This window comes from Mus musculus, chromosome 6 (genome assembly GCF_000001635.26).
Source record: "Mus musculus strain C57BL/6J chromosome 6, GRCm38.p6 C57BL/6J".
NCBI lineage: Eukaryota > Metazoa > Chordata > Mammalia > Rodentia > Muridae > Mus > Mus musculus.
This window is the reverse complement of record NC_000072.6, coordinates 83,477,318-83,619,688: the sequence shown is the minus strand read 5'-3', so window position 1 is coordinate 83,619,688 and position 142,371 is coordinate 83,477,318. Positions and strand designations below refer to the sequence as shown.

General features: G+C 46.0%; 3 protein-coding genes, 2 long non-coding RNA genes, 1 other non-coding gene and 2 pseudogenes across 18 annotated transcripts; 5 read left to right on the top strand and 3 right to left on the bottom strand.

Annotated features, from left to right (window-relative positions):
- Nucleotides 1-5,675: 5,675 nt before the first annotated feature.
- On the bottom strand, nt 5,676-5,816 carry LOC115490483. Its single transcript, XR_003956599.1, has one exon. It is a non-coding gene; the product is annotated as a small nucleolar RNA SNORA48 (small nucleolar RNA).
- On the top strand, nt 17,941-18,934 carry Gm7424 (predicted gene 7424; annotated as a pseudogene).
- Gm21284 (predicted gene, 21284) lies at nt 31,563-51,650 on the bottom strand. The gene is made up of 8 exons (NR_078345.1): nt 51,515-51,650; nt 44,065-44,253; nt 43,499-43,625; nt 40,032-40,111; nt 39,591-39,668; nt 36,915-37,059; nt 36,047-36,135; nt 31,563-34,457 (listed from the first exon to the last, which is right to left on the bottom strand). It is a non-coding gene; the product is annotated as a predicted gene, 21284 (long non-coding RNA).
- Stambp (STAM binding protein) lies at nt 43,863-76,483 on the top strand. Of its 7 annotated transcripts, none has more exons than XM_030255590.1 (12): nt 43,863-43,982; nt 44,996-45,123; nt 47,115-47,916; nt 49,170-49,386; nt 55,433-55,508; nt 55,771-55,866; nt 57,648-58,014; nt 62,128-62,252; nt 63,277-63,414; nt 67,633-67,745; nt 72,359-72,458; nt 75,653-76,477. In XM_030255590.1, the coding sequence occupies exons 4-12, from the start codon at nt 49,184-49,186 to the stop codon at nt 75,707-75,709; spliced, it is 1,275 nt and encodes a 424-aa protein (XP_030111450.1). In that variant the 5' UTR covers nt 43,863-43,982; nt 44,996-45,123; nt 47,115-47,916; nt 49,170-49,183; the 3' UTR covers nt 75,710-76,477. The 7 variants fall into 7 exon arrangements, with proteins under 7 accessions (XP_030111450.1, XP_006506647.1, XP_006506646.1 ...); XM_006506584.3 differs by having other exon boundaries at nt 43,864-43,982; nt 44,996-45,093; nt 47,115-47,278; XM_006506583.3 differs by having other exon boundaries at nt 43,864-43,982; nt 47,115-47,278.
- Gm18537 (predicted gene, 18537) lies at nt 69,308-70,291 on the top strand (annotated as a pseudogene).
- On the bottom strand, nt 72,445-87,936 carry Gm38844. Of its 2 annotated transcripts, none has more exons than XR_869202.3 (3): nt 87,568-87,936; nt 82,602-82,716; nt 72,445-72,667 (listed from the first exon to the last, which is right to left on the bottom strand). It is a non-coding gene; the product is annotated as a predicted gene, 38844 (long non-coding RNA). The 2 variants fall into 2 exon arrangements; XR_869203.3 differs by lacking the exon at nt 87,568-87,936 and adding an exon at nt 85,628-85,835.
- Nucleotides 83,438-106,780, top strand: Actg2 (actin, gamma 2, smooth muscle, enteric). The gene is made up of 9 exons (NM_009610.2): nt 83,438-83,509; nt 92,212-92,373; nt 92,755-92,883; nt 96,411-96,521; nt 96,789-96,873; nt 98,872-99,033; nt 99,730-99,921; nt 103,240-103,421; nt 106,561-106,780. The coding sequence occupies exons 2-9, from the start codon at nt 92,248-92,250 to the stop codon at nt 106,702-106,704; spliced, it is 1,131 nt and encodes a 376-aa protein (NP_033740.2). The 5' UTR covers nt 83,438-83,509; nt 92,212-92,247; the 3' UTR covers nt 106,705-106,780.
- Nucleotides 106,781-112,719: 5,939 nt separating this feature from the next.
- Dguok (deoxyguanosine kinase) lies at nt 112,720-139,475 on the top strand. 6 transcript variants are annotated; one of them, XR_377462.1, is made up of 8 exons: nt 112,725-112,941; nt 122,891-123,003; nt 129,081-129,268; nt 132,558-132,705; nt 137,851-137,911; nt 138,227-138,342; nt 138,747-138,846; nt 139,253-139,472. XR_377462.1 is itself a non-coding variant. In NM_013764.2 (7 exons), exons 1-7 carry the CDS (start codon nt 112,800-112,802, stop codon nt 139,277-139,279), a joined length of 834 nt encoding a protein of 277 aa, NP_038792.2. In that variant the 5' UTR covers nt 112,720-112,799; the 3' UTR covers nt 139,280-139,475. The 6 variants fall into 6 exon arrangements, 4 of the variants coding, with proteins under 4 accessions (NP_038792.2, NP_001155993.1, XP_017177093.1 ...); NR_149734.1 differs by lacking the exon at nt 138,747-138,846 and having other exon boundaries at nt 112,720-112,941; nt 139,253-139,475; NM_013764.2 differs by lacking the exon at nt 137,851-137,911 and having other exon boundaries at nt 112,720-112,941; nt 139,253-139,475.
- The last annotated feature ends 2,896 nt before the right edge of the window (nt 139,476-142,371 follow it).

Sequence of the window (142,371 nt, the reverse complement as noted above, 5' to 3'; positions counted from 1 at the left end):
AGGCCATGGCCACTGCTCCCAGGCAGCTGTAGCCAGCGTTTGGAGAAGAAACCTCCTGCCCACTTTGTGGTTCCGTCATGAGGATGGGGGCTCATGGAGAAAATCCCAGCGACTTTGCATTTTTCTCCCTGGCTGACATGCTGAGTTCTGCTCAGGGACACCAGGCCTTGTCACCTCAGACTTTTCCTCTCTTGTCCTGTGTTTGTTCCACAGCATTTGTGCAGTAACTCCCCCTCTTCTACATGAAAGGACACTGAGAGGGATAAAGACTTGCAGTGTCCTATCTGGAGCACTAGCAAAAGAATGAGAACGTCTTCCTGATTTGAGACTGTCTTCCCCCTTGGCTTCCCGTCGCTCTCCAAGAACATTTAATCAATCCCAGCCACTTGTGAACTGAGGCTGGAGGCTTCCTACAAGTTCATGGCCAGCCTTGGATAGAGAGTGAGACACATCTCACAGGAAAAGAAGGCAGATAGGCAGGCATGAGGAGGAAGGCGGGCTCGTTGACTAATTCTAAGTGGAGGAGGATTCAGTTCTCTTTGCGTCCTGTTCTGAGCTCCTCAGTGGAGGGCCTGTGCGTATAATCATCTAAGATCTTCGTCGTCTATGTCCACAATGCATATAGTTCTTTGCAGATGGATGAGACCATGAGATAAAAGAGTACTAAGCAGTGTGTCCACTAGGAGATGAAAGGACAGACACATAGAAGCTGCTTCAGGCAGCAGAGAGATGGGGCACTTTCCACAGCACCTCAAGAGCCCTGAGCAGACCTGCTGGCTGCTGCATAGTAGACCCTGGATGTGCTGAGGGACATCTCAGGCTCATCTCTGCATCTATGCCTTTCTAGGGTACCCAGCAAAGCTCAGAAACAGTGAAGGCTGTGAAACTGCAGGAGGGAGGAGGAGGAATCACTTACTGGGTGGGCGGGGCTTCACTGACTGGTTTGAGAGGGTGGGATTGAGAGCCCTAGGGAATTGTGACAGGTTGTTTTTCTCTTTGCAGGTGAGAGGAGTACCACATAACACACGTGATCATTCTCATGCAGAGCGGAGGGTGTGACTATTGTCACACACTGAACAAGGAAGAGCTCTTCTTCATTCAGGAGGAATTCCGGCTCCTACCCTAGGCTGGATTCATATAAGCAAATCTGACCTTCCCAATGGTGGACTCTTCTCTTGTACATTGGAGAGTTTTGGACAGAGTCAGTCCATTCCAGATGATCCTCTCTGAGCACATGCAGTTCCTAGTGTTCTAGCGTTAAGTCAAAGTAGCATTTCCCAGGGCTTTTACAGCTTTTCTGATTGTATCTGTTACTCAAAGTAATTCTTCAAAGTTGCAGTCCCTTGTGAGTCTGGGTGGTATAAAGTAGCTGGCCTAGGATGTAGGAGATCATGGCATAGAGACCACGCACTGCAGAAGAGAAACTTTTAAATGAGCCAAAGGAGTCGTCCTGATGGCTGTATTTTGTCTCTATGGAGCAGCACTTGCCTTCGTTCACACCCAAAGTACTCACTCCTACGTGCATAATTCCAAGTGTTTGCATGTGCCCTGCCTTGTGGCTGTTCCTGCAAACATCACAGTCAGCAGAAACAATCTGGGTAAGGTCAAGTGAAACTCAGGTTCAGCCCTACTTCAGTTAGCCCGCTGGGCCAAATCTTCCGGGGTCTGACATCAAGCAATTTATATCTTAACACTTTGAAACATAGTAAAACTTTGGGGAGGCTTCCACGTGACAGCTATCACAACGGAGCTTCATGACAGCACTTCATGTTAAACCAATTATCTGTCCCAGCTCTTCATTTTTGCTTTTGTTAAAAAGTTCCAAAGGAGCAAAGCATTCTTCAGGGCAAGCTTCACTTCAGATTTCTGCGAGAGCGTGAAGTAGAGAACAAATATGCGCTTAAGTTCCGTAACCACATGATGGAGTTCTTCCAGTCCCAGTGACACGCAGAAAAAGGGCAGGTTCCACTCTTCTGGGATCTCTGTCACAATCTCTCTTCCAACGCTGGGAAGAAAGAAAACTGGCTTCCAGATAAGTGTAAAAGTTGTATGTTACCCGTACATGTGTGGGTGCACATAGTGTGTCCACATGTGTGCAGAGGGAGATGAGAGGAGAGCAGGCAGTGGTCGGGATCCTCTCAGCTCTGACTGACTAGCACTCAGGTTCTTTATACAGGTTTCAGAACTAAGACAGACTAATGATTATCCGAGAAGTACAAATTATGTGTTTGATTATTCACTACATGCCCAAGGTTACATGTTCAATAGAAATTAGAAAATACAAATAATGTTATCAGCCTATAACGTCAATTCAAAGAATCTAAAGACTGTCTCCTCCAAAGCAAGCACGTATAACAGCCTGCTTTCAGGCTGGCAGCTTTACAGCACTCCAGACAAAACATCTGGGCCAGGTTTCTTATGAACAGCAAAGACTAACATCTAACTTCGTTCACTATGTGTCATCACCTGTGCTGTCAAGTAGGGAAGGGTTATTTTAATCTAATTTACTGAGTTTTATTCTTCCATGGTGTACCCTGGACGACTCCCTATCTTTATATTTTCAGAGACTTCTTAAGTGTATTGTAAAGTGGAGCCTTGAATCCGTTACCAGTTCTGGCGAGTCAGAGTTTATCAGTTGTCTGTCTGCCCTTCACCAATTATGCTGTTAGAGTTTGCTCAGGGGCAGACACCTGGAGTTCTGGCCTCATCTGGCTATGTGCTTATCTGCACTTAATGATATCCAAGGCAGAAGGACGACTTCCAAATAATGGCCAGATGAAGTTAATTTTAGGATTTTCCTAAAAAGACTCAAACATAATTTTCTCAGGAAAAGACATAAAATGAATCATAACGCAGAAGGTCCCCAAGAATGCAACACGCAGAGGCCAAAATGCAAAAGTTGGAGACAGGACAGCAATTGCAGCAGTCTGCTTAGCTACGCTGGAACTGTGACAAGCAGCTGGCTTCATGACTCTCACCATTTCCTGTGGATGTCGCTGTGCCACCACAAAGTGTCTCACTTAAAGGGAAGTTCATTTTGGCTACCCTAACTGGCCACCAAGCTCTCAGAATCTGCCTGCTATCCCCCTTCACCTCTATGCTGGAGTTACAGGAGCATGCAGCCATGCCTGGCTATTTACTCCGGTGCAGGCTATTCAAACTGAGCTTCCCACACTATCAGAGAAAGAACTCCTACCACCACACTATCGCCAAGCCCGCCCTAAGTTTGAAACATACTTTTCTGTAGTTCATGATGTCAGAACACGCTATCTTGTCATGATCTCCTCTGACATGCTTCCAAGTGAAGGGATTACACAATGCCTTCCCTGAAACGTGTTCATGTATATATTTCTGTGCTCATTTGTGTCCCGCTCTTGAGTGAGCTTATAACGAGAACACTAAAAAGACATGTTCCTATATATCTATTCTGAGCAAACGTTCAGAACGTTTTTGCCCTCACAACTTTTGCACATCTTCATTTGCAAATATTCATTGCAATGAGTCACTCTTCTAGTTTGAGGTCTCTGGCTTCTGTGATGTTGGGGTCTGAAAATCCAAAACAACTCTGTCACAAGAGTCCAGCAAAGCAGGGGCTTTATTTGAATTAAGTAGCAAAAGCTGACTAGTGAGGGACAGCAGCACAGACTGGGGATCTGACACTATCTTCAAACATTCATCTTAAGTATTTAAGCAGATGACAAAATTTACTATACTCGGACCGCTATTGATCGATCAGGACCACAGCACAAACTCAGGATCTAAACCGCGACCCCAAGCCAGATTGTCACAAAGCTTTTAAGTTCAAAACTCACAAGTATCTGTGCCAATTTTGCATCAATCAGACTCCATTGTTCTTTCATGGTTAGGAACAATCATGTTTTGGGGCAACAAAAAGTAAGGAGGGAATTGGCTAGCCATCTGGAAAGATCCCCTGTAGCCTGGGAACTTGAACTTAATTTTACTTTACGATCAAAATGGAGTCTGAAATCCAAGCGGCAGTACTTAGAAGTCTCATTTGTTTGAACCCAGTAGTAATACCATCAATATTGGATCCTCATCAGGACTCCTCCCAGTTATTCTGTTGTTGCCCTACACCATGAAGGTCCTGCAGGTTTGGATCAGCAGGACTGGCCCTTTCATGAATCCCAAACATTCGCAGATATAGATTTTGAGATAGGGCAATGTAGAGCCCTGGATCTGGATCTGGGTGGTAGCTGAGTTGGTCAGCATGTTGGCTCTTCCTTATCTGCACCACCAGGGCAAGCTCTCCAGTCCTGACTGCTTTGGCTAGGCCACACAAGGTCGCCACTGGTAGAAGGCAGGGTCAACTCTCCTTCTCTTGTGCCCTTGGGCCCAGCTCACCTGCACCCGTGCCTCCAGAGCCAGCTCCACTGTGCTGCCCAGTCAAGGCTTGGGGCCCTACGAGAGGCTGGTTCACCCATGCCTTCCCCGTTAGGGTCAGCTCCATTGTGTTGCCCAGGAATGTTCTCCCAAGTGCTACAGGTAGTGAGGGGGCAGGGCTAGCTAGTTCTCCCACTCTCATACCTGCCCCCCCCCCCCGGGACATCTCTCCCAAGTACCACAGGTGGATAGGGGCCGGGGCAGGGCATCATCCCTACACCTACTCCACCTCATGGTAGAAGACTGGTAGGGCCAGCTCTCGCTCTCCATCCTCAGGTCTACTCACTTGTGCCCCCTCTGTCAAGGTCAGGTCCACTGTGCTGCTCAGGTGAGGTGCAGGGCCTGCTCTCTCTCCCAAGTGCTATAGCTGGTGAGGGGCAGAGACAGCTCACCTGTTCTCAAGACAGCTCTCCCAACTGCTGCAGGTGATGAGGGGTGGGAAGGGGAGAGGGCATTGTCCCCATGCCGCCTCAAAGCAGACAAGTGGCAGTCCAGCTCTCCCTTGCTCACACCCTTGGGGGCTGGCTCACTCACACCCTGCCACCAAGGCCAGCTCTACTGTGCAGCCTGTATGAGGCACAGAGCCTGCTCTCCCAAGTGCCGTGGAGGTGATAGGTGGGGCCAGCTCTCTAGAGCATCGTAGCCATTGAGGAGCAAGGCCAGTTCTGCACAGGCCCTGGGCATCCAGCCATGTGGTCTCTGGTGGCTACGACAACCAGGGGCTAATGGTTGTTTGATATGATAATAATATGATTCATGGACACTGGACATTGACATCTGCTGCAGTGTAGCCAGACATGGCCCTCAGAGGCAGCTCAGGCTGGGACTTCCCAACTGTCTACCTTCGAATCTCCAATTCCGTGTCTCTTCATAATGACCAAGCTGTTCCACTCCTCTTTCTCTTCCATCTGTTCACCACACACTTGCACATTATGGTGGCTCCAGCTGCAGGCTGGCCACGTGGCTGGTGGGCCACTGGGTGACATTTCACACATACACCTACGCCCACACCACACTGCATGGTGTGGAGGCCTGCTCTCTACACCAGAGGTCCGTGGGTGGCATGCCTATCCACAGGTCTCTGTCTTCCTCCTCCTGCAACACACTGTGATGCATGATGGTAGGCCCGGATCTGTGCATCTATGACCTGCCTGTGCTTTGGGGCGGAAGGCAGGTCTGTGGGCATCTTTCCATGACCACACTAGATGGCATGCTGGAATCCTGATCTCTGTCTTCCTCCTCCCTCACTTCCCTGCCTAGATTTGATTTGATTTTTATGTATTCTAGGCATAAGACATCTTCGGTGACCAAGCCAGGCCTCAGGCTAAGATGAACAAAGGCCTGCTATCTGCTCTGCCCCTGGCTGATATAAGAACAGCATCAATAAGATGTCTCTTTGCCCATTGTGGAGGGTGGGAGGCAAAATGAAACCCAGGCATCTGATGATCATTGGAGATAGCCATACCATCTGTTACATGGGATTGTTGTTGTCCAAATTGCATGTTATCCTTGTCCTCCTCAGGGAATGAAGACATCTTTATGATGGGAGCCAAGTCCAACTGTATGCTCTTCTCTCTGCCTTTTGCCGCTCAACATCTCCTAAAAACCACCTATGAAGAATGTTGGTGAAAGGCCTAGTGGACTCAGTTTTGAACATTCCTCTATGCATCTTTATGTTCTTGGAATTGATTAATCTGAACAGACCTAAACATTCTTTGATTTACTCTTCCTACTCATTCAGACTGTTGAGTTCCTCTGCCATGTTACGTCATTGTCCAAGAAAGGGATCCTGGAGAAACAGAAGGGAGAGGGAGGGAGACATAGAGCAAAAAGAGGAACAATAATGAGGAAAGAAGAGGAGGATGAGGATGAGGGGGAGGGGGAGCAGGAGGAGTTGTGAGTAAGAATTAAATCACTGTGCCTCAGCCACAGTCACTTGCTCTCCATAGCTTTGCGAGTGTAGGTGAGTTGAGGCTGATAGCAAGACTGATCTCTGGGCCCAAGCACACATGTTTAGAAGGCTGCTTGGCAGGCATTTGGCAGCCATCTAGTGAAATCATAGAAGTTACATCTAAATTAAGACCTATGACTATCCTAGTCACAGGGTTTTGTCCTAGCTCACAGTACTGGACATGGAATTCCCTCTGATAGAGCCAGCCTTAAATCCAGTTGGGAGGCTGTTGGTCTTACCAGTGACAGCTGAGTCACTATTGCACCAGCAGGCACATCCTGCTTGGTGTGTTGGTATTTTAGCTCTCAGGGCCCATAGCCAGAGGAATGATGGTGAAAGTTCTCAACCAGCAACCTGAATGGTCCCCTCATGCAATCTGAAAGTCATCCAGCAAGGTGGGATCATCCTGTCCAGTCCCAGCTTTGCAACTCCATGTCCTACCGCCAAATCTGCAGCATCTTCAGCAATAGTCTTCTTACAATATAGGCCTGGCATACAACCAGCAGCGGAAGCAAATAAACTTTATGGCTTTTCCTATATCCTAAGAGCCCTCAAAATGATTTTAGCTCCTTTACATTTGTATATATGGGCTTCCCTGGTCAGTAACTCATAGGGATGTAGCCCTCCCCTTAGTATTCATGTATTGGGAGTTTCATTCAATGCATCCCTTTATGGGGTAAGCTGGGTTTTGTTTTGTGGTTTGTTTGTTTGCAGTCATTGATGTAGGACCAGTTACAGAATCCACCTGCTGCAGTGCTTTATAGACCTCTCACAGTTCCTTTTGTAGTACTGTGTAATGATCTTCTGCTTCTTTCCATGGCTGAGACCAAAACCTTATAGGAACTAATTGTTCAGGTTGCTTTTGCTATAGCGGACAGCTGTAGCCTTCTGAACTTTTGATGACTTCCACCAGGAAGGGACACTTGGTAATGGGACACAGCTGTTTAACCTTCCCTACAAGGATCTTGGCCTTCTCCAAAGAATCTTGAGCATTTCTGTCCTGATGCCACGTAACACCCTTCTTCATCAAATATGCAGAAGATATGAAGCTTTGAAAGATGGGGTATGAAAAATTTCCTATATCCTAAGAGCCCTCAAAATGATTCTAGCTCCTTTACATTTGTAGATATGGGCTGTTCTAGAATTTTCTCAATAACATGGTCAGATATCATATATATATCTGACCCAATCATAATGCCCCCCATGAATTTTCCAGCTGTGTCTGGGCCAGGCACAGAATACGGATTGATCTCCCAGTCTCACTCCTTTAGATGCATTTGTATGTCTCTTCCAGGGCTGTCCAAATCTGCAAAACACTTAGAGTTTAGCATCATGCCATGCATATAAGGAAACCTTCTCCAGAGGATGGGCAGGAAAGGACAGGATGCTGAACCACCAAACCATAACTAACAGAGCTGTGCTTTAAAGATAATCTTGGTGAAGCACTCTGAGAGTCCATAGTCATATGCGCTGAGCAAGTGTCAGGTGATCCCAGGAGGTGATAACTCAGAAGATAGTAAAGTCTAACATAAGTGACATCTAAGACCGTGTGGGAAACTTTCATCCATTTCTATCAGTTGCTTCCTCTGCAGGTCAAGGTTGAGTACAAAATCATCGAAAGGAGATGCTAGCCTAACTAGCTCTTTGTAATCTTCCCTGAACCATTTCATTTCCATATCCTGGAGATCTTCTACAGACCCTTTCATCATTTCTCCATTCTCGATGAATCCAGTGGGTCTGACTGAATTTGCTTTGACAGGGAATGGGTTCCAGTTCTCCCCTGTTGCACCTGCTGGATCCCTGGGTGCGAGAAACCCTGGTTTGGCACTGTAGCTGTAGATGTGGCCTCCTTTCTCACCAGAGCATGGCTGGGCAAACCTCCTCCACACCTAGTATTACCTGTAATGGGAAAGAACTACCCCCTCCTTGGTCTGGGAGGGTGACTGCCCATCTCGGAGATAGGCTTGCCTGTCGCCCCTGCACTGTTTGATCACAGTCATGTGCTGAGGCTGCTCCTCCGGCTTTCCAGGCTCCCAGCAGCTACTTAGCTTAGGAGTTGCTTTTCTATCATTTCCCCCCTTCCTCCTAAAAACTCTGGCTCTAAACATAATTAGCTGCATTTATCTTGGAGTAAGCCAGGGAAACCTCTTTCCCTGCTTTTTCTTGTGTCCTCTTGGCTTCTCTCTCTTTACAGATGCATAGGTGCTGGTTTAAGTCACATATCTGTGAAAGCCTATCATCCTATTTTCAAAAGGTCTTGCCCCTCCAAAGGGCTCAGCAAAGTTGCTAAAGCTCCATATCAGCTTTGAAGTCACAGCTGAATCAAGCTTTTCACTCTGTAACATAGTTCTATCTAGCCGTGGGAAGTGGGGTTCAAACACAGCTTCTATGCCCAGTTTGCTCAACAGCTTCTAGCCCTCCTTTATGGTCCTTTAGCCTCTGACATTTATTCAGACCTCAAATGGAGATAGCCAAGTGTTCCTAATGGGTCTGATAGAAACAGTCAGTCCATCAGGGACCCATTTCACCCCATACGGCCTCACTTTATGCAGCCTTTACCTTCAAGGGGGATGGTAGTTACATTACTTAGTTCTTCTGCCTCTATGGTAGTTGGACCAACCCCCTTCACGCCTGTGTCCCACAGCCTCACAATTCAAGCTGTGGTAGGTTTCCATTGCTTGTTTAACTCCAGCACTTGAACTAGTCCCGGGTGTTTCCTGATGGCCCTTGTTTCTTATTGGGGATGTCCTAGGTTCCATCTGTACTGGAACACATATGTTCCCTTTCTTTCTGTGCGAGATCTGGAGGGCAGCTCTGTCACTTTCTCCACCACTCCCTCATCCTCTCACATGTCTCTCTTCCATATCTGAGCTTAGCATTGAGGATGCTAGCTGTTATCTACAAAGGTTGCTGCAATTTTTTCTTCACATAACCTCCTGTGTGGCCATCTTATTGTTCTTACTACACACAAAAGTACATGGGCGATCTCTGCCGCTGCTTGCATATAAACTCCACCATAGTGCACAAATCTCAAAGACTCCCAAATTCCCTCTAAGTCCTTAACTTTTTTGAGCATCTCCATATATACACAGTGGACTCTACTTATTAAACAGGCATGCCACCTCATACTACATAGATGAATACAACCATCCTGTGGGTCCTCCCACAGAAACTCCTAATCATGGAAGCTCAGCTCACTACACAGCTCTAGAAACACACAACTGCTGCTGTAACAAAAAGGAACACTTACATAGTCACACAGGAAAGGTCATATGTATTGGAACTTCCTCCACAGATGCTCCTGTGACAGGATGTTCAGCATCAAGCCAGTGTAGAGTAATAAGCCAGTGGAAAATCCTCCTAACTTGGCCTGTCCCCTAACCTGGGACCCCCATGACTCGGGGTGAGCGCTCAAGCAATGCCTGCCCACCAGCAGCTGTGCTGTGCTTTTCCATTGGCTCCCTGCAGGTGCTCTAGATAGAGACCCTCTGAAAGCCCGCCTCTCTGCCCAGTCCACCTCCATCTCTGTTCCCACTTAGAGGGAGCTGCCATTCTGTGTTTCTTCCCAATCACTCTCTTGCGTGAGGTTTGCTGCATAGTGTGACTCTGTGGTATTCCTTGACTCCTGATTGCCAAGGCACCCTTGTGCCAGAAAACTGTTTCAGCCAGTACCAGGCACTCGCTCCTCCCAGACTCCTCTTTGGTTCTGTTGAGTACCTGCTTGTGTGCCAATTATGTCATGTTGTCACCCTTTTCCTGGAGAGATGCAACACACATCCATCTACTCAACGCAGGGAGCTCATTACAGACCAAAGTACAGACACCATCAGTGGCTAACTTTGTGATCCAGTGAGTTTTATTGGAATAAGGATGAAGGGTTACAGGGGTAGAAATGACTCAAAGATGGCTGCATCACCAAGGCCCGTCCAGCATAGAGGACCTCTTATGAAAGCTGAAAAGCGAGCACAGCTTGAAGGCAGGTGAGAAGGCTGGAGAGCAGCCTCTGCAGGTGCCTCCGGTGGTCTAACCCTCTTCCAGGCAGCTCTGTCCGATGCTCTCTGCTTTTGGGCAGGCTGCTTAACTGCTCTTCTTTTTCCAGGGAGCTAGGCTGGTCTCAGTCTTCTTTGCAGCGTGTCTTCTCTGAGCCTGACTCTCAGCAGCCTTTATTGTTTGCTACCGGGAGAGAGGGGCTGTAAACACAGTCAGTTTCAGGAATTTTCAGAAGCTAGTTAAATTGTTTATGTTCAAACATCTTCCCCAAAGGATGGGATGTTTCAATCTTGGAGAAACCTGATGCACAAAAGTCTCTTACTTCAAATCTGTTAGAAGCCACCAATTTAGGGTGAGTTTATTTTCACTTCTCAAACTTACTCTAAATTGACCAAAGAAAATCCAGACTTATTGATTATCAACGATACAAAAATTGTTCATTAGGTCAGGCATGGTAGCACATGCCTTTAATCCCAGCATTCTGGAGCCAAGGGCAGGCAGATCTCTATATTTTCAAGGCTAGTCTAGTCTACAAAGCAGGTCCAAGACAGACAAGGTTATTACACCCTGTCTTGAGAACAACAACAACAACAACAAAAATTGTTCTTGAAATATGTGCAAACAGAATACAAGAAAACATTAAAACCTCCCAGAGATATAGTGATGAGTCAATATAAACACACATCAATGAATGTGATATGTAAACCAATGGACTTAAGGGTAGAAATCACATGGTTATCCTAGTTCATGAACTGTCTTAGTTAGGGTTTTACGACTGTGAGCAGACAGCATGACCAAGGCAACTTTTTTTTTTTCTGACACAGGCTGTCCTGGAACTCACTCTGTAGACAAGGCTGTCCTCGAACTCAGAAATCCGCCTGCTTCTGCCTCCCAAGTGTGCTGGGATTAAAGGTGTGTGCCACCACTGCTCAGTGTCCAAGGCAACTCTTACAAGGACAACATTTAATGGGGCTGGCTTACAGGTTCAGCAGATCAGTCCATTATCATCAAGGCAGAAGTATGGCAGCATCCAGGCAGGAAGGGTGTAGGAGGAGCTGAGAGTTCTACATCTTCATCTGAAGGCTGCTAGCAGAATACTGACTTCCAGGCAGCTAGGATGAGGGTCTTAAAGCCCATGCCCACAGTGACATACCTACTTAAGGTCACACCTCCAAATAGTGCCACTCCCTGGGCCAAGCATATACAAACCATCATAAGCACCAAATGCTTTCTAGAAGGTTTTATTTCATTATTTTTTCTCTAAATTTTTAAAACATTTTTACACTTTTCATACAATGTATCCTGATTAATTATGAATTCCTGTTTCTCTACTCCTCCAAGTACCTCCCACCTCCCTCCCATCCAAATCTACCCCCTTTCTTTATCTTGCTAAAAAACCACAGGTACTGAAGGAATAATAATAAAATAAGATAAAATGAAAACAAACATGTTGGAATAGGACAAAACAAACAGAAGGAAAAGGGCCCAAGAAAAGCCACAAGAAACAGATACAGACAGAGATCCACTTATTTGCACACTTTGGAATCCCAGAAAAATCACAAAACCAGAAGCCGTAATAAATACACAAAGAACCTGAAGGGTCAGAAAAAAAGAAAAAAATTTAAATTAAAAAATAAATAAATAAAATTGAAAAAAAGGAAGGAAGGAGGAAGGAAGAAAAGAGAGAGAGAGAAAGATAAAGAAAGAGAAAGAAGAAAGGAAGGAAGACAGAATAACAGAGTGAGCCCTGACACAACACTGAGTCAAGGAACCTCCAAAGATGGTAGTGAAGTTGTTTTCTGTTGTTCTACTCCTGGGAATGTGACCTACCCTTAAAAATAGTTTGTTTTCCTAGTAAGACTTGCTTGGAAAAAAACCTAAATTTTCATTTGCAAATGGTTATCAATCCGAGATAGCTTCTGGGTTAGGGATGGGGCCACATGTCCACTTCTTTCAGCTCTAGGGCCCCATCTGTAGATCTGTGCAGACCCTGTGCATGCCTCCTCAGTCTGAGTTCATATGTGTGTTGATCATGTTGATCTAGAGGACCTTGTTTCTTCGGCGTCCTCCATCCTCTCTGGCGTTTACACTCGCTGCCTCCTCTGCTGCCAAGTTTCTGAGCTCTAAGAGTAGGGAGATTAGATGGAGTGGTCCTGTTTAGGTCTGAGTGCTCTCTGCTTAACATCTGGCTGAGGCTCCCTGTGTTTGTTCTCAGCTGCTGCATGAGGACGCTTCTCTGATGATGGCTGAGCACGGCACTGAGCCGTAATGTAGTTGAATGTCACTAGGATTCATTTTAGTGCTATGTTCCTTAAGCAGACGAGTAGTATTTACTTTTACCCAATGTTTCTAGGCTCTGCAGTCTCAGGTTCTTACCACCCAAGCAGTATCAGGTATGGGATCTTGTTAGTGGCTTTTTTTTTTAAATAAGTGTCAAAGTTTTCCCTTAACCCAGCTAGCTCCCAAATAATAGAGATTGTACTATTATATTTACTTACAGCTTTAAGGCACAACAACTGAGCAGTATTAATCTATCTTAATTCAATAAACTAATCTGGTCACCTCATAGCCAAAATCCTGGAGATGCTTGCATTTAGTACTGATCTGGCTCTCTCTGCTGCAGGTGTTTTCTTATGGTGTCTCCTGGACTCTCTTTCCATGGCTAATCTCCACTTCCTCTTTCTCTTTCCCCTGTCCTCTGGATGGGAGGAAGTCCAACCCTATTCTCTCCCCTGTTCAGTTGTTGGCTGATCAACTTCTTTATTGATCAATCAGGGAATAATTGGAGAACAATGTTTACACAACATTGAGACAGGAGATTCTCAGAATAAGTACTGCAACCAAATACAGGGGCACAGAAATCAACATTTGAATAATATAAGAATAATCCTTACACCATGTACAACAACACTATGCCTACAGGTTCCACTTTGTCGGGTGGGCCTTAGGTCAAATCAGATATTGGTTGGTCACTCCCACAAGTTTTGTGCCACGATTGTACTAATATATCTTAAAGGCAGGAAACTGTTGTAGATTGAAGGGTTTGAAGCTTGGATGGTGTTTACAGTTCTCCTTTGGTAGCAAGCTGAGTATCTTCCTGCACGCATGCATGCATACGTGCGCACGCGCGCACGCACACACACACACACACACACACACACACACACACACACCCTACCCTGTAGGAGTAAAGGCTGTTGGTAGACACCATCTTGACTTCTTTGTGTCCTATGAATTGTGAATTGTGTTGTCTTCAGTAATAGGGCTTGCTGTCAGTTTGTGAAGAACAACCTGTAGCCTGGGTTTTTGGGTGGTTTCCATAGAATCCCTTCGGCCAACAACCCAATTAGATGTAACCTATTCCCAGAACTTGAAGCTTCGTTGGTGACTGAGGTGTCCAAGTGGGGCTCTGTCTCCAGTTATTTGGTGATTTCATTTAGATTGCTTTCACACATGTATATGTTTTAGGAAGCTTCCACTGTATTGGGCTTCCATCCTACTTCTCAAATGGCCCTTAACTTTAGCCATCTCTCCCTAAGTCCCCTACCTCATCCCCCTCATCCTTCTCCTCCCTGCCTAATCCTCCTGTTCCAGTCCCACCCCAAATCATTCCATAACTATTTATTCTATTTCTCTTTCTTAGGGAGAGATAACCATCCCCTGAGTCCTATATTCTATATCTAACCTCTGTGGTTCTACAAGTTGTAGCTTGCTTATCACTGACCTAAAAGCTGATATCCACATATAGGCAAATGCACACTGTATTTGTGTTTCACTCAGTATGATTCATTCTCCTTCTACCCATTCACCTACAAATTTCTTCTTCTTCTTCTTCTTCTTCTTCTTCTTCTTCTTCTTCTTCTTCTTCTTCTTCTTCTTCTTCTTCTTCTTCTTCCTTTTCTTCTTCTTCTTCTTCTTCTTCTTCTTCTTCTTCTTCTTCTTCTTCTTCTTCTTCTTCTTTCTCCTTCTTCTTTCTCCTTCTTCCTCTTCTCCTTCTCCCCCTCCTCCTCCTCCTCCCCCTCCTCCTCCTCCTCCTCTCCCTCCTCTTCCTCCTCCTTCTTTAATGGCTGGATTATTACTCCTTGTGTAAATGTACCATACTTTATCAGTTCATTTATTTATTGAGAGACATCTAGGTTGTTTCCAGTCTTTTGGATATTATGAATAACAACGAACATGACTGAGAAAGTGTCTCTGTGGTAAGATGGAGTGTCCTTTGGTATATGCCCAAGAGTGGTATAGCTGGATGTTGACATAGATTGATTCCCATATTTTTCCCCATTTGTTTATTTGTTTATTTATTTACTCACTTTATATCCTGATCACAACTCCCTCTCTTCCCAGTACCCCCTCAGATGGCCCCTCTCTCCATTCAACTATGAGAAGGGTGAGGTCCCCCTATTACCAACCCACCCTGACACCTCAAGTCACTGCAGAACTGGGTACATCCTCTCCCACTGAGGTCAGCCAAGACAGCCCACTGAAGGGGACAGGGTCCAAGGCAGACAACAGAGTCAGGGCAAGCCCCCACTCCAGTTGCTTGGGAGCCTGCATGAAGACCAAGCTGCACATCTGTGGCATATGTGCAGGAGCAGGTGAAGTTGATCCAGCCCTTGTATGTTCTTTCAGTTTCTGGGAGCCCACAACAGTCCAGGTAGTTGACTCTGTTGATTTTCTTGTGGAGTTCCTATCCCTTCTGAGTTCCTCAATCCTTCCCCTAACTCTTCCACAAGACTTTCCGAGCTCAATCTAATGTTTGATTGTGGATCTCTACAGCTGTTTCAGTCAACTGCTGGGTGGAGCCTTTCAGAGGACAGTTATGCTAGGCTCTTGTCTTCCAAGCACAACAGAGTATCATTAATAGTTTCAGTGATTTGTTCTTGCTCATGGAGTGGATCTCAAGTTGGGCCAATGATTATTGGTTGGCCATTTTCTCAGTCTCTACTACATCTTTGTCTATGAACTTCTTGTAGGTAGGACACATTTTGGGTCAAAGGTTTTCTGGGTGGGCTGGTGTCCTTATCTCTCCAACTGGGAGTCCTGCCTGGCTACAGAAGGTGGTCACTTCAGGCTCCATATCCCCCACTGCTAGGATCCTCAGCTAGAGACACCCTCATAGATTTTCTGGAGCCTCCCCAACCCAGGTCTCAGGCACATCCTAAATATGCCACCACCCTGCTGATTTCTGTTCATTCTCCCAGCCCGCTCTCCCCAGTTCTCCCTACTTCTGATCACTGCCTCTTTCCCCCGCCACCTTCCAATCCTCATCCCCTCCCTCATCCAGTTCCTTTCGTCCATTCAACTTTAAAGACAATTTTATTTCTGACTGAGATTCAAGCTTCCTCCCCTGGGCTCTTGTTTTTAGTTTCTTTGGGTCTGTGGATTGTAGTGTGGGTATCCTGAACTTTATGGATAACATCCCCCACCTTCTTAAGGAACTGTCACTCTGATTTCCACAATGGCTGTACAAGCTTGCACTCCCACCAACAATGAATGAGTGTGAACCTTATTCCACATTCTTGCCAGCAAGAACTGACCCTTGTTTCATTGGTTGTTCTCATGATTTTTTTCTAAGTTCTTTTGTTATTTTTGCATATAGGAAGGTGTACTGGCTAGTTTTGTGTCAACTTGACACAGCTGGGGTTATCACAGAGAAAGGAGCTTCAGTTGAGGAAATGCCTCCATGAGATCCAACTCTAAGGCATCTTCTCAATTAGTGATCAAGGGGGAAGGGCCCCTTGTGGGTGGGACCATCCCTGGGCTGGTAGTCTTGGGTTCTATAAGAGAGCAGGCTGAGCAAGCCAGGTGAGGCAAGCCAGTAAAGAACATCCCTCCATGGCCTCTGCATCGGCTCCTGCTTTCTGACCTGCTTGAGTTCCAGTCCTGACTTCCTTGGTGATGAACAGCAGTATGGAAGTGTAAGCCGAATAAACCCTTTGCTCCCCAACTTGCTTCTTGGTCATGATGTTTGTGCAGGAATAGAAACCCTGACTAAGACAGAAGGCTACTGAGTTTTGTGAGTTAATGCTGTATCTTGTTACTTTGCTCAAACTATTTATCAGATGTAGGGGTTTCTGGCTGGAATTTTTAGGGTCACTTCCACATCACCTGCTAATAAAGATATTTTGACTTCTCCCTTTCTGATTTGTATCCCTGCTCTCTTTCAGTTGTCCTATTGCTTCAGACTTCAAGCACTATACTGAGTAGGTAAGGAAGGAGTGGGCAGCCTTGACCTGTTCTTGATTTCAGTGGAACTGCAAGTTTCTCTTTGTTTCGGTTGATGCTGGCTATAGGTATTGTAAACTGCCTTTATTATGTTGAGGTATGTCCCTGGTACTCCTAATTGATCCAGGACTTTTATAATGAAAGGGTGCTGGCTTTTTGTCAGAGTCCCTTTCCATATGTAATGAGATAATTAAGTAGTTTTTTTTCTTTCAGTTTATTTCTATAGTGGATTACATTTATTAGCTTATGTATGTTGAATGATCCCTGAAGCTCTGAGATGAAGCCTACTTGATCATGGGTCTTTTTGATGTGTTCTTGGATTCTGTTTGCATTTTATTGAACATTTTTGCATCTATGTTCACAAGGGAAATTCATCTTTGATTCTCTGCCTTTATTGGGTATTTATGTGGATTGGGTATAAGGGTAATTGTGGCTTCCTAAAACAAATTGGGCAATGTTCCATCTGTTTCTACTTTGTGGAATAATTTGAGAAGTATTGGCATTAATTCTTCTTTGAAAGTATGGTAGAATTCTGCCCCCAAACCAAAAATTCTGCTCTGGACTATGTATGTATGTGTGTGTGTGTGTGTGTGTGTGTGTGTGTGTGTGTATGTATCTTTTAATGATTGCCTCTATTTCACTGGGTGTAATAAGACTGTCTAAATTTTTTTTATCTGATCTCAATTTAACTTTGGTAGGAGGTGGGTATTGAGAAAATTGTTCTTCTCTTTTAAATTTTCCTGTTTGGTGGAGTTTGGATTTTTAAACTATGTCCTTGTGATCCTCTGCATTTTCTCCATTTGTCCCCTCTTATTTTCATCTCTTATTTCGTTAATTTGGAGATTCTCTCTCTGAATAAGTGTTTGTCACTTTTACTGATCTTTCTCAAGGAGCCAACTCATTGTTTCATTGGGTTTTCTTTTTCTTGTTGTTGATTCCACCCCAGGGGTTGATTATTTCTTGCCATTATACCTTTTGGGTGTGATTTTTTTCCTTTTGTTCTAGAGCTCCCTGGTGTGCTGTTAAGATACTAGTATGAGGTTTCTCCAATTTTTAATAGGCATTTAGTGCTAAGAACTTGCCTCTTAGAACCCCCTCCATTGTGTCCCATAAGCTTGGGTGTATTGTGTATTTGTTTTCACTCGACTCCAGAAAATTGTTTTTTTCTTAATTTATATCTTGAACAATTTTCATTAGGTAGTGAGTTCAGTTTCCATGAGTTTATAAGCTCTCTGTCAATATCCAGATATCCACGGTGGTAAGATAGGTTGCAAGGTGTTATTTATTTATTTATTTATTTATTTATATTTGTTGAGGTTTTCTTTGGTCAGTTTTGGAGACAGTTCCATGAGATGCTCAGAAGAAGGTAATTTAGGTCTGCATGGAGCCGCAGTTGCAGGTCTCTGTTCCGCAGGATGGGGTTCATGAAAGTTGTCAAGAATAAGGCCTACTTTAAAAGACACCAAGTGAGATTTTGAAGGCGGCGAGAGGGTAAAACTGACTACTATGCTCGGAAACGATTGGTGATCCAGGACAAGAATAAGTTCAACACACCCAAATATAGGATGGTAGTTCGTGTAACTAACAGATATATCATCTGCCAGATTGCATATGCCCGTATAGAAGGGGATATGATCATCTGTGCAGCATATGCACATGAACTTCCAAAATATGGTCTGAAAGTTGGCCTGACAAATTATGCTGCAACCTATTGCACTGGCCTGCTGCTGGTCCCCAGGCTTCTGAATAGGTTTGGCATGGACAAGATCTATGGAGGCCAAGTGGAGGTGAATGGAGGTGAATACAATGTGGAAAGCATTGATGGTCAGCCTGGTGCCTTCACTTGCTATCTGGATGCAGGTCTTGCCCGAACTACAACTGGCAATAAAGTTTTGGGGGCCCTTAAGGGAACTGTGGATGGAGACTTGTCTATCCCTCATAGTACCAAATGATCCCCTGGTTATGACTCTGAAAGCAAGGAGTTCAATGCAGAGGTACATGCTCGGAAGCACACCATGGGTCAGGATGTGGCAGACTACATGCGCTACCTAATGGAGGAAGATGAAGATGTGTATAAGAAACAGTTCTCTCAGTACATCAGGAACAACGTAACTCCAGACATGATGGAGGAGATGTATAAGAAAGCTCATGCTGCTATCTGAGAGAATCCAGTCTATGAGAAGAAGCCCAAGAGAGAAGTGAAAAAGAAGAGGTGGAATCGTCCCAAAATGTCTCTTGTGCAGAAAAAAAGATCGGGTTGCTCAAAAGAAGGCAAGCTTCCTCAGAGCTCAGGAAAGGGCTGCTGAAAGCTAAAACAGTTTTCTATGAAGATTTTTTCATAAAGACAATAAACATATTGATCAAGCAGCAAAAAGAAGAAGAAGAAGAAGAAGAAGAAGAAGAAGAAGAAGAAGAGGAGGAGGAGGAGGAGGAGGAGGAGGAGGAGGAGGAGGAGGAGGAGGAAGAAGAAGAAGAAGAAGAAGAAGAAGAAGAAGAAGAAGAAGAAGAAGAAGAAGAAGAAGAAGAAGAAGAAAAAGAAGAAGAAGGTAATGTGTGTGTGTGTGTGTGTGTGTGTGTGTGTGTGTGTGTAATATTCTTAAGTATCTGTCAAATCCATTTGGTTTATGATGTTGGTTAGCTCCAGTATTTCCCATTTTAGTTTTGTCTGGATGACCTATCTATTAGTGAGAATGGGGTATTGAAGTCTCCTACTCTCAGTGTGTAAAGGCCAACATTTGATTTAGGCTGTAGCAGCACTGTTTCTTTTGTGAGTTTAAGTGCCCCGGTGTTTGGTGCATAGATACTAAGGATTGCACTGTCCTCTTGGTGGATTTTTCTCTTGATGACTATGTAGTGTTCTTCCCCATCTCTAACCCTCAGGGCTGAAGATTTAAAGGGCCCCAGAATAGTGGAACCAACTGTGACAGGCCATGACAAGGAGTTGGCTTTTTATTTAACCTTTTGCTGTATTTGAGCTGTCTTGCCACTCCATTTTGATTTTAAATAATTCATTATGTTTATGGTTTCTTGTATAGAAAGTGCATCGGAGGGAACTGAGAGTAGAGAACGGACAACACATGTAGAATGCTTTTGCAACAGGTCAGGCAAGTTCTGCACTGGGTTGCTGAAGGAAGGAAGCTGCCAGACTCTAAGAATAGCCTGGAGATAAACGCAGGACTTAACTGAAGTCCGGGGAGGGACGAGGACAGTCTAGCCATCCAGGGGTGTTGGCTATTGCATACTTATGGAGATAAAACAAAGGATTTGATGAATGCTAAGAAGGGGAAAAGTGGGTCTGGTCACACCTGGCTTCAGCTATTCCTTAGTTATGGAGATAAAGGACAGACTTGCAATCTGGAGTGGGGAGCAGACAGTGGAAAGGAGTAAGGGATTCGTCAACACCCTTGGGCAAAGTTGTAAAACTAACCATTGACCCAGGCAGGGAAAACTTTCAAATGACCCCTCAGCCTCCACAGCTCTGAAGTTTCAGGATATCCTCAGCTGGTAACTGAGGGCAGGATGTCTACAGCTCAGACCAGATCCCTCACACTGTGTACATCTAAATAGCAACTCGAGGATTGCAGATCTCTAAGATCCTAGGACGACTCAATACAAACAGCACTTTGTGCCCACTGCGCTCTTCCGCACTGGCCGGAGATCCACAGACAGAGCCCGGTTGGGACAGACCTGAGACTATGGGATGCGGAGTGGATGCGCTAAGAACTCTGGGGGGCAGCCCGAGATCCACAGACAGAGCCCGGTTGGGACAGACCTGAGACTATGGGATGCAGAGTGGATGCGCTAAGAACTCTGGGAGGCGGAAGGAACAAAGGTCGCGGGGAACATGGAGACCCAAGGCTACTGAAGCTACAACAGAGCGCCTTACCATACCCTTCTTCTTTGGTGCAGCACAGACAGCTACATCCAGCTCCCACAGCAGACGTGATGCCGCTGGCTCATGTGGGCGCCGAAATGCATCGCACACAATGCGGGACGGTCCCCACAACCTCGGGGCGACCTGAAGATGCCTCTAGATTCAGAACAATAGTAAAACAAGGAACTCTCTGCCCCAGCATCCCTAGTGTCCCAGTGTAGCGGCCCATTGTATTTACTTTCACACATGTATATAGTCGTTTTATACAAAACATTTCCATTTCCCTCAAATGCATGCATATATACATAACTATTATACAAATTCACTGTGTTGACATTGAATGAAGGCTGCCGAAGAACTCCATTTGTCAGCCGGACTTTGGCCCCACTGCGCCCTCTATAGCTCAAGGCGAATAGTGCCTGTGTGCTTGATAATGCTCCCTCCTGCTTCACTCCAAAACCTCAGAATAGAAACAGAAGTTCAGACCTCCTCCCACCCCGCCACAGATGCCTGCGTGTTCTTTACAATGTAGTCAGATGTAGACATTTTGTACATTGTTCATAATATTTACTTTTACACATGTATATAGTCGTTTTATATAAAACATTTCCATTTCCCTCAAATGCATGCATATATACATAACTATTATACAAATAAATATTCTATGCACATATATACACATGTTTGTATATTATATACATATATACATATATTTATTTCCATGTTAGTTTTAAAAGCACCAGAGCATTTCACTGATTATACTAAATATAAGTTAATGTACATTAAGTTCACTTAACCTGTCTGATATTGACAGCCATCATCCCATTTTAGGTTTTTTCAATGCTGTCAATTGCCAAAAACTATGTCAGCCACCCATCCACTGACAGCTGCTTTTACTGGTATCACACATTAGGCGTCATGACAACTGTGCACAGAAGGGCTTTACGTAAACATCAAAAACAGAGAGAGGGGAAAGCTCAAGTCCAGGATTTCCCCAGCACTCTGGTAGAGGCTCCTGTGCCTGCTAGCAAATCTCTGATTCCTCTACAAGTGGAACCAAAGGACAGGACATTTGAGGTCAGAGTAGCAGACAAGTCCCAGAATAGACTGTGAGTCATTATGGCAGCCAATAAGAGATCAGTTTACACTAGTTTGTAATTTCTGAAGTTTCCTCGAATTCTCTGTTAGTAATATTCACAGCAACTTAGATCTGTGTAAGCTGAAAGAAAAATCAGTGTTATTTTTTCATGAGTGAATAAATGGACAGATGACTGCTAGTTAAAACTTCTGGCTGATAGTATTTACTTTCACAAATGTATATAGTCATTTTGTACAAAAGCAAACATTATATTTACATTTACATAGCTCATATTTTAGTCAATTTTAGAACCATGTATACTTACAATTATAAATATTCTCTCATCATTAAAAGTCAATAATAGAAAATGCAAATTGTAAATAGAAAAGCCATATGTTAACAGGCCAACATCTGTTTACTTTTGCAAAGATTGTAAACACAAAGGAGGATCATCCAGATTGACAGTACAGATAGAAGACCTTTGGAAGTTATAGAAAATTGGAATGTTACCCTAGAGAATGAATAGCACAGATGCCTATAGGCTTGAAACTAACCAAGTGTAGCATAAATCTCTCAGGAACTACAAAAGCCATCTGATCTTCTAAAGACCAAACTCGCTGTAAACTGACCTACGAAAATTCAGACTGATTGATAAGAGATGCAAATGGACCACTTACAAATGGAATTCAAAAAAGCAGCCAACAATAATTCTCTATGATGAAAATGGCTTCATCCCAGAGATGCAAAATGGTTCAACATCTGCAACTCAATAATATACCACTCTCATTCAGTATTCTATAAAAAATCTAATCTCAGTACAAGAGAATTGATAAAAAAAACACAAAAGGGATAATAAGAAAGGAAGAAATCAAAGTGTCCGTATTCACATAGGATATGATCTTCTATGTGACATCTAGAAATATATCCAGAAAGCCCTTGGGTGTGACTAAGAATCTCAGCAAAGCTGCAGACCACAAAACTAACATGAGCAGAGGAGATGCAGAGAAATTTAGAGAGAGTGCAAGTTAGAGGCTCTGGAGCTATGGACAGGAAACCACTACAGAAGCTGGTTATAGCGAGGACCAGGGCAGGGAGCATGGCATCTGCCTAAGTGGAAGGGAGCATACGAGCCGAGCACTTACGTGTGTAAACATCGGATTTTTAAAAACTGACCTTTCCACAGGCTATATTGGATCAGGGATGCTCACACTAGTCCATGTGTTTCCAGTTTAGTCCCAGCTGAATTCTATTGTGAAGGAATAGAAATTTTAAGAGTGGCCTAGGATTCTGATCTAGGATGTGTTTCCAGTTTAGTCCCAGCTGAATTCTATTATGAAGGAATAGAAATTTTAAGAGTGGCCTAGGATTCTGATCGTTGGGAACTTGTCTTTGAAATGGACCCAGCTTATCCTATCCTCATATCATGCCTGTCTGTCTGTCTGTCTGCCTGGCTGGCTTTATATAGGCAAAATCTCTTGTACTTGCTCTGTATCCAAGGGTGTCTCTGAACTTCTGATTCTCCTGTCTCCACCTCCCAAACACTGGGAGGTTTTGTTTGTTTGTTTGTTTGTTTGTTTGTTTGTTTTTTGTTTTGTTTTGGTTTGGTTTGGTTTTGGGTTTTGGTTTTTGGTTTTTGAAGACAAGGTTTCTCTATGCAGCCCTGGCTGTCCTGGAACTCACTTTGTAGACCAGGCTGGCCTTGAACTCAGAAATCCGCCTGCCTCTGCCTCCTGAGTGCTGGGATTAAAGGCATGCGCCACCACACCCGGCTCACTGGGAGTTTTAAGCACATGTCATCACACCGAGTACTTATACATTTCTGGTGCAGGAACCAGGGATTTGTGTATGTGAGGTAAGCACACCAACTGAACTTCACACCAGGCCCTCTTTCTCTTGTTTGTTCAGGATATGCAGAAGAGACTTGCCTCACTGAGTGTCCCTTGCCTTTGACATCCTCCCTTGCCACAGGACAGCGATGCACAGGGCCGTGAGACTGAGACAAAGTAAACCTCCCACATGATAAGTTATAGGTTAGATATCTTAGGTGTTTCTTATGCCAGAAAGCTGACTGTCACCACACCAAGTTTGGTCTTACACTTCACGACTCCGACCCGGGCAGCTGTGAATTCTTCTGGTGTCCATGAGTACACTGGGAAATAAAGACAACTTCAACTTACAGGAGCAGGAGATAGAGCTCTATGAGTTCAAGGCCAGCGTGATCTACATAGAAACTGTGGATTTTAGCCTTATCCATGGAACAATTTCCCACAGTGGAGCAGGAAAACAGAAATGATAAAGAACAGATGTGAGGATTATCTGACCCAGCCCTGCTGACTTAGTTAGGGTTTTACTGCTGTGAACAGACACCATGACCAAGGCAAGTCTTATAATGGACAACATTTAATTGGGGCTGGCTTACAGGTTCAGAGGTTCAGTCCATTATCATCGAGGCAGGAGCATGGCAGCATCCAGACAGGCATGGTCCAGGAGGAGATGAGAGTTCTACATCTTCATCTAAAGGCTGCTAGCAGAATACTGACTGGCAGGCAGCTAGGAGTAGGATCTTAAAGCCCACACCCACAGTGACACGCCTACTCCAACAAGGCCACACCTCCAAATAGTGCTACTCCCTGGGCCAAGCATATACAAACCATCACACTTGCTCAAGCAAGGTAGAGCTCAAGGAGAAGAAATAAGAGATATTTGATATTTGTTTGGGAGGTGGAGACAGGAGAATCAGAAGTTCAGAGACACCCTTGGGTACAGAGCAAGTACAAGAGATATTTTATTTGATATAAAGCCACACCCTGGGAATTTTACTTTCTTCTTCAATGGAGTTCCCAAAGGAATTCCCCACCCTCCTCTCCACTCCTCATGTTTAGAAGTGTTTTTCGATTGCATGTAGCTAAGCACCATGTGAATGCCTTGTGTCTGAAGAGGTCAGAAGAGGGCATTGGATCCTTTGGAACTGGAGTTTCAAGTGGATATGTACCACTCTCCAGTGACTGAGAAAGGGACCTAGGTGTTCTGAAAAGGCAGCCTCCTTCTAACTGCTGAGTGACTACTCTGGCCACAAAAGTAGTTCTTCAAGCATGTTTATGGTCAATGAAAGCCGCTGTCAGTTTCCAAACCAAATTGAGTGACAGGCTTTCAGAATGGCCATTTTTAGTCAGCCTGGAGGTCTGCCTGCTTTCCACACAAGATCATCATCTGTCTGAATAACATATATTGACGTGTCCATTTGAATGTAACTATCAGGGGTTTGATGATAAATGACTTGATCAATGACCACTTGTAAGGAACATGTGACACTCTCCCTGAACTGAGAGTCTTGGGAAAAGGAACTGTCATGTCCACATGGTGTGTTTTCAGCTGCCAGATTGCAGCCATGTAGGGCTGCTATAGCCTTCTTGCATGGTGGCCACTCAGGCCCTTTCTATACACGGCTTCTGAGATTCCTATTGGCTTCCACCTGCTTCAAGGAGTCTTTGTTCCTCTCAGTCAATCAGTACCTGATAGAGTCTTGGATACCATGGAGCTTACTAAATTTGCATCAGGCTCAACATCTCTGATCTTGGACATGCGTGACTTTTTACTCTGAACATAACAAACCATATTCCATCCTGTTATCCAACAGTCTTGACAATGGCAGGGAGGGAAATTTTCTTAACATTTGTTTTGTTGGACAGACTCCTAAATTTGGAAGAGCCAAAACGATGTGAGATAAAAAGGAGGGTTCTGAACGACGAGCTGGCGCCGAACTGTGGACCTGGCTCTGACATCTCCTAAGGTTGTGACTTTGGAAGAGCATTTCCTTATGCACAAAATGTGTCTTGACCCTCCTTAGTGAGATAACACAGAGAAAGGCTTCAGGGCTCTCTGGGGTATTGTATCTTTGGGAGCATAACATAGAGGAAGAAGCCAGGGAGCTCCTGAGAGTTTCAACAGCACAGACAGAGAGCTGGGTGTGTAGACAGGAGCACTGAAGGCCAAGAGGCTTCCCCACAGCAGCCACCCTTCCATGGCAGTACTTCACAGTTGGTGCTGATGAACAGTAGCGTTGAGCTCTAAGGGGACTCAGTAACACATCTGCCTGCCACTGTGCGATCGCAGCTGAGACTGGCCGACCCTTTCCTGCTGGGCAGATGTCCCTTCCTCTTCTATGCCTGCACGTGTGCCTCCCCAGACACCGTGTGATAGAGTAAAGTCTTCTTTCCCTGGAAGAGCAGGACTGTGTGATTCAGTCAAGGGCACGGGAACAGCTGTGCTCCCTCTGACCCTGCGCACTGGGTCAAAGGCAGGCACCTTCCTGATGGAGGAGGACAGCACCCAGTTTTGGCAAATGGTTCATCATGGCAGACATTCCAAACAAACTCTTAAGGATATTATTCAGAGCTTGGCAGCACACTCCTATAATCTCAAGCCTTCAGAGCCAGGGAGAGGAGAATCAAGGGGTTTCCAAAAATACAACAACATTCCCAGTGTTAGGAGCCCTCTGTCTAGTTAAAGAGAAATAAAGAGAGGGCCGAGGAGGACAGGGCAGTAAGGAGGCTCAGGGGAAAAGCAGGTTTGGGGTGTTCATAGAAAGAACAGGCCACCTGGACCTGCAGACACAAAAGGAAATAAAAACATAAGGAGAGAAAAAGAAGACAAGAAAGAGAGAGCATGGAGCGTGGGCATTCCCACGGTAACACAGGTCACTTGGGAATGAATGTTGAAGGGAGCCAAAGACTTTATTAAAAAATAAATTTAAAGACTCAGAGTGGAAACTGCTCAGCACAGGGCACACAGAGGAAGACTCAGTGAACACAATAGATTAATAGAACAGGGAGGGGCTAAGGCTGGGACAGGGGGTGACGAGGAGGACCAGCTCATCAGGAAGACGCCTCTGTGTTTGTATTTTAGCTACTAAAAGCATCTACTGATGCTTGGCAATTATGAAAACGAGCATTCTATAAATATATAGTAATAACTCTCAGCTGAGTGTCTGGGCTCATGGATGAAATCCCAGCTCCCTGTGACCGAAGCAGGAGGCGCAGGAGGATTTATGCCCATGTGTAAAATTCTGGGATAAATTCTGAGTTATAGGCCAGCTCAGGCCACAAAGTCAAAATTATTCCTGGAAAAAGAAATAGAAATCTTTCCGTGTGCATGCTCTGACTGGCTTACCAAGGGCGAGAGACAGTGCTGGACCCCTTCATTTTGCTCTTACCTTTGGAGAACATACGGCTTGGAGAAATCATGGAGACCCCATGTCCCTTCGGGATCAGCTTTCAAGCTAAAGCTGCTCTCTCATCCCCACATCATTCTCCTCACATGATACCACAGACTGACCAGTAGACGATAGAGCCAGGAAGAGATATGGGCAGAGCAAACTCAGTTCTGCATCTCCAATTTGAGATTTTTCAGGAAGCCTTGGACTCAGCTACCAATGTAGCTTTATCCTAAGCCAATCAAGCACCTGAGTGGTCTTGGGGTCCTCATGATGTTGACAAAGCCAATTTGCCTCAGTGTCCAGCATCTCTGACCCCAGACATGGAGATTTTTGCTTCTGAAACACAATGGTGTTCTCATTACTTTATCTGATCCTTGTTACAGTGTTGGCATGACCCTCCCAACAATGTCTGGTAAAGAAATAAACATGTGTTAACTCAATTTCCCCCCTCCATTTTAAGAGGTGCAGATAGTGTGGAGTCACAGGGAACGTGCTGAACTAGAATCTGGCGCCCTAACTTCATTGTTGTTGCACATATATCTGAGATTATGACTTTTGATAGAGGGTTTCCTCTCTCCAAAAATGAATCTTCACCTTCCACAGTGAAATAACCAACAGGCTGGGCCCTGGCTTCACTGAGGTGTTGAGTCTTTAGGAGCACAGTGTACAGAGGACATCAGGGAGTTGCTGAAGGGTTTCAACAGAAGCAGAGAGAGCTGGGGGTGTGTAGACAGGCGCACCCAGAGCCAAGATGCTTCCCTGCAGCCGCCGCCCTCCCCCACGATTCCACAGGAGCTCAGCGGTAGTGTTGGGATGTGAGGGGAACTGGCTGCCACATTTGCCAGCCCTCCCTTCATGAGCAGGGCCGCCGTGGCTGACCTGGCTGGAGAATCAGCTGTGTCCTCCTCAGGGCTCAGTGTGCAGCCCTCCTGGACCTGGGCTTAGTTAGAACTGGACCTTCAGGAGAGAGAAACGGGACTGCGTTTCATGTCTAGGACACAGCGGCAGCTGTGTTCCCTGCCAGATCCTCCAGACAAATTCTCTAAAAGTAGTGTCGGTGCCAGGACTGCTTGACCAAGCAGGTCACCTCAGCATGTAGGGGATGATGACTACTTCAGGGCTAACCTCTGCTGCGTAAAGGTGCTGTCTGTGATAGCCCCAATTAATAACATGGAGTCAATGTCTCAAGTGTACACAAAGCACAGGACCAAGGCATCCCAGATGGAATTGACAACAACCCATTGTACCAAGAACCCATTGTGCTCCCCTATCTAGACTTAGTGGTGCAGCCAGCAGCTATCACACATCTGACTGAGTCAATAGTAGCAAAAACTCTGGGTGGAGGTATATTATTGCCAATAATTTGTCTCTTGGCAATTTTTCTGTCTTTATATAAGACAAGAAAAAAGGCCTTGCTTCCACTTGTACAAGAGAACCAAGCTGGAGGGCTGAACCAAATGGTTAATGAAGTTAATGAGACACCTGCACTGAAGAATAAAATCTCAAAGGCTGCATTGCGCCGTGTCATTAGAAAACCTCAAGAGGTCACAGCTCAGCAAATAACCAGAAGAGTCGATGAACTATATGCAACCCTCTATCAAGGGTCGACTTCTCCAGTTGTTCATCTCGGTCCTGTAGTAGATTTGAAAGGTGTGGCTCTGTGGTTGTCCACCAATGATTTGGGTACTCTCTTCCTAAAGGCCTATAGTCCATGGAGGCTGATGTAGACCAGACTGCACAGTGTTTAGTAGTCAACTTAAACTAAGTGAGCCACCTATGCAAAGATGACAACAGAGGACAATGTAGGACAACTTATCTAACAATCAGAAACTTCATCAATAAAGGCCTATTTCATGGCAAGATGTTACCTGGAGTTGGTGTTGAATCAGAGCTTTTAAGAAGGTTGTGGTAAAGCTCAGATGTCTGCATGGGGACATTCCCCCCCCCCCCTATATCAAAACTTTAAAGTTGCAGGACCATGAAAGGCTTGCTCCTGCCAACCTTCCAAACTTGTGCAAGGTCGAAAAACTCTTAGCAAGAGGAAACTCAATGGATCATTCAAAGATTGTAAGTCAACCAAAGAAAGCCTATCCAAGCTCACCTATCATGAGGTTGATTGGGCAGTAAATAAGCCACCAAAGAGAGGAAGAGGGCTCAGCAGTGCTGACAAAGCAGCAGTGAGAGAGGTCTCCAGCGCTACAGATGAGGACGTCGATAACAGCAAGGGCTCCAGAACAATAAGAAGCCATCAGTGTTAATGCCATCCTGGGTGTTATCCAGAAACAGTCAAAAGGGTTGTAGCTTTAGGAAGGTAGAGAACCATTGCCCTAAAGCTTTCTGTAGCCACTGATATTCCCAGTGGTATATGCAGTGGGTCTTGTTGGGTATCGTTAGTGATCCTAGGGCTCTGCAGTGCTCTGGTGTTGGGCAGGGCCGTACACTGGAGCCACCTATCACTGCTGTGTATGTGTCTGCTGGGCTGTTCCATGTGCCCGTGTTGATGGTTGGCAGGGTGAGCTGCTCTCATCCTAACATGTCTAGAGCACCAAGTGAAAGGATTGTTATCACTTGGCATTTAGTGCTTTGTACATGTCACTGAACTCAGGTGATCTTCAAGAGAAAAATTGGAAATCTTTATTTCTGATTGGAGCTCAGCTGAGACCAAGGCAGCAGGAGTAACCATGGAGCTGGTTTACTATTCAGTCAGCATTGACTGGGATACAGAACACACATTTCAGCATAAGACAAAACAGAATTATAGATGTCAGGTTATGGAGGGTTGTGGGTCCCTCATCTGCTCTGCCACAGGACATGGCCACTTGGAGAGGCAAGATGTGGGGAGTTTGACTGCACTTACCCCATGCCCCATGGATGGGTGTGGGCTGTAGGGAAGCCCCAGGCACCACTCAGGGGATGGGAAAGCACAGTCTTAGGCATGGGAAAGCCGGAACTGGTTCGGGGGTCTCTGGGCCTGCGATGAGGCTGGGGCCATGGGGTTCTCATGCTCTTGGACATCTGGGCACCACTGAGAGTCGAGGAAGATCTGAGAATGGATTTTGGGCTTGTGGGCTGGGGACAGCCTGTAGTCCAGAGTGGTGGGAGGGAGGTGGGGAGAGGAAGGAAACTCTGGCTTGTCCCAGCAGGGAAAGTCCTTGGCTTGACAGGCATCAGGCTTGGTGGTGATTGTGGCTGGGAGCACAGAGAGGCCTTTTACAGGAGGCTAGGCTGCAGCTCTTTAGGCAAAGGACTTCTCCAAGTCTCCACACATGAATCCCAATGAAAGAGACAGTCTGTGGTTCCAAACCATTTATTATCATGGTGGAAAGTGGATGCATAAAACCATACCCCACATCTCAGGGTGGGCCTGAGATTAAATACCTTTTGCAGGGAGGAATGTCTGGAAAGGGAATCTTATTGGCTAAGCCCTCCAGGTCTCTAGAGATCTTCATTAGCATGGAGATCTCTGTCTTGAGCTTTTGTGAACACAGGTCACATCTCTTTTCCTATTGTCTTGGTCTGAGATGTTAGGGATGCCTCATCTACACGTGGAAGACCTTGGGGTGTTTCCCTTATGTGGCAACAGGGACCTGGTGTCCAGAGCAGGCAAAGCTCCTCCCATCCCCTCAGGGTCTCCTGGGTTTCAAGCTTTTAGCTCAACCCAGGATCAGACTTCCTCTTACAGTCCACTGCCCCACAGTTACAGGAGACAGACAGTGAAGGTGGACCAGGATTACAGCAAAGATTAAAATGAAGGTTGGAGACCTTCAGTCCATAAATTTCTAGCCAGGCAAGCATGAGGACCTGAGCCTAACCCAAGAGTCCAAATTAATAAAAGTAACGACAATAAAAATCAGCCCCAGCACTAAGAAGGCAGTCAGGGACCGACCCCTGAAGTTCACTGGCCAGCTAGCTAAGCTAACCGTGTTGAGTTTCCAGATCAATTAAAGATCATCTTTCAGAAAAATTAGGTAGACCACACACAGGAAGTGCACACTGAAAATCTGCCTAATCTCCACACTCACTTTCACACTTATGCACTTGCACACATACAACCCTCACACACACACACACAAAGTGGAAGGGTCCTAAGAAGACCAAGACTTAGCAGTTACTGAAGATAGCCATGTAGCAACTGAGTAAGGGCTGGTGGCTGTGCTCCATGGCACCAGGTTTACAGAGGCAAGCACAGAGTCTATCTGAGATGCTGGACTGGAACAGAACCGCACTTTGCCATCTCTGTGCCGAGGAGTCTTTTTCTTCTGAGATTTGAAGCATTAGCCTAAATCCTTTTCTCTCTCCATAGAAGAAGAAAAGATGAAGTGGCTCAGAGAACTACCTTCTTGGAAGATATCAAAAAACATCCTACAGGAATCCTTGGAAAGACTTGCCAAAGGGAGCTCTCCTCTAGCTGGGCCAGTGGATGGTGGTGAAGGAAGTCACCGTGGGGAAGGGCACCATCAGGCTTGTCATTGACATCTGGTAGACTTGTGCACATGTAAAACTGAATTCAGATAAAACCATGTACAATTTCTAGTTCTTAATATTTGCCTTTCTGGATAATAGTTTAAAGCAATATTTGTTAATGTTTTCTTGCACTATCACAACTGCTTTTTAGATATTTTTCAAGAAGCATGTAGGTAGTAGAGACAGAGATCTGTGTAACAGGAGGGAAAGGAGCGCCGAGTCTCTGGCTGGCTGTGCTTTATTTCTGCAAATGTGCTTTCTAATAGCCATTGCCTTTCATGTTGTTTACCCAATCAGCACATGTTGTCTGAATACTTGAACGTTTTACCAATAATGCAGGTATAGAAAAAGAAAAAATATATACTTAACCATGAGTAATCTGTTTATTCAGTTTTAACATTGTGATGACAAATCCTTTTTCTAGCAATTATTTCTCAACTGTCAAAGTTTGACGGTATTTTGTTTTGGGGTTTTTATTGGGTTTTACTTGTGTGCTTTTGATTTGCGGACGTCAGTAACCACAGCTCACCTGCTGCGCCAAAGCTCTCAATTTTAGGATCCCAGCTTTAGTCATTTGAACATGCTTCTAAATTAAACAAACAAACAAACCAAAACTGTGCTTTTGATCTATAATAATAGCTCAATAACTTTGTCAAAAAAAAAAGCTCTATTATATGCAGTGATGGTTTGTGGAAGGGTATGGCAAGTTTAAATTTGTATTGTGTGTGGTATTCAAATAAAGTGAAATCGACATTCATGTGACTTATTGGTCAGCATGGCCATTAATTAATGAGTAGAAAATGATTAAACTTTGATTTCCTTTAAAAAAAAAAGATAAAGAAAGCGTCTATCTCGGGGGAGACGCAGCGGGAGTGTCTGCTCCCACACTGCTTCTTCCAGTGAAGCTCTGATGGCTTCACATTGCCACTGAGTCCGTGAACCCGCACATAAGTTCCTTTAGAATCACTTCACAGTCAAATCCAAAAATATTGCTTCATCCACTCAGGCTGATGCAAAGTCCACAGTTACAGCTCCCCGTCAGCCTTGGCCTGACTCGGAGAAGAAATTTTCAGCCCACTTCGGGTCATTATGGCAAAGAGGAGCTCATGCAGGGAATCCCAAGGACTTAGCATTTCCATCCCAGGCTGCCTGCTCTTATTTAGTGACACAGGGCTCGGTTGTCCATTGCAGTTCCGACCATTAAAGTCCTGTTCCCTGTGAATGGACACAGGTCCTCCATTTGCCTGAAGGACAACTCAGAGAGGGGTAGAAACACGCAGAGTCTTGTGTGGGACACTGGTAAAGAACAAGAATTCCTCCCTGATCTGACATTGTCTTACCTCTTGGCTTCCTGTGACACTCACTCTAAGAACATATCCGGGGTCAGCAGCTGTCCATGTCACTGCACAGAGGGAACAGTGCGTGGCGAGGCCTGGACACACTGGATTGGATGACTGTGTTTGGTTCATTTTCAGAGACCCTTGAATCAACAATTTTGCTTTAACCCAATGTCCAGAAATATCCATTCTAGTGGTGACTAATGCCGGTAATCCCAGCCATTTGCAAACAGAGGCTTCCTACAAGTTCATGGCCAGCCTTGGATAGAGAGTGAGACACGTCTCACAGGAAAAGAAGGCAGACAGGCAGGCACGAGGAGGAAGGCGGGCTCGTTGACTAATTCTAAGTGGAGGAGGATTCAGTTCCCTTTGCGTCCTGTTCTGAGCTCCTCCTTGGCAGAGGAGCTGGAGTACATCATCTAAGGGCTTCATACACATCCACACAGTGTGCAGTCCTTGGCAGAGACGGAAGAGACTCTGGGATAAAGGGAGCGGAGCAGTGTGTCCAATCAGAAATGAGGAAGTCAAGGCCACTGGAGAGAGAGCTTGGACTCATTGGTGACTCCCAACAAGCCAGAGAGTGTTGTGAAACAAATCACACCCAGGCCCTATGTGAGGGGGCCTGGGCAGGGAAGCTGCTTCTGGGCACTGAGTGGGGGCTTCCCACAGCACCTTAAGACTCCCAAGCAGCCTGGCGTGGTGGCACATGCCTTTAATCCTAGCACTCGGGAGGCAGAGGCAGGCAGATTTCTGAGTTCGAGGCCAGCCTGGTCTACAGAGTGAGTTCCAGGACAACCAGGACTATACAGAGAAACCCTGTCTTGAAAAACCAAGAAAAAAAAAAAAAAAAAGGACTCCCAAGCACCTGCTGGCTGCTGCAGGGACAACCCTAGGCCCAAGATGTGCTGCGGGACATCTTAGGCTCAGCTCAGTATCTGTGCCTTTCTAGGGAACTCGGCAAAGCACAGGAGCAGCCAAGGCTGTGAAACTCAGGCAGAGAGAGAAGGACGAGAATCATCCACTGAGGCAGGTGGGGCTTCATTGAGGTGTGCTATGACAGAGTGGGATTGAGAGCCCCAGGCAACTGTGACAAGTTTTCTCTTGGCAGGTGAGAGAAGTGTAATCATAATATATGTGATTATCCCAGAGCAAAACAGAGGCCCCGATTATTGTCCCACGGAGACTGGGGAGAGCTTTTCTACATTCAGGAGGAACGGGGGCTGCTCACCATAGGCTAAATCCATGTAAGCAAATATGACCTCCCCGACAGCGGGGCCTCTCCTCTGCCTCTTAGAAGCTCGGCAGCCAAGTCTTTCTCTCCGCAGAGTCAAGCCATTCAATCTCTTCGGTCTCTGAGCACACGTGAGTGTGCGTGTTCCAGTGCTGAGGGCTTTAAAAACATTTGTAAACTTTGTTATTAAACGTGATTCTTCAAACTTGCAGTTCCGCTTGATTGTGGATGGCAAGAGTCAGCTGTCATAGGTCATATGTGAACATGCTATAGAGATCACACCTAAAAGCTGTACACATGAAACATTTGCACAGCCAGGGGAGTTCATTGTCACTGCACTTTTCCTCTATGGAGCAGCACTTGCCTGCGTGCACGCCCAAGAGCTCGCACATGCGCACTTTCAAGTGTTTGCACGTACCTCGAATACTTCTGATGATCTTCAGGGGAACACAGTTCCTTCCCTACAGAGTGCTCCTGAATGTTCTTGTTTCGAGACCTGAAACTCTCAGAACTGGCTGCTTTTCTTGGGATCTGACAGGTGTAAGCCACAACCAGGTGGCTTATTTCTAGATTCAGAGAGATCCCAGACACCGAATTCAGATCTCAGGAAGTGCTCACCCGTGCAGCTTTCTCCTGTGATTTATTCTTTTCTGTTGCATTGCGTACATCATTACTGGTTTGCAGGTTGCGCCTGGGAACACAAATGGGAGATGACACAGAAAATGAGAGCCCGTTCACGGGAGGTCAAGTGCACTGTGTTCTCCGGGAGGTAAAAGCAGGGCACTGTGGGTTTCAGAGTAAAAGGGTCACACCTTAGGGTGGCGTATGATGACTTGTGAAAGAGGAGTCAAGAAGAGTTTCATGGGGGAGGGCTCAGCGACATGACCCATCAGAGCCATGCTCTCCACTGTCCCATGTGGGCAGGAAGAACTGTGGTGCTTTTGAGTAGAGTGAGAACTCTGCAAGTGGGGATGAACCTCGCAGATGTTAAGTCAAGGAAGTTACATACCTAACCACTGCATTTGAAGACAGTGAGACCCAAGCAGTGCTGAATCATGGCAGGAGGCACACTTAGGGGGTGTACGCTAAAAACAGTGAGGAAGGGATGGTGGGAGCAAGAGGGGATCAGTCTCAGAGGAAGGAAGTGGGAAAGGTGGACCAGGTTCCTGCCAGGGTCCTGTTTTCTTCTCTAAGTGGTGTATGCACATGGCTGTTCAGCGAGTCATAAACTACATTGTTAGTCTGTATACACTCACAAGTAAGCTATAGTTAAAGATATTAGCTTTTAGATAACTAAAGAGCCAAAGAAAAACAAAGGTGAAGTAAATAACACTCAAAACCTTTTTGATCATGCATTTTCATAGTAAATAAATAAAATAAATTTATGAACCCTGGATGCTGTCCCACAGGGAGTAGTGACTCTGTTCTTAGCATTTCCCGCTCTTATTTCTCATATGCTGATCTGAAAAGACCTAATTCTTTGCTTGATTCTTCTTCCTAGTCATCTCTACTGTTGAGTTCCTCTGCTCTGTCAGGTCATTGTGCAAGAAAGGGATCTAGAGAGGTGGAGACAGACAGAGAGGGGGTTGACATACAGGAGAGAGGAGGAAGAGGAAGAGGAAGAGAAGGGAAGAGAAGGAAATAGGTAGGAAAGGATGAAAGGATCTCGAGTGTGGGAACGAGGAGAATGAGGGCAAGGACTAGAAGAACAAAGATGACGATGACCAGAATGTCTAGGAACAGAAGGAGGAACACACACTCTAGAAGAGGAAGGAAGAGTTGTATAGAGGAGAGGAGAAGGGAGAAGAGACAGAAGGAGTGAAAGAGAGTCAAGGAAGGAGGGGAGAGAGAGAAGGAAAGGGAAGAGAAAGAAGGAAGAAAAGATGGAAAAGCGGGGGAGGATACTTGGGAGCCTCTCTACCTACTGCACATCTGCTTTTTCTTATTTCAGAATTGGAGTGTTTATACTGACACCTTTTGGATTGAAAGAAATATCATTCTGCCCACTGAGAGAGTTCAGTTCCCACAAACAGGACACACCTCTCTTCTGCATACCTGTCCTTGTACAAGAAATGGAGGCCAGGTTCCCAGCCAGGACACTGAGCTGATAGGTTCATCACCACACTTGGAAGTTCAGCCCCACCACTCCCCTTCCAGAAATCCATAATGACCGTGTATCTAGGAAGCAGTGGGCAGTGGGCAGTGGAAATGGGTTTTCCCTGGTTTGCAACCTGGTTGTTTACTGTCCGTAAGAGCACTGATCCTTCCCACCCCTTTTACCTGGTATCTGGTGGTACTGGTACTATGTCCTTTTCAGGGCTGTTGAGAGGATGGTATCTGGTGGTACTGGTACTATGTCCTTTTCAGGGCTGTTGAGGGGATGAAGGAAGTGAGACTAAGGTACACTTTAGGGGCATGTGCTCAGCATGCTTGAGGCCCTGGATTCCATCCCCAGTAACATGGGGAAAAGAAGTAACAAAGTATGGAATCCACCAGCTTATTCAATGCTTGTTAAATGTTACTTTGCTCTTCATCAATTCCCAGGATTAAATCTGCTTGTCTGGCTTGCTGTCAAGGGTTTTGTTCCATGAAGCCAAGTTGCCAGCTCCCCTTTTTTTTTTTTTTTTTTTTTTTGTTTTTTAACAACACACTGAGTTTAATTGTGGTTTCTTGCATGTACACGCTTGGGGGTCCTACTAGGTCCTAGGCAACTTCCCATTCTCTACACCCCTAAAGAAAATGACTCTTCTCCCAAATTAACTATCAATAGTTCTGTGCGTGCTAAAATGCCGAAGGGCTCCACCTTGTGGAGCTTTAGTGGAAGTAACCACAGTGTCTGAGCTTCATGAGTGCAATGGCCTCCTGCTGTCCAGAAGAGACGTTGTCACAGCACTCCTCCCCAGCCTCCATGCATTCCAGCATGCAAGGAGCTATAGATTGTTTGGCGGGGAGCAGCACTAATCTATGGACATGAACATAAACGTGTAGGGGGCATTTTGACAACACGTGCATTTAGAAAAATGACAGTATCGAGTTTCCCCCTGGGCCTTTATGTCCCAGCGTATGAGCTTAGGACCAGGTTTACAGCACCAGGCATGGATTCCGTCCTGTGAAATTTCCAAAACTCATCCAGACAGTGCTTGGTTACCGTCCTAGCTCTCAGGCCATGATTGCATTCATGGGCATACCGTCTCCAGCAGGTGGGCATTGCAGCATACAGAATGGACTGCCGCAGAGCGCTGATGACTGTCTTCTCCCGGCAGTGTGCTTACCGCCATCCTGCACAGAGAGAGCTGGGCAGTAGGGAGGGAGTGCACCAGTCAGTTTTAGCTGATTTCTCTATGTGCCAAGACCAAGCTGTGGTGTCCTCGACAGTAGGGTCTTATCTATTTCTGGTGGGTAACCAATAAAAAGAGTACTAGCCTGTATCATTTTGGAAGCCTCGGGCCTCCCTGACTAAAAGAACACTGGGGTCATCTCACACAGGGTCTGGAATTTTTCTGTGGTAACCCATGGCGGGTGGAAGCAGCCTGAGAACAGCATGCAGTGCTCTCTCACGGGCATCTTCCCACTCGCTTTCTCCTTATGACTTGCCATCTTCAGCTCTGCAACTCCACTCCTGCGCTAGCTACTAGAGAGTTCACGCTGATGGGGAACTCCCGATGAGGGCAGCTGGCAGATCTGAAGAAAGTGTCCCCACGCCCGTGTCCTGCCCCACTCCCAATTACTCCATACTCTAGTTCTGTGCTACACTTCTTGACCAATCAGGCCCAAGACCATCCCTACCTCTGTGCCTGTACCACACCCAGTAGAGAGAGCCCTGGAGGTCAGAGGATAAACTTGGATGATGTTTTTCAGGCACCTTCCAATTTCTGAGACAAGGTCTCTCAATGGCTAGAAACTTTGCCATATGGGCCAGGTTAGACACGGTGCCTGGCTTCTCCGTGGAATTCAGAGATCCAGACTCAAGTCTTCAGGCTCCTGAAGTTGAGCACTTTACTGACTGAGCCTTCTCCTCAGCCTCACATTGCCTTCTCCTCAGCCCTCCATTGCCTTCTGAGCCTCCCCAAAGCCCTGCCTGTCTTGCAGTCTTCCCTCTCAGATCTGCTGCAGATCTCAGGACTGCAGTCTCGGTCCCCTCACCCTGTCTATGCACCTTCCAGTGCACCTCTGGAAGTCACCTGAGCATTCACACCCTCAGCCATGGCTCTCCCAGCTCTGAGAGCTTTCTGCACAGGTGCTCTGGCCAGCTTCTGTCTGGCCCTGTCCATCTGTCTGGACAATAGCAGAGCCCCTACATTATCTGCTTTAGAAACCGTCTTTGCTACCAGAGAGTCAATTTACCTCATGGGGCTGTGCCAGACAAGGAGATGGGTCAGCTCCATCTTAGTCTCTGTGGCTGGGAGAGACAGCTTCTCATGTCTGCTTCCTCCTCTGTGGGATGGCAGTAGCTAGAGGAGACCCTCGTGGGGCTGCTGTGGGAACGGGAGCCACTGCATAGGACCCTGCCTGGGCTCCATCAGTGTGATTCCCAACTTGGGAGTTGGAAGCAGAAGAACTGGAAGCCATCCTTCATGACAGCAAGTTCAAGGCCAGCCTGGACTACATGAGACCCTCTCTCTAAAAGACAAGTCACTATATAGGATGGACTTAGAACCAAGTTTTCCACATGGACCCCACCATGCACGTGTCCTGTGCTCACTGTGTAGAAAGAAGATGGGCTGACTCCCTACTCACTGCACACAGAGTTCTCTCAGCCTGGCCCTCAGCAGATGGAGACGATGCTGTGGAGCTTTACACTGCGCACACAGCTTAGTCCAGGCGTCTCTGGTCCCTGTCCTGTGCTGTGGCTCCCAGCCCTGCCTGAGTGGCAGCTCCTCTGTGGTTAAAGCACACAGGGCCCTGCACTGGCATTTCCTTGTGACTCATGGCTCTGAAAGCCCGCTGGAGAACAAGAAGGGTTTGACCTGAGGGTCCTTGTGAGAAAATGATCTCAGCTGTTTCCTGGGGAGGAGAGAGGACCAGCGCCTGCGTGTCTGTTCCCTTCTCTGTCTCTGCAGAGATGCACTTTTGACCCACTGTGAAGCTGCTGGTGTGGCCCAGTCACCCCAGCTTGCATCTGGTGAAGGTGCAGGGAGGGCAGCCAGGGAGAGGAGACGGTGACTCTTTACTGTGTGCCTTCTAACTCCCAACGGAACAGGCAGCTCCCCTATTTTATCTCATTTTTTGTTTCTTTCCCTGCTCTCTAAAGGTGTGGGTTGACCTTCATGTCATTTCAGTACACTAGAGCCTAAGGCAGGAGGATGATTTGGGCCCAGAATTGCAGGCTTAGACTAGGCAGTGTAGCATGGTGCCTCAGATAATGGAAATGGGGAGGTAAGTCAGGAAAAGAAACACAATGTAGCAAGTAGCAGGTGCTCCCTGAACAATGGGAGCTTCAGACTCAGACTCTCTTTGCTTTTATGCTGGTGACTTTGCAGCCTGGTAGTGTTGGCTGGGGGTGGAACCCAGGACTTCACCAGTGCTGGGCAAGTGGTCTACATTTTGCCAGCTTAATTTTAAATGTTTACATAGTGTATAAATGTGTATTTGTGTCTATTCGGTGCTATTGAGTGCATCCAGGAACTCAGATCCATGAAGTCAGAACTTTGGGCACAGATATCTCACTGTGTAGGCATGAAGGGAAAAGAAAAACTCCCCAGTGAGTCCAGCTTATGTGCAAGCCTTCAAACTTATGCTGTGACCCAGTATTCGCCACAAGCACCGGGCAGCTATTGGGATGCCTATAGAGAACGCACATGTCTATAGCATTGAGGCACAATACCTGCAGGTGCTGGGTCCCCCTGGCCCTTTCCTCCTCCTGGTGCCCACATTCTCATTCTCTGGACTGTCTTTTGCAGACCTAGAAAGTGAGACAAGTATAAACTTCCCGCCATTCCCCTCTTCACACACATGGCTCGGTTTTGGGACCTTGGCTAAGACCTCCCTCGTGTTGAAGGTAGGTGTAAGACCTTGAACCATGGACTTCCTTCTGTGCCATCTTGAACCTAGATCTCCCTCCTCCCAATAGCATGTCCCAACTCTGCCCTTCTGAGCTCAAGGAGAAAGCACCTAAGGAGGGTCCCTTTGGCCCTGGATTTGTGGCCCTCTAGTCCAGCTCTGTAGGGCACAAAGCTCATGAGAGCAGCAGCCCTGCCGTGGCCACACAGCAGCCACAGCTCTCCTCCCACCCTCAGCTCTCACTGTGGGCCTGTCACCTCCTCACCAGAGCTCCTGGAGCAATGCACTCTTGACACAGATGCTCTTGCAGGGCTGGGCACTCAGCTGCCACATATTCTGTGCACCCTGACAAGATAGGATTATATATTAGAGGGGGATTCTGAAACAGCACTTCACCACACACCCAGGCTGGCCTGTCACTCAGAAACTGTGACACCAAGACTGTGTCTTTAAAAAAAAAGTGTGGGTTCTAGGAACTGAACTCAAGTCCTTGGGAACATATCTCAATGTAATAATGTCTATAATAATAAACCAATAACCAATATTATAGTAAATGAGAAAAAAATCAAACCATTTCTGCTAAAATTGGGAACAAGACAAGGGTGCCCACTTCTCCACTCATTCAATATTCTATTTGAAGTTTTAGTCACATCACCAAGACAAAAGAAGGAAATAATGGGAATAAAATAAGAAGGGAAAAATCCAAGCATCCTTATTTGAGGATGTGATTCAATAAATGAGCTCCAAAGACTACTACAGAAAACCAATAAACATTTTCAGCAAAGCTGCAGAACACAAAATTAACAGCACAACTGGCAGGTTCTGATGTTGCTGAGAGTGCCGCTGGAACTAAGTGCAGCAGGTTCTGATGATGCCCAGAGTGCCACTGGAACTAAGTGCTGAATGTGGAGAGAAATCCACCATGGGAGCAGAGGTCCAGGGTAGTCCCAGGACCTGCCTAAATGGAACTGAACACTTTAACATGTAAAAACAGAATTTCTGCACAAAGGATCCCACAGGCTGTTGTGATAAATGTTTAGTCCCTGGCTTAGTTCCATTGGAATATGGTTGGGACTAGTATTAGGTCTTACCATTGTGCATGCAGTGATGCGTGGGCGTGGCAGTGTTTGATGATGGAGGTGATGAGAACCAGCCCATCTTCTTTCCACTCTCATTCTCCCTGTGTTTTATGACACACCAGGTTTTATGTAACCTAGGCTGATCTTAAGCCTACCATATAGCCACATGCTACCTTGAACTTCTTTTTAAGGCTTTGGTCATTTTTTCCATATATATAGCGTATTTTGGTCATTTTCACACCTTCTCTCACCCCCTTTCTGCTCCAGCCAGTCCTCTCCTTTCCTATTCACGCACTTCCTACTTTTAGACACAGCCTGTACTCGACAGCCACAGGGCATGGACCTCTCCCCTTCCCTCTGAAGAGGAAGGAAGAAAAGCCCCCAACTCTGCCTTGTGAACCTGAGCTCTCTTCATTTCCTCTGTCATGTGTCTGTCTATCTGTCTGTGGACCGTGTCCATCTCAGTGAACCCCTTGAGACCCAAACCCCAAAACATTCACAGAGTTCACAGGAATACCATAGAAGGATTCTTATGAGATATGGCACTGAACTAAAAAGAAAGCAAGATCTTGAAAACATCTCATGTGTGGCTAGCCCCACATCTTCCACACATGATCATGGGAAGAATGAATACCTTTGAAAGGACCAGATATGCAATATTTCCCTTTAGATGTCTGTGCTATGGTCCCGTCTCTTTGGAATCTTATGTCAATTGCTCACTTCTATTATATTACTTATATTATTACCTAATATCCTTATGATATAAGAATATGATCTTATATTATTTTTTCATATTAAAGGAATAACCACATAGATTTGCCTATGCATCCATAAAAACTTAACAGCCCAACAAAGATTATATCCATGGGCTACCTACCCCACAGCAACTCACTCAAGTAAGTCCTTGGCAACTCAGCCCTGACTCACTCTGTCACTGACACAAGAAGCTAGTGACACTTATTCAGACATTGCAGCAGATGCACTAATCAGGGGCTTAAAAACAGAGGGAGTCAGTGGCAAGCTGTGCTGCAAATACCTGACCTTGCACTTGAGGGAACTTGACTTGAGGTGTAACATAACTGCATTTCTCAAGTGCCTTTCTTTATTGCTTCCCATAAAGTCCATCAGGTTAAACTGGTCTGTGCTGTTATAAAACAAACAGTTCTCATGAGAAAGCACACAGTATGCCTCATGAGGAAGCACACAGTATGCCTCATGAGGAAGCATGCAGTATGCCTCACTGTGCTGTTTTCCCTAAAGGTAGTAATAGAATATGAATAGAAAAACACACATGTAGCAAACTATAGGTAGAAAACAGAATTTTTAAAAGCCAAGTACAAGGTTTTTTGTTTTTGTTTTTGTTTTTAAAGTCCTGCATTGACCCTTTGGCCGGCTCATAATGCAACAGCATTACTGGGAAGTAAAGAAACTAGTAGGAGGGGAGCTTTAAAAGGCAGTGTGTTGCAAGGGGTGTGCTTTGAAGCATGGATCTTAACCCTGCCCTTTCCTGTCTCTCAACCTTTGTCTCCTTCCCAGACTCCTTCTGCTGATGATCTGCCTCTGCCACACCACTGGCTCACAGTGATGAGGACAGTGAGGGTCTGAAGCTCTGCAGCCGAGGAGCAGAGTAAACGTCTACTCTTTGGGTTACTGTCTCTCTGGTACTCTGTCACAGCATCATCCTTCATGAACACATTTGCCTTGGGACATGAATGAATCTGGCCATGTAGAAGGATAAAGAGCAATCCAGGCCTTCTGTGAAGCAGAACGCTCCTGTTTCAGCATTTTGGCCATCACTAGTCAAGTCCCAGTACTCAGGTGGCAGAGGCTGGTGAATCTCTAAGATGGGGGCCAGCCTGGCCTACAGAGTGAGTTTCAGGACAGCCAGGGCTACACAGAGAAATCCTGTCTCAAAAATAAATAAATAAATAAATAAATAAATAAGAACAAATGTTGTTGGGCTGGGAGTCACCTCAGTGCTAGAGCACTTGCCTAGTGTGCTTAAGGCCCTGGGTTTAATATTTAGCACCTCAAAAATTTAAGGATACAATTAAATACATTAAGATAATTAAGTGGACACAGTCAAGATAAGGCAGTATATTTGTTGTTAATTTTTTTAGGCCGCTAAATATGAACTGTTTATAAATGCCTTTGTGGGACAGTGGTGGCACATGCCTTTAGTTCCAGCACTTGGGAGGCAGAGGCAGGCAGATTTCTGAGTTCAAGGCCAACCTGGTCTACAGAGTGAGTTCCAGGACAGCCAGGGCTACACAGAGAAACCCTGTCTTGAATAAAAAGAAAGAAAGAAAGAAAGAAAGAAAGAAAGAAAGAAAGAAAGAAAGAGAAAGAAAGAGAAAAAGAAAGAAAGAGAGAGAGAGAGGAAAGGAAAGGAAGAAAGAAAAGAAAGAAAGAAAGAAAGAAAGAAAGAAAGAAAGAAAGAAAGAAAGAGATAGAGAGAGAAAGAAAGAAAGAAAGAAAGAAAGAAAGAAAGAAAGAAAAAGAAAAAGAGAAAGAAAGAAAGAAAGAAAGAAAGAAAGAAAGAAAGGAAGGAAGAAAGGAAGGAAGGAAGGAAAAAGAAAGAAAGAAGAAAAGAAGGAAGGAAAGAAAAGTAAAGATAAATAAATGCCTCTGTGAACCATGAAAAGTGACCTACCATCTATATACATGCTAATGGGAGACATAACATGAGGAAACACGTTTAAGATTCCCTCTTTGGTATGTAGATTTCATGACCATTTCTGGGCTCTCTTGCTATGGAAAGAACATCAAATTGCCCGGCTCTGAAACACAAAAGGAGACAAGGTGAACTGGTTCATTTCCCAAGTAAAACAAACCAAATCCGCACAAATCCCTCTTTTCTGGGCCTGCACTTTACCTGGCCTTCACTAATGGCTTCCTTCTCTGACTCTTCAGTTTTTGCCTGGTTCTGCACCCAAGGCTGGTATGGAATGCCGGAGGGTCAAGATTCTATACTGGCAGTTTGCAAGCTGATGTAAGCCAGTTATAACTGCCATGCCAGTGGCAGCCAGGAGCTGTAGCTGGGCAGGTGGCCCATGTCTGTGCTCCTGTGATCCTAGCCCGTAGGAAGCAGATGCAGGAGAATCACCCGTGTGCTTGATGCCTGCTCCAGCTACCTGGTGAGCTCCAAACCACACTGGGCTCACAGAGTGAGATTCTGTGTCAAATGGGGAGAAGGGGAGAAGCATCTTCAATGCTTACCAAGCATGAAAACTCTGAACAGTGGGATGCCCACACGGCCTAAGGGATGAAGGCATCAGACAGAGTATGGGCAGAATTCAACCCAGGAGGAGGAAGGCTTGCATTAGGCTGCTTCTGCCTCTCTGCTGTTTGCTTCTGGTGGCTGGAGTTCATTTTCAACGCATCTGGATATGGAGATGAGCCCTGCTTCTGGGAGTTGACAGGAAATAACGTTTATGAGTTTAAGAATGCAAAACGGGGCTGGAGAGATGGCTCAGAGGTTAAGACCACTGGCTGCTCTTTCAGAGGTCGTGAGTTCAATTCCCAGCAACCACATGGTGGCTCAGAACCATCAATAATAGGAGCTGAGGCTGTCTTCTAGCCTGCAGGTGTATTTATATAGATATAACACTCATATATTAAAAAAAAACATTTCCCACAATAAAGGAAGAGAAACAGATGCATGTCCATCCTTTCTAGCCCAGCGCAAGGAAGGTAGCTAATATGAAGAAAGCAGAAGATAAGAACACTAGACCACACTGTTCCCTGAGAGGTGCACCCAACCACCTTCACCCTACTCCTGACCCACGTTAAAGATATAAAATATCTCTTCCATCTCATTGTTTGGCCCCTGAAAAATGCCAGCAGTCCATCAATCAGACTAATTCACTCTAGAGGTCTTCCTTGATATATACTAACGTTATCTGTTAGAATGTGGGAAGTCTTATGCAAGTGATAGATACCTTTATTAATGAACAATTAAAAGAAGCATTGCAAAGCTCTCCCTAGCCCGAGAGCCTGGGAAAGAGGGATGGCCATGTCTGTCATGATGGCTTGCACCACTGTGTCTGGCTTAAGCATTCTTTTTTTTTTAACAAGACAAATACCCACTGAAGATCTTTCCAATGAGTGTAGGAACTTACTTCCCTAACTAATTTGTTCTTGGTGACAGGAAAGACCTGTCTTCAAACAAAATGGAACTTAGAACCACAAGCCCATCCTGATGTTGCTATGGGTTTTGCACTTGGAGACTGGAGCCAGTTAATTGAGGTGTGTTCTCTAGCTGGAGATAAGTATCAGGTATGAAATGTGCCTGCAATCGTACACAAATCTAAAGCCTTGGTACCTTTTGGTGCCTTTTCCTGCGTTTGAACCAGTATAAACAGCATCTCCCCCTCCCCTGAGTGGCGATGTCTATCTACCTTTTCGTCTTTTTCAGTCCCAATGGGCTCACAGCAAAGAGGCCAATGCTGTGGCCAGTTTGTCTTTAGAATGCACCACACAAACACACTCCTCCTCAAAGTCGCTCACTCCTCAGCGGAGTTTAAGATAGGCTTGTGCGGTGCTGTGGTGCAGGGAGCTCACAGCCCAGCCTGGCCGGTTTTCTCCTGCTGCATCTCACACCTGCAGCCTTTCCTCCTTGCTGTCCCTCAAGCTGTCCCTGCGGTATGATAGACACCTACTAACTTCATGAGTGCACGCCATCTCAGTGCCTTCTGCTCCTGGCTCTGCTTGCCTCGTAGAGAAGATTTGGTTCCGAGAACAAAACGATCAGCCTGTCACCTCCACGTTTACAGTTGATTAGTCCATCCCCTGTCACCTTGGGGACCATGAGTCAGACACCCTTTATCTCAATAACACCTGCACATCCAAGAATGTGTGTTGAGTGTGGGACCACAAAGTCATGGTAGGCGCTGGGGAGAGAGATGTAAGCCAGAAAATCTCCCTTCTTTTGAGAAATCGTATTTTAGGAGAATCCTACAGGAGGGAGGGCTATGAAGAGAGTTAAAGCAGAACCAACACGGGCTAGGGAGAAGGGTCAGAGGGTAAGAGGCGCCTGCTGCCAGGGCTGCTAACCTTAGTTCAGTTCCCAGAACTTAACCATAGGGTAATAAAGAAACTGTCCCACAAGGTGTCCCTCTGACAATTACCGTTCCATGCTCACTTGCACACATCCTCACCGTGTGTCTTAGTCAGGGTTTCTATTCCTGCACAAACATCATGACCAAGAAGCAAGTTGGGGAGGAAAGGGTTTATTCGGCTTACACTTCCATCCTGCTGTTCATGACCAAAGGAAGTCAGGACTGGAACTCAAGCAGGTCAGGGAGCAGGAGCTGATGCAGAGGCCATGGAGGGATGTTCTTTACTGGCTTGCCTCACCTGGCTTGCTCAGCCTGCTTTCTTATAGAACCAAGACTACCAGCCCTGAGATGGTCCCACCCACAAGGGGCCTTTCCCCCTTGATCACTAATTGAGAAAATGCCTTACAATTGCATCTCATGGAGGCATTTCCTCAACTGAAGCTCCTTTCTCTGTGATAACTCCAGCTGTGTCAAGTTGACACAAAACTAGCCAGTACACCGTGCAAACACACACACACACACACACACACACACACACACACACGATAAAAATTAATGTAAGTTTAAAAAACAAAAACAGGACCGACTGGCAGAGGGTGGCTATGTAGATAGGTAGTCCATGATGCTTTGTTTGAACCGGCGATGTCAGCTCTGCTGTGAATGACAAGCTAGATAGCGATCCCCCTTGAAATATTAATTCGCTATTATTCCGATGGAGGAGCCATTGGCAGGAAACTCCTGCTTCAGAATGGGACCCTTGGAGGCTCTCAGAGACTGAACCACCAACTAAAGAGCATAAGCAGGCTGGATTTAGGCCCCCCACACATATGTAGCAAATGTGCAGCTTGGTCTTCATGTGGGTCCCCCAACAACTGGAGTGGGGGCTGTCTCTAAAGCTGTTCCCTGTCTGTGGGTCCCGTTCGCATAACTGGGCTGCCTTCTCCGGCCTCAGCGGGAGAGGGGAGAGGATGAGCCTAGCGTTGCAAAGACTTGATGTGCAACAGTCAGGGGGAGTGGGATATCCAGAGGGAGGAAGGGAGGGATTGTGCGTCGCGGGGGGGGGGGGCGGGGAGAGCGGGGAGTGCAACGGTAGGGATGTGAAGTGAATAAAAAGATAAATTAATGGGGGGAAAAGCATACTGGTTTCTGCTGCAGTCCCCTCTTTCACTAGGTTCCCTTTCCTTCCTGGTTCGTTTTCTTTACCAAAAGGAGCGCTGCAGCGCTCCCTCTCATTGGTGGAAGATTCCAGCCCCACCCACCAGTTCTCCACACCAGGTCCTAAATCCGTGGAGCGTAATTGAAGGAGTGGCGAGAGTGGGCGTGTCATCGGAGGTGACGTTTCCGGAAGCTCTGACTGTCATCCTTCACGAAAGGTGGGAAGGGTCCCGGGAATGCAGCGGGACTGGGGATCCTGGCGCGGTGGGACCCCGCGGGGAGAGGCCGTGAGTGTGGGGTCCGTGTCCCTGGCCCAGGCCGGCCGCGCGCGAGCTCTGGGATGGCCCTGTCTTCAGGGCTGGCTTCAGACCAGCCAGGCCTGGTCTCAACACTCCTTGCATTTTCGAGAAACCTGACTGAGTGCCTTGCATTTTTGGAGAAACCTGACTGAGTGCCTTCTAGATGGGCGCTGCCAGCAGTTACTGCTGGATCCCTCTCCCGATACACACGCTCTGCAGGGTTGCTGAACCCCATGTTGTCCCGAGCCACTCGATGGCTTCTGGAGGATGGTCCTTTCTTTACCCACAAGTGCCTCTCTCGAGAGGTGCCCAGATGGCCAGCATCCCATTCCAATGAGCTCTTCTGGGCTGTGCCCAGTTCGGCGGTTAGGGACGTGGGCAGATTTACACTCTCAAGAGGATGTGTTTTACACTCGCAATGTCCCCACACTCCTAGCAGCCCTCGGCTTTTGCTAGAAAAGGGAGTTTAGTGGGGAAACTTCGTGGACAAAATGCCACCGCAAAGTTAGGGCAAGCTAAAGCAGAACTGGCCTAGAGAAAACAACCTCTGAGGACAGGTGAGTAGAACTGAGATATAGCTGAATGCACAACACTGTAATCTGCGTCTCCCCGGGCAGATGGGAATCCTGACCGAGGAATAAGATGGGAAAAACAAGACTGCTCAGACCCAAGATGAGTGTATTCTAGAACAGGCTGGCTAGGGTGTGCTGTTATCCAGTGCACACCGACAACCCCGTTCCACTCAGGATTATGTGCAACGATGGTGCCAGGGAGCCCAGAAGCAACATCTAGAAAGAATGTAAATTCCTACAGTTTGGGTACCAATGAGTAGGAACTCCTAGAGTGTTCCACCCCAACCTAGGTGCTGTCACTTTGCCGTTTACACCCTGCTTGGCTTGTGGGGACAAGCACGGATTGATGCTTCCAAGCATGAACTACCTGGCCCTGAAAGTGGTGAATGGGATGGGCTGAAGTGAAGGGTGGTTTAGTGAGCAGCGTCAGGAATATTCACCCTAGAAAGGAGCCCCGCATTAACCTTGTGTTCAAAACTGAGGAAGCGTATCCCGGTAAATACCATTTCATCTCTGGTGGAATGAAATGGTCGACATGAATTATCCAGGCCGTGTTCATGAGGATTCACTGAACACACTCTGCCAGGGATTGGGTAAACGGAAGTGGTCATCCGCATAAAGAAACAAGAAAAAGAAAAAGACGCAGTTCTCTGGATGGGCCTCCTACTGATGGAGAGTAACTCTTGGTAGCAGTAAGACCAACCCACAGTGCCCTGTTAATGACTGTGTTCCTTGTACCATCAAATTGCAGGACAAGCTTGGTTTTCTTTTGTTGTTTTTTTTTTTGGTTTTGTTTTTTGTTGTTTTTGTTTTTGTTTTGTTTGTTTGTTTTTTGTTTTGTTTTGTTTTTTTTTACCTGTGTCAGTCCTCAAATCAAGATTTGGGTGTTCATGAGGCCAGGAGGGATAATTTGTTGATCAGAACCTGTATGTAGTGTATGTAGTGTTTTATTTTCTCTAATGTTTTGTTTGTCCATTTCGTATTCTGTTTTTGTTTTGAGACAGGGTTGTTCTTTGTAGCCTTGGCTGTCCTGGAACTTGCTAGGTAATCTAGACTGGCCTTGAACTCAGAGATCTAACCTGCCTCTGCTCCTCAAGTGATAGGATTAAAGGTGTACTCCACCATGGCTGCCTCTTTGTCTAATTTCTTGGGAGGTTTGTGAGAGCTCATCCTGTTCTGACCGCTGGGAAGCTGCGGCCTTGGCTTTGATGTTACCTGTCTTTTCTCTTCTGTCTCAGAACTTATTTGTCCAATGTCTGACCATGGGGATGTGAGCCTCCCACCCCAAGACCGGGTGAGGATTCTGTCCCAACTTGGGAGTGCAGTTGAGTTAAATGAAGACATTCCACCCCGTCGCTACTACCGCTCCGGTGTTGAGATCATCCGCATGGCGTCCGTTTACTCGGAAGAAGGCAACATTGAACATGCCTTTATCCTCTACAACAAGTACATCACGTAAGACAGCTACCGTTGCCTTTTTGGGTCCTGTGCCTGGCATCCCTTGTGCTCTGCCCCTGTGCTCACCTGTGGTTCTCACAGTTGCTGACAGTGGGGTCCTTGACACTGTCAACCATTGATCGGGTTCCAGACAACTTTCACGTGTGAGTCATCCTTGCCATTCAAAGGCACAGGGACAGAAGGTGGTGGTGTTGGACTTAAGAGTTTCCTGAGTAGAAGGCTTGGTTCTCAGGCTGAGACTGCATGTCCCAGTGGTTAGACAAAAGAGTTAGCCGGTAAGCGGGACGTGTTTGCATCGGAGAGTGTTTTGACTGCCCTTTCTCTGCTCAGGCAGGTGGTTACAGGACCACTGCTGGTGTGTGGCAGAGCCCAGGTTCCTGTGCTCACCATGGGCCTTCAGAATGGCATAGGGAAGAGGTTTCCTTCTTAGCCACTGCTGTAGTCACAGCCTCCAGGTGACTCTGGACCACTTGCTGTCTGTGTGACTCATCACAGTGAGACCTTTCCTGGGCTGTTAGTTCATCACGCTTGGGAGGGCAGCGTAAATACAAGATCTCAAGGCGGACCCCAGGGAATGACTCCCAGAGCCCCAGCGACAGGAGAGGTGTGTGGTTGAGGGAGGGGATGGTGTGGTAAAGGTCGTGCTTGTCACGTCCAGTCCTAAGTTTAGTACAACAGGACCTGAACAGCTGCCGGTGACTCAGAGGAACTTGGGGGCTCCAGAGGGTTTTCCCCCTGGTATCATCTCACTGATCTTCATGGGGTGGTGTGTGCAAAGCAGGTGCATCGCCCCCCACCCCCATTCTGTTCCACAGAAGAGCAAACTCGGGCTTAAGAATGCGCTTGGGTTTCAGCTTGCAGTGACACCTCCAAGGTTTTACGGCTCATGTTTCAAGTTTCCATCCAAAGCATGGGTTTGTTTGTTTTTTTTTAATTTTCCATTTAGACTTACAGGAGGCAGTCTGTAGAGACCATAATAAACCTCCCTCCCCATTCCTGTCCCTACAAGAGACACTCTCCCCAGCCCCACGTGTGTCCTCCCAGACAGACACACGAACATCAGTCATACCATGCCGAGTTTCTTATCAGTGCATCAGTCAGGACACACCAGGCTTGTCAGCCTCCTCAAGCACAGTCCTGACAGGGTAGGGAATGGTTCTGTGCTGATTTCTGTGGTGGAGGAAGTTCGCAGCTTCTCTGGTTTGTGCCCACTAGGTGCCAGTAGCACCCCTCCCTTAGCTTTGGCAAACTTGAGTGTCTAGATTCGTCTAGGTTGTTTTCGTTTGTTTCCTTGTGTACAAAAGCTGGGCAGTGGTGGCGCACGCCTTTCATCCCAGCACTTGGGAGGCAGAGGTAGGCGGATTTCTGAGTTCAAGGCCAGCCTGGTCTACAGAGTGAGTTTCAGGACAGCCAGGGCCAAAATGAGAAACCCTGTCTGGAAAAACAAAAATAAAAAACAAACAAACAAAAACAAAAAGGAAGAAATCCTTGTGTACAAAAAGAGATGGCTAGCTGGATTTAGACCATTAGTTTTACTTTGCCAAACCCTGCAATAGACAGGTTGGTGTCTGTTTGATTGGTGGTAGAGGGTGTTATTTCTTTTAGGGTTTTGTTTTTTTGTTTTTTTGAGTGTTTTGTTTTAGTTTTTTAGGTTTTGGGGGGAGGTGGGTTGTTTTTTGGGGGTGGTTTTGTTTTAAGACAGGATCTCTCAACATAGCCATAGCTGTCCTAGAGCTCACTCTATAGACCAAGCTGGCCTCACACACAGGTGCTCTTGCCCCTGACTACTAGGATTAAAAATGTTCACCGTCACGCCCAGCTTAGACAGCTCTTTGTAGAGATACAAAGTAAAATCATGAGGAAGTCATTGAATGGAGATAAGAAGTGTACTGTGTTTTAGGGGGGCAAATTCTAGAGCAGGTTTTTCCATAAAGAGATCTTGTGAACAAAGCCGAACCTAATGGGGCATGCATTGGCTGGGGCATGCATTGGCTGGGGCATGCATTGGCTGGGGCGTGCATTGGCTTGGGCATGCATCTCGTTTGCTTGATTTGTTGGCTTTGGGGTTTGATGTGGGACTGCCTTGTGCTGACTGAGCCTGAAGCAGGAGATGCAGCTATCTTACCTTCAGTGTCCGCCATGGCACCTGCATTGCAGACCCTGATTCTGAGCCTGTGAAATGACAGGCGGGTGGCTGCTGAGAAGTGCTAGCCCAGTGGGGCTCAGACTGGTTTTCACTTGATGTCTTCCTGCCAGGTTACACCAAGTGGCTCACTTCACCAGTTACTACATACAGCGGGAGTGTGGGGGAGGGGCCTGGAGGTAGGCATCTACATCACCACCCTTCGGCCTCCCCCACTCTTGAGAATCTTGTTCTGGACCTTTCATGGATGCTTTAGTTCGGGATTTAAAAGGCATGTCTGTCCTTCCTCCCAGCGTGGTTCAGGCATCTTAATGACATCAGGCATATCTCCCCTCTTGGTAGTAGTTTTCCTGCTGAAGGAATGTGTTGCCTTTTGCAGACCCCAGTATAGAAGAAAGATCTCCAGCATGTGGGATCAGTACATACTTTCATGATGAGCACAGACAATAAGGCAGCCTGTGGATTCTTTCACAGCTTTTTATGGGCATCAGGAGGCTGCACAGGAGGGACTCCGAATAGTCAAGCAGCCCTGGTGTGCTGTACTGTGTGAGCCTCCTCCAACACAAATCCTCCTTCCGAAAGTTAACCATCACCCATATTGAAGGCGTTTACTGGGATTGGGGTTTATAGACCAAAGAAGGGCTCTCCCGTGCTCAGGCTTTCTTCTTCCATGATTAACTTCAGAAACCAGAAAATATGAGATAAGGATCCTTAGTGCATCTTTTATTGACTGTCCTCATGACTTTCTGAGTGAACTGTTTCTATACAAAAATACTTGTTCATGATCATTTTCCCTCAGACATTAGAAGGGAGGAATTCAAGTTAAAAAAAATTTTTTTAATGGCAGGCTAGAGAGATGTCTTATGGGTAAAGTACTTGTCACGCAAGTATGGTATTCAATCCCTGGAGCCCACGTGAAGGAAGGATGGAACTGACTCCACAAGCTGTCCTCTGACCTCCACATGTGCACTGTGGCACATGCAGGGCTGCATGCACGTGCATACACACACACACACACACACACACACATATCACACACATGAATAATAACAATAATAATGTCCCATATGGCACATGTAACAACACCTATGGACTTGTTCCAACAAATTAGCATTTATACATCTGCAAGCAAGCCTCCGTGCACCTTTGGCCTTAATGCATGAATACACCGTCTGTATTCCGTCCTGAGCTTGTTCTTTTAGTGATAAATGGAGCCTTCTCAACCTGAACAGTCTCCTGAATCTCTCCATAGCCAGCTCTCATCTAGTTCCTGCTCAGATGCCATCTCTTATGCTTCCCTTAGCTCCTTCCATCTCCAGTCCCATGCCCCAGTCTCTACCTGTTTCCTTTCCTGGCATTGGTGACTTTCCTTGCACTGATTCCTTTTTAAATGGCATGTATTTATGTTATGTGTGTGTGGGGGGGTTTCATGCATGTATGTCTGTGTACCACATACATGCCTGGTGCCAGAGGAAGCCAGAAGAGAGTGTCATATCCCATGGAACTAGAGATTGTTGTGAGCCTCCATAGGAGTGTTGGGAATCTATCCCAGGTCCTCTGGATGATCTGCCGGTACTCTTAACCTTTGAGCCATCTCTCCATCCCCAGTAGTATTGATTTTTTTTACATACTTTTTTTTAATGTCTGTTCTCCATTGTAATGGGTGCTCTGCAATGAGGGGAAAGCAGCCTTCAGAGCACAGACTGGCACCTTATAGAGATGCTCAGTAAATTGTTTTCGAAAGAGTGAGTGATAACCTTGTTTCACATTTGCACATGTAGTTATCCTGTCTTGATGAACATGATGCTTCCCTGCTTTTATAAGTCCACATTGAACCTTCTTGTATGTATATTTTGGTATGTGCATAGATGTAATTATGTTGATCTTGAGTTCCTTGAAGCCAAGCTGTAGATTTTGTGCATATGTACATTGTAATTTTGAATAATTGTCTTCCATCTTTTCCTTCCAATAAGAAAAAAGGTTAGATCTCTTTACAGTCTTGATAACACATGGGAACACACATCTTCCTACACCTGAGCTTACGGCAGGCACCAGCCGACCTCGAAGCCTTTGCCAATCTGATGGTAAAACCGCTATCTCACATTTACTTAGAATTTCCTTCATCAGAGATGAAGCTGAGCGCCATATAGTCACTGTGTGCCTTTCCCGTTTTGTTTCCTGGTTTTCTCGTTGCTCTGTCACGTGGTTCTCCTGTTTGCTGACGTGTCTTTGTTTTGATGTATTTGCTTTCTTTAGTCTGCAACCAGATATAACCCCAAACAAAAGCACCCATCCACACCACTGCTGTGTTGTGCTGCACCTAGGACATTTCCAGCCCTGGCGTTAGATCTCCAAGATGGTTCTCATCCTCACCTTTTGTTCCTGTGACTGCTACTGATGATAATCATATGCACACATGGCAGATGTTGGCTATGTACACAGTCCTTTATTTATTTATTATTATCATCATCATTATTATTATTTGGTAGTAGTAGTCGTCGTTATTGTTGTAGTATGGGGAGGTATGTGAATAACTTGTGATTTGCATGTTCAGAGGTGAAAGGACAGCTCTCAAGTATCCTTGAAGTCCTGCTTCTGGATGGGTAGCTAGGCCCAGCAGGCTTGCACAACATGGGGTTTTACCCACAGAGCTCTTGTGTTGTTTGTCAGCCTCTATGGTTAAATAAGTTTATGATTTTGCATAGCGCTTCCTTCACAGTTATTTAGGCATCTGCTTGTGCAGCACAGGCTGCATATGCCTGGAAGTGGTGCACAGCATTCTTCTCTGAAGGATTTTGAGTCCCAGGAGAAACCTCCTGAGGTCAAGGTCACAAGAGCAATAACGGACGTGGGTTTCGCATATCTTAGCCTACTATCCCTGGCTGCAGAAGTCCTGGATTCTGATTAGCATTTCTGTTACTGTGATAAGCCACTGACCAATAGCAGCTTGAGAGAAAAGGATTTACTTAGCTTATAGGGATCCTAGACAGGAATTTGAAGAGAAATCAGCAGAGGAATGCTGCTTGCTGGCTTGTTCCCTGGTCCATGCTTAGTGACCTTTTTGATACAGTCCAGGCCATCTGCCTAAAGATCCCACCACTCACAATGGACTTGGCCCTCCTTCATCAATTAGCAACCAACACGCTGTTCCATAGACAAGCCTGCAGGCCAGTCTGATGGGGGCAATTCCTCAACTAAGGTTTCCTCTTCCCAGGTATGTCACATAGACAACTAAGATTAGCCATCACAGAGTGAAGGATGTTTTATGACAGAGGCCCTTTCTGTCATATCACAAGGAAAACACTTTTCAGAGTTACACTTTGGGCATAGGACAGGCTTTTATTTAAGTGAGGTTTGTGGTGGTGGGGGGGTCTTTTCTTCTGTTTTGAGACATTCTCACTATGTAGTTCAGTCTAGTTTAAAGCCAGCAATGTCTCCTCAGCTTTGGAATTCAAAGTTTCAATGGATGCTATATCCTCCTTGGTCAATATTTTTTAATTTACATTTAATTTTGTTGGAGTGGGGGGCACCGCCAATGTGACATTCATGGAGGGGGTGAGCTACTTGGATGGATGAGTTCTCTTCTTCTACCATGTGAATACTGAGGGTTAAACTCTGGTACCCAGCCTTGACCGAAAGGACCTTTACCCATTGGGCCATCTCAGTCACACTTCGGCTCTCCTTTGTGACATAGGAATCTGGTGTTTGCTGTTACTCTCTGTTTTGGGAGAAGAGAGCAGGACTTCTATACAGGAATGAAGCTGACAGGAGACAAGCCATGTATGCTCTGCCTAGTCTAACTCCCCAGAACCCCTAGAAACTCTTCTTTCAGCGGCTGCATTGTCTCAGAGACATGTGACAGTTTCTGTGCACCCTAACCATTCTGGTGTGTTTCCATAGGCTGTTTATTGAAAAACTTCCGAAACACCGAGACTACAAATCAGCTATCATTCCTGAGAAGAAAGATGCTGTCAAGGTGGGTCCTTATTTTCACTGGTGCCTGTCTCTCAGCTCCAGAGCATCTCCGAGTAACCGACATGCAACTGCAGAGCATCTGTCTGCCTATCAGAGCCGGAAAGAAGAACTGGGCTGCCTCTGCAGCGTGGGACAGAGAGGCGGGATGGGGGGGGGGGGTGTTCCAGTCCTGTGCGAGGCGCTGCTGTAACTCTTGTCTTCTTTCTCTCTCCCTCAGCTGACATTGGAGTGCTCTGATTGTCAGGTCTGGTTTTGTATTTCAGAAATTAAAGAGCGTCGCTTTCCCTAAAGCGGAAGAGCTGAAGACAGAGCTCTTGAGAAGATACACCAAAGAATATGAGCAGTATAAAGAGCGAAAGGTCTGTGTGCAGAGCACGTGTGCCACCTAGCCAGCCCCGGGTCAGCGCCGTGCCAGGGGAAATGGAGTCTGTGAACTTAACGGGCTGCTTTGTTTGGGGGGTGGGGGCACAAAGGTCAGTGCCTCAAAAGAGTCACCAACCAGTAGGGATGTGAAGGATTCTAACAGATTTGGCCTAGGTGTCCAAGAGGGCAACCTGGGGACAGACACCTGTGACCCTTCTGCCATATCTACAGCAAGAAACCTGCCCATAGTGAAGACTCTCCCCAGAGCATAAGGCATTTCGGATCTCAGGAGTGGGAAGTTTAGGTCATGTGCTTTTCCCAAAATAATCAATGACTTTTTATAGTCACTGATTCTCCCAGTGGTGTGTAGTGAGTCTTATTTAGTTAGAATAGTTAGTTCCAGCTTGCGGAGAAACACTCAGGGCCCTACAGCGTCTGCCTGTAGGGCCGAGATACACACTGGAGGGGTGTCCTGCATGCTGATGGGTAGCTGTCTGCGGTGCTGTCCTGCACACCGGTGCTGACTATCAGCAGGATTAGTAGCTCTGAGCCATACATTCCTAAGGCATTATTAAGTGGAAGGGGTTTATTATTTGATACTTTTTAGTTCAAATATCACTCACTGTATTTAAATAACCACTAGAAAAGTTTTGGAGGCCCCAAGCTTAGAAGGTCTAAGCTTGGATTTTATTTTATAGCCTTGTTTGAGAGAGCAGGCAGCAGCTAAGGTATATCATGATTTAAAGTAAAGAATTCAGGGCAGTAGAGCATCAGTGCCCTAGTTACTTCCATGTTGCCATGCTAAAGCCCCCGACAAAAGCAACCTAAGGGAGAAGGCATGCATTTTAACTCACAGATCAAGGTACAGCCCACAACAGCAAGAGCTTAAAGCAGTTAGCCACATTTCATCCATAGACAAGAAACAGGGAGGGGCTGGTAAAATGGCTCACTGGGGAAAAGACGCTTGCCTCCAAGTCTGATGGCCTGAGTTCAATCCCTTGACCTACGTGGTGGAAGCAGAGAGCTGAGTCTCACAAGTTGCCTTCTGGCCTGCATACGTGAGCCTTGGCGCATGTCCCCACCCCATTAAACATAAGTCAGTGTAACTTTGAGATTAGAAAATGAGGGAGCAGCATGAACACTTGCACTCTGGCATCCCACCTCCTCTTGCTATTTCATACCCGCTGGGATCCCCTGCACAGGGAATGGTCCCATCCATAACTGAGACGGGTCTTCCCAGATGAAGTAATGTAACTAAGGTGATTCCCTACAGACAGCTCATTGCCATGTTTTCTGGGTGATTCTAAAGTCTGTCAAGTTGGCAATGAACACTAGCTTTCACACCAATGTACCTTGAAGATAGGAACTTTTGCTGTCCTTGAAAATAGGTTCCTGGTGGCTTGGTAGAATGGGATGGGGGCTGAACTCCATGGCTTTAAGAGGTATCGAACAAAGCATGAATTCTGGATTGGGGGGGCTGGAGAGATGGCTCAGTGGTTAAGAGCACCGACTGCTCTTCCAAAGGTCCTGAGTTCAAATCCCAGCAACCACATTGTGGCTCACAACCATCCATAATGAGACCTGATGCCCACTTCTGGTGCATCTGAAGACAGCTACAGTGTACTTAGATATAATAATAAATAAATCTAAAAAAAAAAAAAAAGAATTCTGGATTGGGAAATGAGACCAGAGCAAAACTATACTTTGGACATCTCTGTACCGATGCTTTTCTTCTGAGGGATGAGGTGTTAGCTTACAGCCTTTGCTTTCTCTGTAGAAAAAGGAAGAAGAGGAACTTGCCCGAAATATCGCCATCCAGCAAGAGTTGGAAAAAGAAAAACAGAGGGTTGCTCAGCAGAAGCAGAAGCAGCTAGAGCAGGAGCAATTCCATGCCTTTGAGGAGATGATCCAGAGGCAGGAGCTGGAAAAAGAACGGCTGAAAATTGTTCAAGAGTTCGGGAAGGTAGACCCTGGCCCCTGCGGGCCTCTGCTCCCTGATCTGGAAAAGCCTTGTGTAGATGTGGCCCCCAGCTCACCGTTCTCGCCCACGCAGACTCCAGACTGTAACACAGGCATGAGGCCAGCTAAGCCACCTGTGGTGGACAGGTCCCTGAAACCTGGAGCGTTAAGCGTCATAGAAAATGGTGAGTCAGTCCCCTTACCTTCTTCCATCTGTCTTACCTCCAGGGCCCCACTTACTTGAGTCTGTCAACAGAACATTGTGTGATACGTACTGTCTTTTTTTGACCTACCACCTTGACTGTCTTGTTTTTGTTTTTTTAAGGCCTTGAGTTTAACTTAATCTTAGTTTTTAAAAAACTTTCCTCGAAGTCAGACCCTCAACTTACAAGGCTGCTACAGAAATGTGAAGCGTTCAGTGAACTAAGATCACAGGCAGCCCTTCCTAGAAGCAGTTTTTAAAATGTTTAGTGCCACGTGCAAAGCAATGGCTGACTTCTTTAAAAGGCCACCGAATCACCCCTCCCTGGACTGTTCCTAGTCTGTAAGGAGCTTGGTCAGTGTGAATACTGTGCCTGGCAGATGGCTATATGGTTTATTCATAAAAACTAGTGTCCCATCTTCAAATGCGTGTAAGAAGGAAGGACGGCTGGGCTCTGAAGGCTGCCCTTTCAGACTCCTCCCTTGTTCCCTCTGAAGTCTCCTCCACGAACCGCTCCTTCTTACACATCCTCTGCTTTGGGGAACACTTTCCTTTCTTCTTCTCTTTTCTTTTCTTTTCTCTTCTTTTCTTTTCTCTTCTTTCTTTGTTTAATCATCAAGTAAAATAGTAAGTTTATTTAAAATTTTTCACTTACAGGTAAGTTGGTTAATGGTTTGGTCATACTTCTCTCTCTCTCTCTCTCTCATTGGATATTTTATGTATTTACATTTCAAATGTTATTCCCCTTTCCAGCTTTTCCCTCCAGAACACCTATCTCATCCCCCATCCCCCCTGCTTCTATGAGGGTGCTCTACTTCCCACCCACCCACTCCCACCTCACTGCCCTGGCATTCCCCTACACTGGGGAATTGAGCCTTCACAGGACCAAGGGCCTCTCCTCCCATTGATGCCAGACAATGCCATCCTCTGCTACATATGCATCTGGAGCCATGGGTCCCTCCATGTGTACTCTTTGGTTGGTGGTTTAGTTCCTGGAAGCTCTATGGAGTCTGGTTGGTTGATATTGCTATTCTTCCTATGGGGCTGCAAACCCCTTCATCTCCTTCAGTCCTTTCTCTGGCTCCTCCACTGGGGTCCCCATGCTCAGTCCAATGGTTGGCTGTGAGCATCTGCCTCTGTATTAGTCAGACTCTGGCAGAGCCTCTCAGGAGACGCTATATCAGGCTTCTGTCTGCAAGCACTTCTTGGCATCCCCAATAGGATCTGGATTTGGTATCTGTGGGGCAGTCTCTGCTTCACACTTTGTCCCCATATTTCCTTTAGACAGGAGCCATTCTGGGTTAAAAATTTGGAGATGAGTGGATGCCCCCATCCCTCAAGCAGGGGCCTTGCCTAACCTCTAGATATGGTCTCTATAGGTTCTCCCTCCCCTTTGTTGGTTATTTCAGCTTATCTCATCCTTGTTGGGTCCTGGGAGCATCTTGCTCTACCCCCAGTTTTCCATTCCCCATTTGAATACACCTCTGTTCAAATTCCTGACCCTCTGTGTATCATCACCGTCTCCTCCCATACCTGATCCCACCTCTCTTTTCCCCCCGCCTCCTCCTCCTCCTCCTCTCTTCCTCCCAAGTCCCTCCTTCTCTCTACCTACTGTGAGTATTTTGTTCCCCCTTCTAAGAAGGACTGAAGCATCCACATTTTGGTCTTCCTTTTTCTTGAGCTTCATATGGTCTGTAAATTGTATCTTGGGTATTCCGAGCTTTTGGACTAATATCCACTTATCAGTGAGTGCATACCATGTGTGTTCTTTTGTGACTGGGTTACCTCACTCAGGATGATATCCTCCAGATCCATCCATTTGTCTAAGAATTTCATGAATTCATTGTTTTTAATAACTGCATAGTACTCCATTGTGTAAATGTACCACATTTTCTGTATCCATTCCTCTGTTGAGGGACATCTTGGTTCTTTCCAGCTTCTGGCTATTATAAATAAGGCAGCTATGAACATAGTGGAGCATGTGCCCTTGTTATATGTTGGAGCATCTTTTGGGTATATGCCCAGGAGTGGTATAGCTGGGCCCTCAGGTAGTACTATGATCAATTTTCTGAGGAACCACCAGACTGATTTCCAGAGTGGTTGTACCAGCTTGCAATCCCACCAACAGTGGAGGCGTGTTCCTCATTCTCCATCCACATCCTTACCAGCATCTACTGTCACCTGAATTTTTGAAGATCCAGAAATGAACCCACATACCTATCTATGGTCACTTGATCTTTGACAAAGGAGCCAAAACCATCCAGTGGAAAAACAACAGCATTTTCAACAAATGGTGCTGGTTAAACTGGTGGCCAGCATGTAGAAGAATGCAAATCAACCCATTCTTATCTCCTTGTACAAAGCTCAAGTCCAAGTGGATCAAGGACCTCCACATAAAACCAGATACACTAAATCTAATAGAAGAGAAAGTGGGGAAGTGCCTCAAGCACATGGGCACAGGGGAAAATTTCCTAAACAAAACACCAATAGCTTATTCTCTAAGATCAAGAATGGACAAATGGGACCTCATAAAATCGCAAAGCTTCTGTAAGGTGAAGGATACTTACTGTCAATAGGACAAAATGGCAACCAACAGATTGGGAAAAGATATTTACTAATCCTGCATCTGATAGAGAGCTAATATCCAATATATACGAAGAACTCAAGAAGGTGGACTCCAGAGAATCAAGTTACCCTATTAAAAAATGGGGTGCAGAGCTAAACAAAGAATTCTCAATGGAGGAATATCGAATGGCCGAGAAGCACCTAAAGAAATCTTCAACATCCTTAGTCATCAGGGAAATGCACATCAAAACAACCCTGAGATTCCACCTCACACCAGTCAGAATGGGGAACACTTTCTAGTGTCTTACCCACCGCGCCGCACTGTTAGCTTCTGTCTAGACTTGGCTTCTGCTTTCCCTGCTTGCTTGAAGCTTCTCCAGCTCCTCTATGTTCAGTCAGAGTGATCAACCCCACAGACCTCCCGGAGGTCTTCTTAGCCTCAGTATTCAGTCCCATCATTTGCCAGTAACCAGATTCTAACTTCCTGCCCACAAGGCCTTAAGTCTCTCTCGTTCTGTGTTTCCTGTGGGCTGACATGCCTTCTGAGAGTGGACTGAGTGGTCGCTGGGCTATTTGTTTGTGCCAGGCCTTGATCCGTTATCCACAGATGCTGTTACTCAGTCTGCAGGTTTGCATTGCCCCCCTCCCCTAGCTTTCTGAGCCTCACACAACTTCTCTGTGGAATTCGTGTATGGCTCTTGCTCTCTTGGATAGGTTTTATAAGTTGCTTTGGTAATGCCTACTTAGTGGACAAACTGTATCTTCTTGTGGGGCAGTTTGGCTTTCTTCTGGCAGTGTTCCTCAGCGCTCCAGGAGGTCAGAGAACAGCCCTGAGGGTTAGCCCCTCAGCTTGTACCTCATTTGAAATGGGATCTCTTTGTTGTCCCCCCATGAGCTTCTGATGATCCTGTCCCCACCTTGTAGATAAGCCTTGCTCTGCCTGTATTTTAATGGCTTCTGGGTCTTGAGCACAGATCCTCATGCTTGTGCAGCAGTCTCTGTACCCAAGGAGCCATCATCTCCTCAGTCCCTGGCTTTTGAGGTTGTTTCTTTCCTGAGTCTTACGGAATAGCCTGAACAACAAGATTCCGAGAGCCGAGATAGCAGCTCTCTGCTATCATGTTTCACTCTTCAAAAACACTTTTGGAAGATAGTAGGTGAGCCCTATCTTACCTTGAATGGTTAAAATCTTCTCTTCTTGAAGGATCAGGATCTTAAAACACAAATGCAGAGCTCTATCTAGATCTGCTCTAGACGAGGCATTCATCCTTCTCCAGCTGTGAGTGTGTGCACTCAGTAATCCACACTTCTGGCAGAGAGGCAGAGTAAGATAACACTATTCCAAAGGGAGAAATAGGCAGGAGAGGGATGGCTGATCCCTACGGAGCCCGGAACCCTGGGACTCAGCTCTGCCAGGCTCAGTCCTCCAGCTGCAGCCGTCGCTGGAGACAGTCTCAGTCTGTCAGCTCCAGCTGCTGCTCAGGGATCCCTGGCCCTGCGGACTCCAACTCTTCCCTCTTGCCCATTTCAGTTCCCACCATTGAAGGCCTGCGCCACATCGTGGTGCCCCGTAATCTGTGCTCAGAATTTCTCCAGCTTGCCAGTGCCAATACCGCCAAAGGCATTGAAACCTGTGGAGTCCTCTGTGGAAAACTGGTAAGCGGGTGTAACTTCCCTGAACTGGGGCTGCTTCCTCTGTGGCCTTTCCCATGACTGGGTATCTGGAGTCTGACTCTATACCAATCCCTCCACAGAGAGTGCATGGCATGATCCCAGGGGCAATGGAAGGCAGATCCCTGAAGTTTACAAAGCCAGACAGGCAGCCTACCTGACAAGTCTTGGGCCAATAAGAGGTCTCATCACAAAAACACATTAATTGAATGTGAAGAACAACACACACAGTTTTTCTCTGACCTACACATGCATGAGTATACAACTGTAATACATACAGGTCAGGAATGATACCTCATGCCTGTAATCCCACCCCCTGAGAATCTGAGACAGAAGACTTTCCACAGATTTGAGGTCAGCTGCATAGTGAATTCTGGCCAGTATTGGCTATATAATACAACTCTGTCTTAAGAAAGAAAAGAAGGGAGGGTGAGAAGGAGGCTTAATTCTAAATAGAGGAGGACTCAGCCCCCTTTGTGGCCTGTGAATAAAGTGTGCAATCCTTTGTAGAGAAGGAAGACCCTGGGATAGAGTGCTGAGCAGTGTGTCCACTAGAGATGTAGGGCCGGGGAGGAAGGCAAGCCCACTGAAGGGAAGGCTTGAACCCATTCCTTGATGCTGCAGAAAATAGGGACTTAGAACAAATCCCACTTGCGCCCTAAGTGGCAAGGCCCAAGCAAGGAAACTCTTTAGACATGTGCACGAGACACTCTGGGGAGTGTCCCAAGATCCCTGAGCAGGCCTGTTTGGCTGTTACAAGAAAGACCCTAGGGTTATGTCATTGGCCCAGCCTGTGCTAAGAGGGAGATCTGGGGCTTGTCTCTGCATCTGTGGCTTTATGGAGTACCCAAGCCAAGTACATGAACTCTGAGCGTTGCGAAGTCCTGGAGTAAGGGACTTCGAGGAGGAACGAGAACCATGCCCGAGTGCAGTGGCTCCACTTCGCCAACTACAAGTGAGTGGGGCTGAGAGCCCACAGAACTCTAACCTGCTGTCTTCTCCTTTGCAGATGAGAAATGAATTCACAATCACACATGTTCTCATCCCCAGACAAAATGGTGGGCCTGATTATTGCCACACGGAGAATGAAGAAGAAATTTTCTTTATGCAGGATGACCTTGGACTCCTCACTCTTGGCTGGATCCATGTAAGCGAATGTGACAGCCTGGGCTCGGGCTCCTCTCTCCATGAGTGCACACTGCCCATACCATTGTCTGAGCCAGGGAAAACCTCTCCCAGTCATTTGTCCCTGCACACACAACTAGTGCTCTCGTATCAACTCAGAGTACCACCGAGAGCTTTTAGCTTTTTTTTCTAAACTTAATCTTTTACTAAAAATAGCTCGTGAATGTTTTGGTATCTCTGGTTGGTGAGGGGAAGCTGGCCTAGAATGTTTGTGGGCAGGCTATAGAGGCCATGTACCTAAAAGCTGTATAATTGAAACTATTTTAAAGAAGCCAAGGTGCACTTTGGCTGCACTTTGTCATATGGAGAAGCACTGCCCTTTGCACACGCAGTTTTCGAGTGATTGCACATACATTGAATGCTTTGATGATGATCTTCAAGGCAAGGCAACGCAGCTGCTTCCCTAAAGAGTACTTTCTGGAATTTGTAAGGCCTCGAGCTCTCAGAACAAGCTGTTTTTCTTGGCATGTGACAAGTGTAAGTCACAATCAGGTGTTTTACTTCGAGATTTGAGAGGTCTCACACACACACACACTCGTAGTCAGACCTAGGGAAGGGCTGATGTACGGGGCAGCCTTCTGCCATTGCAGCCTTCTCAGTTAACTGATTAGGTACTCACTGCTCTGTCCAATTCAAGGATGTGAAACAGCAGGTAGAAAACTTGCCCTGTTCTACCTGAGGAGAAACAGAAGATCACAGAAAATGAACATCTGCTCACACAAGGCAGAGCGCACTTTGTTCTTCAGCAGATGAACAGAGGACACTTCGGGTTTCAGAGAAAGAGGGGTCACACCCAAGGTGACTTAGGATGACTTGTAATGGGGGCCAGAGGAGAGTGTCGTGGGGGAGGGGTCAGCACTGGACAGGTGCACCATGCTCTGGCAGCAGTGGGCGGTTCTTCTAGCCGGGATTTGTGGTTTTCATCAGAAAGAGATGCAGGGTCAAAGAGAGAGAGCGCGCTATCTGGCGGCCTCAAAGGTGGGGAGAGCTGACAGCAAGAAAAGTGATTCACTGGCCACTGGAGAGAGGGGCTACTAAAGAGCAAAAGTGCAGTGCATGGTGGAAGGAAGAGGACTAGGGGCTAGTCTAGACTAGTGGGGCTAGGGAGTGTGTCAAGCGAGAGAGCGAGCCGCCAAGCAGGGACACTCAGGATGCTCACCCGCGCCTGTGCTGGGGTGGGGGGGGGGGTGAGGGGCTCTAACCTGAAAAAGACTGAGAGTGCCTGCTAGAGTTGGAAGCTCTCTGCCAAGTATTAATCCAGTGAGACCCACTGCTGCAGTGGTGGGGCAGAGACTGTAAGGCTCGACAGTCATTGGAAGCTGCAGTCCTCTCACTCGGCAGGGTGAGATTGGATTATGAGTTGTGGCCAACCTGGGCTACATAGCCAGACAAAACAAAGGAAAGCAAACAGGAAGTCCTGGCACGAACCATAGGGATGGTAGCAGCTGCCATCTTGAAGCTTGGCTCTAAGGGAGGGGGGAGAAATGAGGTGCTCTTGGCAAAGCTGGCTGGACAGACTGATTACCTGGTAAGTGTGGAATGGCTTGGTCATGTTTTGTTTTGACTTGGCTTTGATGATCCAAAAGCTTTGTGAGGGTACATGGACTAATGGTGCAGCACACTGAATCATTAAGCCAACATTTAGGTGTACACACTGCCCAAATAAGGAAACAGGACTCTTCCAGGAGCCTGCTCTGCCCCTCCCACTTTCTGTCTCCTAGAATGCACCCCCTTTTGCTCCCGCCACCCCCTCCCTCCCTTCCTTTAGAGTTCACCTTCTAAGTATGACCCCCTGCTTTCTGTACTTCAGCTCTGCTCGGGTCTCGCCTTCTTGAAATGCAGTTATAAGTTATGTAATTTCTTACATGCAGCTCCCTGGTATGTTTTTACACCTGGGGAGCAGTGTGGAAGGAGAGAAAAGGCGGCAGGCCGGGCAAGGTAATGTGGCTTAAGGCAGCACCACATCAGAAGGGCACAGTGGGACTCGTGCTTGTATAAGGAGAATGCACAAAGCCCTCTGAGTTAGGGCTTCAGGTTGGAGGAGGCTCTGCTGCTAGGCAGTGGGGAGGCAGAGGGGCTGGAGAGATGGCTCAGTGGTTAAGAGCTCTTGTTGCTCTCTTAGAGGATCTGAGTTTGGTTTCTAAAACAGCCTCCCATAACTCCTGCAGCAAGCTATCCGACATCCACTTCTGGCCGACCCATGACACCTGCACACACATGGCATATATTCACACAGGCATGTGCTAACGGAAACATAAATAAGACAGCTTTGGTTTAAATGAATCTTTTTTTAAAAAAAAGAGAAAAGAAGAGGCTAAAGGAGAGGCTGGCTCCAAAACAGTTTCTGTTTAGACTCAAAGGTAGTTACGGTTTAGACTTCAGGAAGAACTAAGCATGTAAGACTAGAGGGCCTCGTTCTCCGTGAGGGCCCAGCTAGGGACGGTGGATGGAAGTTTGGCTTGGTTTTATCTCTGACATTTCTGCACCATTTCTTCATAATTAGAGATTTAAAATAACTAAAGAGGACTGGCCAGTTGGCTCAGTATGTAAAAGCATCTGCTGCCAAGCCTCTCACCTATGGTTCACCTGGTGGGAGAAGAAAACTGACTCTCACAAGTTGTTCTCTGGCCTGTACACGTACCTCTGACATGGACAGGCAAACATGCATGCACACATGCATACACACACACACATGCACACATCCATAGAGTGCACACTCACACATACATAAATGTAATTTTTAATGAAAAAAGTAGACCATAGGTCTTCTCCAGTCTTTAAATTTCAAGAGAAAGTTCTTTCTCTCCTTCAGCTCACTATTTCCTACCTGACAGCCATGACCCTGGCCTTAGACATCTTAATCCTGGCCATCTTCCTCTTGTTTCTCAGAGCTTTTAAAAGCTGATTTTTATGCCATGTTTTCAAGGTATAAAGTTGACAAAAATCATACAGACCTACATATGATGTATAACATGTTTTGAGATATGTAAACATTGTGACTGCTGAGTTGACTATGTTCTTTGTATGAAAAGAATACATAAACATCTCCTTACTCCGGGCCTGGCAGCTCACAGCTATACCACAGGACTTAGGAGGCTGGGGCAGGAGGTGAGTTTGAGACCAGCCAGGGTTACATAGTGAGTTCTAGGGAAGCCTGGGCTACAGAGTTAGATCTTGTTTCTAGATAAATAAAATTCATCCCAGTCATTCATGATTCTGCCTTGCTGCTGGGGTGAACATGGCTTGAACAAATGAAACACAGAGACACTAGGCTACAAACATAGCCTGAGATGAGGGACCCAGCCCAGGCAAAATAAAACAAGGCAGGCTGGGACCAAAACTGGGGTATCCAAACTCCTGGACACCCAGACACTGCTAGGAACTGAGGAGTCAGGAAAGGGGGCCAAAGGTCATCGATGAGTCTGAGGCTGGGGGAGGGAGGATATGGCTTAACTCAGGGGTGAGTGTCCAGAGCCAGTGCAGAAGGACCTTCTGCAGGAGACTTAGGCATCAAGGCTGTGTATGACGAAGTCCTTACTGTTCAAAACTGTTTATTGGTAGTGAAAAATGGATGCACCTGGCTTACTCAAGGTGGACCACAGGTTAAATAGCTTTTGCAGGAAGGAATGTCTGGGAAGGGAAGCTTATTGGCTAAACCCTCGGGGCCAACCAGCTACCTCATTGGCATGGAAAACTCTGTGTTCTGTGCTATGTGACCAGTTGTCACAATCCTCATGTGGTGTGTTGTGGTCACATGCTCCAGGACAGAAACCAGGTATAGAGTAGAAGACATGCCTACCCTTCTCAGATACAAGAATTACTAGGGTTTCTGAATCCGCTCAACCTTCCCAGTTTTTGTCTGGTGACACAGTTCCACTTGCCCCACAGTCATTTTCTAGTACACAGCACACAGTCTTGTACTCTAATTGCTGCATCACAAATCTCTTGACCTTTCAAGGACCCTTAGAGTCCCCACACACTGGAGTTAGACTCCTCCTGCTCACAGTGCTGGGAAGAAACACACCATGAGGATGGAGTGTATTCCTCCTGGCTGCAAATAGCTCTCTACTTGAAGAGGGGGTTGGGGCCAGTTGTTGGGGGCTCCTCAGATCTGCCTGCCTCAGTGGGCCAGCACAGCAACTAGATCACTGGAAATTCTCTGATCTGTTTCACCTTTCAGACTCATCCAACCCAAACGGCCTTTCTGTCCAGTGTGGATCTCCACACTCACTGCTCCTACCAAATGATGTTACCAGAGTCCATCGCAATCGTCTGTTCCCCAAAGTTCCAGGAGTGAGTACCAAGGAGGGGGTTCTGGGTCTTACCAAGAGCAAAAGTGCTCTTATTGAAAGCAGCTGTGTGTTCGAGTTTGCTTATGTGTGCACATGAGTGAGTGTAGGAGGATGCCTGCACACGTATGTGGAGGCCAGAGATTGACCTGAGATATCTCTCTCTTGCTTGGGTCTCTCACTGAACCTGGAGATCACTGATTTGGCTGGGGACCCCCACTCTCTGCCTCCCTAGCTTGAGGCTCTTCAGTGTTACCCTCATGTCAGGCTGATTGTATAGATTCTGGAGATACTATCTTGGGTTCTCATGTCTGTACATCAAGGATTTTACCACCTGAGCCATCTTCTAGGCCCCAAGACCTTTTTTAAAAAATAAAACTCCTAAATTGTCTTAATTGTCTGCTCTAAAAGGCTTCCTTTAAGCTCCACGTCCTGGTAAACGTGGCTTACTCTTTTATTTTTTTTTTTTATTTTTTTTTTTTTTGAGATTTTTCTTTTTATTCAACTTTAATTTTATATATGTAAGATAATTTCAAAATCTGTTGGGTCAATAAATGTTAAAGTATAAGCTGTAAAAATATATATATTTGAAACTGTAAAAGATCCAATTTGAATGTAAGAAAGCCTTTACAAAATTTCTGGTAAAACTTTTAACATTCAAATTCAGACTAGAATTCTGCAAAGTCAGATTAACAACCTTTAACGTTGAAATGTTGGTACATAATTTTAAAAAATGCCCACCACATTGAAGAGATTCATGCTATTAGTGTGTACCACATTGAGGTAAGTTTGTCAACCGGTTTAGTCATCTGCACTATTACTGTAAGTGCACACATAGCCACTGGGCTTCTAAACCACACAGACAGCTAAGGCAAATTTGCTCTTAAATGGACATTTTAAACAAAAAGTACAATTTATGTCAAGGTGGGTGGGGCATGAGGTCATGATTCTTCAACCTGGCAATGAGCTCAATAAGCTTTAAAGTTTTTAGACTTAATTGATTCAACCTAAAAAACCAGTATTTACAAATACACACTTTTATTCACAAGCATATAAATCAAAATATTGTACAAGAATAAAACTTTTATGTGCAGTGCAAATTCTCCATCCCACAGGTTTTATCTATCTATCTAGTTATTTATTTACTTACTTATTTTGTGGTACTAGGAACTGAACCTAGAGCCTCATGTATGCTAGGCAAGTGCTCTACACTGAACTACATTCCCAGATCTCCTTTCAAGTTACTGAAACAGGGCTCACTAAAAGTTGTTCAGGCGGGCCTCCAACTTGAGATCCTCCTGCCTCTGCCTCCCATGAAACCAGGATTATAAAAAAGTAATCAATACCAACAAGTGGCCTGCCTGAATAAAGATTTCGGGGTCAAAGACTATTTATTCATTAGTATTTTAAAAGCATGTGCTGGATAAGTTTGTTAGGTTACAAAGATTAATTTCATTTTACCTACTGGATTCCAATGAAAGCATTGCAGATGAACTTAGTATTGGAAGAAGACGGAAGGAGCACCTGGATATCTAAGATATAACCTATTAAGCAAGATATTACATAATTTACAGCTTTATGGATTTCTCAAAACACAGTGAGACCATAACAGAAGAAGCAAGTTATACAGTCGAATCAAGTGATGAAATAAAGAAAACCAATGGTGATGTCCAGAGTGTGAAAATGTCATCTGTGCCTAACAGTTTATCTAAGCGAAACGTATCTTTGACTCGAAGTCACAGTGTTGGAGGCCCTCTGCAGAATATCGACTTCTCCCAGCGACCATTTCATGGCGTCTCAACAGTCAGTCTTCCAAGCAGTCTGCAGGAAGATGTGGACCATCTAGGCAAGCGACCCAGTCCTCCTCCTGTGTCTGTGCCCTATTTGAGTCCTCTAGTGCTTCGGAAGGAACTTGAATCTTTGCTAGAAAATGAAGGTGATCAGGTCATCCATACATCCTCATTCATCAATCAACACCCAATCATTTTCTGGAACCTGGTTTGGTATTTCAGACGTTTGGACCTTCCTAGCAACTTGCCAGGCCTTATTCTCACCTCTGAGCATTGTAATGGAGGTGTGCAGCTTCCTCTATCATCTTTGTCCCAGGACAGCAAACTGGTGTATATTCAACTGCTGTGGGATAATATCAACCTTCATCAGGAACCAGGAGAACCTCTGTATGTCTCTTGGAGGAACTTGAATTCTGAGAAGAAGCCGTCACTTCTGTCAGAGCAGCAGCAGGCAGCCAGCGCTTTAGTGGAGACGATCAGGCAGAGCATCCAGCAGAATGACGTTCTCAAGCCCATCAACCTGCTTTCCCAGCAAATGAAGCCAGGCACGAAACGGCAGAGGAGTTTATACAGAGAAATCCTTTTCTTATCATTAGTGTCTCTTGGGAGAGAAAACATTGATATTGAGGCTTTTGACAATGAATATGGACTCGCATACAGAAGTCTGCCTTCAGAGAGTCTTGAAAGGTTACAGAGAATCGATGCCCCACCCAGGATCAGTGTGGAGTGGTGCAGGAAGTGTTTTGGAGCGCCTCTCATTTAAACGAGATTCTTTCCAATTTTGGTTGAGTACTGGGGAAATGGATCCTGTCTGAAAACTTTCTGTGTTCTTCCAAAATCCTAACTTGGTGAAAGCTGAAATGAAGTAACTCTGGGGATGAAATACAAATGAACTGCAATTCATACGGAATCATCTCAGAATGTACAACAGCACTCAGTTCCTGGAGGTTTGTTGATGGTGAAGACTCCTGACCTATTTCCCAGCCTCTGCTGAAAATCAACACAACTATTTTTGCATCTCACACAGTAAAAGAAATAATGGAAGTTTTCATCTTTCTAGAAAACTTGCTTTTATTGAAGCTGTCCAGCTAGGGAATGGCAGATTAAATTTGCCTAACCAAAAGACATGAAATAGTTGAATAATAAGACTAACTGTGTATGATTGTATGTATGAGGCTATGTAGTCAGTGTGTGTATAGGTGTCTATTTATTAACATGCTGAGGTTGCATGTTGCAGCAGTTTTCTGAAGTAGGCCTCATTGCCCAGTCAGTGACTACTATACTTGTTTGTAGTCAGCAGTTCCAAAAACATCTAAGTCTTTCTTAACAACTGCCTTCCCTACAACTTAAAATCTTATATCTTTGCCTTTTAAATTATGTGGCTTACTCTTTTAAAAAATATGTTAATGATGTTGGTTTTCTAAGAAAAACCTTCAAGAAATTTGAACTGTTTAAAGTTATAGGTTCTCAAGAGCCTAAGGTTAAAGGTTAAAAAATTCCCACATGGTACACTCCAAGTGTGCTTCTTCTCATTCCAAATGTCCTGTTGACTCTGAACTCTCCAGCAGGGCTAACACGGAGACAGTGATAAGTTAGCCTGTTTGTTCTTCACGTTATTCCACACGGTTCGGTGACTCTGTGCTTGCCCTCCCCCCTCGCCCTCAGACTGAAGAAGTTTAATTGACCTAACTAAGTAATTGTTCATTGGTCCTTTTTTGTTCCTGCTTAAATCTGTTGTTGATTTGCTCAAAGGAATTTTTCACTCTAGTTTTGAGAATTCCTTGAGAAATCCTTTTTGGAAACTTGAGAGATAGCTCAGCAGTTTACAGCACTTGTTGCTTTTGTGGAGGGCCTGGGTTCAATTCCCAGAACCTACACAGTGGCTCTTGCTTTTCTGTCACTCCAGTTCCAAGGCTTCTGACCCCCTGTTCTGACCTCACTGTGTCCCAGGCCTGTAAGTAAAGCACTCATAGACTTGAGTAAACAAGTCTTTAAAAAGAAGAATTCCTTTTTGTTTTTTTTTTTTTTTTGGTTTTTTGAGACAGGGTTTCTCTGTATAGTCTTGGCTGTCCTGGAACTCACTTTGTAGACCAGGCTGGCCTCGAACTCAGAGATCCACCTGCCTCTGCCTCCCAAGTGCTGGGATTAAAGGCGTGTGCCACCACCGCCCGGCAAAAAAAGAAGAATTCCTGTTTGAGTCTTCTTTACAATCATCAGATAAATTATTCTTTAACTATGACCCAGTCTCCAGAGAATAGAGCTATAAGCCAGAGTACTGTGAAAGCTGTCTCAAAATGACCTCAGCGGGCTGAATCAGTGTGCTTGCCTGGAATGTGTGTGTGTAATAGAAAGGAGCTGTCTTAGGTAGAGTTTCCATTGCTGTAAAGAGACACCATGACCACCGCAACTCTTTCTTACAGAGGACAACATTAATTGGGGCTGGCTTACAGGTTCAGAGGTTCAGTCCATTTTCACCATCATGGGACATGGCAGGAATGCAGGCAGACATGGTGCTGGAGAAGGAGCTGAGAGTTCTTCATCTTGATCCACAGGCAGCAGAAGGAAACTGTGTGCCACACTAGGCATAGCTTAAGTATATAAGACCTCAAAGCCTGCCTCCATGGTGACACACTTCCTTTAACATGGCCACACCTACTTCAACATGGCCACACGTCCTAATAGCGCCACTCTCTATGGCCAAGCATTCAAACACACGAGTCTATCGGGCCGTTCCTATTGAGACTGCCACAGGGAGGGAACAGGAGATGGGTGTTAGGGTTGAGGGGATGGATTTCTTTGCTTGACGCCGAGCCCTTTCTTATTTCAGAACTGGATTCTTTAAGCTAACTGACTATGGTCTTCAAGAGATTTCAACCTGCCGGCAGAAAGGCTTTCACCCCCATGGCAGAGACCCACCGCTGTTCTGTGTACGTATCTATGTGGAAACCAGCAAGCACACGAAGCTCCTCAGGTCAAGGTCCTTTCTAACCCACAAGGTCACTCACCTTCCCGGAGCTCCATAATCGGCATGGATGCAGGAAGCAGTGGGCATTGGAAGTAGGCTTGGCTGGGAGCTCTGTCACCTCGTGACTTCATATCTGTGAGGCTGCTGACCCTTCCTGAGTCTTTCACCTGCCTGTGGGATAATAAGAATACTTACTTTACAGGGTCGTTGAGAGGATGAAATGAGTGGAATGCTGGCGTAGCCCAGTGACAGAATGTGTGCTCAGCATGCCTGAGGCCCGGGGTTCAATCCCCACAATCACTGGAAAAGGAAGTAATAACAAAGTGCCTGATGCATTGTCTGCTCGGCAAACGTTCTCCGTCAGTTACTAAGTCTCAGTCGGCAGTCTGAGTGCCAAGGGAAAAGCCATGTCAGACACATGAAACAATTCTAGAATTTTGCCTAGAAAATAGGGTTCTCCCCTCCCTAGGAAGTGGTTTCTTCACCTGGGTTCTGGGTTGTGTCCGAGATTGCAGGTTTAGCTGATCAGATGTCAAGGGTCAGGTGAGCCTCGGGACAATGAGATTCTGGCACTTTCCTCCACACCACACATTTTGGGTCCAGAGAAAAGCAAGCAACGTAGAGAAAGGAACCAGAGCCACGCCCCATAAAATATGAGAGATCTAGGGATAGGGAGACGTGAGACCCATGGGAGATTAGGATCATGGGGTCTGAGGGCCACGCCCCATAAAATATGAAAGATCTAGGAATAGGGAGATGTGAGACCTATGGGAGATTAGGATCATGGGGTCTGGGAGTTGATTTTGTATGCTAGAGCAGTTATTATGTATGTATATGCATATGTATATGTAGCCTTTCATGGGGGGGCGGGGTGATTCAGACCATGGGTAGAGCTTGCTGGGAATGATGGTTCCCAGACCCGTTACAGTAATTGCCACTGACATCATGGTCAGGCCACTGACATTGAGCCAGCATTGTGTTTACTTATTAATTAGTTTTCAGAACGTCACAAGTACTGCACCTACATCACTCCCACCTCAGCCTTCCCCCTCCAGGCTCTCCCATACCCCCTCTTCTCCATCCCAAATTCATAATGTCTTCGTTAATTATTGTTATACACACACACACACACGCACACAAGCACATGCACGTGCACACACACATATATGCAGCCTACTGAGTCCATTTAGCTTTGTTCCCACATCCATGTGTCCTGGGCTGACCACTTGGGATTGGACAATGGATGTATTCAGGAGTCCATCCCTGGAGAAAACTCTTTGTCCCTCTCTCAGCAGACAATGCCCTCCTTTCATCTAGGGAGGGTCTAAAATTTCTCCCCTCCATGTTGGCATGTCAGACTGATGCTGTCAGTATGTATGTATTGTTGATGCAGCCATGTTGTTGACATTTCATGGATGTGTTTCTCTGTGAAGTATAGGGCTCACTGTATAACAGCAGGCATCCTGGGCCTCTGGCTCCTCATCTGAGATTGTCTCTGAGCCTTGGGTTTCCTGAGTACACTATAATGATGTCATTTGTTTTCTGTGTTTTGATCAGCTGTAGCTCTCTGTTACAGTCTCCATCTGCTGCAAAATGAGGCTTTGTTGATGAAGGGTGAAAGCTACACTGACTGTGGGTAAAAAGATGTTTAGAACAGTCAGAAACTATATTGGTTTAGGAACACAGCAGTAGTGGGTTCTTCTCTTAGGTTTATGACCTCTCCAGCCATGGCTAGGCTTACAGTACCAAGTACAAATTCTCTCCCACCCAGAAGGCCCAGGCAACTGTTAGTCACCCCCGAGATTAAAATGCCTCTGTTGCACCAGTGTGGATGTCTCGCCTGTATGCTTGTGGCTGTGGCTTGTTGTCTTTATAACTGGGTAGGACATCCAATTGCTCCTCTTCCTTGGCAGCTTGCATAGTACCTCCCAATACTGTAAGAGCCAGTCCTTAACAAAGAAGCTTTCCAGGTCAGCTCCAACTCAAATCCTCCAAGTACCGTGTCTAAGAGTGTGGTATCTTCAGTGATAGTGTCTTAACTTCAAGTTCTGGAATGTGACCAAGGCCAATGACAATAACTCATATTGTTTTAGGAGATTTGTATTCTCCATCCAACAACTCAGAAGTTCTCCATGACTAGAAGTGGGGTTTTGTTAGATAGTAAATGGCTCTTGGGGGAAGCACCATCACCCCATGGTGATACACACACACACACACACATATATATATATATACTATATATATATATCCCATATAAATATATATAATTATATGTGTATGTTATAACTATGTAATTATATAACTATGTGTATTCACATGCATGTATTTCATACACACAAATATATATGTGTGTGTGTGTGTGTGTGTGTGTGTGTGTGTGTGTGTGTGTGTGTGTGTGTATGGTGGAAACAGGGTTTCAATATGTAACCTGGCTAGCTTAGTACTCACTATGTAAACCAGATAGCCTTAAACTCACAGAAACTCTCCTGCCTCCTGCCTTCTGCCTCCTGAGTGCTGGAATTAAGCATGTGTGCTACCATGGCTAGCACGTTTTACTTATATTTAAAGTAAACTTACAAATGGCATTGTTCCCTATGTTTCCAAGCACCCTTAGTATTATTTATCTCATCTTCCCTCTCTCCCTGTATTAGCCTTCCTCCCTGTTCCCAGCCAAGTCCCCCCATTACTTTCATAAACCCCTATGTAGCACTTGACTCCTCTGCTCCCCTCTCTAGAGCTCCTGATCCACCTCCCTGGCATGGCCCCTTTCTCCTCTCCTGGCTTCTCCTGATCTGTCAGGGTACATACTCAAATGTAAAGATTCAGAGCAAAAATCCACAAATAAAGAGAATATTTGGCGTTTGTCTTTCTGTATCTGAGTGGGCATTTTAAATGAGAGGTTTGGAGATGTAGCTCAGCTGGTTGAGGGCTTTCTTCACAAGCCCCAGACTGTGGCTCCAATCCCCAGCCCTAATGACCGGAGTAGTACATACTTACAATACCAACACTCAGAGGTGGCACCAGAAAGATGGAGGCCACCTGGGCTACCTAGGGAATTTGAAGCCAGCCATAGACCTAGGCTCAAATAAATATTTTTTTAAATGACTCTAAAGGATTTTCCACAACTTCATTGCTTCTCCTTTTTCTCTGTTTCAGGACTGCAGCCATGTCACTGTCAAGGACAGAATTGTGACGATCACAGACCTTCGATAAATCTCAAATCATGAACCAGGGAGATGGATCACTGGGTAACAGCACTTGTCACCAAGCCCAACAGCCCAGGCTCAGTTCTTGGGACCCACATGGTAGAAGGAGTGTACCGACATTCCCCCAAGTTGTCCTCTAACCTCCACATGTGTGCTGTGGTATGTGTGTTCTCACGTGTGTGTGCACATACACACACACACGCATATCAATTAATTTAAAAAGCGAATAAATGTAAATTATAAAAAGAGTCCTACCCCCCTCTTAAGCTGCATATCCCGTTCAGTTTATTGCCCCCATGGAGTTGAGTAAGCTTTTAAGACAGGATAGGAAAGGGTCAACACTAAGGGGAGACTGTTGTTGTTGTTGTTGTTGTTGTTGTTGTTGTTTTTCCTTAATTTGAAATCATCTTATTTTTTAAGACAAATGTGAAAATGACCAAATCACACCAAGCAACTAACTCAAAAATTAGGATGCAAGAGAAAATACTTCTCTAGATCCAAACACTGGCCTTCTGTTCCTCTTGAAATTTACCTCCCAACTTGTTCATCTCTGCCTTTGGACTAAATAGGGGCATCTGTGCAAAACTGTAGAAGCCATTTTGAAGGATTTGGCTTTTTATTGTTTGTGGCATTAATAAGGGAGCTTACCATTCTGGTGGGATGTGCATGAGGCGTTCACAGCCCCCATACATGGATCTTGTTTAAAGTGTATTATTTAAAAGGTCAGGGTGTTATTTTCTTCTATAATAAAACAGCTCACTTGTGTTGTGCTCCAGAGTGATTTGTCTGACCGAGCATCATCACACAAACACTTGAGTCTGATTGCGGCCAAATGGGATGGTGTGTGCCACACTGAACTGTGTTCCACTTCACTTATAATTAGTCAGTGTGCCTGCCTGCCTGCCTGCTGCCTCCTCCACAGGCAGGAAGTCTTCTCTCGTTTTGCTGTTGTCTCAAAGTGTGTCTTCCCACTTTCTCCTTAAGCCTGACAACCTTCAGCCCAGGCACTGAAGCATTTCAGAGTTCCTGGTTACATCCAAGTCAATGGTGTGGTTGCCGAGTCACCCACCCTGCTAAGTCCACTGTGCTGGCTTTTTCTTGAGAAATGCTTAGGCTGGGGTGGGAACATGAGTGGCAAACTAAAGGTCACCTAGAGATCTGTGGCACTAACATGAGAGAAGAGTGGATATAGCAGAATTTGTTTTTCTAACATGCATATGTACATGTGTGCTCATATGTCTTATGTGCACTGTGTACTTACAGGTGCCTGCAAAGCCAAAAGGGACTTTGGTTTCTTTAGAACTGGAGTTACAAGCAGTTGTGAGGTGCCATGAAGGATGCTGGGAACAGAACCCAGGTCTTCTACAGAAGCAGAAAGTGTTCTTAATAGCTAAACCATCTCTCTAGCCTCCCAAATTGATACTCTCACTCTTACCAACAATGCTGCCTTCCTAAATATATGTGAACATATGCATTCAGAAAAGGATGAATTCATATCAAAGGGTAGGATTATGAGATTTCATTCCCCCTCTGTTTTAAATGTTTCCCAACTAGAGAGAACATATACTGCATTGTAACTGGACAAAAAGGACAGTATCTCTTATCCAGAAACCAAAACTCCACTGCCCCCTCGATGTGGGAACCCAGCCAAGACCTGCTTCCCGGGCAGGCTCAGTGAGGGGGCTTTGGTAATGCTCTTGGGCAAAGCTCAGACACATGTCATATATGGAAACTTTCCATAAGGCTGACCTCACCGCTGGAACTTGTTCAACATAAACCTTGCCTTCAAGAGCGAGCAGAAATCTTTGGACAAAGCCTAGTGGGTGGATAGCTGAGAACAGCCTAGGAAATGAATTGCTGTTGTTATGCCTGAAGTCTCGACCACAGTTCTGGGCCCTCCAGATTGCTCAGTCCCCTGTGAAAGACTGCTTTCTACAAAGTCACCCTCCTCCAGAGAAGAGCTGCTGCAACAGTCTTCCGTTGTTTCTGCCTTCTGGGCTTGGAAAACACGGGCGAGCGTTGCTTAAGGTGAACACCACAATGGTTACTGGTGGGTGGTGGAAGTGGAACCATCTCCCACACAAAAGGAAGCACAGCCATTCTTAGATCCTCCTCTGCCTGTTCCCTGGCATTATAGCTTTGCAACCCCTTTGCATCCCTATCGTCACCTCATTTTGCCTTTTAAACAAGTGAATGGTTCTGGGCACAGTGATCCTATAATCCCCACGCTGTGGAGGCTGAGGCAGGAGGCTCAGCCAAGCTTCTCAGTGAAACCTTTTTAAGAAATGTTAATGGAATTGCACCAAAGCAAACCTTTATCCCAGTGTGCTCTGTGCCACCCACGCATTAGCCATGCTGCCACCATGGTCATCCCTCAGCCCTGTATCCAGAGCATCTCAGACTCAGTACAGCCTTTACCCATTTCCCAAGACTTGGAAGAGCTTTAATTGATTCATGGTAAACCCAGGATATGGTCATACAGTATTTTCAATCCCAGTGGCACCATGGCTTTGAAAGCACACCATCTTAATAACTATAACACGAGGCTTTAGCTAACCACAGAGAAAGGAATTTTATATTGGCTCAAATTATTCTCATTGCACTGACAGAAAATCTGATCGGTGTTCAGACATACCTGGATCCAGTGTCCATTTCCTTGGTTCAGGACTAGTCATTTGAGTTATTCCATTAAAGTAATGTAGACAGCTATAGTTTAATAGCCTACTGTCCTGATAAATCTAGTTGAAAATGATTTCTGGGTTTCAACACAACTCCTGGAATTGTTGGATCATGACTTTGGCCACAACTCATCCTGGGACCAGTCACTGTGGGCCAGAAGGATGGAAGGTTCTGATTGGTCAGGCTTGGGTTGCAAGCCTATATTCCATCCAACCTGCATGCTTTGAGATCCAAACAATACCATGGTAGTATTAGAAGCAGGAGTGGATGCTGGTCCAGGGGAGGCAGCAGATGTCTGAAACAGATGCCGTGTATGAGGAGAACCTAAGGCCATGGGCAGTAGTACCAATAGTGTGAGCTAAGCATATTTAATAGTAGTATCCAGTGCTGTGGTAACAGCAGCTGGACTAGGGGGTACTGACATGCTCCATGAAACATGTCATACATCCAGACCATGACTCATTCATTTAAGGGTGCCTACTATGTGCACAGCACTGTTTGAAATATGAAGAAAAAAATTACTATAACCTCTGACCTCCAGAAGCAGATGTGGAGAAAGGAGCTATGTTCCTGTGACAGCACAAGGCCAATATCACTATTACAAATGTACACAGGACAGTGACTGAGAGACCCAAGAGAGGATCCTCTCTGCTATTTATATTCCTCCTTCCATTTATTCAGCAAAATTTTACCATGCACATACTAAACACCAAGGCAGTTTTCAAGGAGGCCAGAAAAGGACACCAGAACCTCTGGAGCTGGAGTTACAGGGGCTGCAATTGGTCTGCTGTGGGTGCCGGGAAGTGAATGTTGGTCCTCTGTAAGAGCAGCAAGGGTTTTGAACTATTGAGCCATCTCTCCAGCCCTGGGTCTTACTTTTCTTACACTTGGATAAAAAAAAGAACTCTTAGTTAGGCAAAACAACCTTTAAAAAGTCAAATGGCGAAGCTGTGAGAGAGAAACGGCTACAGAGGATCTCCTAAAAGCCAGCGTTTGCAGGGTATTTTCCACTGGCTTAAAAATACTCCAGGGAGGCAGATGCTGCAGAGCATCCATCAGGCAGCACCACAGAGCCTGTCTGCTTCTGTCTGTCTGAGCTCTCAGTGGGAACAGCTAACGTTTCCTTCTGTCTCCCTGTCTCTCTGTCAGCCTCCCTCCCCCTCCCCCTTCCCAGTCCCCTCCTTCTCCCCCTTCCACTCCCCCTCCCTCCCTCTCTCTCTTTCTGATACTGTTCCAAACAACCCTTGAGCATCATGTCCCTGGTGCTCTGGCTTTCTCATTCTTGCTCTGAAGCCCACCCATCCCTTCCTCCAGGCTACTGCACGTATCCCACACTTGTGTACATGCAAGCCCACAGTATCCTGCCTGGAATGTCACACACACACACACACACACACACACACACACACCCCTAAATAAACCTAAAAACAAACTTTAAAGACAAAAACCATAGAGTAAGTGTGGGGCATGGCGGTATGTACACATCTGCAATCCCAGCACCAAGGAGGCAGAGGCAGAAGGACAAAGGCGTTAATGCCCATCCTTGGCTGCATAGTTAAGTTTGAGGCCAACCCGGGTCACATGACCCTATTTCAAGAAATCACCACCACTGTTGTCAATAACAACACAATAATGATGATGATGATGACCCCAGTACTATTGTCACCAAAAAGAAAGATAGAAAAAAAATTATATCAGAGCTTCCAGGTATGACGGAGTTCATACACTAAACCAGTGACGGACATCCAGGTGTCTCAGCTGGGTTTACTGTACAGGTGATTATGACATACCTCATATAGCTCATCTACTGTGGAGAAGTGATGTGGTTCACACTTAAATATGTGTGTGACTGTTTGCCTATATGTTATGTCTGTGTACCACATTTGTACTCGGTGTCTACAGAGGCTACAAGATGGTACTGGAGCCCCTGCAACTGGAGTTGTTGGTTATAAGCTGTCATGTTGGTCCTGGGTCCAACCAGGGTCCCCTGCAATAGTAAGTGCTCTTAATCACTGAGCCATCTCTCCAGCCCACAGTTTATTATGCTTTTTAAAAAAACTACTGAATCCATTTGTCTTCGTGCTTGATTTCTTCATCTCTTTCCCTCCACATTCAACTAAATTATACTTTGCAATGATTTATATATCCCAGATCTGTTTGAAATCTTCTCTGGAAGTTCTCTAGAGCCTGGCTCTAACAAAGTCTGTGTGTGTGTGTGTGTGTGTGTGTGTGTGTGTGTGTGTGTGTGTGTATGTATACATTAAAAAAAATTAAAAACAAAAATAAAACCGGTCTCATATTTGCAGTAAGTTTTCAAATGAAAAGTGTTGTAGTTTAAATGATCCCCCGCAGACTTGGGTATTTGAACCATTGGTCCCAGTTGGTGGCACTATTTGGGAAGGTTATGGAACCTGCAGGAGGCTGGAGCCAGGCTGTGAGTGTTACAGTCTTTCCCAGCAACCTACTTGCTCTCTGCATTGTGCCTATGGTTGAGAGTGAGAGTTCTCTTACCATGCCTGTCGCTTGCTGCTGCCTCTCCCTGCCATGATAAGCCCAAATAAACCCTTCTTTCTATATGTTATTAAATAGTGATATCTTATCACAGCAACAGAAAAGTAACTAATACAAAAGTGAATCTGAAATTATTTGCATTGTGTTGTGAGAATCTCATCCTTGCGACATCACAAGTGACCACGCCAAGAGTTCTTGGCAAATACCAGGTTCTCTTAGCGCTAGGAAAGGAACCGTGTTCAGGCTCCAGGGTGCTAGACTGACCCCGAAGAGGTAGATTCTTGGTTTCCTCATTACTGTGTGACTTCCATAAGAGACTGCAGCTCCTCTGGCCTCAAAGTCTACAACTTTTTTTTTAAGTTAGTAATGCCAAGATTAAATATGATTACATAGGGCTCAGCTCAGTGTGAAGAGGGGCTTCGTACATCAAGACTTCAACCTGAGTTCCACTGAACCCATGGGAAGAAAGAATGAACCCACAGTTGTCCTATGACCTCCACCCATGCACTATGACACACAGACCCACTTACACACATCATAAGCACACATTCAAATTCACACAATAATAAAAAATTTAAGTAGATGACTGTATAGACAGAGGGTTATGTGGTCATGTTGACACAACATCTTCTCATCGCTGACCCTCCCAGGAGGACCAACTGGAAGCCTTTTACTGAAGGAGTTCTAAATGGACTAGATGTCCCCTGGAGCTGGGAATGATAAGAATGCCCAAACCCAACCACCTGTCCTGTACCCATTTGACAAAGCCACTAGCCAGAAAGACATCCACATTCTCCTCTCTCTGCCCAGGTGAGCAGAGAGCACGTCCATGGAGCTGGGCCTGGCACCCAGACTAGAATAAAGCATTATGGCTGCTGTAAATCTCCCAGACTACCCTCTTGGGGCCCTCCTTTATCATTCCTCCCCTTCTCACAGAAAAGGGAGCAATTTCCCTTGTTCACATACCCTATACTGTTCTCGTAAGATCAAGAACCTCTCTCCATTTTCTCCACAGCCTGGTGGAGTTCTGTTGAGGGTCATTTTCCAGAGCCTGTTGTCTACAGCTGGGGGGAGAATAGTGATCATTTCACATCTGCCCCTGTGCTCCGTAAGTAGGATTTAATCCTGTTGTTTAAACCTGTATCCTTGTTTTTCTCCTCCCTTGTTCTCTCCATTACTGAAAACGTTATTAAAGAAAAACCTCTAAATAAGATGTAGGGTGTGCGGATACCCATGCCTGCCTGTAATCCCAGTACTCAGAAGACCAGCTGGGGCTACAAAGCAAGGCCTTGTTTTACTTTGACACTTATTTGTGTGCTCATGTGTGAGCTCATATTTCTTTAATTAAAATATAATTACATCATTTCCTCCTTCCCTTTCTTCTCTCCAATCCTTACCTTGCACCCTTCTGACATTTTTATAAATTGTCTCTACCTTTGTAACTGCTTCTTATCTTAAAACTGTTATGTGTAGGTTGGCCTAGAATTCATGGAACAGTGACCAGGTGCCTGGGGAGAGAGAGAGAGAGAGAGAGAGAGAGAGAGAGAGAGAGAGAGAGAGAGAGAGAGAGAGAGAGACTCCTAGACTGACTGGCTTTCTTGAAGGACAGAGGGAGAGGAAAGACTCTGAGGGAGGGAATCGGGATGTGGCAGTCTGAAGGATAGGAAGGCAGGTTTTTGGACCGCTGAGCTTGAAGGACCCACACTCACCTGAATGCAGCTCTCCAATCTGCAATTGATCACTTTGGTCTGGATCAGGTACGAAGTGTGAAGTTGAGACTATCTGCCACAGAGCTAGTGTTAGACACTGTGGGACATGGAACAGCTGCCCAGGGAGAGAAAGAATTACACAAGAAAAGTCAGAAACCCAAGACTCTGGAAACTCGCTCCTGCTCGTGAGCCCTGCCTAGTGTACTCGTTCTTGAGGCAGCACTTCTGCTTTTCCCAACCCTGGGGGACGGGCAGAGCGACTCCAGGGAGGAGACCTGGAGAGTGTGATGATCTAGAGGAAGCTGAAGGTGACTGGGGACCCCAGAGCATCAAGACAGTTGGGGCACACGGGGTTTTTTTGCCAAATGCAGATGGGATTTCCCCTCAGCCTCTGCTGTTCTGCGTTTGCCCCAGACAAAGCAAAGCACAATGGCACTGATTCTGTGGGCATGAATGTCTCAGGCAGACCCTGAGGCAGCAGGCGGAGGGCCTGAGGAAGGAGGCGGGACAGAGGAGGCCACTGCCATTCTTGGTATGGCTCTCTCTCCCAGAGCACAGCCCTGTCAGGCCTCACTCTGGACAGCTTATAAGGCCTGGTGTAATTTTTGTTTATGCAAGTATGGCCTAAAAGGAACAAATCCATGGTCCAGAGTCTGTTACCACTGAATCCTTCTGCATACATTTTTCAAATGATAATTCACTCTACCCACCCTCCATCCACGCCCCGAAAGGCTGGTTTATTAAAAAAAAAACACCTTATATGGTAATATTGCTACCACACCGTCAGCTGGCCTTTTTAGGGACTCTGTTTAAAGAAGATCCGCCTTGGGGGTTTTATATTGCTCTGGTATTTCTGCCAAAGACACCACGGCCCTCAGTCTCTCGGAGAAGGACTTCTCACACCCTTGGTGAGTACTGACTTGCTCCTGTGGCCTCTTCCTTCTGGGGGAAGCCAGGCCTCCTGTGTGCCTATAGAACTCCAAATTCGCTTGGTTTCTATGACACTAGCCCAGGTCACACGTCAAGGCCCTTGGTGTCATTGATACCTGGAACACTGCTGTCTGCTGGGAAAGGCATTTCTGACCAGAGGGCAGCCTGGGGACAGGAAGTCTGGGAACCCCCAAGGTATGGCTCCTCTAGTCTACAACTGTCCTGATCTCCTTACCAGAGGCCAGCATGTCAGGAAGCCTGTTTTAGGGGGAAACTGCAGAAAAGCAGCTTCCTCTTGGGTGTTTAGGCCATAGCCAAAAGTGGCCCTGGTATCCATGAGCTACCTATATCAGGAAGAAGAAGGAACATCCTTCACTTGGCTTTGGTTGGTCTTTCTCTCCTCCAAATTTGAGCTTAGCTGAGGTGAATGGAGAACTTTCAAGTTATCAGAAAGCTGTAAGGTTGTTGTGAGATGAGGAAAGTCAGATGTGAGAGAATAAATGTCCAGTGGCTTCGTGATGTTTTCGAGCTATAAGGCAGCTAACTTGTTCTCCTCTGATGAGGTCACTGAGGCCCAGGACAATTCAGCAACTTTTCTAAAAGAGGCACACTTGCAAATCACGGTGGCTCGTGCTTGTGTTCTGAGTACTTGGAAGCCTAGAGCAGGTGAATTGCCCAAAGTTCAAGGCCAGCTTGGGTTACTTAGTGAGTTCTAAGACAACCTGGGTCTCAGTGTGAGACTCTGTCTCAAACAAAACGAAGCAACTCACACCAGCTGTGAAGCAACTCACAACAGCTGTGAAGTCAAGACCACCATCCCTGCAACACACACACACACACACACACACACACACACACTTTTGTGAGCTGTATCCAAGTGGGGTAGGCTAGGGTCAGGCTGGTCTTGGAGACAAGCAGCCTAGTGCTCAGTGTTACCAAGTGACTTCCATTGGCTCTCCCAATAGCATAGGTACCCAGGATATCTCCCTAGTGAGGAGTGAATGTGTATAGTATAGCACCCAACCCAACCATTTAGATTTCAAGTCCTAGGAATTTTAGAGGGCTAGGTAGGTCAGTCCTTTGGTTGTTAGATGCTAAGCTAAAGGACTGAGCAGTGGGGTAGCACGGAAAGGGTTAATGATAACGGCAAGAGTTTATCCTGAGGAGGGACTGCTCTGGAGGCTGAGAGGACTGACACAGGGCAGATATGCTACCACTGTGTTGGGAGTCTCAAAGGGAGAATCAACAAGGGCTGTGATGAGTTAGGAGGTTCGAGAGCACGAGGTGCTAGCTCTGGGTTCTGGTGTGAGTGGCACAACCTCTGAGTATAGCTCCAGACAGGAGCTGATGTTGTCAGCCATCCTGGCAGAATGGCCTAGATACCATAGGCTGCATACACCACATACAGCTGTCTCAATAATTCTGGAGGTCAGAAGAAGGGTCTAACCAAGAGCTGAACTGAGACCCTGTGTGGGAGGCTGGATGAGAAGCAGAAGAGTAGGTGTAACCACCTTCCGTGTGATTACACAATCCTGTAATTCCAGCACTGGGGAAGGGGGGAGTGAGGGGGAGGAAGCAGGATCAAGATGTATGATAATCCCTGCTAAGTAGTGAGTGCAAGGTCTACCTGGGCTACGGGAAACTCTTCCACAAAACACAAACAAAAACAAAAACAGAAAGCCAGCCAGTCCACCAATGAATCAATAAGAAATATTTCCAATCAGAAGTCATATCTTTCTTTTGAGACAGGGTCTCATTATGTAGCCCTTGCTGGCTGAAACTCCCTATATAGACCAGGCTGGCCTCAACTCACAGAGATCCACCTTTGCCTTTGAACTAGGTTAAACTAGGCACCATCATGTTTAATTGTATGAAAGGCTATGGTCCTGGTAAAGATGCCCTGAACTCAGAGTGCCACCTCCCACTGTGACAGTCAGTACTTTCCAAGAAATGATCTCTCCCTGCTAGCCTTTCTGGTCATGTAACCAGGGAGAGATCATTTCTTAGAAAGTACTGACTGTCACAGGGACCTTTGTATCAATATAGTGAATCGCCTAAGACAGATAAGTTATACACAAAAAAAAGGTTTATTTTACCTGCCAGTTTTGAGGCTCTAGTCTGTGATCAAATTGACCCCATTGCTTTGGCCTGCAAGTCCTGCTGGGAACGTAGACCAGAACAAAATTGCTCACTTCACAGGCATGGGAGACAAGAGTGAGGGAAAATCATGTTCTACAGCCGCCTTCAAGGGAACACCCCCAGTGACTCAACAGCCTTCTACTAAACCTCAACTTGTAAAGATGCCACCCTAGGAATAAAACTTTAGCACATGGACTTTTGGGTACACCCAACAACCCAACTATAGCAGCATGTTTCTGTCAGTCAAGGGCAAACTGGCAGGTGCCTACAGGTCACCTGAAGCCCTCACTCCAGCTAAATACCCAAGCGTCATTTGAATCCTACCTCCCAGAGCCCTCCTTTTCAGGGATGAGACTCTCTGCTAAAATGGAAACGTCTTGGGGAACTGGCACAAATTTGTTTTTCGGTAGCCATCAGTTTCTGAAATAGAGGGGGAATTCTTTCAGTGGGATAAGCTCCATCCCAAGAGTTAGTGTTGACAGCGAAGACTGAGAGACTAATAAAAAGGTTTATACTTGTGACACCTGATGAAAGGGGTTGGCAGAATTTTCTGAAGATGCTCAGAACGCATGTTCTTAGGCTTTGGAGACTGAAGGACTGCCACCACCACCCTCGGCCCACAAAAGGAATCACAGGCCGTGTGGGCATGGACTGGTGTGCCTGCGTCGCAGTAAAACAGTGTGCAGAGGACAGTGAGCATTTCACTCCTGTGATTTCAGCACTGGAGGCAGAGGCAGAGGAGCAGGGATTCAAGGTTGTATTCAGCTCCCTAGTGACCTCAGGGCCAGCCCAGCTAAGGGATAAAATAATAGACATGGACACAAACCCTGAATCTTACAGAACTGTCACGGGTCATGAACTATTAGTCTTCTATTGCTTTCCTTCAGCCATTAAAAAAAAAATGTTTCTTTTTAACTTTATTCTTATTTGCATGTGTGTACGAATTAGTGTGTGTGTATTAGTGTATATTGTATGTGTATATCTGCTTGTGTGTGTGTGTTATGCATGTATGTGCAGGCATATGTGCATGTGCTGTTGTGGTGGCAGATGTGTGCCTTTGGTGGCCATCAATCGGTTGACATTTGATGTCTTCTATTACTTTCTAATTTATTTTTGAGGCTAGATCTCTCACTGAACCTGGAGCTGACTCTGCTCGCCTGGCAGACTGGCTACTAAGCTCACTCTGGGGGTTCTCCCATCTCCATCTGCCCAGCACTGGGATTTCAGGGGAGCTGGCAGCAACCCTGGCTTTTATGTGGAACAAGGGATCTAAACTAAGGTCCACATAAATGTACAACATGCACTTTGCCCACTGAGCCACCTACCAAGCCTATCTTCAACCATTCAGAAGATATAAAAAGCACTTTAACTTTCAATCTATAAGGAAGTAGCCCAGAGTTTGTGTATCCTGTGTTAAAATCTGTACAGCCCTTTAATATCCTTATGTGTGTTTAACCCAGTTTCCTTTATTTCAAAGATTTTTATGTTTTTAAAAGATTTATTTGTTTTGTTTTATGTACATGATGTTTTGCCTGCATCTATGTATGTACACCATGTGTGTGCCTGGTGCCCTCAGAGGTCAGAAAGGGGCATAGGATCCTCTGAAACTGGAGTTACAGATGGTGGGAGCCACTGTGTGGGTGACTGGAACTGAACTCAGGTCTTCTGCAAGAATAGCAAGTGCTCTTTACCACGGGATCTTCTTTCCAGCCTCTAATCTTTTTCCTGCATGGCAGGTGTTCTCTTTTCTATTTTGTGGTGGAAGAAACTGGAAGCCAAGGAGGAAAATGGGGCAGGACTGTGGGGACAGAGTTCCGGGGAGAATAAGGGTCAGGGTCGATAAGGAGAGGTGAGACACCAGGGCCAAACCTTTGTAATAGCTAGGATGTTCTCATACCTCTGTCCTCCTGCTGCGCTGCAGTCCACCGGAGATCAGTGAGGGAGCCAATTATTTGCACTCATTCTGTCTGGTTCGGGCTGCCTTGTGGGGAGAGTAAAACTCCAAGGCCATGTTTCTAACTGTGTGAGACTCTCTCAATGAAGTACGGATGAGGTGCATGCTGAAGTGGCTACAACTGGTACAGCTTTCTGTGAATGCAAAGTGGGTGCAACCCCAGAAAACCACAGGTTCCAGATCAGCTGCCATACTCTGGATCATCCACAAATGAATAGAAGGGTCAAGAATTCCCCCTGACAGATACATGGCAGGAGATGGCCCACCTCCCCTCTGGGACTCTAGCTCTCTCATCTGCCTTCAGCACCCTACCTCATCCTCTGCCTCTGCCTCTGTCTCTGCCTCTGTCTCTGCCTCTCTCACCTCTCTGCCTCTCTGCCTCTCTCTGCCTCTCTCTGCCTCTCTCTGCCTCTCTCTGCCTCTCTCTGCCTCTCTCTGCCTCTCTGCCTCTCTCTCTCTGCCTCTCTCTGCCTCTCTCTGCCTCTCTCTGCCTCTCTCTGCCTCTCTCTGCCTCTCTCTGCCTCTCTCTGCCTCTCTCTGCCTCTCTCTGCCTCTCTCTGCCTCTCTCTGCCTCTCTCTGCCTCTCTCTGCCTCTCTCTGCCTCTCTCTGCCTCTCTCTGCCTCTCTGCCTCTCTCTGCCTCTCTCTGCCTCTCTCTGCCTCTCTCTGCCTCTCTCTGCCTCTCTCTGCCTCTCTCTGCCTCTCTCTGCCTCTCTCTGCCTCTCTCTGCCTCTCTCTGCCTCTCCCTCTCTCTGCCTCTCTGCCTCTCTGCCTCTCTGCCTCTCTGCCTCTCTGCCTCTCCCTCTGCCTCTCTGCCTCTCTGCCTCTCTGCCTCTCTGCCTCTCTGCCTCTCTGCCTCTCCCTCTGCCTCTCTGCCTCTCCACCTCTCCGTCTCTCCTCCTCTGCCACAGAAAAAAGGGTTCTGGGGTTGGAGGGATGTCTCAGTGGTTGGAGAAAACAAAAACAAACAAACAAACAAACAAACAAAAAGAACCTTAATTTTTTTGGGAGGTGGGTGGGTTTTCGAGACAGGGTTTCTCTGTATAGCCCTGACTGTCCTAGAACTCACTTTGTAGACCAGGCTGGACTGGAACTCAGAAATCCGCCTGCCTCTGCCTCCCAAGTGCTGGCATTAAAGGCGTGCGCCGCCGCCACCACCACCCAGCAAGAACCTCAATTTTTAAAAATATTTATTTTTATTTTATGTGTACGTGCATTTTGCCTGCATGTACACCTCTGTACCATGTACATTCAGTGCCCAAGGAGCTCAGAAAAGGGTATTAGGTCTCCTGGAATTGGAGTTGTGGGTGGTTGTAGGTGCAGGGAACTGAACCTGGGTCCTACAAAAAGCAGCAAGTGCTCTTAACCACTGAGTTATCTCTCCGGCCCCAAAACTTTTTTTAGAATTTAAAATTCATTTTTCCAGATAAGGTGTCTCAGGTCTGTAATCCCAGCACTTGGGAAGTAGAGGCAGGAGAATTGCCCTAAGCATAGGCTACATAGAGTTATTCTCAAGAAATATATATATGTGTGTGTGTGTGTGTGTGTGTGTGTCTGTGTCTGTGTGTGTGTGTGTGTCTCTGTGTGTGTGTCTGTGTGTGTGTGTGTCTGTGTGTGTCTGTGTGTCTGTGTGTATCTGTGTGTGTCTGTGTCTGTGTGTCTGTGTGTATCTGTGTGTGTCTGTGTGTCTGTGTGTGTCTGTGTGTGTCTGTGTGTCTGTGTGTGTCTGTGTGTGTGTCTGTGTGTATCTGTGTGTGTCTGTGTGTGTGTCTGTGTGTATCTGTGTGTGTCTGTGTGTGTCTGTGTGTCTGTCTGTGTCTGTGTCTGTGTGTCTGTGTGTCTGTGTGTGTGTGTGAAACTTAGAAGCACTGGGCACAGCATGATAGAAGCAACCTGGCACCTTTCTCCTAACATTAGTACCTTCACTTTCTCCTCTGGGTGGTTGGGTGGACTTTTCTAGCCATTCACAGCCAGCTAGCTTATTCAATAACTTCTTCATTATTATAATAATAACCTCGTTATTACAATGAGTCTCCATTCTGATTGTTTAAACTAGGCTAAGCTCACATAATGGCTCACTGGGTAAAACATTTGCTGCCCCAGTCTGATGACCTGAGTTCAATCCTCAGAGCCCACATAAAAGTGGAAGGAGGAAACCAACTCCACAGTTTCCTCTGAGCTCCATCTCACGCCAAAGAGCATGAACCCTCACGACTGCCCCCTCGTTGTACACATGTATAATAATGTATTTTCTAATTGTTTAATTTTATTTTCTGTGGATGGGTATTCTGTCTGTCTGCATATCTGTCTGTGTACCATGTTCATACCTGATTCCCAGGAGGCCTCAGAGGCATCAGTTCCCCTGGAATTGGAGTTATAGATGATGTGAGCTCCCATGTGGGCGCTGGGAATCAACCCAGGTCCTCTGTAAGAGCAGCCAGTGCTCTCAACCTCTGAGCCATCCTTCCAGCCCCCAAATTAATAAACTTCTGCTCTGACCCTGTCTAGCCTTCTTGACCTTCTGAACAAAATCCCAAGACACAATCTTTCTTCACTGTCTGGCTTCAGCATATAGCTCTTTGGGGTCAGTCAGTCATCTATAGCATTCTCCCCTTCCATCCCTAATAGGGACAGTAAAGACATTTGGATTCTTCATGCTCAGTGGTCAGGCAGCCTAGTCTATTTGGAGAGCTTCAGGCCAAGGAGAGACTGCATCTCTCAAAACAAAAAACTGCACCTAAGAAATAGCATCCAAGGTTGTCTCCTGAACCACACAAATATACATACATGGGCACATATCTGCACACATACACACACACATATACATATGCATACATACATATGCATACACACACACATACATACATATACACACATACATGCATATGCATACATACATGTGCATACATACATATGCATACATACATACATACATACATACATACATACATGCTAGGTGAAGGATGATTTTACTTGATTTGCCAGGGAGGCTAGAGTCTTTGGTTGGAGGGAGTTTACCTTCCTTCTTTGTCAACTGTCTTCTCACAGTCTTTCTTTCTTTCTTTCTTTTTTTTTTTTTTTTTTTTTTTTTTTAGGCTGTCCACTTATTGGTTTGTAAGAGATCTTTCTTCTTATAAGTACTAATCCTGCCTTAGGTATACTATAAAACTTCTCAACTTGTTTAATAACTGCTAAGTACTCTCACAATTCTCTCCACTGAATGAAAGTTTTGTGGCTATTTCATCTTTTAAATTAAGTGTAATAAATTGGGCGCTATGGTGTACATTTAATCCCAGCATTCAGGAGGTAGAGGCAGGGCAATTTCTGTGAGTTTGAGGGCACCTTGAACTACATAGAGAGTTCCAGACCAACCAAGGCTACGTAGTGAGACCCTGTGAACAGAGACAGGACTCAGAGGACTTGCTTTTTTGCAGAGGACCCGAGTTCAGTTCCCAGCACCCACATGGCAGCTCATAACCATTCTGAACTCCAGTTCTAGGGGATCCAACACCCTCCACTGGCCTCCACAGACACACACATGGTACACATAGTAAGACCCTCTTGCAAAAACTAAAAGCAAATAAAAATAAAATGTGTTACCTAGTTAACTGCCATAACACAAGCCACGGTCGATGAGGGCCTTTAAAAACAGAAACTTGTTTTCTAACAATCCTGAATGGACACTAGGAGTTTGAGGGTCAAGAGGTCTTCAGGGTTGGCTCCTCCTCAGGACCCTCCACTGGTTTGTAGATGGCTATTTCCTGGCCATGTCTTCACATAGTCCATACTCCATATACATACCACCCTATAGAGTAGCCATACTGGAGACCAGCCATATTGGGTTTATGACATCCTTCTAAACCCTTCTGTAAAGATCTATCTCTAAATCCAGTCACATTTGGGGGTATGGGGATACTGATGTACAATCCGTGTGAGTTTAAAGTGACAAAATTCAGTGCTTAGCAGCTAAATGGAGGTAGGAGACACAACTTCCAGAGACAATGAGGCCAAAATTATGTGTGTTCTAGAACAGAACCCCAGTTGTAGAGACATCTTTGAGAATTCTGGAAATTTTAGGTTTCTTTAAAAAAACACACAGAGAAATATTGTAAGTACTTTTATTTTAATCCCTGGTGTAGGGATATGGGGCTGGTTCGGACTGACCACAGCAGCGGATCATGACTTGCCTTGTGCTCTAATAGAAGCATGGTTTTGCCACAATTTCTGCAATTGTGTGATGTTTGGAATTCTGAGAACTTTTCAGAGGGTACATAATGCTAGAGCACAGAGAGTCGGAGGTGGGAGGCAGAGGGGGGGGCCCATTGGTGATCATTTAGGGGTAGCTTGGTGCTTTGTTAGAATCCCTGGTCAAAGAAGAAACAAGAGGAAAGACATTTGATTCAAGGTTCTCTTTCCCTTTACCCTTGTTTCTCTCCTATCTAGTGTTGGGGGGTGGGGGGCAGGAATAAAGGGTAGGAAAAAGAAGAACTCACAAAGTAGCAAAGACCAGATACATCAGTTGCTCAGAACCCAGAGTCACAATGACTATCCCGTCTTGACAACTGTTCTTGTCTCTTCCAACTCAAAGGTGCTCCAGCCCCCAGCTCATTCCACCGCTCCCACCATGTGTGAAGAAGAGACCACCGCCCTTGTGTGTGACAATGGCTCTGGCCTGTGCAAGGCAGGCTTTGCAGGAGATGATGCCCCCAGGGCTGTCTTCCCCTCCATTGTGGGCCGCCCTAGACATCAGGTGTGTTGTCTCTGTATCCAAGACTGTGAGTGAGCCACTAGGAGTGAGCTGTATTGGAACTATACTGAGCGAGCTCACTTGCTCTCTCTCTCTCTCTCTCTCTCTCTCTCTCTCTCTCTCTCTCTCTCTCTCTGCAGAGAGTATAAAATAAGGGGGTAAATATATCTACAGGCTTTGTTCTCCCTCAGAAAACCACATCATCTTCTGTAAGTGAAAAGGCTCAGCCCATGAGAAACCTCCACTTCCTCTTCCTGTTTCCACCTTCATTTCCTGCTTCCTTTCCTCATCTCTTTCCTTCTTTGGGAACATTCCAGTGACTAAATCTGTGTGTGTGGACCCCTCAGACGATTCACTTATCTCCCCTTTTCTTTCTCGTCACAGGGTGTGATGGTGGGAATGGGCCAGAAAGACAGCTATGTGGGGGACGAGGCTCAGAGCAAGCGTGGGATCCTAACTCTCAAGTACCCTATTGAACATGGCATCATCACCAACTGGGATGACATGGAGAAGGTATCTGAAGCCTCCAGCATGCTTATTTTAATAGTGATATCTTATCTTGACTTTCTTATCCCACACCTCTCTGTGCCCATCACTCTTCCTCAGGAATGCTTCCTGTAGCCTTTCTTCCTTCCTCCTTCCCCTCCCATTCTCTAAATCATTTCCAGCCTGGGCCCTCAACCTCTCTCCCTGGACCACAGCAATGGCTTCCCACAGGTTCCCTTGTCTTTTGCCCTATTTATCCATATAATTCTCTCTGTCTCTAACTCTTCACAGCAGCCTCTGAGGATCTGGTTAGACCTAATTTCCAGCCTCTGCCCTTCCTGCATCACTCCATCTGACCAGGCCTAGGCCCTTGTTTAAAATGTTGAACATCTCAGCTGGGGCTAAGAGATGTTAAAAACTCTTATTGCTTTTGTAGAGGACTCAGGTTTGGTTTCTATACCCATATTAGGCATCTCAAAACTATAACTGGAGGTCTCTCTCCTGCTTGTTTGCCCTGCCATGAGATCAGGTGAGGGAATTGCTGATATAGTGTTTCTGATTCTCCAATGAAATATTACATAATATGCTAGGAGTTTTTCATTTTGTAGTTGGTTTGGTGGTTTTTGTTTGTTTGCCTTCGTTTTTACTTGTTTTTATGAGACAATGCAGGAGGTGGTACAATGATGACATCACTAGCAGAAGGTCAGCAGCACCTGTCTAGTGTTCTTATCTATAATCTACTGACAGCTCCTCTGTATCTTCAGGGGCAAGCTGGTCTACATTGTGACAGCTCTCTCACCAGAGATGATCAGACAAAGAAATGTGTGTACAAACCACACCTTTGGCCTTAGCATCTTTGGTTTTGAGCTGGAGATTTAAAAACAAACAACTTTCTTTTGAGGTGCAGGGTTATGCCTATAGTCCCAGAGCTTGGGAGACGGAGGCAGGAGGATTGACAATTTGCTGTGAATTCAAGGCCAGCCTAGGTCACAAAATGAGACCCCCATTTCAGATCAAACAACCTGCTTTTCCACTAAAATGCTTTAAAGATAAAATTAGACATTGGTTTAGTATGATCCCAAAACCTGGATCAGAGCTTTGGAAATAACACTTGTTATTCACACACATTTCCCATTTGGAAACCTAAGAAACAAACTATTTTCTCACAGGAAGGACAGTGTGTAACTCTTTAAAGAAGCCCTGTGTGTATGTAGTGCATCTTAAAAGAAAAGCTGAATAGGAATTGGATGGATTATTTACACACACAGAGTCTTACCTCATACCACTTCTCCAAACACACATCAATTGAATCTAAAAGTTAAATATAAAAATTCAAGGATACAGATACAGTAAGGTAGGTATAAACATTTAGTCAAGCCTTCTGGTGAGAGTCGTCATAGAAGAGCAGAATGACAGATTCGACTTAAAAATCATAACATCTAGTATATGTGCCCAAAAAATAAACTCTGAAAGTCAAACAACAGATCGCAAAAATATTACAAGAGACATATTGAAAAACTGATAAACAGATATTATAGATTAAAAACACACAGTGCTGGGGCTGGAGAGATGGCTGTTCTCAAGAAGAACCTGAGGTTGGCTCCCAGCACCCACGCCAGGTGCCCCACAGCTGCCTATAGCCCCAGAACCAGGGGCTCCAATGCCATCTTCTGGCCTCTGGGGACACCTACACTTGTGTGCATGACACACAGATACACACACACACACACACACACACACACACACACATTTTAAGAAAAGGGAATTACTCTCTTCAAAAAAAAAATCCACACTTCAAAATAAAATAAAAAACAACCCAGTGTTACGTGGTGCACGCCTTTAGTCCCAGCACTAGGGAGGCAGAGACAGGCGGATTTCTGAGAGTTTGAGGTTAGCGTGGTCTACATAGCAAGTTCCAGGAAAGCCAGGGCTACATAGAAATACCCTGTCCCCAAATTAACTAATTAATTAATTAAACAAAAATGTAATAATTAATATTAATCATGGATGTGAAGTGAATAAGTAATAAAAAATTACAAATAACATAGAGACAAGAGTCACAGAGGAAAGATTTCAAAATGTTACCTAGTGACAGATGGGGGTATAAGATTTTCCAAATATTTTGATTTGACAACATTTCTAACTTTTGAGTACAGTGCTTTGAAAAACTCAAGTGAAGTGTGGTGCTTGGACCCACTGTTAATGACTGGCAGGTCTGGGGTAGAGCTAAGCCAGCTGCTGTCCCCCATCTCCCTGTGGAACTTTAAAGCCCAGGGCCTGTGCTCCTGTCACTCCCTGTGTCTCAGAGGCTCGCAAAGCCTCTGGGGGCCTTCTTTGCTTTCCGGTTCATTCCAGTCTAACAGATAATGATCGCTGTCACTTCTTCCTTTTATTTAGTTGCATCTTGGCATTTTTGTCTTTTGGACTTTCTCCCCTCCAGACTTTGAAACTAAGAAGTAGACACAAAGTCCAATCTATGTATAGCCCCTATTGTTATATTTACTAACATCCTCACAAAGCCCCTAAATCCAGTGGTCTGATTTAGCCCTGTTGCTAAAGAAACCAAGACCAATTTCCCTGACACTGTTTGCCAAACACCTCCGAAGTAAAGACCTTTGTCTGGTCGTATTGGAGCACTGAAGAAGGGCCTACTATGGGGGTGAGGAAAATTTCTCTAAGGCAGGGATATGTTTACACATACAGATACACAGAGAGAGAGAGACAGACACACAGAGAGACAGACGCACACAGTAATGTCTGGAGAGGTAATCAAATTTGGGGCACAACTAGCATCCAATGGGTGGAGACTAAGGACACCATTAGATTTCCCATGGTGCACAGGTCTGCCCACCACACTGACTGAGCCAATCTAAGTGCTGACGTGGAGAGACCCTGCTCAAACACCGGCTTGGTCACCAGTAAACAGTGAGAAATGGGGCCACGTGTATGTGCCAGGATCACAGCAGAAGACAGTATACACTTCTGATATGATAAGGCAGACTGAAGAACTACTTACAGGGGCCTGAGCAGGATGAAGGCAACCTGAGCAGGATGAGTACTAGTTACCATAGGAGCGCTTGTGCTTGCAAGTGCCCCTGCAGGGACTCAGAGTGCAGGCAGTGTCCTTGGAACCCCGTGAGATAACTGGAGGTTTGTTTACGGGGCCACAGCGCAGATCAGAGACACGCCCTGCCTGGCTTTTCTCTCCCTCCACTGTCTAACCTCCTGTCAATGCCATCCATCAGCCGAACACAACCAGAATCGTGGAAGCAATAAGCAGCGGGTGCAGCCTGCTTCCTTGAAGGCACCAAACGACAGGAAAGGGATGAAGGGGAAGGGTCAGATGGTGGAATCAGCACATACAGTGGCTCTGTGTCTGGCAGGCTTGGAGAAAAGGAGCAGACTCCATGTCCACCAGAGATTCCCCAGGGCTGACCAGATGGACCCTGTCCTGGGGAGCATCTGGCCACCCTCCTCCAGTATCAACACACCGGTCAGATATTTCCAGACCCCTGGGAAGTCTGCTTGGCTTATCTGGCATTTGTCTCAACTAGATCTGGCACCACTCCTTCTACAATGAGCTTCGAGTAGCACCAGAAGAGCACCCCACCCTGCTCACAGAGGCCCCCCTAAACCCCAAAGCAAACAGAGAGAAGATGACCCAGGTAAGAGCACTGTGCACAGGAAAACAGCTTGGCCAGATACTTCTTCAGCACTGTGTAGCAATGCAGTAAAATGTCCTTACAGATCTGCTGTGGTTGGGGGGGCGGGGGGTAGGGAGGACACCAAGGCAGGTCCCATGGGAAGTGGATATGGGGTAAAGAACCATTGAACTGGCATAGTTCTTGCCCTTAAGAAAACTCCAGACCATTCCACAGCCCAGGAGATGCTGTGGCATTTTTCAGACAGTTCTCTCCCCCTTGTCCTTCCAGATCATGTTCGAAACCTTCAATGTCCCTGCCATGTATGTTGCTATTCAGGCTGTGCTCTCACTCTATGCATCCGGCCGTACCACAGGTCAGTAGCATTGAAACTCATTTCTTTTCTGGCTCCAGGTTTTTCTTCACAATCCTGAAAATGACCTGTAATGGCCATACCTTCTGTTTTGAAAGGCAGAATCTGTGGCAAGTTTATAGCAAGCCAAAGAAAAAGAAAAAATAGTCAGATACTGATAGATCGATAGAGAGCAAACATGGTCAGGCTGGATACTCAAAACATCCAGTAGAAATCATCTGGGGAAGCCCCATCGAGGCAGGCAGCTGGAGTTCCCAACAGAGAGTCCTGGGCAGGGCAGAGTGTCCCCTCCAAGTAAAAGAACAAGTAACAGCAGATACGTGACATCATCAAATGGGGGGCTTACAAACATCCAATAGAAACTGGCTGGGGAAGTTGAGGCAGTCAGCTGAGGTTTCTGATTGAGTTTCTCTCCATAGCTGACCTTCTGGCTTCTCTTTCCCACTATAGCCACTTTTTTTTTTAAACAGTAGGAACCTTTGTTGGAAATGGTTTAGTTTCTAGCTATCCCCAAGGACATGGTGTCTTTACTCTTCTGTTCTTGTTCCTTCCTGCATAGAGTCAGGGGCCAGCTCATCCACAGACAGGGCCTTGGAAGGCACGCTTGCAGCTGAAATGGAGCATAGGAACTCCATTTCCATAGCCAGTTTCTCAGTGAGCTCAAACACCACGTGCTACTTTACCAATAGAGTGTTTACTACAGCAGGAAAGACAGGGTCAAGTTGGGCTCCTACGGAGGTTCATGCTTAGATCAAAAGGAACGCCAGTGATCAGGGAAAGAACAAATGAGAGTGCCCATGGAGCAGGCTGGGTGTGAGCCTGCTTATCCAGTTGGGAAGAATTTCCATAAACAAGCCATAACTGATAGGTGCAGCAAGAGCTGTTTCCTTTCATGGCCATGCCAGGCGGCTTATCCACACACCCTTATCACAACGCCTTTGCCTCAAGAACAGCAGAGCCTGCGATGGTGGTTGCAAAAGCATGTGGCCTCCATATAGAAGGATGCCCAGCAATCAAGAGAACCTGTGGTCCTCAATAGGCACTTGAGCACTGTAATAAAAGCTGTTTAGATGTATTCTTTCATATGCTCTCTGCATTCCTGAGCATTCATCCTTCAGCTTTTTCACAAAGTCTGTATCAAACAGTAGGCACGATCAGCCGGGGAGATGGCTCAGCAGTTAAGAGCAAACAGTGCTGGGCTGGTGAGATGGCTCAGTGGGTAAGAGCACCCGACTGCTCTTCCAAAGGTCCAGAGTTCAAATCCCAGCAACCACATGGTGGCTCACAACCATCCGTAACGAGATCTGACTCCCTCTTCTGGAGTGTCTGAAGACAGCTACAGTGTACTTACATATAATCAATAAATTAAAAAAATCTTTAAAAAAAAAAAAAAAAAAAAGAGCAAACAGTGCTTTACAGAGGACCCGAGTTCAGTCCCAGCACTCACATTAGACAGCTCCAACTCTAGTGGCTCTGACATCCTCAGAGAAGGATGTAGTCTCAATATTATATGCCCCAGTACGGGGGAACGCCAGGGCCAAAAAGGGGGAGTGGGTGGGTAGGGGAGTGGGGGTGGGTAGGTATGGGGGACTTTGGTATAGCATTGGAAATGTAAATGAGCTAAATACCTAATAAAAAATGGAAAAAAATAAGAGAGACATATCTCATAAAGGAAAAAAACAAAACAAAACAAAACACAGAACGTGCAGTCTGGATTGAAGGTAAACTGACAAGTGTCCCTTACCACGTCTGTATTTCAAGGAATCCAAGATATTGAGACAGTTCTTATCTTCTAGAAACCAATCTTCTCATTTAGGAGAAGAACACACATGCACACAGAGAGAGAGAGACAGAGAGAGACAGACAGACACAGAGAGAGAGAGAATTCTCGTGGTAGGTGAATTTTCTTAACTACTAAAGAAAATATGATAATGAAAAATCATTCAGAGCAGACCCTAGAAACAGACAGATGAAAATGAAGTTTGTCTTCTCTGTCCACAGGCATCGTTCTGGATTCGGGGGATGGCGTCACCCACAATGTCCCCATCTATGAGGGCTATGCACTGCCCCATGCCATCATGCGTCTTGACCTGGCTGGACGGGATCTCACAGACTACCTCATGAAGATTCTCACAGAAAGAGGCTATTCCTTTGTGACCACAGGTACCTGCCCCTTTCCTCATCAAAGTTGAACTCAAAATCCAATCTCATCTAGGACCCGAAGTTCTCGGGACTGATGGGAATTCTGCGGCTCTGTCCTCAGGCTGACCTGCAGTGGTAAGACAGCCTAGTTGGAGGATGAAGGTTCCCCGTGGAGATGCTCTGGGGAGGAGAACAAGGCTTAGAACTAGCTTCCTTCTACTGTGCTCTGCCAAACCGTGCTTAGAACCTTCTGGGCATTCCCTTCACCCAGCACCCACTGCCAATGGTTAGCTGGTGACAAACTTATCTCCTTGGAGGAGTTTGTGGTGTCTGAGATCAAATTATATAAAATGATCTAAAAGGAGAGGAGTCATGAACCTAGGTTAAACGGAAACTTTCAGTAGCCCTTTTTTTTAGATTCTGTCAGGTCACCAGGGGTAAGTCCAAGTCTGCCCCATAATGTGCACTGTAGGGACCCCAGGAGCACCTGTGGCACTGTCAACACAGAATGACAGAGGGAAAAGAAAATCCCTTGGCTTACTGCTTGATAATCAAGCCTTTTTGAGGAATGGGGGGGGAGCACATTCATGGAGAAGAGCCTTGACTCTCCTCTTCCCAAGGCTGCACTCAAAGCAGACTAAGAGTTTCCTGGAGAACGCATGATACAACAGAGCTTGCAGAGCCCAGGAACCACTTTGCCATTTCTGCACTTTCCAGCTGAGAGAGAAATTGTACGAGACATCAAGGAGAAGCTGTGCTATGTAGCCCTGGATTTCGAGAATGAGATGGCCACAGCAGCTTCATCTTCTTCCCTGGAGAAAAGCTACGAGTTGCCTGATGGGCAGGTCATCACTATTGGCAACGAGCGCTTCCGCTGCCCGGAGACCCTCTTCCAGCCTTCCTTCATTGGTGAGGTGCTGCCTGCAGACCCCGCTCTTCACTTGGAGGCAGGGCACAGGGGTCCAGGGTAGAGCAATACAAGCAGGAGGAGTGCAGGACAGAGAATTCGGGGTGAGGAGTGCAAGACAAAGGTGTAGAGTAGAGGGGATAGTGATTCAACTCCACATGAAAGGATGAAAGAATCTTCCTCTTGGAGTAGTTTAGACCAAAAGCAGGCTCAAATTTGAATTCTCCCTGTATCTTCCATCTGTCTAGTGTCTGTACCCTGCATTCAAGCTGTCATCTGTCTGTTGTGTGTGTGTGGTGCCTGTCTGTTGTGTGTGTGTGGTGCCTGTCTGTTGTGTGTGTGTGGTGCCTGTCTGTTGTGTGTGTGTGGTGCCTGTCTGTTGTGTGTGTGTGGTGCCTGTCTGTTGTGTGTGTGTGGTGCCTGTCTGTTGTGTGTGTGTGGTGCCTGTCTGTTGTGTGTGTGTGGTGCCTGTCTGTTGTGTGTGTGTGGTGCCTGTCTGGTGCCAGTGCCTAGAAAAAGCCTCAGTCTGTATTTACAGAACAGCACAGAACACATAGTATGGAAAGGAATGAGGACTTCTTTATAGAAATCCTTAACAGAGTTTTACAAGGGAAAAAAGTTACTTTACTGACCCCAAATAACCTAGAATAACACTCAGAACCACACACAGATATTGTCTGAGTTAGGGTTTCCGTTGCTGGGAAGAGACACCATGACCAAGGCAACTCTTATAAAGGACAACATTTAGTTGGGGCTGGCTTACAGGTTCAGAGGTTCAGTTCATTATCATCATGGTGGGAAGCATGGCAGCGTCCAGACAGGCATGGTGGAGGACGGAAGCTGAAAGTTCTACATCTTGTTCCTAAGGCAAACAGGAGAAGACTGAGTCCTCAGGAAGCTAGGAGGAAGGTCTCAAAACCCAAGCCCAGAGTGACACACTTCCTCCAACAAGACCACACCTACTCCAACAAGACCACGCTTCCTAATTGTGTCACTCCCTGTGGGCCAAGCATTCAAACACATAAGTCTATGGGAGCCAAACCTATTCAAACCACCATAGATATTATCAACCTAAATCTTCATATTGCTTCAGAAAATGGTTACACACACACACACACACACACACACACACAATTCTGTATCATGGGCATGAAAGCATACATAGTGTAAGATTAAAGCTAGGCATTTAGCTTAGGTTGTAAAAGGAGATTACCTAAAAAGTTCAAAGAATAGTAAGGTTGGTGATTGTTTTCTTAACAGCAAGTTAAACAGGCTGAGTATACTTCACAACAGCAGATCCAGTATATAGTTTTAAATCATCTCAAGACATATTACTAACTTGGTTACAAGGTCTGGCAAAAGCTCAGTTTCTAAGGATAAGAAGCAGTTTCAGAAAGAGCTGTTCCAACAATACAGGGTGGAGAGTCAAGGCAGAGAGTTATAAGATGGAAGAGTGCAGGGAGGTGGATACAGAGAAGAGAGTGCAGGATGGAGGAGGCAGGGTGGAAGGGCACGGGCAGAGAAGTGGACGGGATTTGGAAAGAGAAACACCTGATTCACAAGCGCTTTTTTACTTTTATCTGCCTTAGATTTTCCCAAGAAGGGACATAAACCATTAGATAAAAACATAATTTTAAATAGAAGAGTAAATAAATAAAGAAAAAAAAAACAGGATGGGACTTGAGTGATGGCTCATCCCTTTAATCCCAGAACTTGGGAGGTAAAAATGCTGAATCTCCAACCTGATCTACAGAGTGAGTTCTAAAACAGCCAAAGCTCCTTAGAGAAACCCTAAAAGGAAAGAAAGAGAGAAAGAAAGAAAGAAAGAAAGAAAGAAAGAAGGAAGGAAAGAAGGAATGAAAGAAAGAGAGAAAGGAAGGAAGGAAGAGAGAGAAAGGAAAAGAAAGAAGAAAGAAAAAACAGTTGGCAATACCTTAGTGGTTAAGAGCATTTACTATTCTTGCAGAGGGCCCAAGTTCAGTTCTCAGCACCCACATGGTGGCTTACAACTGATGTGACTCCTATTCCTGGAGTCCAACACCCTCTTCCGGCCTTCATGGGCATTTGCATGAACCTAATGCACATAAACTCATATGAGAACACAATATACAATTGTGTATTTTTAAAAGGAAAAGCAGGACATGTAATATAGTATGAAACTAATAATGGGTTTAAAGGTCAGTCCAGCCCTCTTCTGTATCACCTAGCATTTAGGCCACCGAGACCTGCATCTGGACAGTGGTACGGGTGAATCTGGTGTCAGAGTTTCAATGCTGATCCTGTACCTCTGCATCCAGGCTCTGTCACACTGACACACCACCTTCTTCAAGCCGCAGCCTTCTCTTCTATAAAAATTGAAATAATCGGGGGGGGGGTGGGGTGTTCTGGAAAGACTGCTCACCATTTGTGAGCACTAGCCGATCCCTTCCAGAGAGCCCAGATTCAATTCTCAGCAGCCTCATGGCAGTTCCTAACAGCTGTAGCACTAGTTCCAGGGCATCTGATGCCCTCCCCTGACCTCTGACCTCCATGGGTCACTCACAAACCCATATTCAGACCCATAAATAAAATAATAGTAAGTGCTTTAAATATGGATATAATGGTCTGAACTTACCAGCTAGTACTATGGCAAGGACTAAAAGACAATACTTATCAAAGAAAGCCACTTTCTTGAGGAGTGTTTAAGTAGGAAATGGGAACTGGCTGCTCATAGCCTTGGAGTTTCTCTGGAGCCGTTAAAATGCTGTAGAGATGGGTATGGTCGTATATCTATGTAATCCCCGTGCTTGGGCTGTGGAAATGGGGAGATTGGGAAATTAAGGTCATCCTCAGCTGCATAGTGAATTCAAGGCCATCTTGTCTGTAAAAATGGTATTGTGGTGACGCTTGTCCAACCGTGTAGATATACTAACAACTACTGAACTCTAGAGGGGTTAACTTTATAGCATATGGACTTAAAGGATCTCCTTAAAGCTATGGCAAGAAGTGTAATGTTTCAGTATGTGCCTTGGGCCACCGTGAGAAACATCAGCTGAGCCATGAGGGAACTAAGAGCAGGGCCATGGCCAGGAAATGCTTCTGAGCTTGGGATCCAGCTGAGAGATGATCAACTGCAATGGAGGAGGATCCTAAGGGCTGGAGCTATACTTCTGGTGGTGGTTTTGTCTATTTTTGGACAGGGTCTCACTCTGCAATTCAGGTTTGCCTTGAATTACTGACCCTTCTGCCTCAGCCTCCCTTGTGCTGGGCATTACAAGAGTGAGCCCTGTGCCTGATATGATTTCTGAAGGGTGTTGACTAAACTCTGTAACCTCCCCTAGGCATGGAGTCAGCTGGAATTCATGAAACAACATACAATTCCATCATGAAGTGTGACATTGACATCCGCAAAGATTTGTATGCTAACAATGTCCTCTCTGGGGGCACTACCATGTACCCTGGCATTGCTGACAGGATGCAGAAGGAAATCACAGCCTTGGCTCCCAGCACCATGAAGATCAAGGTAGGTTGGGCCTCGCCCTTCTTCCCTTTTGCTGTTCTATAAGCCAAGACCTGTTTTTGTGGGAGGAGTTGCTGGGTCTTGGAAATTGGTGGTCTCCTGGTCATCTTTATCCTCCTGGTCTGATGGTCCTTGGAGCAATGATAGACTGAAGAGATACTTAGCATGGCTAAGTCCATAGCATGGACATTGAAAGAATATGAGGTGAAGACACGATTGAGGGAGTTAAAAGAGAAATTAGGATGAAGGAAACAGGAAGAAAGAAAAGAAAGTGACTACCATTAAGAGCACTTACTTCTGAATCAGGCATGGTCTCTCTCTCTCTCTCTCTCTCTCTCTCTCTCTCACACACACACACACACACACACACACACACACACACACACACAGAATGCTTGCTGCTCTTTCAGAAAATCCAGGTTTGGTAGCCAGCACTTAAAATTTATAGCTTATAAGATCTGATGCTCTTCTGGCCTCTATGGATGCTTGCATGTACAAACACACACAGACACATATACATATAGTTTTGTTTTATTTCTTCCTTTTCTTTCTTTTAGTCTTTCCTTTCCTTTCCTTTTCTTTTCTTTCTGACAGGGTCTCACTATTTAGCCCTGGGTGACTGGCTGGCTGGCTGGCTAGCTGGCTGGTCTGGAATTCACTGTGTAAGCCAGATGGGCCTTGAACTCATAAAGATCTGCCTACCTCTGCCACCCGAGTGATAGAATTAAAGGTTTGTGCTACCATGCCAGTTATTATTTTTTTAAAAATTAAAAAAAAAAGAATGTGACAATGCTAAAGTGTCATTAAACTTTTAAAATGGTTTGAAGAGGGACTGGGAAATGGCTCAGTCGGCAGGGTACTTGCTGAGAGCCTGAGTCCCTGGCACCCACGCACAAAAGCAGATGGAGCACAACTGTGGTCCCAGCACTAGGGAGGAGAAAACAGGCAAACTCCTAGAGCTCAAAGCCTGACCAACCTAACTGAATCAGTGAATCTGTATACAATGAGAAATCTTGTATCTCAGGAGATAAGGTGAAGAGAAAGTGAGGAAGATACCAGATATTACCTCTGTCATTCACACACATGCAAGCATACAAGTGAACATTCATCCATGTATACAGCACACACACACACACACACACACACACACACACACACGCCTGATTGGAAAAAGAGATGGAAAGTTCCAGAGAGGGAATGTGTGGCCATAGGGATGGCTGTCACTTCAAACTCTCAGGAACATTCTCTAGACCTTGACGAGGTAACTCTGATCTACTGACCACTGTGATTGCAGTGTCCCCTATGATGCTTCTCATGATGACAATTAATCTCAGGGAACTTAATGGAAAGGGGTCTCATTTGTCTGGTGACACTCCTGGCTTCTGGTCTTCAAATACTCAGAGAGATCTCTCAAGGATTTCTGGGGTCTTTATTGTTAGTAGTTTGGTTTTTTGTTTGTTTGTCTGTTTTTTTAAGAATTGAGGGCTTAAAAACTTAAAAAAAAAAAAGCAACCAGGCATAGTGGCACAGGCCTTTAATCCCACACTTGGGAGGCAGAGGTAGGCAGATTTCTGAGTTTGAAGCCAGTCTGTCTCCACAGTGAGTTCCAGGACAGCCAAAGTGACATAGTAAGACCTTGTTTTGAGAAGGATTTTTTTAAAGTGCCTGCCAACCAAGACTGAAGACCTGAGTTCACTCCTCAGAACCTGCATGAAAGGAGAGACCTGACCGGAGTAGGCTGATCTCAGACTTCAACAGAAGTATCCCAGCCTTTGTTTACCTCCACCACACTCCACAGCCCCCACAGTCAGTCAGTCCGTCAGTCCATCGTCAGTCTAGTTTAGGGATAGATTGGGAGTACACCTGTAATATTAACACTAGAAAAGCAGAGGCTGCAGGATCAGAAATCCGGTCATCCCCAGCCACACAAGCCTTCAGTGCCAGCTAGGGGTACGTGAGACCCTATCTCAAAAAAAGAACTAACAAAAACACTTTAGGCACTTCAAAAATTAGAAAACGCGTTGAAGTTCAAAGCTGTCTGAAATGTGGAAGGGATGAACAATGCATGCATAAAATGAGAGCTCTCTGGATATAAGTGGTCATTGCCAAAAAAAAAAAAAAAAAGCTCAAAAGAAGGTTTAAGTGGACTGGCACAAAGTTGAGAATGGAACCAACTGAACCCAAAGTATCCATGCATCCAAACCCCGGGCAAAGGCCAACAAGGCTCTCTCTACTGATTTTGGTATTGGTCAGCTGTTGCTGAGTAACAAACACCCACAAAATCTCAGTGGCACATAATAAGCATAGTTGCTTGCAGCTGTGCGTCAGCCGAAAGTTAGCTAATCCAGGTCAGCTTTGGGCAGACAGCTCTACAGGTCTGCCTAGCTCGGGTCAAGCCCTGCATCTCAGATTTCAAGGCTAGGGGTGAAGGACTAGCAGCTCCTACAGAGAAGCCCTTTTCGTAGAGAGAAGAGGTACAGAGAGTATGACTAACTATGCAAGGACACTTCTGTTTGTGTCATAGTTGCTAGCATCCCATTGGATAAGGCAATACATGGCACAGCCAAAAGTCCCAGGACAGAGGAACCCTCTCTCTATGGAGGAGATGGGATGTGGCAAGGTAGAGAACATTTTGAGTGACAGTCTAATCATCTTCCAAGTTTATCTTATTGATTTATTTTTATATTTATTCATTTTACATGTGTATTTGCCTATATGATGTACCGCATGGTACCAGGAAGTTTCTGATCCCCTGGAACTGGGGTTACACGTGATTGTGAGCTGCCATGTGGGTGCTGGGAACAGAATTCAGGTCCTTTGCAAGAGCAACGAGTGATCTTAACCACCAAGCCAGCTTTCCAGTCCCTAGCTTTCATTTCTGACCACAAAGGCTACCCTTTTTCAGCAACGGGCTAAGAAGATTTCTGGTTTCTGGTCCTCCTTGCTCATTTTTATTGTGTTGTTTGTCTGTTTTTTGAGATGGGATCTTGTGTTGATCTGGATGGTTTAGAACTCTTCTTCTCATGTGAGCACCTAGTTTTGAAGCTCCCCAGTATCTGAGATCATAGCATGCAAAAGTGTACCCCATTCTTATACACTGTCTTGGGGGATGGTCATAATTTGCCACATTTTCTCTTTGCAGATTATCGCTCCTCCTGAGCGGAAGTACTCAGTCTGGATTGGCGGCTCCATCCTGGCCTCTCTCTCCACCTTCCAGCAAATGTGGATCAGCAAGCCAGAGTATGATGAGGCAGGGCCCTCCATTGTCCACAGGAAATGCTTCTAAAGTCAGAGGGCCTTCTCTGGGGATCCCCACAAGACTGCTGTCACCAGCCACAGATCATTAAAACCTTCAAGCCTTATTTCTCTGTGTGAGGCTCTTTTGTTCCTGGATGCTCCTACATGTGTGTCTCACAGACAATGCTAAGGGATTTTCAAGAATTATTATTATTATTATTATTATTATTATTATTATTATTATTATTATCCTTCTTGTTAGATGTGTATGGGAGTTTTGCCCGTGTTTCTGGGTGTTACATGTGTGCAGTACCCAAGAAGGACAGAAGAGGGCATTGCATCCCCTGGGACCTGAGTTACACATGGTTGTGAGTTGCCATGCAGATTCTAGGAATTGATTTTAAGTTTTCTCTAAGAGCAACCAGTACTCTTAACCACTGAACCATCTCTCTAGTCTGTTGTTGTTGTTGTTGTTGTTGTTGTTTTTGTTGCAATTATGTGTTTGTGTGGGTATATGTGCATGTGATGAGTGCAGGTACCTACAATGATCATAGGGCCACATGGAGCAGAAGTTACCGTTACTGTGAGCCACCAAACAAGGATGCTCTGTGCTAGGCACCAAGTTCAGATATTCTATAAGAGCAGCAAGTGCTCTTACTCACTGAGCCATCTCTTGAGTCCTTCATGACACATGTCTAATCCCCACACTGCTCCTTAGAAGTAGGTGCTATAATTATCCCCACATCACTGATAAGGACTCACATTTCTGAAAGTCTGAGTTTCTTATTCTCACCTTATGAAAATAAGATGGCATTGTAGACTAACTTTGGTGTCAAATATACCTGAGCTTCCTTGGTTCTAGGAAGTCTTCCCCAAGACCTCAACTCCTTTGGGTTTCCATTTATGGAGTGGCCCTTGTCACAGCTAGCTTACTAGCAACTAGGCCATCATGCTAGTTAGTATTGAAAGGCCCTCATTTCTGCTGGATGTCCTTTTCTTCATCTGCCTAGCCTAGTTCTGGCCTCCATGCTCCAGAAAATACAGCCTGGCCCCTAGCCATTGCAAACATATTCACTTAAAGGCAGTGGGGCCGGTGGCCAAGAGGAGAGACCTTAAATTCTTGGACAGTAGCTCACACTTGAGTTCTTGTTGAGAACATGTTTGAAAGACTCCTTGGAGGAGCACAATCTGAGAATCTAGCTCCCAGAAGCAGATCCTGAAATCGGGATTTGTAGGGGAGTTCACCCTGGGAGCACAAAAGCTCTTTGACCTGTGTGTGCTTCCTCAGGGACTTCTCTATGGGACTGGCTGCTGGAAGGCAAAGCTCAGCATACATACAACACACACAATGTACACATTACACTACGGTACGTACATACAACACACACAGTGCATTCACTATATATATCTCACAACACACATACAGAGATTCAAGGACAGGTAAAGACTGACTGACTCTGGAAGAATGCTCAGGAACCTCCACATGTCCACCTCAGGGGAGAGTGGACAGGCTGACTAGTCCCACCCTCCCCATCCTCCGTATCCATCCAACTTCCTGTATCTCCCCTTTACCCCATACTTCTATTTCTCTACTTGAAAAAAAATCACAAAAAATGCCATCCTAGGTTATTCAAACTTTCAATATGTTGATAGAATACAGACAGACAGACAGACAGACAGATAGACAGTGTCTATCTATATGAGTATATGCATATGTGGTGTGCTGGTGCGTGGAGGGTGGAGGGCATCCAGTGCCCTCCTCTATCATTTTCTGCCTATTCTTTGAGGCAGGACCTCTCCCTGAATCTGTGGTTTATGCTTTCTCAGCTAGCTGGAGACCAGCAGGCCTCGGCAATCCTCGTGTCTTCACCCACCTTAGAAATATGGTTTCAGACTATGGGAATGCCTACAAATTTAGCAAGTGACATTTTCCTGGAACCTGAACTCCAATCCTCATGATGATGGATCAAGTGATCTCAATAGTTGCACCATCTCTCTAGTCCCCTGTCCTAGATTCTTTAGCTGATGTCATGGTATCTGCTGATAAAGAGGTTCTGTGATTTGAAAATAAGAAGAAAATATCTAAAAGGAGGCTAGACAGATGGCTCAGTGGGAAAAGTACTTGCTGTACATGTATAGAGAACACACACATAAAGAACACACATAAATCTGGATGCAGTAGCACCATTCTGCAATCCCAGTGGTTCTACAACTAGATGGGAACAGAGACAGATGTATGTTCAGAAGCTCATGGGCCAGACAGCCTGGCACGCACAGTGGGAAACAAGAGAGCCTATCTTGAACAACACAGAAGGCAAAACTCCACACCTGAGGTTATCCTCTGGCCTCCATATGTGCACTGTGCTATATGCACTCACACATATACAAGCAAATATAAACACACGAATATGCATATACACCACACACTAAATAAACAGATGTCCAGGCAACAGAAGAAAGCTACCTCTTTGAACATTTGTCTCAAAATTTTTAGTGATGTCATGGTCTTTAATGTGTTGTCAGCCAGTTTTACTTATGATCACAGCATTTATAAGCACTTGAAAAATAATTGTAGAAGTGGCCAACCAATGACTGGTCCAGCTTGAGACCCATGCCACGAGAGGGAGCCCATGCCTAACACTGCCTAGAGGGCCAGGAACCAGAGACTGGATAGTCCAGAAACCTAGGATAGAAACAAACATGACCGGCTACTTAATTAATTAAAAGTTAAAAAGTCAATAGAATGATTCCTAATGATACTCTGCTATACTTACTATAGCCCTGAGCCTAGCATAATCATCATCAGAGGGGCTTCATCTGGCAGCTGTTGGCAGCAGATTCAGAGATCCACAGCCATTAGTATCTGATCATGCGGACTGGAAGAAAGACTTAGAAGCCAGAGTGGTCAAGGACACAAGAAAACGGCCCACACAATCAATTAACCAGGGCTCATAGGTGCTCACAGAGATTAAACTGACCATCACGGAGCTTGTATAGGTCTGACTTAGGTTCTCTGCACCTATGTTACAGTTGTATAACAGTGGGAGCGGGGTAAGGGCTTCTCTCTGACTCTTTTGCCTGTTTTGGGGACCCTTTTCCTCCTACTGGGTTGCCTCATCCAGCTTTAATGTAAGTGGAGGTGCCTAGTCTTATTGCAACATGATAAGCCATGTTTGGTTGATATCCCTAGGAGGCCTGCCCTTTTCTGAAGGGAAATGGGAGTCGGGTAAAGAAAGAAAAATAATCCATCCTTCAGAGCTGCACTGGGAGAGCTGAGGGGACCTGACATAGAGCAGATGCTTAGCGAATGTGAAATGAGTGAAGGGAACCTTCCTGACAGTGTCTGGCAGGGCTGCATCAGCCATATGCATCAACTCCAGCAGATGGCTCACAGCCACCAGGAGCGGGAAAGTGACTCATTCCCCAAGGTAACGGGAGTGAATCCCATTACACAACGGGCCAGGACTTTCCTCCGGCTAGCTCCAGAGCTTGGAAAGACTCTATGGACACCATCAATAGGAACTAATCCCTCTGGGGAGGAGTTACTTTAATGGTGCATTCGATTGTTGATTGTTCTTCCTCGGGCATAGGATGGTGCCCTGATCCTAGAATCCAAAATGTCGCTCTCAGGCTAGTGTTTTGAATCTGTCCCCAGCCTAGGACACTCAGGCCTTCAGGAGATGAGGCATGTCTGGAGGGTAGGTCTGTCTCTAAGGTGGGCCTTAATCCGTTGTCCTGGACTGAAATCCTTTGAATCCAAGAGCCAACAAACCTTTCCTCTCATACCTTGCTTGTGTCAGGTATCATGCTACAGCAACAAGAAAAGTAACTAACCCAGCTCTTGTTTGTTCTATAAAACCCTAGCTTCATGCTGCAGGCTCTTTCTCTTAGGAATTTAGAATAGAACCAAAGAGATTCTGAAAAAAAAAAAATCAGACCAGGTCTTGTGTAGCCCAGGCTTGACTTCAAATTCCTTTTGTAGTTGAAAATACCCTGAACTCTTAATTGCCCTGCTTCTACCTCCAAGGGTGCAGTGATTATTATTATTATCATACCCAGCCTGATTAATTCTTATGAATGGCATAGCATATAATAAGTATAAAAAGGATAAAAAGATCATTATCAATAGTGGCATCAGAGTAACTGGCAGGTAACTAGATAAAGATGGTTTGGTTCATTAATTCACTCTATAAATCCAAAATAAAAAAGAAATAGATAGGCATGATGACCTGCCTTTACTGAGAAGGCTGAGGCAGAAGGACAGCCGGCTAAGCCATCTCTCTAGTCCCATGCTGAGTCATGTGTGTGTGTGTGTGTGTGTGTGTGTGTGTATACACACACACACACACACACACACACACACACACACACACACACACAATAGCTTTCTTCAGACACACTAGAAAAGGGCATCAGATCCCATTACAGATGGTTGTAAGCCAACATATGGTTGCTGACAATTGAACTCCGGCCCTATGGGAGAGCGAGCAGTCGTGCTGTTAACCGCTGAGCAGTCTCTCCAGCTTAATTCATCTCAATAACCATAAACTTCTTTAAGGCAAGGCTTCACACTGTGTCCCAGGCTGACCTGCAGGGCTTGAATTGGCAACACTACTCCTGACTCAGCCTCTCAATTACAATGACCCCGAGGACAGAGAGACTCTCATTCTTTGGGGGACAGGGGCAGTTAAGTATTTCCCAGCTCTGATTTTATACAAGCAAAGAAATGTAATCGGTATTTCTGCACAGTGATGGTTACTGGTGTGTGGCAGTGGCAATGGATAGAATTTAGCGGCTCCGATCTCCACGAGAATCCTACCTAGATTATAGTTGTTGTAGCCAAGGCTAAGTGCAGTGGTCAGAGGACACCTTTCAGGTGGTGGTTCTCTCATTTCACCACGTGGGACCTGAGGATTGTGACCCTGTGGTGAACAGGCTTAGCAGCAAGTGCCTTTAGTCAACTTGCAAGCCCCCTCCTCCTTTTTGAGCTAGTCTCGTACATCCCAAGATGGCCTCCAATGCACTGTGTAGCCAAGGATGACTGAACTTCTGAGCCTCCTACCTCCACCTCTCAAGTTCTAGGATTACAGGCGTGTGCCACCATACTGGAGTTCTCTGCTCCAGATCCAGCCCACAGCTTTGTGTGTGCTAGGCTCCACAGGTCACATCTTTCCAACAACTGCAGGACTGTAGATTTTATGTTTCAGAAAGTCTCTTCCATGCCTCCTCTCCCCTCACTCACTGCATATAGTCCTGTACATGTCTCCTCTCCAGGATTCATTCTTACAGAGCCAATACCATGCTTAATCCAACTCGTTATCCTGATGAGATTCCTCCAAGTGAACATTTACCTATTTAAAGGTCAAAATAAAATGGGGTGTGATAAAATAAATGGTCCAACATTGTGCTGACAGTTACACAGGATGCGAAACATTACTTGTGTAAGTTATTGGATTGTTCCCTTCCTGCTTAAAACAGTCCAGTCTCTTCCTGTAGGCAATAAAGTCCCAAAGTATGGAGGAAGAAGGCATTTATCTTAGGGCCAGTGAGACGGCTCAGCAGGTAAAAACACTAGCTGCCAAGACTGATAGCCTGAGTTTGAGCAGACTCTTATAAGTCGTCCTGACCTCTACAAGTGCGCCATTAATGAGTAAGTAAAATGATACGTAATGAGCATGCTGGAACACACATTGTAGGCTCACCACTTGGGACGGGGAGGCAGGAGGACCAACTGCACTACATGAGACCTTGTCTCAAAATATCAAAATAAATAAGTATAACAAGATTTTTGTTGTTCTGTTTTTCAAGACAGGGTTTCTTTGTGTAGCCCTGACTGTCCTGCGACTCACCCTGTACACCATACTAATATGCAATATACACATATTAATTAAAACGATGAGAGGGCTACGGACGCCTGAACTCTACTTCAGCACACCCTCCTACACCACAACACCGAGACACTCCCACATCGTCCCTGCAAATGTCGCGAGAACAGAGCAGCTCCTGCGGCCTCACCCGCCTAGAGAGCTAAAACCAGCCACTTCCTGCCTGACGGCCCTCTGACGTCAAAGGTGCGCTGGCGTCGCTTGATCGCAGGCGGAAGTGCTCTCGGCGGAAGTGCCCGCCTTGCTCGGCTTGGGTAGGATGGCTGCAGGTCGGTTCCTTCTGCGTCGTCTCCGAGCGTCTTTCCGTTCCCCGCTGCGGAACGCGCTCGTGGACGCGCCACACGCCAGGGCCATGCACGACGGGGGCGGCCCCCGAAGGCTCTGCATTGAAGGCAACATCGGTAAGGGCCAGAAAGTGGCTGTCGAGCCTTGGCCTCCGCCGAGTAGGTGGCTGAGAGGCTGGGAAAAGAAGTTGGCCTCAGATCTGTCCCACCCTGCCCACCTGACCCCTTCTGCTGCCACCGCCCAACCTGCCGGCCGGTTCTGCATGTCAGGCCTTTCTCCCACAGTGCACCGCGGGTTTTGATTTTGGGAGACATTGGGCCCCAGTACCCGCCCACCTACTCACCCACGGGGACGTAATAGCCTGACGCAGGCTTTAGATAGCCCCAGAATTATACTGGTTTACTGGCATGTTTCATTCGCTAGAAATAGATGCGACAGTGTGCCGGTTCTTTTCCTAAAATAGCATCACCAGATTTAGCAAAAATAAAAATAAATGTCCAGTTTACATAGTTTAAGATAATTTTGGTGTGTCACATGCAGTATTTGGGGCATACACTTAAAAAATGAGCCATTGTTTATTTAGACTTTTTTTTTTTTTTTTTTTCCCCTGAGACAAGGTTTCTCTGTGTAGCGTTGACTGTCCTGGAACCCGCTCTGTAGACCAGGCTGGCCTAGAACTCAGAAGAGATCCGCCTGCCCCTTGCCTCCCTTGTGCTGGGATTAAGGGGATGTGGCACCACCGCCTGGCTTAGATCAATTCTTAACAGATTCCATTTTCACTATTTTGCTGTACCCCCATGTTAATTGCACTACAAATTATTATGACAGTGTTCTATTGTTTTGAAACAGTCACTGTGTAGCCCTAGCTGGCTTGGATCTTGCTATTTAGACCAAGCTGGGCTCAAACTCACAGAAAGTTGCCTGCCTGGTTAGGAAGGATCATGCTTCTTAAATTTAGAAATAGATACTTATTATATATTTTGTTATAAGTAACCCAGTATCTTAAAAAACAAAAAAGCAACATGGAAGGAAAATGGCTCAACTCACTGTTGCTGAATTCTGAGGGTACTTAGCTCTGCACAGATGCTGATAATGCTATCAGGTGTGGGCTGCTCAAGACATTCTAGCAGCAAATAGTTTCTCGTTTTATTCATTCAGCAAATCGCCCTTTGAGTGTCTTCTCTGTGCTGGCACTGTTCCTTGACCCTACGGATACAGCCATGACCAGATCAAATAAAAATTCTGCACTTTAATAGGAAGTGATACATAATAAAGCTACAGAAATTAATTAAGCGGGGTAAATAAACAGTGGATGAGCTATTGATGAGTAAGATGAGAGGTTGAGGGTGGTTGTCTGTCTTCCAAATATAGTAATTGCCAAGTACCTCACTGGTGAAGGGATGCTGGATCAATAACCTGAACAGTGTGGGGGAGTGAGCGAGGTGGGCAGCTGACCAACAGTATTCCAGGCAGAGCAAGTCGGAAGGCCTGGGGATAGAATGGTGTGTTCAGTGAGCAGGAGGGAACCCATTCCAGCCAAAGTAGAGTCACCAAGGAGGGCAGTGGAGGAAATGATCAGGTGGATGAAGGAGGACCGGGTTGTGTAGATCCCAAAGACTATCGTGGGTTGTTTTCTTAATTTTAAATTTTACTCTCTTATATATTATATCCCAACGGCAATTTCCTCCTTCCTCTCCTCCCAGCCTCTCCCTCCACTACCCTCCATCCATTCTTGCGTTTCTCATCAGAAAAGGACAGGCCTCCCATGGATAACACCCTGAGACAGGAAGCCATTCAATGGTTTGAGGTGTTGAGAGATGAAAGCATCTCTGCTCAGTGCATAGGAAGTGGAAGGTTTCAGTTAGGAAGCCATTGCAGTATAACAAGCTAAGCTGGACCCCGGTGAAAGTTAGAGTTTAAGGTAGGCCAGGGGGGCCTGGTGATAGATGAGGTGTGTGTTCTGGAGGAGGCCGTGATAACCTCAGTCATCTTTACTGGAACAGCTTGGAAGACTTAGTTTGGATTGTTTTCTAATGTATATTTGTTTACTTAGTTACTTAGTTATTTTATCATGAGATCTTGTGCATGCTAGCCAAATGTTCTGCCACTGAAGTCCATCCCCCGTCCTTTTTGGGTTTTTTGGTTTGTTTGTTTGTTTGTTTTGTTGTTTAAGTTCTACATCTGGGTGTGAGAATGTGTGTGTGAGTGCAGGGAGAGTTGCAGGTGTTTGTGAGCCACAAATATGGGCACTGGGAACCAAGCTCAGGTCTTCTGGAAGAGCAGGAGACACTCTTAACTGCTAAGCCATCTGCCCAGCCCAGACCATGAGCTTTGCTTTTGTTCTCTTCCCACATCAAACTCTTGCTTACAGAGTCCAGGCTGGCCTCGAACTCCCGATGCAGCTCCAAACTAACCTTTAACATACATCCTCTGCCTCCACCTCCTCCATTCTGGGATTACCGTTGCGCACTAACACACCCAGCTTAGACTGTCTTAAACGGAGAAGTCTGGGAAGAACAGACTGTGTTAGTGGTTTCAAGAGTTGGTTTTAAGCATGATTGGGTTTCAATGTGGCTATGAGATAGCCAAGTAGAATAGAAGTATTGAATAAGCTCGTGGGTATGCGAGTGGAGGATGCATATATGTGTGTGTGTGTGTGTGTGTGTATACACACATACATATATATGTGGTATATATATATGTGGTATTTAAAGCCAGAAGACTATATTGAAGGAAAAGACTGAGGCCCTTGATGTTAAGGCTATTTTTCTTTCTGTGAAAGATTGAAACACATTAGTAGATTTTTTTAAAAAAAATGATCTAGTCAAGAGGGCAAATTAGCTGGGTAGGAGTGTAGTTCTAACACTCATGAAGCAGAGACAGGCAGATTTCTGAGTTTCAGGTCAGCTATGGCTACACAGAGAAACCCTGTCTTTGAAAAAAGAGCGGGGAGAGATAGTGACCAGAGAGAGTTTCTGGAATCTTTTTACAACTGTTATTATATTTATTGGCTCCGTGCACCGTGGCTCCTATACAGAGTACCAGCATTCATCTCTCCCTGCTTCCTTCTTGGGATGCAAAGCTGCCTTACCCTCCTGATGCTGGGAGTTTCCACCAAGATGGACTCAAACTGAGCCAGAAGAAACCCTCCCTCCCAATTGTCTCAGTTGTCAGGTACTTTGCCACCAAGACAAGAAAACTAAGGTAGTGGCAGAACACTGCCTTAGGGAGTTTGCAGAGGAGGATGGCCAGATGCTGGTGAGCCTGTGGATACTGCTTCATCCTGTTGGCAGTAGGTGGCTGCCTGAGCCACTAGAGAGTTGACGTCAGGGTGTGCCGTAACTAGATTCGTGTCTAGAAAGCCACAGGCTACAGTTAAGTGTAAACAAGTGCTTCCTAAAGTGGACACTTTCTATGTCACATGTGTTGCAGTACCCATAATGCTTTGTTTCTAGCTTGTCCAATGGGCAAGTAAATAAATTGGAAAGTTCTAAAGTAAAAAACTAGTTTCCACAGCTGTTGAAGTTGAAGGAGGAGAGATGACACAGGCTTGAATGGAGGGAGAAAGAAGGGACAGTTGAAGGATAGTCAGGAATCGAGATGGCCAGGACTCAGTGACTGCTTGGAGATTAGCAGAGGAGGAGGGTGCTCAGGTTTACAGTTTGCATTCTGACTCAGTAAGCAGGGGATGAAATCAAGGAAGAGATATTCTGGGGAGGTAAAAGGGATACATTTTGTCTGAGAGATCTGCGAGACACATAGAGGAGATCCCGAACTGACTTGACTGGGTACCCAAGTACAGAGAGACTTAAGATGGGACCGAGTCCAGGCATGGAGCTGGTGACAGGTGGGGGTAGGTAAAGCCTTGGAGGTGCTGCAGAGCAACCTGGGAGACTGCATCTGCCTTGGCTCTAGTCCCCAGTTACTTCCCTCAGCACACACTCAGATGGCAGCTCCCACACTGAGTTCCTCATCCTGTGCATCCTGTGTGGGCTGGCAGAGCTTCCTACCCATGACTGTATGCACTTGAGTGTTGCTGACATGTTCAGTACCTTCCCTGGGTCGGAGCCACCAGTGCTCTACTCATCTCTGTGTTGCCCTGCCTTTGTGCTCATGTGACTGCCAGAATCCTGTCCTGGCACATTTATGTGGAAGTTAGTCACTGGCACACAGGAAAGGGAATGGCTTCCGCTGTGATCCTGAAACCAGGCAGTATGGCTGTATGACTGCAGTTCAAAGCTTTTCACCCACAACTGAAAATCCAAACAATAAAGTACCTAGCAGCTCCTTTAGTTCTGTTCATCACTAAGTTGTGTCCCTCACTGCTTCCTGAAGCCCATTACTTTGTGACTACAAACCCCAGTTGAAGTGCAGGTTGCCATATGAGATAGCTGTCAGTGGGTCATCTGACTCCATTCCAGTGTTTCACTTTCACGGACCTACTGTGAGAAGGGGAAACAGTAAGTTCCTCCCATGCTGGAGTCTTGGGTGTAAGGCAGCACAGGGCTCTGCTAAAGGCATATTGATCCTGTATTAGAAAAGTGTCTTATGCACACTGTTGTGTCTTTTCTCTGTGCCAAGCTTTATTTTAAAAAAATGAGCAAAGAACCCTGGTGGGGAACAACCTGTTTCTAATACTGGATCTTGACTTCTCTTGTCTCTGCAAGTCACTTCATTCTTATTCCCCCAGTTCTATTCTTGGTGCCTGGCTAGGCACCCGGCATAGGAAAGGAGAGAGGTGCAGCCTGTCTTCATAGAGCTCGCTCCCAGCCTGCTGCTGAGAGAGCAAACGATTGCAGTCTAACACCTGGGTAAACTAGAGCAGGGAGGGATCACCTCTGCCTAGGGATGGAGTGGAGCTGGACAGACGGCAAGGAGGCTTCAGGGAGTGACAGTGGTCAGGTGAATCAGGACAGCCACAGTGGGGGAGGGGAGCGCCGGCAGGCCCATTCTTGCAGAAAGGCTGAGTTCACCTTATGCTCTGAGCTGTGAGGAACCTTTTTTTTTTTCTTTCTTACAAATAGTTTCCCATGAAAAGAAAGGAAGAAACTAAACAAACTGTATTAAGTTTCTTTCACACTTCTGACTGATTTATTGAGTTTTCTCAGAAGTACTTTCAGGATTAGAACCTTTATGATCCTGGGCTTAGTCTCAAGGTTGCAGAAGGCCCTTGAGGGCAGAACTCAGCCTGCTTCATTGCTTTAGCTACCGTGCCTCTTAGGAGGAGCTCCAAGGGCTTCTCTGCATGAATGGCCGCAGCAGCCGATGCACTCCCTCACATAAGGACTCAGTGTTCTTGGGAAGAATTGTTTTAATATGCCAGGTTTATATTTGCTGCCATTAATTGACTTCAGTTGAATCTTTTCCCCTCACATTTTCCATCTTAGTGAGGAAAAGAAAATGCTGGGCACTTTAATTCTACCTTTAACCCCAGCACTCAGGAACAGAGACAGGCAGATTTCTAAGTTCAAAGCCAGCTTGGTCTACAGGAATAGTTCCAAGACAGCAGGGCTACCCAGAGGAACCACACACACCCCAAAAGGAAAGATAATAGAAAATGCCCAGAGGTAATCATCATATTTTTAAAATCCTGTGAGATGCCAGTATATTACATTTTAGAAAATATGATATCTGCAGCAGTAGGTCTGTTTCTGTCACCACCACATTGCAGTATAGTTAGCTATAACAAGCATGCAGTTTATAGAAAAGTTTGTGCAAAGGAAAAGCCATGGCTTGCAAAGGCAAACAGCTACATCAGGACGGCATCTAGCTTGTGGAATGACTGTCCTAAAGTTTAAAAAACTCACATGTCCTAATAATAGTCCTAATAATAATATACTCTGAGAAAAGTTCTTTCCATATAATCAAACTAGAGTACACCAACAGCCAAGGCTCTAAAGGAAGATTTGATGCACCTTGAGAGGTGGGAAACCAAAGAAAGATAACAGATATAATAACAGGAAGATCTAAGTTATGCTAAGTCCAAGATTTAAAGAAAAAAACTATCTGAAGGGAGGCTGGCTGTAGACATGTGCATTCTTGTCATTAGCAAGCCTCTGTGGCAGTGGAAACCAAACTCCCTGTGAAGCCTCTGAGAACACTTTAAGACTTTTGTCTTTAAAGATTATGTTTTTAATTATGTATGTGCAGGTATGTCTGTGTAGGGCTTCATGCACCTGCATGCAATACCCGCTGAGGCCAGGAGAGGGCGTCCAATTCCCTGGAACTGGAAATACAGACTGTTGTGAGCTGTCCAGTGTAGGTGCTAAGAACTGAACTCAGGTCCTCTGGAATAGTAGCTATCACAACACTGGGAAGTTACACCATCTCTGGATTTTATTTAAATATATAACCTTACATTATTGAAGTGATTATTCCACGTGTGTGTGTGTGTGTGTGTGTGTGTGTGTGTGTGTGTGTGTGTGGTGCCAGTTACAGCTCAGTTCTCATGGCATTTACTCACCTCTATGTGGGTGAGCATCCATTCAGGAAATGCTACCCTAGAATGAATTACTCAGGCTATTCCAGCCCTAGTAAAATGCATAGCGCAGCTCTCAGAACCTTCCATCACTGTTTACTGTCTTTCTGTGCTGACGTTGGCTTCGATTACTATGCTTGCTTTCTAGAATCCTTGGAATTGGTGGGAGCTGTACACAGAAGTGATTGTTCCAGTAATTGGAACTGTAGGTTCCCATTGTATTTGTAAGCACCCCAGGTTGAGTGTGTAACTGGTATCATTCGAATGCTCAGAGTTCTGATGCCCTGAGATGGACTGATACTGCCTGGTGCCAGCTAGGAAGCTGGTGCCCCTAACCTGCAGACCCTTCCAGCTTCCACTTTGAAAGATGCAAGCAGGTCTAATGGTCATCAGAGCACTGCCTTCATCTCTTTGTTTTATTTATTCACTGTTTGGGACAGTCTCACTGTGAAGCTGGGCTATCTTGCAGCACGCTGTGTAGCCCAGCCTGTTGTCCATCTTTCCATAGTTCTGCTCTCCTCTTGACCTCCCAGTTGCAGAGCTTGTAGGCATAGCCACAATGCCTTGCCTTTTCATAGTACTTGAATTAGTTTCCAGGACCTGGCAAGATGGCTCAGTGGGTAAAGGCATTTGCTGCCAAACCCAAGGACGTGAATTTGTCCCCAGAGATTCAATGGTGTAAGGAGAGACACCACTTCTACAAGTTGTCCTCTGTCCTCTGTGTCATGGCACACGGAGTAAATAAATACTATTTTAACTGCTTAAATAACTTTTTACCCTAAGCATAAGAACTGTCTCTCAGACTTACTGAACCTAACCTCTAGGTATTAGCCTCCCAGGCCATATATTTTAAGCTGGGGTATACTCAGCACAAGCAGGTTTGAGAGTTGGTAATTCACCAATGCAGTAGGAATTAGGAGCTAACTAGAGAAGTCACTGACACGTAAGGTGAGATGTCGGATTTGGGAAAGGAAGGACTAAGCCACTGGCCTGGAGCTTTGACGGAAGGGAAGACATTTACTCTCCTCTGTGTGGGAAGCGCAGAGGCAGAGCAAGATGAACAAGCACAAAGTTGGTGGAGGTGGGACAGAAAAGCGTGACTGTGCATAACTGTCCTCCTGTGCTCTGAGAAGTGGGGTGCTGTATGATGAAGGACACAGATTGCTGTGTGGGCTCCTGGCTGGGACGTGGGGCTCCTGAGCTCTCACGCTCTTTCTTGGTTCCATTTGCTTCCCCGCAGAGGGTAGAACTCACTCGAGAAGGAACACTTCTGATAAAGAAGATGGAGCTTTAGAGCTCCTCCGAAGGCATTTTCTTTCTCTCTTTGAACGAGAGGGTCTTAGTACATAGCCTTGGCTGGCCCAGAACTCAGTAGACCAGGTAACCTCCAACTCAGATGCCTGACTCTGCCTTCCTCTCCCAGGTGCTGGGGTCAGAGGCACGAACCACCACGTTCAGACTGGTCTCTTTTTGGAGGGAACTGAAATGAATGTTTTGTTTGTTACTGGGTTTGGTTTTCTGTCCTAGCAAAGCCCCATCCTCGACATAGAGAAACAGTTGTCATTATAGTGATGCAGCTGTATCTAGAACATCAGAGAGAATTAGCTTGCCCAGTTGAGAGGTATCAGTGTCGGCAACAGCTTCACACAAGAGGGCCATGTGAGCAAAGCCTGCAAGGTTGAGTTAGGAGCTGACTAGGTGTGGAGAGGGTTCAGAGGTCCAGTCCATTATCATCAAGGCAGGAACACGGCAGTGACCAGGCAGGCATGGTGCAGGAGGAGCTGAGAGTTCTATATCTTCATGTAAAGGCTGCTAATGGGAGACTGGCTTCCAGGCAGCTAGGACAAGGGTGTTAAAGCGTACACCCACAGTGACACACTTACTTCATCAAGGCCACACCTCCTAATAGTGCCATTCCCTGGCGCAAGCACATACAAACCTTCCCAGTGTCTTACTATGTATCCAAGCTGGCTTCATATTCACTGTCTAGCCACCACTGGCCTCAAATTCATGAACTTCTCCAGCATTCATGAGTGCTGGGGTTGCAGAGGTGTAGCAGTCCTTTCAGGATTTTAAGCTGTGCTTCTCATGCAGTGCAGGTGCAGTGTGGAGGAGGTCCTGAGTGTGGAGGTGCAAACATGGAAAGGACAGACCAGGAACAGTTAGAAGCACAGGCAAAAGGCCTTGAGGCCTCTGGAGGTCTGACAACAGTGGGTGTTACCATCCTCTAGGTCTAGAGGCTGGGACGCTCCACCTGGTGGGTCAGATAGCATTTATTTGGGGAATACACTGACTCTGAGCTGTGCATGGGATGTCCAGAAGGGTCTGCCCACCAGGAGCTTAGGACAGATGGACCAGATGGAGTTGTAAATGGAAATAGATCATCTTAGCCTTGTGGGCTAGGTTGGTTCCACCTCCTTGCTATCACCCCGATTAAGCCACAAATAACTTCTTGCTGTTATGCTGATTTCACTTTGGCCCATTTTTACATAGCTCTTGGCACAGTCTTTAAAAGCTGAGGAGGAGTCAGAGGAATGGGTTCAATTCCCAGCACCCCCACGTCGCCCCACGTCGACTCCCAGTCATCCAGAACCCAGGACCCGGGGGTCTGACACGGGTGGTGCGCGGGTCACAGGCACACAGGCCAAGACACTCGTACACGGAGTAAAACTAAATAGAAAGCTGAGAAGGAATCTCGTCATTTCCCTGCCGAAACCCATCGCTTCTGATGTACCTCTGCCCGAGAGGTCAAATCTGCGAGTCCCTGTGGCGCTGCACGGCACTGCTGTCTGCCTGGCCGCCCCAATATTCACCACTCTTCTCCCGCACTCAGTACTACAGCTGCCAGCTGCTTCTGGGGCTGCGGCCATTCTCGTGCTTGCCTCTCCCTGGCCTAGGTCCATGCTGCTCCACGTGTGGGTTATCTTTCCCCCACCCTCAGCCTGACTGACTGCTCAGGGCTTCCTTTGGGGCTTCCTCAGACATTTCTTCAAAGGAGCTTTTCCCAGCCCCGTGAGCTGCATCTGAAGCATCCCGTGTTTTCCATTCTCAGCACGGCAGGATTTATCAGTAACTCCCCGTGTGCTTGGTTAGCGCCCGCCCTTCACCCAGTCCTCTGAGGATAAAATTCATTCAGTGCTTTATCACTCCCATACACCAGGGCTCGACAATCCCAAACACAAGTTAGCCCTCCATGGCTGTTGGTTAGGTTTGTTGAATGAGTGAGGCTCAAAATTGGTTTTTCCTTCAACTTAGAATTCCTGCAGTCACAGCCTAAGCTTTATAGCCACCTTTTGCCTACTTTTGAAAGTTCTGTTATATTCTCAACAGTTACTCCATACTCTGGGATTGTTGGCTCATTAAAACTGCAGCCTAAATCCTAAGGTCACGTCTGCTCACTGTGCTGTGGTAACTGGTTAGCTGTCCAAGCCTTCACCCAGCCCACAGTGAGTTGTACAGCTGCCAAGTTTTGAAGCTGGAAAAGCTGGCCCTGGCTCCCATGAGATGGGCGGCCGTGGCAGAAGTTACTGGCTGCCTCCCTCACCTGGATTTGGGAAGCATCCCAACATGTGTCATTTGCATTGCAGCTGTGGGCAAATCCACCTTTGTGAAGTTACTCATGAAAACTCACCCGGAGTGGCAGGTGGCGACAGAACCTATAGCAGAGTGGCAGAATATTCAGGCTGCTGGAGCCCAAAAAGTAAGTTTTCAGCTGTGGGGGGTAGTTGGCAGACATGCACGCAGTCTAATTGGAGTAATTTAATTTACTCTGAAGACATGAAGTAGCCCAGCTTGTCTCCTTTTTAAAATAACTTCATTCTAGAAAGCAGGCCACAGAGGATATGACTTGTTTGGATATGTTTAGTTTTGATTTTTGTGGCTTCTGTATGTCTGTGCAAGCGCCTGCCTCCTGTCTTTGTGGTTTCCCAAGCATGCCCAACCATCCAGGCTTTGAAAATGAATGTTGTCATTCCTACCCTTAAGTATTTATATTGTTGTTATTGAAGCTGGCTGGCAGGAGCAATAGTCAACGAGGACATCTTAGATGTGGGAAGGGACCTCACTGAGCATCTGGTCACCCTTTGAGTCAATGCAGAGACAACAGCTCAGGTTTTTAAGGCACATGCTCAGTACCAGGACTCTTCCAAGCTGGACCAACCCCACATGTCTCACTCATACCTCACAGCTCAGCCCCAGTGTCAGGTCTGCTGCTTCTGCCAAGGCCATAGGCTTGGCTTCAAGCCTGACGACGTAAGTGTGAGTGGGGAGGGCTCAGTTGGACGAAAAGCTTAGAGTCGCTGAAGGAGTGGCAGTGTGTGCCGCTGGCCTGGTGAACTGCAGCTACCAGGGGCATGTGTTGAGTGGCTCTAGTCCTGTTTTAGCCACTAATTACTGGTTGGTTCTTCCAAGTGTTGAACCATATTGGACCCTGTGACTTGGACTCACTGGTTCAGGTCCTTCTGCCTCAAGCCTTAGCCTTTTTGTGTTACAGCAACTCCTGTGTACAGTTGAGACTGAGAGCCTTCTCTCTTCACATCGAGTTCTTCAGCATCCCTCAAGGTTTCCTCTGGGCCGTTTTCCATTTTGAAGCCACTCTGTGTGAGTGATGTGCTGCTCAGTGCATTCTTTTCCACACAGTTTACCAAGAGACCCGCCAGGCTCTCCCCGGTGCTCTGAGTGGGAGAGCACCTTAGAGTGGGATCTGGTGCCAGAGTTGCTGCTCCAGTCCAGAGTGATGCAGCCTGTGTGACCCCATGCTATGTGATCAGAGAGATGTTTTTCCAGTCATCTGTTCATATGCTTGTATGTATGCAATTGTATATTTGTAAAATTTTCCATTAGAAACAAATTATAATATCTTTTTCTGAGTATGCCAGAGGCAAGCGGTGACATTTTAAAATATGATCACAAAAGCTTTGCTACTCCACCGTAAGAGTTATGAAGCTGAGTTCTCCAAACCTTAACCACTGAACCACCTTTCTAGCCCTCTGTTTATTTGGTTTTTTGGAGACAGAGTCTTTTGTACCCTAGGCTATCTTGAGCTCTTGGTCTTCCTGCTTTCACTTCCCAAGCACCAGGATTGTGACATGGGCCACTACACCCTGGCTTCTTTATGTGGGTTCTGGGAATCCACTCAGGTCCTCACCCTTAGAAAGCAGACATTTTACCAATTGAGCCATTTCCTCGGCCTTCCTTTTGTTCTTCTTTTCTTTCTTTTTGTTGGGGAGAGGGGTGAGAGAGTATGGTGGGGTAGATAAATATGCCACACACACATGCACACACACACACACACACACACACTATAGGTAAATCTCAAGGGTTAAGGGATCAGAGAACAGCTGTCAGGAGTCAGTTCTCTCCTCCCAACATATAGGTGCTTGAGATAAACTAAGGCTGGTACTATTGGCAGCAGCTCCTGGAGGCCCTGGTTTTTATGTCTCCTATAAGTAGCTCAAGATTTTAAAAACATCCTTCTATATTTCTTTCTGCTATATGTGAATTTTAAAAGTTGTAAGACTCTAACGTGTGTGTGGTGTGTGTGTGTGGTGTGTGTCTGTGTGTGTGGTGTGTCTGTGTGTGTACGTGTGTGTGTGTGTGTGGTGTGTGCGTGTGTAGTGTGTGTGTGTGTGGTGTGTGCGTGTGTAGTGTGTGTATGTGTGTGTGGTGTGTATATGTGTGTGTGTGTACGTGTGTGTGTGTGTGTGTGTATGGTGTGTGGTGTGTGGTGTGTGTGTGTGTATGTGTGTAGTGTGTGTGTGGTGTGTGTGTTTGTGTGTGTGTGAGGGGGGGTGCTTCCCTGTGCACGTGGATGGAGAGGTTGTCAGGTGTCTGGTTCTTTGACTCTCCACCTTACTCTCCTAAGACAGAACCTCTCAATGAGTCTGGAGCTAGGCTGGAGGCCATCTCCCCGGTGATCCTCTTGTCCCCTCCTCGAGTGCTGAGGTACTAGCTCGCATGCAGCCTTGCCCAACTGTTTACCTGGGGATTGAGGATCTGAACTCAGGTTCTCATGTTTGCCCATCAAACAGTTTGATCCACTAATCCATTTCCATTGCCTCTATATTTTTAATTTATTTTTGTTGTATTTTATATGTATTAGCATGTATGTCTGCATACCACATCCATGCCTTGTGCCCACAGAGGCCAGAAGAGGTCATTAGATCCTCTGGAACTGAAGTTAGTGATGGTTGTGAGTTGCCATGGGGATGCTAGGAGTAAGACCTGGCTCTACTGGAAGAACAACAAATGCTGTTGACTGCTGAGCCGCCACCTCTCCAGCCGCTGTCCTCTTTAAACAGTCGGTTGTCTGATTGTCCTGCGGAGCTCTTCGTCATCTCACTCCTGAGTGGATATGCACTGCATTGTTACTGATGCTCAGCCTCATCTTCTCAAACTCCTATCACTGTGTTGATGATAAAGCACTTGATTATATTTGACCAGTATGACTCAATTCATATATGGAATCCTTTGCTCAGACTTTTAGACAGTAGTAGTTGCCTCTAGCTGGAATCGATTAGAAGAGTTTTGCAGTTTACATGACTCACCTCTATCCTCCTGCTTGCTTTGAGCACAGCTTGAAGGAGGATGCTCACTGTTCTCTTCTACCCTTGGGCCGCACCCTCTGATGTCAGCGCTCAGTCCTCTGTTACTCCTTCTCTAGAGCCTAGAAGGACGTCCCCTACTGGAGTGCCCACTTGTTATCAACAGCGATGTTCAGTTATTCTCCATAAATCTTCTTAGCACCCCTTTCACATGAGATAATCATGGCTGATGCTGCTTTTCTTCTTAAAGGCAGGCTCTCATTATGTAGACCAGGCTGGTCTGGAATTTGGTAACCCTGGCTGGCCTCAAATTCACATGGCTCCTTCTGCTTCAGTCTTGCATGCGTAGGATTGAAGGTATGTACCAGCACACCTGGCTATGTCAGCTTTTTAGAAGAATATTTTATATGTACAGTTTGAGGTGAGTCATCAGTGATAAGATGCTGCTGTTTGCAGGACAGAATCAATTTAAGACTTGTAAGGAAAATGGGAATGTCTTAAGTTTAGTTCAGTTATCATTGAGGAGGTAGCCCAGGTTCAAATACATGGGGGACGGGAGAGAATGGAGCTGGGGAGGTAGATGGCTTAGTGGTTTAGCACTGGGCTGCTCTTCCAGAGGACCCGAATTCAATTTCCAGCACCCATATGGCTCACAACTGTCTACAACCCCAGTTCCAGAAGATCTGGCACCCTCACACAGGCATACATGCAGCAAAATACCAATGCACATAAAAATTAATAAATAAAAAAATACATGGGAAAATTCGTTCCCTCTGAATTCTCATCTGGGGGGTCTACTCTTTCTGTTAACTGAAGACGAATATTAACATTTGTGAAATTTTTTTTGTTCTATTCCGTATGTCTTTCCTTGTCATTTCCCTTGTATTTTAATTGGTATTGCTCTACATTTGTAGATTTCAATACTGCTTTATTTTCCATTTTAATTCTTAGTGGCGTCTTCATTAATTTATTGGAATTAAATGGGGAGAGACTTGCATTTATTCGTTCTTTTTCTTGATACAGTAAGACCATACCTGTTCTTCCTTCTTTTTCCTTTCTTTCTTTCTTCCTTTATTTTAAAGATGTATTTTTATTATTTTAAATTATGTGTATGTGGGGAGGGGGTATGTGTACAAACACACACACTCACACAAACATAGCTACACATATACACACTCAATTTTTAAAATATATTTATATATACTATAAAATATATAAAACTATATATGAAATTATATACATATATGTATATACATACATGATAGATAGATAGCGAAACTGAAAAGGAACAAAGGTCAGTATCTATGCTGAGAGAACTATTACCCAGAATAGGAGAACAGAAAACAAAAACAAATGTCCGCTGGAGAGATGGCTCAGCGGTTAAGAGCACTGACTGCTCTTCCAAAGGTCCTGAGTTCAAATCCCAGCAACCACATGGTGGCTCACAACCATCTATAACAAGATCTGATGCCCTCTTCTGGGGTGTCTGAAGACAGCTACAGTGTACTTACATATAATAAATAAATACATCTTTAAAAAAGATTAATATGTAAAAAAACCATAAATATCTTAATAAGTATCTCAGCAAGAGCCAAGATATTGCCTTACTGGTAGAATAAGAACAGGCTGTCAAAAACAAAAGATGACAGAACAACCTTAGGTGTAGGCCCTCGCCTCCATCTTGTTGAAGACAGTCTTGTTCACTGCTGCAGTGGGCACCAGGCTAGCTGGCCCAGGAGCTTCCAAGGAGTCTCCTGTCTCCATCTCCCATCTTGCTGTAGGACACTGAGATAATATGCCTGACTGTGCCTAGATTTATATGGATTCTGGGGATTTGAACTTGGCTCTTTACATTCAAGTGACAATCACTTAGCCACTGAGCCATCTCCCCAGCCCTTATATTTTATAGCCACTTATTGTCTCTTTGTTGACAAGTTTGGACAAGTGTTTGCATTTTCTGTGAAGATTGCTCATCATTTACTTCCAAAGTTAATGATACTCTTTGCTAGAAACTCCTTTCAGTGCTTTACAGCATGAATGACTGAACATTTGTCACATGCTTGGCCTTATATGCTGCTCTTAATCATCCTCATTGTGAACTCCTTAAGCACAGTTACTGCATCTTCTTCATCTGTATAGGAGAGGTATTAGAATGAAGAGGTTAGAGGAAGCCTAGTTTGAGCCCTATTCTCTGTTTACTCCCCAGGGAACCTTAAACAGGTAAGTTACTTAGCCTCTCAGTGGATTTGCCCCTCTGTAAAAATGGTTTTAATAGTGCTCACCTCAGGAAGCTGTTTGGAAGTTTAAATGACATACAGTCCAATAAAGTCTGAAGTATACTTTCTTTTTCTCCACCCCTTACAGTACCTAGCCCATGGAGTACTTCACCCACATAGGTCTCCAGTCAGCAACAATTGAAGGGAGGGAAGGGAGGGAGGAAGGGAGGGAGGGAGGAAGGAAGGAAGGAAGGAAGGAAGGAAGGAAGGAAGGAAGGAAGGAAGGAAGGAAGGAAGGTAGGAAGGTAGGTAGGTAGGTACAAAGTGCCTTGCTTAAATTTTTCTTTTGCATTGACTGAGCCTAGAAAATAAACCTGGGCCCATGAGTGTCCACTACTTGTTCCCACCCATACATTCAGAATCGATGAGACTTCAAATTGCATTTCATGATTCCTAGAATAAAGAAGGAACCGGACTTTGTTTGAACAAAGTATGACCCTTCCATAAAACACAGAAGTCTGTTTAATTTATTGGTTATTTAGACTCTCAAATAAGCAGTTGTTTTCTTTCGTATCTTCCTTGAAGTTTGAGAAATAACCACAAATGGAATTTGAAAGTCAATATTGGTATTAAGGTAGGATTTGATTCAGAGGAGAATTGTAGGTAACTGCCTACAAACAGACTCCACGAGCCCAGGACTCTGTGTGTGTGTGTGTGAGTTCTGTGAGTGTGTGAATTCTGTGTGTGAATTTTGCTTTGCTCTTTCCTGTCCAGTGATGTGGTGTGTCATCTCCCTCTGTCAGATCCTTATCACACGAGGACGAACAGTCTTCTTCCTCCTTACATTGTTTAAACTGAGCTGGGGAGTCGTCTCCCTCTTCATGTTTTCAGTGGAAGGAAGTATCTATGGTTATTTTTCACATCAAGCATTGAACTTTCTTGAGGAAGGGCAGAGGGTGGGGTATGTTGTGCACTAATTCACCTTCTACAAAATTCTCCTTGTCTGTACTCGCCCATAGGATGGCACTTCCAAACGTCTTGGAAACTTGCTAGAAATGATGTACCAGGAGCCAGCACGATGGTCCTACACATTCCAGACCCTTTCTTTCATGAGCCGTCTGAAGGTGCAGCTGGAGCCCATCCCAGGGAGACTCCTGCAGGCAGAGAAGTCTGTGCGGGTCTTTGAGAGGTCTGTGTACAGTGACAGGTAAGACACCAGACACTGCCAGCCACAGACACTGTGCTCACAGACATGTGGTTTTTCTTTGCAGGGTCCCTGACCTTGGCTCACTAGTCATTGTAAAATGTCTGTGTGGCTGGCTTGTGAGTGTCCTCTCAGAGCAAAATAGACATGCTTTTTTAGTTATAGGTGCTTTGCTGCTTACTTAAAACAGAGTTTCAGCTGTAGCCCTGGCTGTCCTGGAACTCATTGTCAACCAGGCTGGCCTTGTTCTCATAGGTGATCCTCCCACCTCTGCCTTCGGGGAATTGGGATTTCCATATGTGCCACTATGCCTGTTGTTGTTAATAACTACTTGGGTCAAGCAGGGCACTAGTGGCTCATGTCTTTAACCCTTTGTGAGTTCGAGGCCAGCCTGCCCTACAGAATGAGTTCCAGGGCAGCCAAAGCTACACAGAGAAACCCTGTCTCAAAAAACCATTTAAAAAAAAAAAATCTTAACATTTCCTTATAAAGAAGAGGGCAGTTGGTCATACTTTGTGCCATTACCCCAGCAAAGCGGCTTTCTTTAGTTAAAGGGGGATATTTTCAGGCAGAAAGGATAACCAGGTACAAATTCTAATCTCAAGAGCATTTATACTCCTTTAAAAATGCATTCAATTTTCCCTTTTGTGCCCAGGGCGTGAGTTGCCCCCAGTGTGGAAGGGCGAAAGTGTCATTCCCTCCTGGGCTGGGTTAGTGGAGGTTTACTGACTGCCTCCTGCACTCAGGAGCCAGGCTCAGCCCCAGGCCAGTCCCGGCTCCATGACAAGGCTACTGCAGCAAGGACGACATATGTACTCACAAGTGTGTGTATGTTTCGGAGGACAGTGATTGCAGGGAAGAAGAAATAGAAGCTTTCTGATTGAATTAACATCAGTGTGGCTTTAGAACAAAGCTCTGGATTGCTGGGTCCTTCAGCCCTGTTCTGTCTGCAATCCCGCAACCCCCTCTCTTTACCCCCACCTTCTGCCCACCACCAGCAGCTATGGAGAAACAGGGGAAGTGCCTACCTCAGGAGAGGTAAAGGCCCCTTTTATAGGCTTAGTCATTTTTCTTTGTAAGATGTAACTTTCATCTTCAGTTGTCTGTGGAGAAGTTGGCAGCACTTTCCAATTCTTGTCGCCTTCAGTGAGCTTTAGCTAAAACATTCTAGTCTGGGCAAGTTCACTTTTGGAGTTTGCAAATTAGCTTCTTTGTGGCCTCAGAGAAACAGTTCAGAAGGCTTAGAGCTGTCGACTACTGAGTGGCAATCACCGTCCTGAGCATCTCACAAGTAGATCTCAGTCGTGTCTGCCATGTGTTGAGAGGCAGGTATCTTCCCAAGGCAACATGGCCTGTGGAAGCTGCAACGAGGATCAGACTCTACAGAGTCATTTTACAAAAGCCACTCTCTTAAAAGAGACACAGCTTTGCAGTTTGCACTTCCCTGAGCCAGTCACACAGCAGTTTGGTTTTCATGGTTTTCAGAAGTGGCCAGTTGCTGACCATTGCCTTAGACCTGGAGTTCATTATTGCAGATATAAATGTGTTTTGTATCAAGCTTTAACAGCAGAATTGACCCTTTTAAAGCCATGGTTTATACAGTTCTGATCTCTCAATTTACCAGATCTTCCTTTTCTTGTGGAAGTAAGCAAAGAAGGAAGTTAGTTTGATATTCAGCATTAGCCCTCTTTGATTTGATTGGAAGCTCAGCAGAGGAAGCTAGGTTCCTGTATGCTCCGGAGAGGAGGTTGCTCTCCTGGTCCTACTGAAGTCAGCTCCAGAGCTGACACCCTTGCTTTTCAGCAACAAAGCAGCATGGCTCAGCAGCCGAAGACTCGGCAGTCTCACTCTGAAGTGCAGTATGGAAGGGTGGCTTTAGCCTACGTTTACTTGGGTTTTGCTTGGAATCTTGCTGTAGTAATGAGGAAATCTCAAAGGCTCAGGTTTCCATGCACATGCCATGTGTCTTGGCCAGCTTCCCTTTCTACAGTCCCTCTCCTTGTAGTGGGTTGCTCCGTGTGTAGGCCCTAGCACGGCCTGTGTAGGTGCTGTTTCTCATTACAGGACTGAGCAGGATGGGAGCTGTAGACTGGGAATTCAGATTTCCAGGGCTGGAAAGACAGTCCAGCAGCTAAGAGCATTTGCTTCTCTTCTAGAGGAGCCAAAGTTCATTCCCCACACCCACATCAAATGGCTCACAGCTGCCTGTAAGTCTAGCCCAGTGAATCCAATGTCTTCTTCTGGTCTCCACAAGCACCAACTTGTACTTACACAAACCCACCCAGAAACATACACGCACACATAAATAATAAAAATACAGTTTTTAAACTTTGAATTGATTCTTTGTGAGTTTCACATCGTGCATCTCAGCCCACCTATCTCCCCGTCCCATAGTATCTGCCCTCCAAACTTGCAACCTCCCCTCCCAAAAGAAAATAAACTCACAAACAAAAAAATAAACAAAACAAAGCATAAAAAACATCGTGGAAGCTGTACTGTGCCATAGTGTATCCCACAATGTACCTCTCTGTCCATACGTCTTCATTGTAAGTGTTCATGGCAGTGAGTCTGGTTGGAGGTTTCTGGCTGCTATCATACCATCAATATTGGATCCTCACTGGGGTTCCTCCTAGTTATCCTGTTGCTGCCCTGTGTCATGGCGACCCTGCAGCCTTGGATCTGCAGGACTGGCCCTTTCATGCACTCCAACAGATAATGGGGTGGGCCAACTCAGATCCCAGAATCTGGTCATAGGTGGTAGCTGAGCAGGTCAGCCTGCTGGCTCTTCCATATCTGCACTTCCAGGGTGAGCTCTCCAGCCCTGCTCCAGCTAGGCCACCCAATACTGCCATCAGCAGGAGGCAGGGTTAGCTCTCCTGTCATGCCCCCACCCACACCCCCAGAGCCAGCTCCACTGTGCTGCCCAGTCGGGCTCGGGGCCCATTCTCCCAGGTGCTGCAGCTGGCGAGGGGCTGGGACAGCTGAGCAGCTCACACCCATAGGCCAGCTCCACTGTGTTGGTCAGGCAAGGTGCAGGGCTAACTCTCCTGCTCTCATGACCTTGAGGCCAGCTCTCTCGATGACTACAGGTGGCAAGGGGGAAGGGGGCAGGTGGAAATAGGGTTGGGGGGCGATATTTTTTAAATCAGGTTATTTTTAATGGCTAATAAGAGCTAGAATGGTTAAGTGGTTTGGATAAGCATGAAACAAGCCAGTTACTGATTTTTCTGCTTTTCTCCCACTCCTGACTTTCTTCCTCCACCCCAACCTCCCACTCAACAATTCCAACCAGGTATATCTTTGCAAAGAATCTATTTGAAAATGGCTCCCTCAGTGACATCGAGTGGCACATCTATCAGGACTGGCACTCCTTTCTCCTGCAGGAGTTCGCAAACCGGCTTTTGTTACACGGCTTCATCTATCTCCAGGCTTCACCCCAGGTAACTCTGAGCCTAAAATCTTCTATAGGTGATGGTGGCATCTGCCTTAATCCCAGAATGAGGGAGGCAGATCTTGGTGAGTTCGAGGCCAGCCTGGTCTGCGGATTGAGCTCCAGGACATCCAGGGCTACACAGAGAAACCCTGTCTCTGTCTCTCTCTCTCTCTCTCTCTCTCTCTCTCTCTCTCTCTCTCTCAAAAATAACACTTAGTGTCTATATTGTTTGGAGTTTTGTTCTGTTTTATCTAAAGAACTTCAGGAAACACAAGAGATGCGTCCTGCAAACTTCTGGTTTCTTGGAAGTTAGTTTCCAGCCCTCAGCCAGCAGAGAGAGTAGAAATACACCCGTACTCCAGCATTGAGTACCCGCCTCCCAGGGACCTGCTGCAGCTATATCTGTGGCAGTGTGCTCAAACAGTAGCCTGCGTGTGGAAGTGACCCGCTGGGGAAGAACCAACTGTTGTTTTTACAGCTCCAGGTCTGCAGCACCTGCCACAGGCACTGTTTCCTTCCTGTGTCGGGTCATCTGAGGCTTCAGTGGAACCTATGAGGAAGGAAGGAAGGAAGGAAGGAAGGAAGGAAGGAAGGAAGGAAGGAAGGAAGGAAGGAAGGTTTCCTCTCTCATCCTAAATTGTTGCCCACAGTTTGGTCCTTGAGAAGTCCCTCAGGCAGGCAAACTGTAGAAGTGCTCTCTGGCTCTGATTCTGTAACTTGAACTTGGGAGCCAGTTTAGCCCACAGGATGATTTCATGACAGGGGATCTCTGGAGACAGCATTGGCCCTTGGCTCCTACTGACTGGTAGTGACCTTGGCTAGACCCTAGAAAAGGGGTCTTTGTCTGTAAAGTAGATCTCCTAAAAGACTTGGGCAGGATTCCCAGTCGAGGCAAAGCATGTTTTGAGAGATACTGCTGTCAACTTTTGAGAGACACTTTGCAAGTATGGTCAGATGCCAAGTACGCCCATTGTTGCAGAAAACAAGCCAGCTGTCGGCAGGCTGGGGCTGAGCTTGTGGACAGAAGGGAGCCTGGGGGCATGCTAAGCAAAGTCTGAGAACAAGTGAGAGAGTTCCTCTCATGTCACGTTGCATGGGCCCCATAGAGAGGATCAGGAGGAAGGGGCAGCCAGAAGAGGGACTTCTGAGTGCAGCTGGGACTGGATTTGTGTCTTCTTGCCTTTTTCACCTTTTTTAAAGGTTTTTTTGAGACATGGTCTCACAGTGTAGCTCTGGCTGTTCTGGAACTCACTCTGTAGACAAGACTAGCCTCAGATGCACAGACTCACAGACTCTGCCTGCCTCTGCCTCCCAGCTGCTAGGGTGAAGGGTGTGCTCCACCATACTTGGCTGTATGTATGCATGCATGCGTGTGTGTGTGTGTGTATGTATGTATGTATGTATGTATGTATGTATGTATGTATTTCTTCCTCCTCTTCCTTCTTCTTCTCCTTTTTAGATTCATTTATTTATTTTATGTATATAAGTACACTGTAGCCCCAGAAGAGGGCAATCAGATCCCGTTACAGATGGTTGTTAGCCACTGTATGTTTGCTGGGAATTGAACTCAGGACCTCTGAAAGCAGTCGGTGCTCTTAACTTAGAGCCATCTCTCTAACACCACATTTTTTTTTCTAATATGACATTTACTCCTCCTTTTCTAGCAACTCCTCTTCATCTGTGTGTGTGAGTGTGTGTCTGTGTGTGAGTGTGTGTGTGTATGTGTGTGTGTGTGAGAGAGAGAGGGAGAGGGAGAGAGGTGGGGAGAGAGAGTCAGAGGACGGTTTAACTTCATTTCTCTCATTCTGCCCTTCCATGGATCTCAGGGATGGAACTTAAGTCACCAGCCCTTCTTTGCCAGTACGGGTTGCCTGCTGAGCCATCTTGCCAAGCCCATCATGCCTTTGTGGTATGGAGAGGACCTGAATTATAATACAGACGTTAGATCACATCAGGGAGTAAGAGAGTCTAGATAAAGTTTCGGGTCCAAATAAAATTGAAGTAGATATCCGCAAGACTTAAGAGCTGAGAAGACTCTTCTGTGAGCTGAAGTGGTTTGGCCAGCTGAGGCACATTGACAGACTCCAATGGCCTTTCTTGCTAAGGAGGAATAGAGGCGCATCGTAAAGGCTGATGACTTTACAGGTAGAAAATAGTCCCTGAATGGAAAAGAGGAGCCTGCTCCAACAGAGGATGGCAGGGTGTGAGGGAGGCAGGTTTCTAGGGGAGAGGAGTTCTCTCCAGCTGTGAGGTGCTATGGATAGGACAGGGGAGACAAGACTGAGTTAGAGGCGACTTAGATTTCCCTTGGGATTCCTGAGATGGCTGCACTTAGAGGAGCAGGGGTTGAAGGCTGTGGCTGGGAGAAGGAAGAGTGTTGACCTACTCTGTTCTGAGAGAGACAGAACAGGGTGGGTTGTCTCAGGGCCAGGGCAGCATTGCTGGGAGGAGCAGAGGAGCCAGTGAGCTGAGGCCTTCCCGGGAGTAAATAGAGCTGCTTGGCTTTTTGGTTCTGTGGTTGGACCCAGACCTTGGGATCCATAAAGCAAGCAAGTCCCCCTTACCTTCATTCTTAATATCCATTCAAGGCCTGTATAAAGTGGCAGGGTGGTGTAGTAATAATGAACGTCATTGGGAGCTGGATTGTCCCTTAGAAGAAACCAATTAAAGTATTTCATCTCGTAATGAGACATTTTAGGACTGAATTGAGATTTTAGCGCTGTTTGGATGGTGTTAGATAAAGGAACCCAGGAAGGCCAAAGGATGAACAGGACACATATTCAAGCCAGGACCCAGCACAGCACAGACTCCTGCCAGATGCTGGCTTTAGGATCTGTGAGACGGGCTCCAGGCCCCTGTCTATGTGTCCTCCCCTTAAAGTCAAGGAAGCTGGGAATCACAATAGTAATAATTGGAGGAGAAATGGCTGGGCTTGTGTTCCCCTAACCCTTAGAGTCAAGAAGAGAGCGCGTGGCTGGCCATGTGACTCAGGATACCCATCCCTGTGTGGGACAGTGCCAATTGGACAGAGTGTGCAGGGTCTGTGTGGGAACAAGTGTCACCTGAGCTTGAGACTAGAGGGCACAGTGAGCAGAGCCTTCAGCAGTCACAGCGTGGCACGTCAGGAAGCTTGGACGTAGGGTCCCTGCACTTCTCCCCACACTGGCTTCCCATCACAGTCTAGTGTGTACTCCCATGTGCACTGGAATGACGTGGAGCCACGATAAAACTGTCCCATGAATTTTAAAATCATTCATTATAATCATGTCAGTAAAATTAGAATTATGCCAAATATTCAAAATAGGATTTTGCCTAGACTGTAGAGGGAAGAAAAGTTTGCTCAGTTTAGCAAATTCATAATAAAAAGGGAAATGCTGATTTTAATAGATCCAGGCTGGTATCAATGGTTGTCTGTAGTCACTGGGTGATAATTATGAATAGCTTTTACCAGAATTGTTCTGTCCTTGTATGTATTTGAAAACATGATTGTATTATGTTTTTTAAAATATTCATTTATTCTAATCCAGAAGATATTTTTCTCTCAGAGGAAAAATTAAGTACCTTAGCTGAAGCTGCTTGCTAGTGGGAATGTAGCATGGGTGACCTCTGAGGAGGCAGCTGGGCAGTTGTAGGAAGAGCTCATTCCTTTTGCCCTGTTAATCCTGGTGCTTAGAGTTGAGTCCGTAGATACGCTGGCACACAGACAGACTGCCCTGTTACGTGCATCACTGTTTGTAATAGCCAAGCACTGGAGATGACCGAGTGCTTATTAGGGGACCTGGCTGAGTGTACTGTACTGTAAAACAGAATACTTACTCTACAGCACTGTACTGGTTGGCTTTCTTTGTTGCTGCCTTTTTGTGGCAAGGTCTTAAAACTCATAGCCCAGCTGGCCTGGAACTCACTAGAAGCATTCAGGTTTCAGCTACCCTGTGCTAGATTTCTAGGTGTGAACCGTGCTGAGAACGGTGAAGCACTGTTAAGTGAGAAGAGCAAGCCTAAGAACAGAGTGTGCCGTGGGATAGTGTCTCTCCGTTCTCAGGAGATGGTGTCAGGAACGCATGTGTGCATAAACTGCTGAAAGCTCAGTCACGTGTGGTGCTGTGAGTGAGGAGAACAGAGTAGCCAGAGGCAGGAGGGTACAGGAAACACGGGTCACAGAGCTCCAGGTCAGCCTGGAGCACACCTAGAACTACCCCCAAAATAAAGTCAAAGACAATAAAACTCGGCAGGCAGGCAGGCGGGTTGGGGAGGGAAGGTGCTAAAGAGAATTTGTTTGCATAGTTTCATTTCCTTAAGGGAAAGATGGGACATGGGGGAGGGTGGAGTCCTAAGTCAGCGGGTTAATCTGCCCACACTCTGAGGACAGTTGACATTGACTAATGAAGTATTTGACCAGGCAGAAAGAGGAACAAGGGCAATTCAGGCAAAACAAACATTTGGAGCAGAGGTTTTGAAGTGTGAAGGGGCTTGGCTTGTCCCACAGGAAGGAGGCCAAATCTGGCCAAAGCCATGAGCAAGGGAGGGACTAAGGAAGTTGAGGACAAGTACTGTGGCCTTATGTGCTGTGGCAAGGAATCACAGTTCTCAGGGGCAGAGACCCTCAGACCTGCAGGTGGAGGCAGAGTGAAGCTCTGCAAAGGGGCAGGGAGAGGGGCCTTCATGTCAAGACTCAGGTTTCATTTGATTCATTTCATTTGACTTATGCAGATGTTTCATCTACTCCAGAGTGAGTGCTTGATCTAGAGATGTTTCAAATTGCTTACCACTTTATAAGTAGAGTGGCTCTCACAAGCCAGGCACAGTGACACATGCATATAATCCCACCACCTGGACAGCTGAGGCAGGAGGATAGCAAGTTCATAACTTCTTGAAGTCTTTGGTTATGCCTGTAGCTGGTAAGCAGCCTGTGGAGCAAATATTTTAAGCAGGGGCACAAGAACCATAGAAGGCTGGAGTGAAGGGCAAACTGGAAAGGCAGAATGACTTTGGCAATCCTAGATGTGCCTTACCTCAGAGCAGTCTCAGTTACCTGCGGGTGGGTGGAGGATGGAGAAAAAGCAGCCCACCAAAACTGCTTGCCCCACACATGACTATGACAGATGACTGACTCTTAGGCCCATGCTCTCTTCGTGCACTTCTTCACCTCCAGGAGAAAGAAAGCAGCAGGCTCTTGAAGTGTCCAGATGAAAAGCATGAACGCCAAGGCAGAGGTGAGAGGACAGGGCCAGCTAGAGAGATTAGAATCTCCTGGATTCTTGATGTGCTCGGGAGGAAGACAAAGAAGGGTAGTTTCAGGCTCCCAGTGCGGCTGGCTGGGTGGATGGAGTTTGCTACTAACCATCTGAAGCTACTCCGAGGAAGGGCAGTCTGAGGCAGAAGTGGACAACATGGTGCCAGTGCCCTGAGCAAGGCAAGAAGCAGCAGGTGCAGTCATGGGCCATGGTACCAAAGAGGACATCCAGACATTTTGTGGGTTGCTTGGCCCTGTAAGACTGAAATGTAAGAGTCGGGGGATTGTCTTTTAGGTTTGTATGGAGAGACTCTACCAGAGGGATAGAGAAGAAGAAAAGGGCATTGAGCTGGCCTATCTTCAACAGCTACATAGTCAGCACGAAGACTGGTTTATTAACAAGACTACCAAGTAAGTGTGTAACAGACAGACCAGAGCCTCCACCACCGTGCTGAGCACAGCCGTAGCTCCCAGCGGAACTGCAAGGATGCGGGACGTGCCCAGCATCTCTCCCTCCTTTCCTTCCTTCCTTTCTTTTCTCTCGATTGTGCCTTGTGGTGAATGCTTGTCATAATTGGCTCAGGATGGAAGACTGAAGTTGTTTAGAAAAATGTCCATTTTGATTGACATTTTTAGTGTCCTCCATCAGGCTTGGGTTGCTCACATCAGTGCTTTAAATGCTGACTTCAGTAGCAGTCTAAGACTAGTGAGCAGTCTACTCAGCCTTCCACTCTGCAGGCAGCTTCAGTCTTGAGACTCGGGCTGGGTGTGAGGAAGGTGAGTGGCGTTGCCTGAGCTCCCTCTCGCTGCCCCAGGCTCCACTTCGAAGCTCTGCAGCACGTGCCAGTGCTGGTGCTGGATGTCACTGAAGACTTCTCTGAAAATGCCGCCAGGCAGGAAGAGCTCATGGGACAGGTGAGCACAGCCTAGGCTCGTCCTGGTTCCCAGTGCAGAGCTCTGGTCTTCCCGGCCTCTGTGTCAGGCCTTGTTGCTTTGTGCTTCAAATTGCATTTCACACTCCAAAACCCTGAGCTCATAGGCAAATCCCAGATACAATGCCCAGCTCTAAAGTGCACTGCATTAGGAAGTATCAGTCAGTTAGGTGACTCTTAGCATGCGCAGGCCAGCTGACTTCCTCCTGTAAGGTGTTCCAAAATGGGGGACAAGGAACATGTGGGTTCTGTTCCCAGCTGCCACTTCCTGCTGTCTGACCCTGGGCAGCTAATGTTTTCTCACCTCATAAATGCTCATGGGACTGCAGTCACATACACTAAGGGGAGTACTGAGACGGCAGCATACAGTAGGTCTTCTTTTCCTGCAGGTGAACACCTTTATGAGGAACTTGTAAGCAATAAGGACACGTGGCTGTGGTCTGGACTCTGACTTTCTCAGATGCTGACTGCTCTCCATCCTGTTATGCACATCCCTTTGGCCCCTCATGCACCCCCACACCTGGGTGTGTGCTGTCTTTGTACTGCCATTGTTTTTGTTTTTTTAATCTCAAGCACCTTGAAATAAAGCTGACTTTGCTATTTTTCTAATCCAGTTGTTCGTTTATTTCAGGATGTATCTATTAATGCCTGTTCATATATCCATAGTAGATACCAGTTTTCACCTAAGAAAAATCTTAGCCTTTCTTCACCAGCACTCCTATGTGATCACGTGTCCTTTGGATAATGTACGACAGAACTGCCCCAGAGCTACCAGCCAGCCAAGCCCTGCCTTGCCTAAAGTTTGTGCACCCAGAATTGAGAAATGAGCGCATACCCCAGGCAGCTTCTTGAGGTCTTCGTATCCACTGTTCGTGATGCTGAGAAGGGATGAGGGATTTATCTCAGTCCTGGAGCTAAAGAGATTGCCCAGAATATGGGGAGAGCAGCCTCTGATGTTTAGGGTTGGCTGTCCTGGTCTTCTGCTTACCTCAGTACCTTAGCAGTGAGATGCAGACAGCAGAAAGGAGAGATACCCCAGCAGGGAAGACAGAGTGTGACTTGGTGTAGTGAAGTGCTCCATAGCAAGAAACCCAAGACAAGACTCCAAAGGCCCAGCCCTCTGCAGTCCTGCAGGCACACAGACACTGAAGGAGCCAGGACTTACCACCCTTTATGCTTTGAGAAGGCGTTGGATTCTTCACTAACAATTGCATGAGGTTTTCAACAACACATTTAACAGTTTCTTTATCACACATTAAGAAAATAAAAAATGTTTCTTTTTGTTGCTGGAGTACACACCATTACCAAAAACAACTAGAGGAGGTTCATTTTAGCTTGCTGGTTACAGTCCATCATGGAGGGAAGCCAAGCTTGAAGCAGAAACCATGGGAAGAAACCTTGCTTACTGATTTGTTTGGGTTCATGGTCAGTTAGCTTTCTTACACAGTGCAGACCCACCGTGAGCAGAGTCTTCCCACATCAATCAGTAACCAAAAAAAAAAAAAAAAGAGCTTTACACACGAGCCCACAGGTCAACCTGATGAAGGCCATTGCTTAGTTGAGATTCACTCTTCAAGGTTTCTCTAGGTTTGTGTCAAGTTGACAGCTAAAACTAACTGTGACATACAGCAAACTAACTCATCCAGTTAAATGCACAAGTCAGAATTGTCTTTGTGTAATCACTAGGTAGTATAACCACACCAAATTCCAGAAGAAAGCCTATACCCTGTTTTCTCCTAATTGTCCCTGCCTGCAGCCCCAGACTCCCACCATCTACTGTCTATAGAGTGGTGGTGAGTCTCTGTGACTGAATTTGCCAAGTGCAGTCTCTGACTCACCTGTTACTCAGCACCTTGTTCAAAGGTGCAGCCAGATCGCAGCATACATCCACGCTTCCTTCTATGACTAAGCAACAGTTTATTTCATTGTGGTGACACACTTTGTTTATCCATTCAAGGGACTCTGCCATTGTCACTGCTGCCAGCCTCATGCCCATAGAGTGCTGCCTCACTGTGCCTGTGACAGGTGGCTACCTCACTGTGCCTGTGATGGCGTGGTTACCTCACTCACTGTGCCTGTGACAGGGTGGCTGCCTCCGAAGGCGGATGATGCCAGGTATCCTTTGTGGTTCGTAGCTGTCTGAGTCTCTACTTAAAAAAGTGCCTATTCACATGGTTGGCTTCTCACTTGAGCGATTTAGCCTCTTAATGACTTACAAGAGTCCTTTTGGTAGTTGGGGTATACATTATCAGAGAAATACATAACTTAGGATTAGTTCTCATTCTGTTGGCCTGTTTTGTTTTTAAAGATATTTTTATTTTTAATGATGTGCATGTATTCATGTGTGTCTAGGATTGGGATATATGTACAGGTACCTATTGACACCGATAGAGGGCATCAGCTCTCTGGAGCTGGGGTTAGATATGGTGCTGGAATCCACTCTCCGTCTTCTGTAAGAGCAGCAAGAACTCTTAAGTGCTGAGCCATCTTTCCAGCTCCCCTACCCACCGCTCATTTTGAGACAGGTTCTCACGGGGTCCAGGCAGAGCATGAACTCTGTGTAGCAGGGAATAGCCTTGAACTTTTGATCCTTTTGCCTTAGCCTCCTGAACACCGACACTGTGTTTTTTGGTAGTGTCTGCTGAGGCACGCAAGCTTTGTGCTTTGGTGAAGCCCACTTCTTATTTTTGTCACTTAGGCTTTTGTGGTTATAGCTAAACAGCCGAGTAACTCTCAGAGTTAAGTAACAGATCAGTTCATAAAAATAGCAGTGCTTTGCAGATTGTGATGTGGTAAAGCACAGGCCAAGAACCTGTGTTTCTAATGTGGATCATGGCTGTGAAAGTTCTCCGACATCAGAAGGGAAAAGGAAATAGCTTCCCGTAAGGGAGGCTGTTCTATGTAAATGCTGCAGTCCCTGGGAAACAAGCAGGAAAGAACCTGCCTCAAGTAAGGACTATCCTGCCCTTTTCCACTCACATTCATTTTGGACCATCATTTTTGCAGGGATTCTCCCACCACTTAGTGGTCCTCACTTTCTGCCTGCTGGCCTAACTCACTTTTGACCCCTCAGTTGATGGACTTTTTGTCTCCCTTGGTCTATCCTTAGCTCTCTTGTCCGTCTTCTGTCTGAGTGATCATGTATTTGTTTTTTATTGTTGCCATAAACTCACATTGACAGGAAGTTTTTAAAAGACTTAAAGTGTCGCTGCCTACAGAATGACCGCCAGGCTCCTCACCTATGAAGAAACCTCTGCTGTGGTTTTCTGCCTGTACCTACTGTCCTATTAACAAAATGTGTACTTGCCTCCTTTCCTGCGTGTACCTCGGCCACTGAGGAATTTCCCAGTGTCCTTCACTGCAAGCAGAAGCAACTTACTATAAGGGTTAAGTTTCAGAGTTCAGTGCTCACGAGGACCCAAAATATCTGGTAAGAGAATGGTCTCCCTCTATCTAGTGAGACTTTGGGAGAAAGACTCCAACCAAGGAGAGTTCTGTTCCCCCACCC

Bases quoted from the DNA above. Each gene is read 5' to 3' on its own strand.
- Stambp (NM_001362079.1), top strand. From the start codon at position 49,184: ATGTCTGACCATGGGGATGTGAGCCTCCCACCCCAAGACCGGGTGAGG. The intron at 49,387-55,432 runs GTAAGACAGCTA...GTGTTTCCATAG, and splicing joins CTCTACAACAAGTACATCAC to GCTGTTTATTGAAAAACTTC. The intron at 55,509-55,770 runs GTGGGTCCTTAT...TTTGTATTTCAG, and splicing joins AGAAGAAAGATGCTGTCAAG to AAATTAAAGAGCGTCGCTTT.
- Actg2 (NM_009610.2), top strand. From the start codon at position 92,248: ATGTGTGAAGAAGAGACCACCGCCCTTGTGTGTGACAATGGCTCTGGC. The intron at 99,922-103,239 runs GTGAGGTGCTGC...AACCTCCCCTAG, and splicing joins CTTCCAGCCTTCCTTCATTG to GCATGGAGTCAGCTGGAATT. The intron at 103,422-106,560 runs GTAGGTTGGGCC...TTCTCTTTGCAG, and splicing joins CCAGCACCATGAAGATCAAG to ATTATCGCTCCTCCTGAGCG.
- Dguok (NM_013764.2), top strand. From the start codon at position 112,800: ATGGCTGCAGGTCGGTTCCTTCTGCGTCGTCTCCGAGCGTCTTTCCGT. The intron at 132,706-138,226 runs GTAACTCTGAGC...ATTGTCTTTTAG, and splicing joins ATCTCCAGGCTTCACCCCAG to GTTTGTATGGAGAGACTCTA. The intron at 138,847-139,252 runs GTGAGCACAGCC...CTTTTCCTGCAG, and splicing joins AGGAAGAGCTCATGGGACAG to GTGAACACCTTTATGAGGAA.